Source organism: Taudactylus pleione, unplaced genomic scaffold, assembly GCF_031769625.1.
Source record: "Taudactylus pleione unplaced genomic scaffold, aTauple2 ptg000363l, whole genome shotgun sequence".
Taxonomy (NCBI): Eukaryota; Metazoa; Chordata; class Amphibia; order Anura; family Myobatrachidae; genus Taudactylus; species Taudactylus pleione.
Genome location: NW_028284764.1, coordinates 1,161,186 through 1,265,482, shown reverse-complemented (window position 1 = coordinate 1,265,482; position 104,297 = coordinate 1,161,186). Strand labels below are relative to the sequence as shown.

The following is a 104,297-nucleotide window of genomic DNA, read 5'->3' as shown; positions in this document are numbered from 1 at the left end:
GTACACTTGGGTAAAGCACCAGGCATGTTTTTTTTTTTCATTTATTCTGATTTATTTTTGTAACACAGCAAAGGGCTGTGTCACCATCATCATTGTGATGCATAGAATGGAAGTTGCTCAACCAATTTATTGGCGCAGTAACGGTGCGTGTAAGGGAGGGGATAAGCTAGAAAAAAATAAATAAATTCCACACTGCAATGCGCCATCAAAAGAGACTTGCATGCTACGCAACAACAAAATGCAGAGGACTGAGGGCCTGATTCAGCAAGGAACACGCGGATGCAGACGCATGCAATCGGTCAATGTTTTAGCTCTGCATATGCATCGCAATGCGTGTGCGCAATCCAGCTATTGCAATACGAACTGCGTACGCAGAGGCTACGCAGACCCAGAGTACAGTGATTGACAGGAAGTGGCGTTTTGGGGGGATGGTCGGGCAAACGCAGGCGTGACTGTGCGTTTGGACGGAGTTTTAGGGGTGTGCATCATTAAGCCATTGCGGCGACGGACGTGGCCTGAGGTCTAGTTGCACGCAGGAAGCGGCACAAATCCTGCGTAAAGTCAGGTCAACCACTATTATGCTAATGTGTTCAATGGTTCTCGATGTTACCGATGTTTCCGTTGTCTTGCGAGGTATAACAGGACACACGTTAAGGGAAGTAGGTGGTATTGTGTAGTACTAGGCGTCTGCTTATTCTGCGTGCGTATTTATTAGCTCGCAGTGCACGCCCATGAAACAGCTCTCGCTAACAGGTGGATCTTTGGCTGCTTCAACCGCTAATGGCCCCCACGGTATGATTTTTTTAAAGGATTTGGCCATTTTTCGACCGATTAGAACGACAAATCGTTTAAAAAGTGTCGTGTGTGGCCATGATAACGATGCCGACGCGCGCACCTGCTGTCGCTGATCAATTGAGTCTGCAGAAAGATACTGACCTATATTGTATGCACGATGAACGATGCGATGGGCGATTTGTCGTCACTGATCCTGGACACTCCCATCGACTATTTTTAAATGTTCCACCAGATGCATCGTGAGATTGTTTGCTGCCAAATGATATATCGTTATCGATTTGCAGTCGTTAACAATCCGTCTATATCGCTTGTACAATCGTTCCATGTGCAGGCACAATATTGTTTGTCCGGGAGTGTTTAGAAGTTCAAGGGAAATCGCAAACGAGATTGGAGCATTTGCAAATCGTACTGAGTGTGGGGCCCTTTACACTGTATGCCACTACATAAATACACCTTCAATGTACACTTGTAAGCCCCTTCACTCCCCCTCCCTGCCTCTCCAGGAGCATAGAGGTGCAGGTCTGGGATACACAAAAGACTTTGGGGGTCTATTTACTAAGCAGTGTTAGGAGACAGAGTGAAAAGTGATAAGAAAGTGATAAGGTGCCAGCCAATCGGCTCCCAACTGTTATCTCACAGGCTGTGGGGCCTATTCATCAACACTAAAATAACGTTTTTAAGGACATTTTCCTTAAATAACGTTATTTTGGTATTCATGTAGCCACTTAGCACAGGAGATATCACAGATATCTCCTTGCTAAGTTCCCCTGCGTTAATTTCCACACTCCCCATACATTAGTACATTAGTATGGGGATGTGGAAATTATGGTATTCATCAAATTCCGAAAATTATCAATTTTCGGAATTTGATGCAGTTACTTACTATTCGCCACTGTGAGGTGGCGAATAGCAGGTGAAACTTACCTGTATCAGCGTGTGCAGGTCCCCCGACGAGTCCCTCCGGCGCTCTGCTCCGTCCTCAGGCTCCGGAGGCTGGTCGTACATGTGTGCTCCCCAAGAAAGTTTAGACAAAAAAAAAAAAAAAAAAGTTTTTTTTTTTTTTTCTAATCTGTCATGTGGTCTGCTGGGAAACCACATGACAGACCAGCAGGACGGAGCCGGAGGCTGCTGCGCTGACAGGTAAGTCGGGGGAGGTGAGCGGAGGGGGGAGGGGGGGAGATCGGGGGGGTACACAAACTTAATGCATCTGTAGGCAGTGCTGCGCATGCGCTGGTTTTACAGATGTAACAGCGCATGCGCAGCACTGTTTCCAGACGCGATAAGGTAGTGTAGGCAGGAAAAGTATCTATTTCCCGAAAAGCTGTCATTGCAAAAATGACAGCTTTTCGGAATAGATACTTATGGAGAGGTGGAATGATGAATTCCACCTATAATTAGGTAGAACTCCATGCGAGTTCTAAAACTAATTATCTCCAGAGAATTTTTAAGTTTAATGAATAGGCCCCTGTGTTTGAAAAATGACAGTTAGGAGCTGATTGGCTGGTACCTTATCACTTTTCACTCTGTCTCCTAACACTGCTTAGTAACTAGACCCCTTTATATCAGGAATGGGAAAAGAGAATAGCCTTAACACTACAACATTGCAGACAGCACTTCGAACATATCCTATAAACTTTGTTAATACTCGAGAATGCATAAAGATATGTTAATATAAAGAATACCTATGTTTTTCTTTATTTTTATTCTGCATCTGTCTGATATATCACATGACTACTTTACCAATTAAAAAAATTAGAATTGCATCCAAAATGGCCGACTTCAAGATGGCTGCCACACTGATGACATACCCTAAAAAGTTTTCCCCCACTCCCATATCATATGTGTAGACACTGGCTTAATACTTCCTTACTTATTTCCTTTTTATAAGGGTGTTTCCACAACTTATTGACCACCCTGTAACTATGTATCTGCAAATGGGTGGAAATTAGTTACTTTTGTGTGGAAGCACATAAACCAATTTATCAAAAAATATCAAAGTTGAGACACGCGAAATAAAGTTAGCCCCAACGTCACCTTACGGCCAGCTAGGCCATCACAACTCATAGTTGCCCACCATTAATTAGTAATTTCATCATGGCTTACACTGAGCTTCAACATGTTTTCTTTTAACAATTGCTTAATATCAAAGTGTATAAACACTGTGACCTGATTTAAAACCCAATATTTGCACAGGGTGTGTTTACTGCTTATGGTTTAGATGATTAGAATTAACGACTCCTGAGGTTTTCAGACAATGCGCAACTAATATCATTTTGTGGACGTATTTCAGCATACATTTTTTGCTGCTTTTAGTTGTACACTGGAAGGAGGATTATACCTGCTGTGTTATAGCGAACACAGGGCCTGATTCAGAGACGGACGCTCTGAAAGAGCGCTCACTCTGAATCAGGGCGTTTTTTGGTTTTTTTGGAGCGGCCTCCTGGCCGCTCGCATAGCTGTGGGTGACCACCCACAGCTATTGCGAGCAGCCAGGTTGATGGTCGCGATGGTCAAGACCATCGCGACCATTGGGCTTGTGACGAGACCCTTGTGGTAGGGTCTCGTGGCCGCAAGCCCCAGAGAGCTTTTGGCTCTAACAGAGCCGGGAAGCTCTCCCACTGACATCACTGGTGATGTCAGTGGGGCCGCCCCCAAACGGCAAGCGTTCCTTTGGGAACGCCTCTGTTGGCCGGCCACCCCCCTGGCCCGCCCACCAAACGGGGCGAGCTGTCACTCACCATCGTCAGCTCGCTCCCTTTAGTGCGAGACCCAGAGCGACAGAGCACCAGTCGCTAGCCGGGTCTCGCGCATGCCCAGTAGGCAAACATTGACCCGTTTGCGAGCGCTCAGCGCTTGCGACCGGGTCTGAATCAGGCCCTGACTCTTAATGATCAAAATGAATGTTAAAAAAATTTTCATGTGCGCCTGGCCTGCATGGGTGTAAGTGAATCTGAATAACATATACATAATACACTTTTATGTCAATGTACAGCTTTTTAAAATTTTTATTTTTATGCTTTTTGGGTCAATACAGCATCAGCCCTGATTCCAAATTGCTGACACTCAATAAGGGAAAATGAATAACAGTAAACGTGTTTGTTCCTATATATAAATAAGCTCCAGTTTGCAGCCATTTGCTTCGGGCCTCGGAGCCTTTTCTTGGCTGAGTTTATCCGTTACCCTTAGGCACGCACAGCTGCAGCAGCGTACTTCGGGAAGCATTGGGTCCCTCTCACCTAATAGTAGCCTCTGCTTCCCAATCAATCTGTCACCAAAGAAAACATGAAGTTATTTTAAGTCTTTTCCTTTCCTTCCGTGGATTCGCAGCCCTTCCCCTGCCTGAGCGCAGCCCACAGAGCAAAGTGTCCTGGATAAGGGCAGAGGTTCAAGGCCGGTTCAGTCCCTAACACGCTGTGTGTTTTTGCCGCGGCTGAGTGAAATAAACGCCCACCAGCACCATCAGGGGACATTGCAGACACGGGCGCTTGTTCTATATTTATTGGAAACATCAGAATATAAATAAAACAGTCACCATGGCCGCTATAATATAATGTCATGGCATTTCCTGGACCAACACGCCCGGATTAGTCACATTCCTTTATGGGAAGATGCTCTGACCTCACAATGTCATTTCCCTTATCGGTGACATGAAGTATTTAATATTAACCCTTTCCACAAATCACATAGGGATTGATTAAAAGGTGGACGCAGTTGCAGTTATGGTAATGCAGCAAGGGGCATCACTCCTGTCGTATCACTTATTCGAGCTGCGTCGTACAACGTAGCATCGGACAATCTACGGGAACATCGGCCCATGGGGGTCACACAAGCCAGGCACCGTAGAAGAGAGGAATAGGACAGGAAATCTCCGCCAGCCCAGGAAGATCCTGGCCTCTGCCCTCCCCGCCAACAGCGGCGACACGCCCACATTTCAGGAAAAAGAGGTCATCCCCGCCCCCCAAACGGCAGCAGACTGTCAATCACTAACAGTCTGCTGCTAAACTGCGTGTGATCATGCAGGACCCGTACAGCGCAGATTCCCGACCATGCACTGTTCAGTGTGCAGTAATAACTGAATAAGGGCCACAGCTCAAAGACGCAGAATGAATTTGGACGCAGAGAGAGTGATTTTCAGTGGGCGTCCTGGGAGGTCCTCAGGGGGTGGTAGCCAGAGGCGGGGCGTGTCTAGTGTGTACCGACCTCATAAGCGTTGGGAAACGGCAGGGTGCCGGCATCGGCAAGTGAGTACACACTTGCCGATGGCAGGAGCGACGGCGCGACATCACTACAGGTACGACAAGCGATGTCACTGGCGACGCGCGGGAGCATGCATCATCAGCGACATAGAGGGTACACACTAGACGATGTGCCCGGTATGTCCTCCGTTCTGGCCGGATCTGACAACATAGCATCTAATGTGTACCGGCATTAGCCCCGAAATGCTTCACCTTCTCACACTGAAAACTCATCGGTACTTTTGAAAGCAGAATATTACTTACAAGCCTTTACCCTATACTGCTGCTGTACATACAGTATATATTGTATTCTCATACGAGGGATACAGGGGGTCTTACATTTCCCCCTAGCAGATGCTTGCGACACAAGCCATTTATTTGTGTTTCCATCATATTTAAACCTGCAGTGTTATTCTACCTCGCCTCCTGTTATTGGACATCCTGTCTCCCGCAGTGACTTTTCAATATAGATATCGAGTCCCATCCTCTGAGTTTTGTACTGTCGGATATCCCTGCGTCGGGAGCAATGACCTCAGGAAGCTCCGCACTCCTCACACGCTGCCCTACAAGCTGCTCTACATGTCACTTGGTGCTCTAGTGACGTCTGGCATCCATTATTACTATATACACTGAGAAGGACTGTGTCCTTGGTCACCTGCCAAAGATACACAGGCAGTAAGAATGGTCCCCGGACTATATAAATAACAGCAGGTACCCTGGCAGAGACTGCTCCCAGGTGACCATATAAAACAGAACCCCCTTTAATCACAATGGAGCTCTTAAAGCGACAGTATTGAGAGAATGTTACTGGCTGTCACCCAGGTGATCTGTGTGAACACAATAAATGCGCTGGTCATCAAGCTTCATCTGTAATCTTAGTCAAAGACCTGGTACGGCTTTTGATCCACTGAGGTCAAAGGGGCCTATTCATAATGAAGTATCCAACTCTCCGCAAGTTGCGGCGGTGGATACTTAACAACCGGAGCAATTCATTATTGCTCCGGTGCGGGGACAAGGCTCCGAAAAGCAGCTGCCCCTGTGATCCCTAACACCGCTACCCAAGTAGCAGCGCTATTTACCATTTCCCATCAGGGTGAGTGTGCATGCACGACCCGAGAGCCTGATTCAGAGATTTGCGCTAATGCAATCGCATCTGCGATCTCTGATGGGATGCCATTTACGAAAATATGCTAACGGTTCCCAAGCTAACCCGAGCATAGCGACGCCCGCTGCTGCCTTCTCATATGCGCCCGACGACGTGCAACAGTGTAAACATCGGTAAGGGTGATGCAGATCGGGCAGCCGCGCAGTTTCTGAGTCTGACACTGCATCTCTCCTGACACGCAGAGAGCGCTCATGCTGGGTAGGAGATCGGAATGACTATGCACGGCGTGTAAACAGTCCGACGCCTCTGCGTTTTTGTAACCCCTCTGTTACCTCCCCCAAATACTGACTACCTATTACTCCCTTTGCGAGTGATTCCTCGCCCCGTTTAGTAGTCAGGTAGGGGGGTGGCGGCTGAACAAACGGTCGTTTGTGGGCGGCCCTCGTGATGTCAGTAGTGGACTTCCGGCTCTATTAGAGCTGGAAGTCCACTTGGCATCTGCGAGTGCAGAGACCCTACCACAAGGGCTTACTCGCAATGCTGATGGTCACGATAATCATGACCATCGCCAGGCCGCTCGCACAAGCTGTGGGTGGTCACCCACAGCTGTGCGAGCGGCCTGGAGGCCGGGATTAAAAAAAATAGGGACGCCCTGATTCAGAGCGAGCGCACGCAAATAGCGTGCGCCTCTGAATTAGGCCCAGAGTTTGAGAACCTATGCACTAATGTAATGATCAGTGGTCCCTCTGTCCAATATATTTTGATATCCTGTCTACATTCTGCCTCTATTTATCTATACAATAAGCGAGAAAGTGTGTGGGTCTGTCTGTTTGTCCTTTATGCACGGCCAGAGCTCTGTACCTAGCTCCACCAAATTTGGCATGGTGGTGTAGTTTGACCAGAATTAGTTTTTTTTTACAATGTTTGAAGTTAGTCAGGGCCATGGAGGGCTACATAGTGCCCACCAAGTAGGCCGTGGAGTCTCTGATTTGAAATTATTGCGTCAGTAAGTTCTCTCAGGATGTCTTCCCATGCCTAAAACTACCCTGATCTGAAGACACAGGCTGATATGTACCAGTGGGGGGCAGGCAGAGGCCCCGATTCAGAGCCGGACGCTCTGAATCAGGGCCATCCCTCCTACCTTTTGGAGCGGCCTCCTGGCCGCTCGCATAGCTGTGGGTGACCACCCACAGCTATTGCGAGCAGCCAAAATGATGGTCGTGATGGTCAAGACCATCGCGACCATCGGGCTTGCGACGGGACCCTTGCGGTAGGGTCTCGCTGCCGCAAGCCCTGGCGTGCTTTTGGCTCTATCAGAGCCAAAAGCACTCCCACTGACATCACTAGTGATGTCAGTGGGGCCGGCCCCAGACGGTAGGCATTCCCATGGGAACGCCTCAGTCTGGGCAGCCACGCCCCCGGCACGCCCACCAAAGGGGGCGAGCTGTCAATCACCATCGACAGCACGCCCCCTTTGGTGCGAGACCCATAACGACGGCTTGGCTGTCGTTATTCGGGTCTTGCGCATGCGCACGACGGAGCCGCCTCCGTCGTGTGCATGCACACTTGGGCAACCCGCTTGCGAGCGGGTCTGAATTTAGGCCCAGAGCTCCAACGGAAGAGCAGTGAGTCAGAGGATCAACTGTCACACTGCACCTGCAATGCCAGTTACTAATTTCCTCCAACTGTCACACTGCACCTGCAATGCCAGTTACTAATTTCCTCCAACTGTCACACTGCACCTGCAATGCCAGTTACTAATTTCCTCCAATTGTCACACTGCACCTGCAATGACAGTTACTCATTTCATCCAAGCACATTCTCATAGGCTATGGTCCTCCAGTGTTGGTCTGCAATGTAAAAAATGAAGGCTGCAGATTTACTTCAAGGTCCATTCTTCAGCCTGGGAGACGCCGGGTATCCCAGCTACTGTAGTTATTAATGTTACATGTTATTTCTGTGACTGTGGGCCTGATTCAGAGGCACATGCTATTGCAGCCTCAACTGCGCCTGTTGCCGCAGCACAACTGAGTCTTTATTCTAATACCGAAGCTGATGGACTCTGTACAGAGACACCCACCGGCTACAGCGCTAATCCACCGATGTGCATACTAAGACTCGCCATTGGACATTGCACTAGCCCTATGGAGACGCAGAACTTCGGTCTGAACATGGCCGCCGGTGTCAGTTACCCCCCAAAAACGCCCACCGAAATTGCCGCTCTCTGCGTCCAAACGAGTTGCATCTTTCAGCTGTAACCATCAGGACACATGCACAGACTGAAAGCATCAGCCTTGAATTTATTACTTTACTTATTACAGAGTCAACATATGTACATACTCCATAGCTCTGGCTTCCATATAGTATTTAGAGTCTGTGGTTATGTTTTGAGGAGTGGGGCGCCTCTATAGTGAACAGCAGCTGGTTTAAATAATGTACAGTCTAGACAATCATACATATTTTTGGCTACAAAACTCTTCAGCGCGCACACAAATTATATATATATATATATACACACACACACAATTTTTTCCTCTGGAATGAGTGGTTTGGGGAAGAACAGAGGTACTGGATCTAATTCTACGTCTTACGCAAAGTGGCTGTGTGTGCGGGCTGCCATGGATGTACGACCTTATGCCAAAGCAAGAATCTGTAGAGCTAATGCAGGGGTTTGTACGTCTGCAAGCAGAAACCCGTTGCCACCAGGGGCACAGCCAGAACTTTGCGGGTCCCATGGCAACATTTTGACAGGAGCTCTACCCCCCTTTTAGAGACACCTCTCTTCATAGCAGTTGTTCATTTTATGGCCCATATTAGTGACCTAGTTAATTTCATGAATGATAGTGGTGCCCTAGTTTACGTTATGCCCCATAGTAGTGCCCTATTTCACATTATACCCTACAGTACTCCTAGTTCAAATTATGCCTTATAATAGTGCCCCAAGTTAACAATATGCCACATTGTTGTGCCCTATTTCACATTATACCATGCAGTGCACCCAGTTCATATTATGCCATCTTAGACAAGTTAACAATATGCCACATTGTAGTGCCCCGAGTTCACATTAAGCCAGTGTGTTTAGTGGGCAATTCCAGGATTCTGGTAGACAACTACATGACCCGAGTCAGGTCCCAAAAGTTGGGACCCATAGGAATGGTACTCCCTGCAATCGCTATAGCTACACCCACGCACGCCAACCCTTGTTTTTGTGGCCAGCCACCGCCATCATGAGTAACAGCACTTGCGTCAGCCCCATGTAGGTGTAAGAGATTCCTCAGAAGCAGACGTCCCTTTCACATAGGCGCGTCTCAGTCACACAGAGCTATTGACACACGCTCACGAGACAGGTCGATGCACGCGCTCCCATTGTTCCCGCAGAGTTTCACAGAACGACAGATCTTGGCGAGTTCCGAAATACTCTGCATAGGACGGACAAATTGTCAATTTCCACCTGCGCTATATGCAAACACTCACCGTTATCATCAGTCACGCCAATGTGAGGGAATAGGATGGCGAAGGTATTGGGTGGGACGAGTATGAGCCCTAGATACTGGTAGGTATTATGGACGGGTACGTGCACAGGCTCCTTATTAAGCAATGTATAAATGTACGTAGCATGCATTCATCTACTTCTTACCTTTTGGATGTAATAGAGACAAATAATTGGTAAATGACACTTGCCGAAACCGCGTTGCCCGGGGGACGTATTTCAGGCTCGTCCTCCTTGGGCCCTATGAGTGTAGTATAAATATGCGCTCCGCCAAGTTGTCAGACAGAGACATTAGCTGCTGTCTGACAACCAGGCAAAGGTTAAAGAACATTCAATATTGTCAAGGTTTTTTTATAGCCAGCAAGTTTGCACATGTAGGAGAACCTCATGGGAGCCATCTACTCATAGGGAGATTATCCACTAGGCAACCTAGGTTCTTGCTCAGTGCCATGATTACCCTGACCAATTTCTAGGGTGTACTCTTTTTTTTTTTTTTGACAAATAAAGGTGAGAAGGGGCCCAAACCCTGAATGTTGCCTAGGGATCCTAATCAGTCTATGGGAGAGATGTATCAAACCTGGGAGAGCTATAAAGATACACAAGCTCTGTGTCTAATTGCCCAGTACACGGCAGCTACTAAGCACCATCACTGGTGTAGCTCCAACCCTTCCAGATCGTGTTACTTTCATGAGGGCACAGCAACAAGCGAAGGAAAAATGGGCCTGATCCAGCAAGGAAGGCAACTGCTAATACGCACGCAATCGGCCGATTGTGGCGTACTGCGCATGCATCGGCCACTGCGATCCGGACTGTGAATCGCAGCAGCTACGCAGACCCATCGCAGAGTGATCGACAGGAAGTGCCGTACAATCTGAGTTGGTTGCTATTGGCAATGCCTCCACTTTAGAAAGTTTGCTAAATCTCTCCAAGTATATAACAATATATTTTTTTTTAATAGCCCCAGTAACCCGGCAGCAGACGGCGAGCCACAGCACACCTTATTCAGGATGTATCCAAAGAGGACGGGTGGAGAAGTTGTCCAAAGCAATTATATAATTAACTTTCTAAATGTTTGCTAGTAGCGGATTGGTTGCTATAGGCATACTCTTAGATGGGGTTACATTAACTTCCTCCCCAAATGTTGAGTAAATGCCGACATGTACATTTTTGTGTTATTCTTAGGTTTAGAGTTAGGGTAAAATATGCAAAAAACTGTGTCAACATTTTGGTGGCGACATGTTTAATGTCAACGTTATGAACATGCCGACATTTTAAACAGTTGTGAACGTCGACATATTGCATGTCGACCTAATTGGCATTCTGACTGTTGACATTCGATAATCTGGTGTCAGCTTTTTATACCACACCTATATAGGTAACACTGGTAGTTACTTATACATGTTCCTGTACATGGAGCCTGCAGCCATATATCCTGTTTTTTTTCCCCAGATGGACCAGATTTTACATTAGGAGGTTTATTTCCTAGAGTCCACGCTCCAACTGAACCTGTATGTACAGGAGGAGTGGGACTAGTTGCCACTAAGATCACCATGAATGGATGCATATCCAACAGCGGCAATACTTGGAAGCTGGAATATCAGGATTTGAAAAGAAAAAACGAAACAAAAAATCAGGTTCTTGGTTTCTGGCGATCTGTGTAAACATTAGAATGTTTGAGCCATTTCTAAAAAGAAAACACATTTACATCTGTACGGCTTATATTAATCATGAGGGTGGGGTGACGTTGAGACCTTCTGTATTATCGGTGAGCTGGTACAAAATTCCAGTGCGTTTTGCTGAGTGCAAATGGCCTCGCATCTGTACGCAAATGGCCGCGCATCTGTACGCGAATTAAAAAGAATCTCATTCCAATAGTCCCACTATGTAAAATTAGATCTTGTATTTGCCCCAAATCTCCCCCCCCCCAATCTGCCCCACACTAAACATCACAATCTAGCTCTGCAATCTGACGCACACTGGCCGAAATTTAGCCACTCGTGTAAATTGCAAACCGCAACGGCATATGTTGGCGTTATACAAGCGACAGTTCATAAATAAGTTGAAGCTTGCAGCTCTCCCATTGAGCAGGGCCGAAACTAGAATATCTGTCACCCGGTGCAAGGCAGCAATTTTGTGCCCCCTCCCTTCCTGTACCTGGATTTTGTCCTTGCTCCTCCATAAGGCAGTGCACTAGTCAGATGTCCTTGGTATAGTGACTTACATTATTTCACACACCATAATGCCCATTACACATTATGCCACACACTGTAATGCCTATTACCAAAGTGCCATTTACATATTTGCCCAACACCATTTTATGCTCCACAGTAAGGCTTCTAATTACTTTAAAATTACCTGCTCGTTGTCAGGGGTTTTATGCTCATTACCAGGGGTTCCATGCTTGTTGCCAGGGGGTTTCATGCTCATTGCCAGGGGGTTTCATGCTCGTTGCTATGAGGTCCAATAGGACCTCTAGCATCTGTCTCCTCCTTGGCGGTGCCCATTTTTGGATGGCCGTTTTCAGCAGAGTCCATGCGGACGGCTAGTCCGCATGAAATCTGCTGAAAGTGGCCATCCAAAAATGTCCGAAGCCAAGGAGGAGACAGACACTAGAGGTCCAATAAGGACCTCTAGCATCTGTTTCTTCCTTGGCAGCGACCATTTTTGGATGGCAGTTTTCTGAATCTGCAGCCTCCAAGCCACCGCGAATCAGCCCTTTTTCACCCCCTGAGTTCTGGCACCCGGTGCACGTGCACCTCTAGCCCCCCCCTAGTTGCGGCCCTGCATTGAGGATTTACGTTGCGCTAAGTCTGGCCGTTTCGCGCATCATACTAGAGGCCCACATTGTGCAGCAGGTAACCTATGGCAGCGCCTCCTGCTGACGGCAAATTATCATAAACAAATTCATTAGTTAGTAATGAGCATGAAGATGGTGACTGAAACGTGGACTTGCAATAAAACACACGGAGCGCATTGTTTGAAGCATATATTTATAAAATAAGTTATATATTTAGCAGATGAAAATACCATTTGCGCACAGTCACTGTGCCTGTCCATTCTCAGCAACTCTGGATTATAAACTCCTCTAATACCGGGATAAAACAGACAGCAAGTGGCGGCAGCCATCTTTTGGAACCAACTAATATTTATAAAGCCTATAATTAAAGGAGTATCAATTCACATTAATGAGGGATGAGGCATGAAGCGCCTCGTGCCTCAGTGATGTAATTTAGAACTTGTGAATCCATCGGCTGCATTGGCTCATTATCCAAATGCTGCAGAACATCCTTTTCTTGTCTAATAATGGGCCAAACACCCCAATAAATCCCACACTACACTTACGTAGGCATCGGATATAAATCTGCCAAATTCCCATCATGAAACGGATTTAACTTAAGACTTTTTCACACGAATCAAACGTCAGACAAATGTATCATCTTGTCCTCCAGTATCGTTATTAATGCTGCATATTACTACTTACCGTGGGAGACAAATGGACGTTATTCTAAAACATCATTAAAAAGATCTGACCTCCAGGAAACGCACCTCGCAGATTTCCCAATCACAGAACATAAAACAGGTATAGACGTTCCTAAAGGCGATAAAACCATTCAAAAAGCCAACAGACCTATCCGCATAACACATGGCAGGGTAACGGTACATTGAGGTATTGGTAAAGCAGTCAGTATATAGGATGCACAATACAGCGCTACACGGACTCGGGAATACGTTATACATCTTGTTTCTTTCCGATTGGCCTTCCTTCCCTTCCCTTTTTTTTTTTCTTTAGTAAATGTCAGCACAAATGAAAACTGAATTAGCGTCTGGTTATTTTGTTAATAAAAGCTCATTCGTGTTTAGCATCTGGAAGTAAGGAACATTACTATAAATCAAAAACTGCCCCAAATCCCCCGTTACTCGGCCATCTTCCGTTTGGAGGGTGGGAGGAGATGACAGGGGAGATCGTTGGGAAGCTCGTGACCTTCTAGTTTCACCTTAATTAGGTGATTGGCTAAGGCGAACTCGTCATCGTCCAGCAAACCGTCTTTGTCTATGTCCGCCAGTTTCCAGATCTTCCCAAGGACGGTGTTGGGCAGTTTGGACTTCACCATCTCTCTTTTGGCATTGGCGCCGGTAACTTTGCCGTTGACGGGAGACAGTGTGTAGAAGATCTCGTCATACATGGGTTTATCCCTGGCCACTACCCAGTCTGCATCATCGATGCCTTCTCCCGCCCCTTCCCCGTAACCGTGTCCAAATGGCCCGTTCTGGGTACCCTCGAACGCTCCTCCTTTCACCATCTGAACCGGCTTCTGAGTTTCTTCATGTCTAACCAGTACCATCAAATGGGCAATGTCATGGGCCAGCATGTCGTCCACCGTCTCCAGAAGCTTGCACTTCAAAGGCTGAAATTTGTTAAAATCTTGGGCTTGTAAAAGGTCCTAAATAGAAAAAACATGAGGTATTAATATAAAGATGGGATTCACACTTAGCGTTGTTTTATCTGTGTGACACTATCATGAATTCCCCCAATGGGACACATTTACAAACAGTGTAATGCCAAGCAAGATTAAGCTTGCGTATTGAGCCTTGCAGACAGCAAAGTGCGTAAATCAGAGCACACAAAAAGACTGACTCTTACCTACAAATTAATTTTTTCAAGAAGTAGAATATACTGTATAAGCATGCATAAGTATAATATACTGTATAAGTATGCATAAGTATAATATACTGTATAATTATGCATAAGTATAGTATATTTAAGAATCAAATAAATAATTGTATCATAAATAATTTGTCTAAATAATGTATGAATATAATCCCTACACCTTTAATGGAGTTATACCAGTAAGTTATTGGCGACATTATTAGCACAGAGACATGGGGGAAATATGTGGGGTTGGGTACGGCATGCCTGCGCTCAGGATCCCGATGGTCAGAGTCCCGACGCCGGCCTCCCGGCAGGATTAGGTTGCAGACACCTGTCAGTAAGTATCCTAACCTTACCCCTAACCTACCCTCCCCCCTAGTGCCCAAACCTAACCCCTCCCCTCCTAGTGCCTAACCCTAATCTCACTATTTACTGTTTGGATGCCGACGCCAGGATTCTGACAGGTATCGGGATTACGGCACCGGCATTCTGAGTGCCGGGATCCCGACAGCCGGGATTTCAGCTGCATCCCCATAGGTGTCCTCATTGCCACAGTCGCACTAAACAGCCCTTCTCGGCGTACCAGGTCCAGTAGGACTCGGCTTTGAGCCGAGCATCTTTTTTGCCATGGTTTTTGCTGGAATGTGCGTATTCCTCGCAATGCGACAAAACCGCTTCACGAGAGTAATGCAAGTTCAGTTGTGCAGATTAAGACGAACAATATAAGTGTCGCATATCAAATTAATCAGTGCTATCTCGAGAAACTGTTTTGTCACATTGCAACTAAGATGGACAACCGAGTGAAAAAGTCGTGTAAAAAGACCGCTACACCACAGCTCACTCGTGCTAGGTGTCTCGCACCTGCATGGCATATACCAGGCCTGGCCAACCTGTGGCTCTCCTGCTGTTGTGAAACTACAAGTCCCAGCATGCCCTGCAACAGTTTTAGCATTCCCTAATAGCAAAACTGTAGCAGGGCATGCTAGGACTTGTAGTTTCACAACAGCTGGAGAGCCACAGGTTGGCCAGGTGGGTGTGATATGTATTAATTCATCAATTCCCGACCGCGGCTGCCCGACAAAGGAGGAAATCCCGATCGTCCTAAAGGTAAGTATTAACTAACCCAACCCCCCTAACCCTCCCTTAGGGGTGCCTAACCCTAACCTCCCCCCCTGTGCCTAACCCTAACCCCTCTTCCCTGCTGCCTAAACCTAAGTCCCCCGGTGGGGTGCCTAACCCTAAGTCCCCCCCCGGGGAGCCCTAAACCTAACCCTCCCCCCTCCGTGGATGTCTGCTGCGGTGCCCGGCATTGGCTCGATCGGGATGCCGGGCGCCGGTCTCCAGACGTCGGGGAAATGACAGGCGTCTAGATTTAGACGCCTGTCTTTCCTCCCTAGTCGGGATAAAGCAGTCTGGAAGCCGGCGGTCGGCATTTAGACCGTCGGGTTCCAGACTACATCCCGGCCAGGCCTGGCATATACAGTAGCTGTATATGGGCACATCTGTTGCTGCAGTACCAGCTATGGCCATTAGATGGAGACAGAGAGCGCAGCCAATCAAGCCCACACTACAGTACAGTTGTTCCCAGCATATTACGGTCAGGATTTACAGCCGTTACTGTACAATATAAATGTGAGTTTTGAATTCCTAGGTTTATGTATATATTATACTGACTGCACAACACACACAAGGCTGGGAAGGGGGTTAGAGTTTTATAATAATTTTCAGACTGGCAAGGGGCCAGACTTAGCTTTCAATCCTTTTGCCGCAAGTAGTAAGTGACCTTAGATCCATCTGAGCATTTCTTAAGCTGGGTACACGCTAGACGATATTTTGAACGATTTGGCCGAATTCCGACGCATCGGAACGACAGATCGTTCAAATCGTCCATCGTGTACGCTCTATCACGATGCTAACGTGCATTCCCGCGGGTCGTTGGTCGCATCTTCAGATCTTTTGTACATGCAGGAAGATCTGTCAATCTCATTAACGATTCGCCGCAGATCATGCAGTGTGAACGCTCTACCGAACGACCAGGCAATATGGTTACATTATATGGTAAATGATCTAAACACCAAACAATGCAAGATATATCGTTTGTTAGATTGCACAGTGTGTATGCACTATATCCTTTGTCCGGGAGTTCAACGGAAATCATTGACGACATCGCTTGCGATGTGTCCCCAGCTTTAGACTGTAATACTGCTCTAATCAAATCATGTTAGAACATTCCTCCAGGTGACAGGTAATACAATGTTTGGGTACAAGGAACAACTGAACTAGGTCTCCATCACTTTGCCATTCCCTGCTGACCAGTGGACACTAGAGCCTTCCCCATGCCAAGGATGAGATGGGCATTGCCCCACACATGTGTGACTGCTGTACCTGCATCTTCTTCAGGTTGGGGAAATCCCCTGGAGAGATCTGGTGCTCCCGTTCAATCCGGGAATAAATCTCCCCCAAGCTGGCGATCAATTCCTTCTTCTTGTTGTCTTTGCCAAAGACGGCCGGCATATCCTTCTTCAGGGAGCTGATGATATAAGCGTGGACCTGCGGATGGCACAATAAAACCGTAAGCTCCAGACTGTAAAAAGGTACAAATTCACAGAGAAAACGGATCAAAGCAAACACTGCAATACATACGTCTAGTAATATTCCGCAGGTTATGCTGACGTAGAGCAGAAAAGGTGAATGAACGCAGAAACTAATGAAGGACATCACTCATGAAATAATGGGTAAATGAGGCGATCGGACAGACTTTGAACACGGAACGATTGTTGGCGCTCACAGCAGTTGTGCGAATGTTAGCAAAAATCAGCAGAATGAATATTTATTTTTACAAAAGGATATTAACAACTGACTACATAATGCAGTTTATTATACGTTGTACCAGGTGCATTTTGTCACATCCCCTCTGCCAGCGATAGTCAGGTCTCTAAGGCTGGGTACACACCAATATGATGGATTGGTCAGTAGACCGATCTGTCGTCCTGGCGGCCAATTGGTAAACTGCACACACTAAAGGGGCCTATCCATTACGCGACCTGAAAAACTGAACGACTAGTGTTCAGTCCATCAGGTCGCCAGGCGCGGTGCCCGCACTGAACGTCATTCAGTGCAGGATCCCGACCTCCTATCTGGGAACATGTGGAACCTGACGATAGTCTTCAGGTTGACCAGCATGCTCCATAGATAGTCGTGGTCGGCATAGACCCAGCGTGCACGCGCCTCGCCGGTCCTTGCCGGCTATCCATTTGACGACTTTCTCAACAATGCACCCAAAACCTCCTGGTTTTGGTCGGATCATTCAAAAAGTCGTATAATGGATAGAGGTCCCTTTACTGTACCGATCGGCGGCTCGAGATGTCTGGGCTGATATCACAAATAGACAGGCATTTAAATTTACCTGCCCAGTTATGATGCCAGTGTTGGCGGTACCTGCAGCAAATGTACAGGCAGACGGCGGGTTGTTCGTACACACAGCCAGATCGCATCGGCCGTGCTGCAGGGCCAATCCGATGTCTGAATGATGATGCTCACCGAGTGTACACACCGACCGAAGCACGAGCGATCTCCAACCAAGTGTGTACCCAGCATGACAGATTGGAGACAAATTATCAAAGTCACATAAAACTTAAATGGACTCATAAAACTCTTTTCATACACAGAGGGGGTGAAATTAAAGTGCCGAAGCAATATCATTATGTCAGCTCCCCTGAAATCCCAATTTATCATGTATTTTCCAACCTATTTCATTTTTAACACAAGAAAAGCATCGCACAATTTCCTGTCACTGTTCAACCCCAGAAATGTATTAGAAGGGTAGAAAGTCCCATTATACACAGGAAATACCAAACGTGAATCATCGCTCAATACAGACAGCTTCAAATCCCCAAACCCAGCTTCACAATAGACCAGTTCTACATTATTTATATTTATACCTCTCTAGAGTCACTGACAGTCACTTTCTACAAGGCGGGAGGATGAGGCACATTAACCCTATTTCTGCCTCTCTCGGCGCACTGACATTATCATGACTTTAATGTGATTTTGCCCTTAACAATTCACCTCCATAACACTCGGTACGACAGGAAAGTGTTTCCCCCCTTTAATGCAAGACCACATTATTATGGAGGGTGGGGGGGCAGTCATCCATCCTTCTCAAAAGCAGAACTAGAGGTGTTGCCCATATCAAAGAATCAGATTCTAGCTATCACTTATCTAGTACATGCCAGAAAATGAAAGCTAGAATCTCATTGGCTAAAATGTGTAACGGCTCCACTGTTCTCTTTTGATAGATCATCCGTATGTTGGCATCCAGTCGGAGTACATTATGAACGGCTACATCACCAATGAAGGGCAGAGTAATTGAAACATTTTGCATATGGCATGCATCCGGATTAAACTTTTGTTTTAAAAAAATTGAACAGTACAGTACACTAGAAGGGGGGGCAGCCTCCCAACTTAGAGGCAGGGCAGTCTCGATTCGACAGGACTGTACAGCCATCCCACGATTATGATTTATTTTTCTCAGATTCCAGGACAGATGTGAGGTGTACCCCGCTAACGGATGACCCTTCTGTGCCGTGTGATTGAGAACCAGGTGCGCTTGACATTGATGGGGGGTTTTTAGAGGGACTGCCCCACTCTTCAGAAGTACCCATCACTCTCTTGAGTAAGTGATTTGCCCCAAAATGATGTGGCCATGTCACCCCGTTTATGAACTGTGAGAGGTCATTGAGAACAGTGTTTGGCCACCACTGGGCTAGAGCTTCCAGGAGACTTCCATTCCAAAACAAGACATTATTATCTGAAGACGAGATGTTAAACATATAAACATAGAATTTGACGGCAGATAAGAACCACTTGGTACATCTAGTCTTCCCCATTTTTAAACATATTATTACCTCAACTCTTATTGATCCTTACTTCTTCTGAAGGATGTCTTTATGTCTATCCCATGCATGTTTAAATTGCTCTACTGTCTAAGCCTCTACCACCTCTGATGGGAGGCTATTCCACTTGTCCACTACCCTCTCTGTGAAGTAATTTTTCCTCAAATTTCCCCTGAACCTACCACCCTCCAGTTTCAGAACATGTCCTCTTGTTCTAATACTTCTCTTTCTTTGAAGAATGTCTCCTTCCTTTACCTTGTTAAAACCCTTTATATATTTGAACATTTCTATCATGTTCCCCCTTTCCCTTCTCTGCTCCAAACTATACAGATTAAGATCTTTTAGTCTTTCCTGGTATGTTTGTGGTGTAGACCTTGCACCATTTTAGTTGCCCTTCTTTATACAGTCTCTAATGTATTAATATTCTTCTGGAGATATGGCCTCCAGAATTGAACACAGTATTCGAGATGTTAACTCACCTTCGACAGTCGTGCTCTTTTGATCAAGTCATTGAGTTTTCTTAGGGCCGCATTGCGCGGAAGACTTTGGATATCCCTAAAAAGATCCTGCTCCTCCGCCTCAAACAGCTTGCGGTTGTCAGGAATGAGAAGAGGATGGGACCAGAAAGAGCCTATATAGACCCTGATCACCTCGGGGGTGTTGACGATCTTGCCCAAGGACCACATGAGGGCGCCGTAGACTCTCATCAGCTGCTGGGTCTCAATCTGATCTGCCTTGTTGAGGACCACCCGCATCTTATCCTCGTGATTCTTCAGAGCTTTGATAACTTCCGAGAACTCATCAGAGATGTCCAGCTTGTGAGCATCGAAGAGCAGAATGATGCGGTCGACTCTCTCAGCGAACCATTCCAACACCGCTGCAAAATCATAGCCTGAAACGACAATGGAGGAGTTTATTGAGTTATTACAGGATGGTCGACGAAAAAGACCATAGGGTTTTTATGGTGGATTTTACCGCCTTTGAGCAAATTTCATTTGAATGGTTTGTACAAGCTTTTGATGTTTTATTGTGTTATCCATCAATGCCCTTATATAATCCGGGCAGACTAGTTTATTTTTGTTGCACAGCTGATCTAGATCATATCCAAGGGCCACAAACACCACTAGAATTTAAATTTGTCTAAAAAGTTAGCAATTCTTTTAACTGATAACTATCATGAAACATTTACTTTTACACACATTGGACAGTGGTTTGTTGTTCATTTTTCAAATTGATCTTTACTCCAAACTTCACAATATAAACTTACTAGCATAGGGGTCTAGTTACTAAGCAGTGTTAGGAGACAGAGTGAAAAGTGATAAGATAGTGATAAGGTGCCAGCCAATCAGCTCCCAACTGTCATATTTCAAACACAGCCTGTGAGATGACAGTTGGGAGCTGATTGGCTGGCACCTTATCACTTTCTTATCACTTTTCACTCTGTCTCCTAACACTGCTTAGTAAATAGACCCCTTAGTGAGTTACAGCCACAAATTTTTACCACAAATGGGACAATGCTCATGAAAAAGAGGAACACAGAGTGGAGGTGGCTGGATTTGTAAGTAATACAGGGTGAGCAGGTGAGAGTTACGCAAATGTATTTAGAAAGTCCGATAAATAACATTTACAGACTAAATACTATAAAATGTAAAGTAAAGTAACCAGTGTGCTTATATAACAATTTATTACAGACCCCAGTGCATCTAATAATACTGTATACATGAATAAGTTCTATATATTGTTTAATATTTAAGTAATAAATATGTTTTTATTAAATCCATTTTATAATGGTATGTCTGTAAGTACAGAATACCCTCTTGAACCCCCACTCATCTATATAACCTTATGTCGGAAAAATACATTCCTATTTTAGCATGCCGATGCGTAATCATGCGCAAAATCCAATACAAATCCAATCTGTTTAGCTCCTTTTTTGGATGGAGCACATATTTGCAGGCACCACTGCAAAAAGACAAACACCAGGCACTTGCCGAAATCCTGCACCCCTGACACTAGTCACAGAAGAAAAACAAGAAACAAGAAAAACAGCACTGAAAAGGTCTGAATGGGAAAAACAATCAAACATTCAATAGCAAACGAACAGTATCTAGGAGAGCCAATAAAGCATGACAAGAAAACTATATATATATAACAAACAAACAAACAAACAAACAAACAAACACATGGACATATAATCATTGACCAATTTAAAGATGATTTATGCTAAACCAGTGGTTCCCTAACTTTCTTGAATCACGGCGCCCAAGAGTATGGGCATTTTTTCCATGGCACCTCTAGGTCAAAAGTTTCTTATTGAGAAATTTAGCAAAAATTCTTCAGTGAAATAAATTGTGTCTACCTGTTACTCTAAAGCTGGCTACACATCGAAAGATTATCTGTCCAACCAGCCAACTAGTAGATTGTATTCCTTACCAGATTTTCATTCCAACCAATCAGCAATTTGCTCCCAGACGCTGAAAAATGGACCGAAACTGTTGTATGAATAAATAGTTTAGATCAAACGTTTAACAAACTTGTCTGAACGACAATTTTCATCTGTTTTCTGGCATTTAGGAGTAAATTGCTGATCATTTACTCCCATTCCTTACCAGATTTTCATTCCAAGCAATCAACAAGTTGGCTGGTTGGATGTAAGTTGTTCTAGTGTGTGGCCAGCTTTAGGCTCAGATATGTTGTGGTGGACAAGGTTGTTCTGTTTGTCCACGCATTGTAAGATTGGTGGCCACCAGCACTTGTTTATCCAATCACATTGACTATAAATATTTTGATTTAGTTCTGGACCACCAACCTGAGGCACCCTTCGCAAGTATCCCAAGGCACCCCAGGGTGCCGCGGCTCCCAGTTTGGGAACCACTGTGCTAAACAATAAATACAAAACCTAAATGTATAAAAACACAAAACGATATAATAAATCTAAGTATAGCCAGCAGCATTATTCAAATAATCTGCCAAATAATAAGGCGGCCATAGATTTACCAGGATCACCCTGAACGAGCCCCCAAAAACATAGTGCTCCTCAAACACCGGGGACAAATCTGGTGCCCATAGAGGTCCCTATTTTTTCCCATTCCAGTAATATGATGGAGAGTCATATTGCTAATTACTATCCCTGCTTTTGGGGCTTTCACAATTCAATGTGTTCAGATGGATCTCATTCTATCAAACTGATATATATATATATATATATATATATATGTTATAAACCATGTCCTTGTCCTGCATTGTTTTGTACTGTTAATAACTGTTTTTCTTATGTGCTCGTCTATGTATGAGCTTTGTAAGGCGCTGCGGAACCTTTGTGCGCAATATAAATAAAAATAATATTAATAATAATAATAATAATAATAATGTGTTGTTAACTATTAAAAAGTTCTCATATCAGGCTTTATTGGCTTTCCTAGATACAGTTCATTTACGATTGATGGTGTCCCCGTGCCTCCTCCCAATTCAATCCCTTTATTAGTGCCGTTTCTCATTATTTCCTACTCAACGGATTCCCAAAATCCCAGCACAAAAATCCATAAACTTCCCTATACAACAAGGTGATTTGTGCAAAAGATGCCATTACAAAAAGTGCATTGCACTGTGTGTTGAAATAAAAAAAATCTCTCTAAAAAGGTAACAATGTTTTAGGGGCCCATTTATCAATGATCGCTTTTACAAAGCGATCAGGACATGCCAGTAACGCCACTGATCGCATTGCAAAAAGCGATTCTATCGGCCGGATGTATCATCCGGGACACGCAGGGACACGGGCTCCGAAAGGATCCTGTCCCTGCGATGTCTCCGGAGAGCTGCTGGCCAGTGCTGGGGGTGGTGCACATACACAGTCCCGTGACTGCACATGCACATCCGACATAGCTGGGGAGGGTTCCGGTGGATCTCTCTGTCGGCTAATAGTGCACGGTGTAGCCCATAGGTCTTCAAACTTGGCCCTCCAGCTGCTGTGGAACTACACATCCCAGCATGCACTACCACCTTCTTGATATAACAGCATGCTAAAACTATGGCAGTGCATGCTGGGATGTGTAGTTCCACAGCAGCTGGAGGGCCAAGTTTGAAGACCCCTGGTGTAGCCCATAAGCTACAGCGGCTAACGTCATCTTCAGGTGGCGTTAGCTGCGGGAGCCAATATCTGGAATGCATCGCATTCCAGATATTGGTAAAATTGGCAGCATCGCATCCCCCATAGAAACCTATGAGGGATTCAGCTGCCAGCGGTTATGGAGGGATCACAGCAGGTATCGGAGATACCTTCTGCGGTCCCTCCTTAATACATACGGGGGATACTTCGTATTTGAGGTAAAGCCCCGAAAACGTGTGTTTTCAGGGATTTTACCTCAAATACACTTTGATAAATGGGCCCCATAAACTGGTCTGAAGAGAGTCTTGCACAGCTTTATCTGGGAGAAAAAAATAAAATCGCCCTAATGCAGAATAGTAACCAGTAACGGCAAGGCCATTACGTTGGCCACATGTGGGCAGACCCTGTCGCTCCGCCCAGTGCGGAGATCTACTTTCCTTTGGCAACGGTGACAGCTGCAGTCCACAGAGCTATGTAATTGGTGCTGGAGAGCTTACACTTTTTATAATTCTTTAGCCCAAAGGGCATACATTACATTACCTTTAGATTGGAATAGATTTATATTTATTATTAGGACTGGGATAGTTGGGGGTAGATTGGAACTGCAGATTAATTAAAACACCCTCGGACCAAATGTCCATAAAGTAAATGATGTTCCCTATGATAATACATCAGACGCTCTACTTCTGTGACGTTAATGTAGTTAGGACAATAAAGTTTTGTTCTAAGTGTGTTTTTTTTTTACAGGAGTAACAAATCTATTTTAGTCAGTGGGACCTATTTATGAAAGCGGTTTTGCCGCAAATCCTCCGAAATCATCAGATTTCCACATTTGGGGCCTGATTCTATATCAGCCGCATCCATTGCTGCGTCTTTACGCGAATGCTGCTACAAAGCTCGTTCCCTGCTGTACATCTGTGTATCTGAATGTGCCAGGACCGAGGCGCCCACCTGCCAGTGCCCGCAGGCGCTGTAATACCACTTAGTGCATCTTTAGACTCTACCATCGGTCGCACCATAGAAACTTACACCAGGCCTATGTCAGGTGCAGATTATTTATCTGAATATGGCCCTCCTACGTGAGCGGTTCTAAGTCTATGCCTAAACGTAGGAGGCGTGGCCATGTCCCCTTAGGGAAAAGAAATAAAAAAAATAAATAATAATAACTTTTCAGTGTGATCGCTCCTCCCCAAAGTCATAGGAGACTGCTGCAGCCCAGCAAATAGCAACGTGTGCTTGGCCGCTGTGAGATAGGAGGGAGGGGCAGGGGGCGGCCCCGGGTCCCTCCAGCAAGCCCAGGTAATTCGCACCCGTTGCCCTCCCCCTCTCTGGCAAACAGATTGTCGTCATGTGCTGAGAGCACTGATTGGTCAGTTCTGTATCACAAGCCACCAATGTAACATAGCAGTGACATTTTCATTTACCGGCTACTGGCGGCTGGTAAATCCGTCGTTTCCCCTTTAATCCCTGGAATTCAATTTTTTAAATGAACTCGTATGTAAAAATATGATCGATTTTACTATGGTGTACAGTAAATAAATGTTCACAAGTTCAAATTTTTTTTATTTTACTTTAAAAAAAAAAAAATGGTAAAAGTTCTAAACTTCTAAGAAAAATAGGCAAAAACCCGGTAACATTGAACAGAAGCGCAGACAGACTTTTCTACCATTATACCTGACAAGTGTTACAGCGCAGGCTCCTCTGTGATTCCGGAGTCACACGGACCCGTTATGTAACTTCTTTCTATAACACGGAGTCTGTTTCCAGTTAGACTGACAGCTAGAAATGTTAAAACATCACCAAGGAGGAGCAGGAGAGGGGAGAAACCTGAGGGTATTCACTGCACTACCATAGGCGGGCTTCACGCGTTATCCAGATTTCCAAACCCCTCATCGATATTCAGCAGGCGCAAAATCAGCGGCGCAACGTCTGGAAAACTCCAGTAAAGAGAGGTCAGAAAGCGACGGTGTACAGCCGGACATTTACTTAGCCACAGATATTTGTCACAGTAGGGAAGACTGTAATGAAGAGAAACAGCTGTAGACAACATAAAGAGACAGAGGACATGATTGGTAGTCGTACACAGAAACGCACGCAGTAGCGTCCATTGGTGGTCTCCCGTCTGCGACTTTATGCAAATGCCACCACAAACACAATCCCTCATGTACATCCCTGCGGCAAAATGTGCAAGGACTGACACGCCCACTTTTAGCGCCCATGCACGCTGTAAATACGGACTGGTGCATCCCTTCGCATCATCGAGACTTGCACCAGCCCTGTGGCAGGTTACGGTGTCTACATCTGACCCCAGCCTCTTATCTCTGTGCACCTGGGAACGAAGCGGCTGGCATTCCTCCTCCCATAAATACACCCACAGAACAGACAATGGGCCTGATTCAGCAGGGAACGCAGTTGCTTATACGCACGCAATCGGTCATTTGTTGCGTACTGCGCATGCATCACAGTGCGAGTGGGCAAACTAGCAATTGCGTTCAGAACCTCGATTGCAGAGGCTACGCAGACCCAGAACAGAGTGATTGACAGGAAGTGCCATTTGTGGGTGGTGATGGGGGGGGGGGTGGTCGGGCGAACGCTGGCATGCCAGAGCGTTCCAACGCCGTTGCAGGGGCGTGCATAAATTAGCCATTGTGTGGCCATAAGCAGCCATAGCACTGATAGCGCGCGTGGCTGGTAGCAATTTCTGAGTAAGGTCAGGGCTTGTGCAAGTGTGCGTATGGGTCCGATGTTGCCGATGGTTTCGCTATGTTCCCCTAGTATACGGATGTGAGTAAGGGGAAGTGGGCGTCCTTTTTTCAGGCTGTGAATACAAACATTTAAATATCACCGCCCCTGGCCTTGCCATCCCGGAGCAGACACGCCTGGTTTACGGGAGCGCCAGCTGTCCCGCCCCTTAAATGCCTCTGCCCGTCAACAGAGCTGCCATCAGTAATGATGGGGCCCGGGCCTGACAAAATAGGCAGGGCCCCTTCCCTTAGGTGGGGGGTGGCAGTTTGTCAGAGGTGGGCGTCGCTGTGGATAATGTGGGTGAACAGCATGATGGTGGGGGTAAAGGTGTGAGAGCAGGGTGAGGGTGTGAGAGCAGGGTGAGCGTGAGTATGAGAGCAGGGTGAGGGTGAGTATGAGAGCAGGGTGAGGGTGAGTATGAGAGCAGGGTGTGGGTGTGAGAGCAGGGTGTGGGTGTGAGCGTGAGTGTGAGAGCAGGGTGAGGGTGTGAGTGTGAGAGCAGGGTGAGGGTGTGAGTGTGAGAGCAAGGTGAGAGTGTGAGAGCAGGGTGAGGGTGTGAGTGTGAGAGCAGGGTGAGAGTGTGAGAGCAGGGTGAGGGTGTGAGAGCAGGGTGAGGGTGTGAGTGTGAGAGCAGGGTGAGGGTGTGAGAGCAAGGTGAGGGTGTGAGTGTGAGAGCAGGGTGAGGGTGTGAGAGCAAGGTGAGGGTGTGAGTGTGAGAGCAGGGTGAGGGTGTGAGTGTGAGAGCAGGGTGTGAGAGCTGGAGTCTATGTACCTGATTAGTCTCCAGCCTCTCCTGCCGTCCTTCCTCTGCACCACATGCGGTGGCTGTAAATAGCTTCTCCGCCCCACAGCTGCTGCTCCCTCTCTCCCCAGCTGCTGCCTTCCTTGCACAGCCTCTCATGCTGCTCCTGCTCCAGCCATGCGGGACCCGGGGGGCAGGCAACGCATTTTTTAATATAGCATTGGTCGCAAGCCAATCAGAGCTTGCAGACCGACAGCCAATTAGGAGCTGCAACTGCGGCCGCTCCTGATTGGCTGCCGGTCCTCAAGCTCCGATCAACTTGCTGCAAGCTCCAAATTAAAAATACCGCCGGCACTTTGTCCACTACGCTGCTTCCGCTGCTACCCGGGCCCCCTTTCAGTCCGGGCCCGGGACTATAGTTCCGGCAGTCCCCCCTGATGGCGGCCCTGCCCGTCAATCAAGCAGAGGCATAGCAGTGATCACACAGGAACTGTTCTGCACATTCGCAGAACAGGTCGTGCGCACGCGCGGATTCCCGATAATCGGAAATCTGATTGGGATTTGAATCAGCCCCAATAATAAGATTGCAGCCTGTTCAGTGGGAGCCAATGACATTACCGAGCCCTCTTAAAGTCTGTCTCTTCTTTCCAGTTTAACATTGACCCCAATAAGGAAAACAAGTCAACACTAGGTACTAAAGAGCTCATTCAGAGTCGGTCGTGAGCGCTCACAACCGACTCGAGGTTGCCCCACAGCGCTCCATCGTTAGGGGCGCTCCATCGTTAGGGGTCTTGTAGCAGACGGGGCGAGCTGTCGATGTTGAGTGACAGCTCGCCCCGTTTGCTGGGTGGGCAGGAGGAGTGCCCGGCCAAAAGGAGGCGTTCCAGTCGGAACGCTTGCCGTTTGGGGGCGGACCCACTGACATCTTTGCTGATGTCAGTGGGGAACTTCCTGCTCGAACAGAGCAGGAAGCTCCCTGGGGCTTACGAGTGCCCAGACCCTAGCCTAGGGTCTGGTCGTAAGCCCCGATGGTCGCGATGGTGTTCACCATCGCGACCATTATTATTATTATTATTATTATTATTATTAACAGTTTCTTATATAGCGCAGCATATTCCGTTGCGCTTTACAATTGGAAACATTGATAGAACAAAACAGGGTAATAACAGACAGACATAGAGGTAAGAGGGCCCTGCTTGCAAGCTTACAATCTATAGGGAAACAGGCATTGATACACAAGGATAGGTGCTATATATATTGCAATTTGGTCTGGCCAGAATGCAGAGTTTCTTGGTGGGCTGCATGATCCAGTCACACAGGAATGTCGGCAAAATGTCAGGAGTATGTGAAAGAAAGACAATATGTGAGGTAATGTGTGGACTGTGAGAGGGGATGTGATAAGACATGGAAGCTATGAAGGTTATGTGGTCGGTTCTGGAATCTGATAAGCTTGTCTGAAGAGGTGAGTTTTCAGGGAACGCTTGAAGGATTGAAGAGTAGAGGTAAGTCTTATTGTGTGTGGTAAGGCATTCCATAGAGTGGGTGCAGCCCGAAGAAAGTCCTGTAACCGTAAATGGGAGCAAGTAATGCGTGGGGATGAGAGACGCAGTTCTTGTGCTGAGCGGAGAGGTCGGGTTGGGAGATATTTTGAGATGAGTGAAGAGATGTATGTTGGTGTAATTCGGTTAATGGCCTTATGTGTAAGTAACAGTATTTTGTATTGAATACGGTAGAAAACCGGCAACCAATGGAGGGACTGACAGAGCGGGGCAGCAGACGATGAACGTTTGGCAAGGAAGATGAGCCTCGCAGCTGCATTCATAATGGATTGTAATGGCGATAGCCTGTTTTTGGGAAGACCAGTAAGGAGACTATTGCAATAGTCAATGCGGGAAATAATGAGTGCATGGATTAGAGTTTTTGCAGTGTCTTGTGTGAGATATGGTCGAATTTTGTATATGTTTTTTAGATGTATGTAACATGATTTTGAGACAGATTGAATGTGGGGAACAAAGGACAATTCAGAATCAAGGATGACACCAAGGCAACGAGCTTGTGGGGTGGGGTGGATTGTTGAGTTATCAACAGTGATAAAGAGATCAGATTGGTAACTGTTATTGGCCGGTGGAAATATAATTAATTCTGTTTTAGAAATATTAAGTTTCAGGTAGCGAGATGACATCCAAGATGAAATGGCAGAAATACATTCAGTGACACGGACCAATACAGATGGTGATAAATCTGGAGAGGATAGGTAGATTTGAGTATCATCCGCATACAGATGGTACTGAAATCCAAAAGAGCGGATTAGTTTGCCAAGAGAGGTGGTATAGATTGAGAATAGTAAAGGACCTAAGACAGAGCCTTGCGGTACTCCAACTGATAGAGGTAGCGAAGAGGAGGCAGAATCAGAAAAACGAACAGAAAAAGAGCGATCAGATAGGTAGGAAGAGAACCAAGAAAGGGCTGTGTCCTTAAGACCTAGGGATTGTAATGTTTGTACGAGAAGAGAGTGGTCAACAGTGTCAAAAGCAGCAGAGAGATCTAGAAGAATTAGAAGTGAGTAATGGCCTTTAGCCTTGGCAGTGACCAAATCATTTACTACCTTAGTCAGTGCTGTCTCTGTGGAGTGCTGGGAAAGGAAGCCAGACTGAAGTGGGTCCAATAAGTTGTGGGTGATGACCATCAACCTGGTCGGTCGTTAAGCTGTGGGTGGTAACCCACAGCTTACCGATCGACAAGGAGGCAGCCGTTCAGGATGCAAGCGGCCGCCCTGATTCAGTGCGACCGCTTATAACTAACGACCGCCTCTGAATGAGGTCCTAGATGCTTAAGTAACAGAATAATTCTCCTTTATCCAGGAGCAAAGCGCAATTATGGAATGGTCCTTTTATGTCAAGTTTTATGGGCTGGTTTCCACAATACAACTGTAAAAAAGCATCAACACATTGGGGTCTAGTTACTAAGCAGTGTTAGGAGACAGAGTGAAAAGTGATAAGGTGCCAGCCAATCAGCTCCCATCACTTTTCACTCCTAACACTGCTTAGTAAATAGACCCCTTGATCTCTTTTAAACACAGTGATGAAGCCCCGCTGTTATTAAGCACAAAGGGCTCAGCAAAGTGCCAATATTTATTGCAGGACAGAATGGGATTATCAACCTTTATACATCCTGAGCTCAGAGTGTTTACGCAGCACTAACCCACTTCTACAGGCATTGTGCAGTGTCACTAGACAGGGTTCTCCCTCCCCTTCCCATGATTTGTAGCAGAGGCCTGGAATGTCCCCTATGCTGCCCTCTAATCCAATTAACCCCACAGTGAGGGACCAGGGAAAATCAGAATCGAGGAAGTGCGTCTCCCTCCATTAAAACAATATCTTGTATGGAACGTGACCTATTCAGGAGGGAAATGTATTAATGCTCTGTCAGCACGCCGCTCACGAGCGTGACCCGTTCAGAGATTCCAAAAATTCCTGGAAATTCTAAAAACAGCTCATTCAGATAATCTAATATATACATACATATATAATTATACATACATACATACATACAAACACACACACATTTATGTATTACTTTAAAAACAAAGCTATCCTTTTTCCTGCACGCTTTTGGTGCCTATTAAAGGACATTCCAGATAATGTCCAATATATTTCTTAGCACTCCTAGAAATCCCCCTTTTTCCAGGGGGTTAGAGCTCTCTGTAAATAAGATAATACAGGAGGTGCATAATGGTGCACGAAGTCTTTACTGAGAGCAGATTAAAACCACTCGCATACAGCATGTGCGATACATCGCTATATCACAGTAACCGCTCGCATACAGCATGTGCGATACATCGCTATATCACAGTAACCACTCGCATACAGCATGTGCGATACATCGCTATATCACAGTAACCACTCGCATACAGCATGTGCGATACATCACTATATCACAGTAACCACTCGCATACAGCATGTGCGATACATCGCTATATCACAGTAACCACTCGCATACAGCATGTGCGATACATCGCTATATCACAGTAACCACTCGCATACAGCATGTGCGATACATCGCTATATCACAGTAACCACTCGCATACAGCATGTGCGATACATCGCTATATCACAGTAACCACTCGCATACAGCATGTGCGATACATCGCTATATCACAGTAACCACTCGCATACAGCATGTGCGATACATCGCTATATCAAAGTAACCACTCGCATACAGCATGTGCGATACATCGCTATATCACAGTAACCACTCGCATACAGCATGTGCGATACATCGCTATATCACAACAAAGGCATTGGAGGCAGAATCATCCAAACCCTGAACTTTAGCCGATGTCACGATGTCCGTCCACACTCCTTCCTGGACTAGTGACGTCACCGCGTTCACGTTCTCATCATCCACGCCCAGACGCGTTTCGTCCAATCGGACTTCCTCAGTGGGTTGTCATTGGGAAATCGGCTAAAGTTTGGATGATTCCTCCTCCAATGCCTTTATTGTGATATAGCAATGTATCACCCTATTGTTAGGGTTAAGGGGGTGGGGGTTAGAAGGCAGGGTTAGGAGTCTTACTCACGTCTGTGTTACATCTGAATGATATTGTTCACAGACATGTCGCTGATACACACTGGCCGACGGGTACCAAATATATTGGCCGAATAATTGATTGGGCAATATATCAGTCAGTGTGTACCCAGCTTTATACACAAATTATGTGTGTATAATATATATATATATATATATATATATATTTTACAGACACACAGACCTATATAATTTTGCTTCCCTGCCCGAGCACCCTGCCAGTGGACTTGATTTTTTGAATATGCTGTTAAAAAGAGCATTTTACCAAATAATCAAACAGCCCCTGCCCACCCATGGTTATTGTACAGTTAATGGAAGTGTCCTGATGGAACTGTGTATACACCTGGCCGAAAACGCTTTCACGGAGCGGCGAAACGCAGGGTGCACAGTGTCAGTCATTGTATACAAACAAATGGGCGCATGTACAAATTGTTACACAAGTATTTGCCTTCTTAAGACTGGGTATGGCAATGGTCCGACAGGTAGACCTTAACCAAGTGCTACTCGCCAACCACTATCTGATTACCTTCCCTCCGCATTCTTAGTACCATCTATATTTTTTGACTTGCTGGTGAACATGACCACTGGGAAAAAGATGCCCAGGCATAGGGTGAATATCACAGCCAGAGTCTGTAGAACAGCCCAGCACCAATGATATTGGCTCTGATATTAGCACAGATGCAATAAGCTCTGGAGAGTGATAAAGTGAATGGAGATAAAACTACCAACCAATCAGATCCTAACTGTCATTTTTCAAACATAGCCTGCAACATGACAGTTAAAAGCTGATTGGCTAAGACTTTATCTCTTTCCACTTTATCAATTTTCAGAGCTTAGTACATCTCCCCCAATATTATGAGGTATAACAAAACTTTGCGCTAACAATCTGTATCGCCACTTACCACAGCAATACAGGTTTTAGCACCAATTAAATTTACCAATAGGAGGATAGTGTGACCTGCACTAATATGTATAAACTCCCCAGACCCGCTCTAATTTTCGAGTGAAATTTACCAATCCCCGGCAAAAACTGCGCACCTCTGCGAGGGCTCTCTCTATTTCACCGGTAGCTAAACATTGCCAGCGAAGGGTCATAGTACAATGCACGTGCGGCGGGAGAATATTTATAACTCCCATCAGTCCCTGCCCTATTGCAGCTTACAGTCTATACGCTCACGCAGGGGGTGGGATGCATCAATGCTAAAAATGCGGTCAAACCTTTGAAAATGCAGTTTTCAGAGGTTTGCCGCATTTTTCATATGTGAAACAGCATCCAATCAAATTCTGATGGCCATTTTATAAACTGTGCTGAATAAATGATAGCTAGTAGCTGATTGGTTGGAACATTATCTCTCTCCACCTCAATCTCTTTCCAAGGTTTGATACATCTCCCCCACACAAACTAGGGCACATTTTAATGTCAGCAGTCAATTAATCTATCTGTATATATCTGACCTAACTAAACCCAAAGCTACATTTGTGTTTTTTGGTCGAGTTATGCATTAGGTGAAGAACTAAAAGGGTAGCAGTTTTACAAATAGAGAGTCAGCACTCCATCCCTTGTTTTCCCTGACCACCCCTACCCATCCATCTTACCAACTCTGACATCCTTCTTCCCTATATCTGGAGAGAAGTCATGTCCCTCATCCAGTCCCTCCCCTCTCTCCACCTCCCCCCCTTGACCCTAGCCCTTCACATCTCCTCCGCTACCTCTCTCCTTTGGCCTGTTCCCATCTTGCCCACCTCCTTAATCTCTCCCTCTCATCTGGCACTGTCCCTTCTGCATTCCAACATGCCATTGTCTCTTCCTTTCTTAAAAAAAAAACCTACCCTTGATCCTAACCTATCCAATTACCGACCCATCTCTCTCCATCCTTTTGTCTCCAAACTCATTGAGAATATTGTTTACAAGAGCCTTACCACCCTTCTTCCCTCCCACTCCTTCCTTGACCCATTTCAGTCTGGCTTCCGTTCTCTCCACTCCACTGAAAGTACCCTCACGAAAGTCAGCAGTGACCTCCTTGCTGCCAAATTCAATGTCCACTACTCTCTGCTCATTCTCCTCGACCTCTGTTTTTTTATTTTGTCACTGTGGACCACCCTTTCCTCCTGAAAATCCTTCACTCCCTTGGAGTTTATGACACTGCCCTCTCCTGGCTGTCCTCCTACCTCTCCGGACGTTCCTTCTCGGTCTTTGCTCATGACTCCTCTTCAACCCCCACCTCCACTTACAGAAGGGGTTCCCCAAGGTTCTGTTCTTGGTCCTCTGCCATTTTCCCTTTATGCATCCTTCTGCAGGTGCTCATCAGCTCTTTTGACCTCCAATATCATCTCTATGCTGATGATACTCAGATCTACCTTTACTCCACTGATCTCTCCTTTTCTCTACCGACTCGTATCTCCAACTGTCTCGCTGCTAACCCTTCCTGGATGTCCCAGCATTTTCTTAAACTTAATATGTCTTAGACTGAGGTGAACATCTTTCCACCCTTCCGAATAACCTCACTTCCCACAATTTAATTATTAATTGATGGCACAACTATCTCCTCTAGCCCCAAAGTGCTTGGTCTTGGGGTTATCCTGGACTCCTCCCTTCCAACCACACATTCAGCACCTCTCGCAGTCCTGCCAGTACTTCCATTTCAAAAATATTTCCAAGATCAGACCCTTCACTGGACATCTCCAGATTGGACTTCTGTAACCTCCTCCTATCGGGCCTTCCCGACTCCCACCTCTCTCCACTCCAATCTGTCCTTATGCTGCTGTTGGCTCCAAACGTTCTACATCTGCCTCCCCTCTCCTACAAGGCCTTCCCCTTCAGAACCCAATTCAAGGTTCTTACACTTATTTACAAAGCCCTCACCTTTACATCCCTGACCTAATCTCCCTTCACACTCCCATCCATCCGCTTTGCTCAAAAAATGCATGCAGTCTCTCCTGCCAACTGATTATTTCATCCCACTCCCACCTCCAAGATTTTGCCTGTGCTGCTCCCTACCTCTGGAACTCTTTCCCTCCCCCCTCAGACTCTCCACAAATCTTCAACGGGCTCTCAAGACCCACTATTTTATCAAAGCCGTCCAGAACTCATCCAAACTCGCTGCTACATGCTCCTTTTAACCCGGTCTACCCCATCTGTGTCACGCCTGTTTGTCTGCCCCTTCCCATTAGAATGTAAGCTCTCATGAGCAGGGCCCTCTACCCTCTTGTACATCTCACTTTTACTTTCATCTACTCCTTACTCCCAACAAGTGCACCTAACAGTTACGCCCTGTTACTTGAGTGTTATGATCGCTAATGCAGCAATGTATTTAAATATAAACCTTGTCCTGACTTGTATTTTACTGTAAATCACTGGTTTCTTATTCACTTATGTTTATGTACTCTGTAAGGTGCTGAGGAACACTTGTGGCTCCATATAAATAAAGGATAATAATGAAACTAGAGAGACTGTAATATTTTAGACTTGATCAACAGTGTAATAATTTTACATTTTAGTTTATTGCTTTTTCAGTTGTAGTATAGATAATGATTGTCCACGTGAACCCAAAGCCTCCATTTTTTTTGATGATGAATATGAAGTACCTCCTCCTCCTGCTGGAAATCAAATTACATCAGTCTTCCACTTGATATTCTCTCATAAGGGTTTGTATTAAACACATTGTATTAGTTTGTTACGATGTTTAGGTGTATACCCAAAGTTGTTTACCTCTTAAACAGACCAAGGGGTAAATTTACTAAAGTGAGAGTTTTTAGAAGTGAGTTTTAAAAGTGATGTTGCCCATAGCAACCAATCAGATTCTACTTAACATTTAACTAGCACCTTCTAGAAGATAATAGCTCAAATCTGATAGGTTGCTATGGGCAACATCACTTTTAAAACTCACTTCTAAAAACTCTCACTTTAGTAAATTTATCCCCTATTGTCATAAAAGGACATGAAGAGGTCATGAAAAAAAAAAAAATACTAATCTAGCAATTCTTTTTATTCTAAATGATAAAACAAGTGACCTTATTGGAACGGTCTCTGCTCGCGATCGTAACAGAACGCTGCAAATTCCTGACGGGACAATGGGGTAATATACAACCCAATTTTAGTAATACAGGTATCACTTACTGTAGCCCTGACTGACTTCTCCAGTATACAGGGCCAGGCAGGGGCTTAAATAGGTATTTTAAGGGCCCCATAGCAAAAGTTTGAAAGGGTCCCTATGTACCACCCAATGGTGACAAATGTATAACACATGTAACTTTGACAGGGAAGATGGGCCCCCCCCCCCTAAGCTGTGAGCCCCATAGCAGCTGCTCCCCTCGCACCTATAGTATGGTAGTTACACCCATGGGACCAGGGCTAAGCGGGAGAGGAGACCGATGTATTTCGTGGATGGACACTTAAGATGCACTTTCAGTGTTAATTATGGGGGTCATTCAGACCCGCTCGTGAGCGTCAGAACGCTCGCAAGCGGGTCGATGTTCCCCATTGCGCATGCGCACGACGGAGGGAGCTACGTCGTGCGCATGCGCGAGACCCGGGGAGCGACGGGCTTTCCATCGCTCCGGGTCTCGCACCAAAGGGGGCGTGCTGTCGATATTGATTGACAGCACGCCCCCTTTGGTGGGCGTGCCTGCCAGAGGGAGGTGTTCCCATGGGAACGCTTACCGTCTGAAGCCGGCCCCAATGACATCACTAGTGATGTCAGTGGGAGTGATTTTGGCTCTGATAGAGCCAAAATCACTCAAGGGCTTGTGGCAGGGAGACCCTACCGCAGGGTCTCCGTGGCAAGTCCGATGGTCGCGATGGTCAAGACCATCGCAACCATCTTTTTGGCCGCTCGCATATGCTGTGGGTGGTCACCCACAGCTATACGAGCGGCCAGGAGGCCGCTCCATTTTCATGGAGGAGGGCCCTGATTCAGAGCGAGCGCTCTGGTCAGAGCGTCCGGCTCTGAATCAGGCCCAATGTTCTTTATTTTCTTGCTGTAGAGGAAAAAAGTAAAAACTGCAATTTTGTTTTTCAATCCCAATTCATATATACTTATGTGGGAATGATCATATAGGGGGGGGGGGGGGGCTACACCACTTATCCCTAACTAGCACCAGGAGATATATTAGCCCCCTGCTTTCTGGTGAGTTCTCGAACAGGAGCCGATTAGACACTGCTACTCTTCTGTTTGGGGACTAATCTATATTACACACCCCAGCGGTTGAGCACTATATTGGCCCCTATTATTCACTAGATGATTTATCATTATCGTTCATCATTTGTTTGCTAAAAAGGTCTAAAACAACCAGCGATGCGCGTACCCGGTGGTCGTTCAGACATCTATCATCGTGCAAACATGCTGGTCAACCGGACGATAACGTCAGGTTGAGCATGTTTGCAGATGATGGATGAGCCTGTACTGAACAGCTGCTCGCTCAGTGCAGGCTCATCACAGACTGACAAGCGACTGCACGATTACAATGTAGTAATCGTGCAGACGGTTTCATGTCTGCTAGTGGATGGACACCTTATCTCCTAGAACCACGCAAGCCAGGGACCTTATTCCAATAATTGGGGTAGGGAAAAAGGATTTTTTTTTTTTTTGTTTGTTAAAAACAGCTTTATTTCAAAAATTCCTTTTTACATGATTTGTAATCCAATTTTTTTTTTTTTTATAAACTTCCTGAACAAAACAACCAGCACCAAATGAAGGAGGCAATATGTACATTACAGACGTGAGTTACTGTATTAATGCAGAATGCACTTCTGCTTTGGCGCAAATGCCCAGCGGCGGTTAATGTGGATGTTACATTGTCAGAGTCGTTAACGAGATTAAAATAAATCCATGCAAACCAAGATGCCAAAAGCGCTTGTGCATTTCAATACCTCCGTAAACGCATCTGCGCAGACCACTATATCCATTCTCCTCTTGCGCTGGACGGGAAAATGAAAAAACACACAAGAAAAACACATGAAGCATGCAGAGCCATCTGACACACGTATGTTCTCGTCCGTTATGTAACTGGTACTGATTGCAAAAGGAGAAAAAGATACTGTCACACCGTTCCTGGATTTCCTGCGCCGCGTAAATCCAAGTCTTGGCTGCAGCTGTGTCAGACACAATGGAAGGGAGACAATCCAGGTAATATTATACGTTTAATTCTGGATTCAAGTGATCAGGGACATTTTGAAACAGTCACTGGCCAGGAACGTCAAATACATTTCCAATGCATTCGTGAGACAGCGGGTCCGAAACTGCACCCTGCACCCTGGATTACTGCTGCAGCACTCGCGGAGCATTCTGTGGACGCTCCAGTCGGGCACCCTACACTTACCGGAACAGCCGGTCACGCCCTCTTCGGCGCAACTTCCCGACGTCTCTAATTCAGTGGAGAGGGGCCGGCGCAGGGTGCCTTGTTAAGACTCTGTTCTGTAGGCACACACCATGGGGGGCATGTGTGGTGCAACTTTAACTCATGCGCAATTGAAAATCATTGACCATTTGTACAGATATCAGCACTGCGTACGACAGAATCAGGTCCTATGGGAGAACTTTAGGATTGCACACCGGCTGACTAGGGATGAGCGCAATTTTCAAACAATCCAGGATATATTTTCTCCATTCCACATATGGCCAATATATTTTATACATTTCGTCCCAAGGAATGTGGTCCTATGTGTTCCCAATCCTACCCCACCGCAGTACACAGCGGAATGAAATGACAGTCATCTTCCCACCTCCCACAAACACGGTGCAGAACGATATTCCGCAAACACATTGCAATGACAAAACTGCACTCTGCTAAATGGCCGCTTCGGTTGCGAAACTCGATTCGTTCTCAATTTCATTGCGATTTCGTCCATTTCTATAAGCAAGTGCGATTAGAGGCTCTTACTGTGGCCAAAAAATAACATTATAACTGAAAACGGTGACAGACCCCCAATCCACACAACCGAAGGGCGTTGCGCTCATGCCACACCCATTTCAATGAGGCTCCACCCATTTACCCTCCAGACCATATCCCATTTGACCGCTGAGAATTTTAAATGTCCCACAAATGTTGAGAGTGCTGGCAGGTACTTTAATCCTGCATTCACAAACCTGGGATTATAGGGGATCGAGCATTTTACACATTTCAGTCGACAGATTATTGAAAGTTGACATTTCTGTTAAATAAAAATATTATGCAATCTAGAAAAAAAACAGAGGTCGTTAGACGCAACAGTAAATAGAGATATTATACATAACGAGCAGGTAAAGGTTCTGTTTAATATTAATTTCCTATGTTACACATAAATTGTTACACATCATGTCCGTGCTGAGTAATTTTTTTTTTTTTTAAATACATATTTATGAAGCATGTTAGGAGCGAGGACTTACCATAGCAGGCAGTGAGTGAGTGACAGCTTTGCAGCCTTGCTTTGCAGAAATGTGCTGCAAGGATTGGTTGATCCGTAAACAGGGGCAGTGATGTCACAGTAACTCAAATGACTTCAGTCTGCTTTTTAACGGTGCCAGATCCAGGACACTGTCCTAAGGATGTGGTAAGTGCTACAACTGTCTGTAGTGAAAGGGGAGGTGGAGGGTGGTAATGTTTTACTTTTTACCAGAGATGTAGGAATGTCAGGTCAGGGTTTATAGCTGAAAATGCCACTTTACGTGTGTTGTAGACCATTAGCTGACTTTACAAGGATTTGCACTGTGACTTAACGATACGGACTTTGGTAATAACGAACTAGACAAGGAGTTGTAAAACTTGTGACAATTTACTAAATTCCACTATGTAACAGGCTAAACCGATCACCTTCCTTTATTCCTCAGTTGAGTGAACAATTATTCTCCGAGAGCATTCGGAAAGCAATCGAGGGAAGATTGGGTTAGTCAGCGACAACTTAAAATTTACCCATCACCAAGTTCCTCAATGAAACCTGGGGAACAGATACAGCGCTCTCATAAATATCGCTAGGAGCCTCAAAACACGTTCGCCCCAAATGGTGGCGACAGTCCTTCTCGGTCATTGCTGGAAAGGATGATGATGTTTTAAGAAACAATCATTGTTTTATTTTAACAATATGTTTTGTCCACAAATCTTCTGTTTGAGTTAAGGTGCCCACACACATACCGACTTGCTCCCAATCAGCCAATGTACACGATTTCCCCTGAACTCTCCCTGAACTCTCCCCGGTAGTCGTGGTCACGATTTGGAGTTAAAAATGTCCAATCTGACTTAAGATCTATCTTGCAGCCAGTGCATTGTATCCCAGATTGGCTAATCTGCCCTACAGCACGGCAGATCTTAAGATGCGATGTACGACGAGCGGGGACGCGCATCGGCATCGTGATCAAGTGTAGAAACTCACGATTTGGCCATTTTTTACATTATCTGTCGTCACGATTCATCGAAATCGGCCAAATTGGATGAAAAGTCGGTATGTGTGTGGGCACCTTTACACCTGGGTTAAATGATAATAATAATATGTATCGCACTAACACAGACGCTGTTTCCCCAAACATAGTTTTACTTGGACAACCAAATTTGTGGATGAAGGTAGAGCTTCCCAAGTGTCAATCATTGTCCACGAGAAGAAGTCGTGTCTTCTGAAGTCCAGGTTTGTTATTAAATACATGTCATAGTGAGCACATCTAGATCACAATCATTAGGTTATTGATTTATAAGGAGTCATAATGCTGCACAGCATGGGCCAGTGGGGAAATCAGGGGATACATAGGGCAGGACTCATTTAGCTGCAGAAGCCGCCGGAGTTATGTCACGGAAGTGAGATATTGCTCGCAGCCAGAGCCGTAACTAGACATTTTGGTGCCCTGTGCCAGAAAGAACATTGGCGCCCCCCTCATTTTTCAAAGGGACATACTGCACCCAAAAAAGGGCCATGGCTTCATGGGGAAGGGCCAGGGAAGAGATAGGAGAGGCCAGGAGATGCTGGGGATGAAATAAGAGGAAGCTACAAGCAAGAATGATAATAAACAGAAATATGACAGGCCCAAACAGCGCCCCCTGCCCTGTGGTGCCCTGTGCGATGGCACCAGCCGCACTACTCTAGCTACGGCCCTGCTCGCAGCCCATGGAGGTGCGTGCTGAATCAGCCCAATAAACATACACCGCGGGCTGCCGACGGCTCACTGAATCCGGCCTGTAATATAGGTAGCAGATGGGCAGCTCTAGTGAAGAGTGTTTTTCAGAAGGGGTATATAATGCACTCTCAGGTAGGGGTGGAACATCAGGGAGAATGTTTTACCCAGGGCGACTAGGAAGAGTTTTGAGGTGCCTTATAAAATAGACAGCAAAGTCAATGAAACCCCCTTTTAGTGCTCTGCGGCAGGCAGCCATGTTAGGGGGGAGGAGCTTCTCTTTCAGGAGCAGACACAGAATGACTTGCAACTTGATGGTCTTGCATTGTGCAAATTTCCTTTGCGGAACCATACAAGGCCAAGGGGAAGTGAGAACCATGAACTGTAGCCCAAATGAGTCCAATCTCAGTTTTCTTTACCTATATCTGCTCACATTAGGACAAGGTCCTAAAGGTGGAGGATATTCAGCGGTCTGTAATTGTGCAGAAGTTATATTTTTTTCTTTTTATATAACATTGTAAGTAAAATTTTGGGGTTTAGTGGTCAGAACTTCTCAGCTTGACGTTCAACCCAAATGCCAGAGAGGTTTGCAGCTACCGCTCAGCCACCTAAACTGCAGAGACCCCGCTGCTCCCGACCGTAACACACAAATCTTCTTAGATTATTTCCCTATATTATTCTTTGATACCAATACCGGTTCCAAAATTAGTCATCTGGATGGGGTAACCTTGGCTGCTGCTATTTCTTTAATCGCTTTAGGTTTGCAAATGTAACGGACATACGTGTCGGTGCAAACAGGGAATAAACTACCCGGTAAAAAGGTGCTATTACACATATTGGGGGTGAATGAGTTAAATTTCCTTTTCCGTATCATTAACAGGAAAACAACAGGACAGCTGGGGGCGGTTTGACCTTTTCTTTTTTTTTTCTTAAACCTTGATAACTACATGCGACTAAAACACATTGCAAATAATATGTACGGTCCCTTTAAACGGTTACGATCACTTTCTTGAATTGAATACATTATACAAGTATGCTTCCTACTGTTGTTAAGTGGGGAACCCCTTACTGCACCCTTCATTGACAGCTATGTAATGACTATTCCCAGCTATAAGCCTCAGAGAAGGGGCCGATAGGAATGTAAATATATCCTGAACCATGCAGGTAAATGCGTAGGACATAGAAAGGGGGGCAGCAGGTGGGTGACCAAGGCAGGCTTATTGGGGCAATAATAAGTTATAGCTGGAAAGTTTTCATTGTGGAGGATGAATATACAGAAAGAGCAAAATGTACAATAACCTATCCATGTTAACCTATTATTTAATTTAGGTGCAAGAGGAAAATTATCACTCAGAGTTAAGGCCCCCCATACATCAGATATCGCAAATTGCACGATTGCTGCAATCAATCGATTGTGGAAATTCTGCAATTGATTGAAAAAGGGAAAGATTTTTATACACAATCATCTGCAGAATTGCACGATTGCTGCAATCACTCTCTGATGTATGGGGGCCTTTAGAGATTTGCTGCTGGAAATAGCCATGTATGGGCTATGCTGGGAGAACCAGTACACACGGTTGACGTAATGAGCTGTGCTGGTCTATAATACTGGAGGAAGTAAAGAATTAGATGCAAAAAAAATAAAATAAACAAAAGCAGAAATGATGTAACTATTACAGTAGAATTGGTGACCAACCATGAGCAAAGCCTCTAAACTGGAACTGCTGTAAATTTAAAGACTAATAAGTTACTAATAAGCGAGATCAGGCATCTTCCGGCAAAGCCGTCGTAAGCTGGAATCCATAGAACGCAAGTCTCAGAAGAAGCCAGCTGCAAGTTATTACAGATATTATAGGGATTATAAACACTCTGCTAAATGCAATCACCTTAATTCTGCCTTCCAAACATCTTATGCATAAACAGAAATCCTGCAGTTACTATTGACTCACGTCCTAAATATTAACCAGAGACCTTTATAAAACAAAAGATAGATTCAACCTAGCGCTTTGTCAGAACTGAATGCAAGTCGGCCACAATAGCTCCTGTATTGGATACACGGAACGAAAAGTCAGATTTAGAGATTTACCCTAATGCAATCGCAGCTGCAATCTCTCACGGACCGCAATTGCAAAAATATGCCGATGACTTCCAAAGCAGAGCGCAGGGACGCCCACTGCTGCCTTCGCATTTATTCGCCAGACGACGCGCAAAAGCTTAAACATTAGGGTACAACAATGGATATCGAGCAGACACGCAGAGTTATTAGTAAACAGATTGCGTGCAAATTAGCAAATGCGTTCCTGAATGAGGCCCACAGTCTGTAGCGACCTGTGTGAGGAATGTGGGGCGGGATTGCCAGTCCCTTCATGTAACTGTACCAGGCTTCCGAGTCACTGCAGAAATGTGACACTTCCGCAAATATTTGTCGGTAATCCTAAAAGAAGAGAGAATGTAGCAACGTCCCTTCGCTAATTCCCCACAAGCAGCTGATGAGTCTGAGGAATGTATCACGGAAGTTATAATGGACGGAGAGAAGTTATTCCTGTGTTTATCACCGTGCCTCTAATTAATGCCTCTAAACTACAGTTACCATCCTCCACTCACCTTTTCTCGCTCGCAAGTTAAACTTTGCGGAGCCAATTTGGAGTTAGACTCAAGTGGAAATGCGCTTTCAGCATACTGCGCTTGCACCAAAAGGAAGAGCTGAGCATGTATGCGCACACAAACGGCGATCGCTAGCGAGTACAGATATTCTCTATAAAGTGCTGCGGAATAGAACTAATAAATAAAGAATAACACATGTACATAGGCATTATTTAGTGCGCTTTCAGCTTGTGTACTAAACAGGACTTTTTACAGCTTCAAAAATATAAATGCTGCCAACGCCTGCAGCTTTTCCCAACGCAAGTATCCGATAGTTAGTACCAGAGCCAAAATAAGGTGCCATGTGGTGCAAGGCAAAATACTGGTAGGGGATAACTTTTGCCTTTGATCAGGGGTGTATCTAGTGATCCAAGCACCCCTGGCAATGTAATGGACTGGCGCCTCCCCCCCTATGCAGCGCCCCCAACAGTAATCCCCCACTAGTAATCCCCCCTATGCTGCATTGCCCCCAGTAGTAGCCCCCCTTATACAGTGCCCCCCAGTAGTAGACCCCAGCAGTAGTCCCCCCCTATACAGTGCCCCCAGTAGTAGTCCCCCCTATACAGTGCCCCCAGTAGTGGCCACCCCCATAAATTGCCCCCAGTAGTGGCCACTCCTATACAGTGCCCCCCAGTAGCGGGCACCCCCCCATAAAGTGTCCCCAGTAGCGACCACCCCCTATTTCAGTGCCCCCCCCCCCCGTAGTGCCAGGCTTACACACACACCAAAAATTCAACTTACCTGATCCCTGCTCCTGACGCGACTGCCGCTGTCCGCTCTGAGTCCCGGCCGCTCTTCTCCTGGATGGGAGAGATGTCATGGCGTATGACGTCTCTCCCATCACATGCTGCGGGGGGAGCCGGCACACGGAGCTCATTAGTGACCTCCAGCCGGCTCCCTCCGCGGACGACGCAGCAGCAAATGAGACTCCGTCTGACTCTCATTAGCTGGCTGCTATTACAAACACACAGCCGCCACTTGTGGGGCCGGGGGACTTGTCCACCCCTTGGCTACTGGTGGCAATGCCGGGCGGCGCCCCCCCTTTGGTCGGCGCCCCTGGCAAGTGCCATCCTGGCCAATGGGTAGATACGCCCCTGCCTTTGATTTGTCAAACAGACTCACATAAAAATGGCGGCTAGGTCTACAATTTATACTGGGGAGGTCCACAGATTGGGGATCACTAATTGCCCTGTCAGGAATAGTTTTTGGGGGGGTACAGCTGGGGTTCATAGGGTCAGGTTTGCTCTGCTGGGTTTTCCCCTCCACTTGCTTGTGATAAAACTTCTTGAGGAGTGGGCTTAGGGAGAGGTGAAGGAGGAGTTAGTGAGTCGCCGTATGCCTCCATGGTAACGGGGAAATTCTCTGGCAGATTTAGTTTTAGGGACTTAATTGCCCAGATAGGTGTAGCATTATTAATTAGTCCTGTCAAGTAATGTGGGAAGGCGTAACAACCCCCTCGCTCAATGGGAAAATAGTGGGTGTGCCAATGGGAAGCAGTCGGGAAGCCGGCGGTCGGCATTGTGACTGTCTAATCCCGGCAAGTGTCAAATGACAGGCGTAGAGATCCCGACGCCTGTCATTAGACCTATGCCGGGAGCCTGACACCCGGCTTACTGACCGAAGGTAAGCCGGGCGCGGACAGCCATGGGTTTAACTTAGGGTTAGGCACCCCCCCGGAAGGTTAGGGTTAGGCTAGGGGAATCTGTATGATTTACCGCCGGACCCATGCCCGACGGTTGGAATCCTGACGGCGGCATCCCGGCAGAGGAGGAAATCCCGAAGGTCCAAGGTAAGTATTGTCTAACCTAATTCTACCCCCTAACCCTCCCTTAGGGGGTGCCTAACCCTAATGCCCCCTCTAAGTGGCTAAACCTAACCCCCCCTTCCCCGCCGCCTAACGCTAACTCCCCCTTCCCGTAGCCTAAATCTAACCTCAAGTCCCCCCCGGGAACCCTAAACCGATTCCCATGCTAATGCCTTGCCTTTGCTGAATTTGCATACGGTGGGTGCATGCGAACGCATCTAGTGAGCGGATCTGAATCGAGCCCCTGGTCCCTAGTAAAAATGGGTCATTACATATCTAAAAATAAGAACCTTACTACCAAGAGTCATTGCTCACATTGCTCTCTGAGGAAGCTGCCTGTCACAGTTCTGATGACCCCCTAGAGCGCTCACTGCAGCCTCGCGCACGAATCACAAGCCGATGGCGAGATCAGATCAGTGGCGGCCAGTCTGCAGGAAGGGAGGGAGCGGTAATTCTTCATTAGAAGATAACTCGCGGGAAGTTGTATTCTATAAAACATTTTCTTACTGACAAACAGCAGGCAGGAATTTATCTCCACATCCCTGCTAAATATGCAAGGTCATTTTCCTGAAGAGCAAATGGCAGTGTCAGACTTCTCACTGCTAAACCAGGCAGGCTGTAGTATAAATCCCAGTAATGTGACAGTAGGGAAGGCTGAGGCTCTGAGCATCACCCCTCTACAATGGTACACACCAAGTATAGCATCACCCCTCTGGCCTGCTACAATGGTATACGCCAAGTATAGCATCACCCCTCTGGCCTGCTACAATGGTATACGCCAAGTATAGCATCACCCCCGCTGCCTGCTACAATGGTATACGCTAAGTATAGAATCACCCCTGCTGCCTACTATGGTATACGCCAAGTATAGAATCACCCCCGCCGCCTGCTACACGCCAAGTATAGAATCACCCCTGCTGCCTACAATGGTATACACCAAGTATAGAATCACCCCTGCTGCCTACAATGGTATACACCAAGTATAGAATCACCCCTGCTGCCTACAATGGTATACGCCAAGTATAGCATCACCCCCTTGGTCTGCTACAATGGTATACACCAAGTATAGAATCACCCCCGCCGCCTGCTACACTGGTACACGCCAAGTATAGAATCACCCCTGCTGACTACAATGGTATATGCCAAGTATAGAATCACCCCTGCCGCCTACAATGGTATACGCCAAGTATAGCATCACCCCTTTGGTCTGCTACAATGGTATACACCAAGTATAGAATCACCCCCGCCGCCTGCTACACACCAAGTATAGAATCACCCCTGCCACAATGGTATACGCCAAGTATAGCATCACCCCTGCTGCCTACAATGGTATGCGCCAAGTATAGAATCACCCCTGCCGCCTACAATGGTATGCGCCAAGTATAGAATCATCCCTGCTGCCTATACTTGGTATGTGCCAAGTATAGAATCACCCCTGCCGCCTACAATGGTATGCGCCAAGTATAGAATCACCCCCGCCGCCTACAATGGTATACACCAAGTATAGCATCACCCCCGCCGCCTGCTACACTGGTACACGCCAAGTATAGAATCACCCCTGCCACCTACAATGGTATACACCACAGGTTCTCAAACTCGGTCCTCAGGACCCCAAACAGCACATGTTTTCCAGGTCTCCTCACAGAATCACAAGTAAGATAATTAGCTCCATCTGTGGATCTTTTAAAATGTGTCAGTGAGTAATGACTACACCTGTGCACCTGCTGGGTGACCTGGAAAAAGGTGACCTGTGTGGGGTCCTGACGACAGATGTTTCTGAAGTCCAGTCCTCAGGAATAACAACAGGTCGTGTTTTCCATGTCACCAGGCAGGTGTCCAGCAGGTGTGTCATCATCGGTCACATTTTAAAGAACCTCAGGGGAACCCGGAAACCGTGAACTGTTTGGGGATCCTGAGTGCTGCGTTTGTAAACCACCAAGTGATGTACCCCTAACGCCAGCAAGTATACAATAACCCTTGCTGCCTGCTATAATGGTTTAGACCAAGTATACCACAAGATCGGCTACATTTGTATACATTAAGTACACAATCACACCGGCTGCCATGCTATGAAGGTTTGGCCAAGGGGCCAACTCAATTAGTCGCAGAAAACTGGATTTTTTTTTTTTGTTGTTAAAAACTTATGGCGCATAACACGGGCTAATTTCGGCACAGCATTTCAGGACTGCTGGGGAGGTGCAGAGTTGCGACACCGGACACCAATCCATGTCCGGCTTTCCTGTGCCAAGGCCAAAAGGGGCCTGATTCTGAGTCAAAGTAAAGTGGCTGCAATTGCGGGAAGCCGTGGAAGCCAGACTTACTACCTCATGCTAATGTGAGTTTTAGTATGGTTAACGCGAGCATCCATGTGGCTACAAGCTGGTAGCAACGCTGCCAACACAGTTTCCATCCACAGCCAGAACCGCCATCGTTAGCATCGGCTCGAGCACCTGACCAATGCTGGGTGCAAGAGATCAGTCAAAAAATAAAAACTTCCCGTCACCATACGCGCCTCAGAATAGCGTGGAACGCCAGCTACATGCCCATGACCCTCCAAGACGGATTTCTTGTGTGCAACCCCAATGTTGCCGTACAGAGACACCCATTTCACGCAAGGAGAGAGATGGTCACAATCGCCCGGCGTTACGCAATAATGTGTCATTTGCTACTGTGCATGGGCGGTTTGCTAAACCAATAAACACACTATGGGGCCATATATACGGGGCTGCAGCCTGCTCAGAACCAGACCCAAAGGGGATCAGGTCAATATCCCGACAGTCGGTATACCGGTGCTTAGAAGGTATAAGTAATGGGGTTAGGGGGAGGGCTAGGGTTAGGCACTAGGGGGAAGGGTTAGGTTTACGCACTAGGGAGGGAGGGTTAGGGTTAGGTTACTGACCGACGAGTGCCGGTATCCTAACCCTGTCAGGGTGCTGACATCAGAATTCAGACCGACAGGATCCAGAGAGCTGGCATCCCGTACCCAACCCAAAGTGCGCATTTTAGTCTCTTACTCAGGGAAACACAGCAGGGAATAAAAATGCAAAGGGGTCACCTATATGCTCTGCAACTGTGGAAGTTTAAAACATGGGGTGGGAATGCGTGACGCATCGCATTCGGGATGAGATGCATCCCGCCACCCTTCGCATCTATGCCAACGTTCATTACGCAGGTATGCATGAAGAGAACCGCAAGAGGACCACTCTCTCGGTAAGAGCCATCCTTTGCGAATGAAGGACTTCCGGGTCTATTACTCAGAAGTACCTCTGGCGTCTTTCTGCACCTGCGCAGTAAGCTCGCGCCGTGGTGGTGGTGGGGGGGGTGGGTTGTGCTGGGAGGAATCCGATTGGATCCATCTCACAGCACCCTGTGGAGAGAAGCCCATAGGCTTCTATAGGGTACCGCCATCTGAAAATGGTATCACCCACCGCATCCAAGCCCTGAAATGCATCACATTCCAAGGCCTGGTGCATATGAGAAAGGTGGTCAAACCCGTATTTTCGGGGTTTGACCACATTTCTTGCGTTGCTGTATCCCGCCCCCCATGGCATCTGTCACCTATCCCGCCCCATGGTATCTGTCACCTATCCCGCCCCCCATGGCATCTGTCACCTATCCCGCCCCCCATGGCATCTGTCACCTATCCCGCCCCCCATGGCATCTGTCACCTATCCCGCCCCCCATGGTATCTGTCACCTATGGTAGATAGACCCCTAGAACTTTCTTGTAGTCTATGTACTAAGCAGTGTTAGGAGACAGAGTGAAAAGTGATAAGAAAGTGATAAGGTGCCAGCCAATCAGCTCCCAACTGTCATTTTTGAAACACAGCCTGTGAGATGACAGTTAGGAGCTGATTGGCTGGCACCTTATCACTTTTCACTCTGTCTCCTAACACTGCTTAGTACATAGACCCCTAAGTGTTATAGAGAAACATGTGTAAAAACGCATTTGTTCAACCTGAAAACAGCAGAGTGTCACAGTTTTCATTACTATGGCTTTTATGTATTTCTCACCGATAACATTTTTTATTATTTTCATTATCAGTTAAACCATCTTAGCATAATATACCGAATTAACATTTTATTATTCCTTGTATTGTTCATTTGTATCTCTCTCGTTTCTCAGTCACCATATTTTGTTTCTTCTTTTTCATCATTATACTCCTATATACACTCTGTACTTTTATTCATTACCTACATGAGAGGTTCCCACTAGGAACACTAGGCGAGATCCTTGCAAAATCTTCAGTACCATGCAGTGTCCATGCCACACAACAGACTAGTCCATGCCACACAACAGACTACCAGGCGAGGCAGCCATCTTAGGTTACAATGTGCAAAGTAAGCAATACATGGAAATAAGACATACATGGGTAAAATTAAATAACGCTCAGGTACAACAGTTTTCCACCCATGCTCCTTAACTGCAATATATTCAATCTGTCTGTACAAAATAAAAAAATATCTTACAATCATCTTCTTAATCATTCAGCTTGTACCAGACAGTGAAATATCACCATTCCTGCCGAACAGCTCTGGAAACCGCCAGACAAATTTACTTTCAGGCTCTCATCACTGCTCAGGCTTCTAGCTGCAGAAACGACATCTCTTCTAAGCCCTCCCGCACCAATGCCTCTAACCACCATCGCTGGAATCCTATATCACAGGCAATACTGACAAGACCCGGTACGCCATCTTCCCTGCAGTGCATCGGCCTGCCTGACCCTCCCATCACCGCCACTATATTTGATATGTCAAGACCATGACCAAAATGTAAATAGCCTAAAGGGGTAAATGTACTAGAGTGAGAGTTTTTAGAAGTGGAGATGTTGCCCATAGCAACCAATCAGATTCTACTTAACATTTAACTAGCACCTTCTAGAAGATAATTGCTAGAATCTGATTAGTTGCTATGGGCAACAACTCCACTTCTAAAGTCTCTCACTTTAGTAAATTTACCCCTAAAGCTGCATGCACACACACAACGATTTTGTTACCAACGATTTTATGAACGATTTTCTGTCAGATTATCTGTCAGATTTTTTTTAAAGTGTAATGAACGATTTTTTTGAACTACAAACGATTTTTGCATATTCCCTTAATGAAAATCGTTCAGTTGACAAGTCTGACTGAACTACAAAGGTGAACGCGCATGAACGATAATCATTCACTGTTTGACTCGGAAAGTGAAAGATTTTTTCAAAAAATTCAAAAAATCGTTGTGTTTGTATGCAGCTTTAGAGTTAAAGGGAAGCGGGCAAGATTTTGGTGATGTAGCCTTCAAAATTTAAAGTGGCAATTTGTTTTTCGTTAAAGGCAAAACCAAAGTTGGCTCTTTAAGTTTGGAGGCTAAAATTGCCAAATTCTCTCCACTCCTCGCAACTTGCAGGCTATTTCGTTTGGGCCGAGGTCTATACTTTCTCCGTCCCCCACCAATCCCCTTCAACTTTATATTGTCAGAAATCAGTTGAACACGGTCTTCTATGCTAATCTCAGCACTAGCCAATAGCTCTCTGCTGGTAGGTTTCCATCAGTATTCAAATATACAAGGGTCCATGATATGATCACTACTAAATAAAAAAGGCCACCGCTCGCTTCTAGTAGGCAAGGGCGGATTTCTACAATTAACCTGATATATTCCACAACGCCATTGCCAGCAACGTAGAGCACGACACACATCAAGCTAACAATCTGGACCATGCTAATGGTCAGGCAGGACAGATCCAAGGACGCTCAATCTCATTGTAGGAAGTTTATGCAGCGCTTACTAAGGAAGGAAGTCTATTACATGGGCTACAGAGGGGTAGGGCAACCATAACATTCAGTTACGCCCGCTCGGTAAAAAGACTACGATTCGCTGCTGCGCTTGTCCAGGAGGGATGGAGGTGGGGGGACGGGGGACATTCCTCCTTCTCCGTAGCTAGCCCAGGCCTTCATCAGGCCCCCCAGACATGTCTGGATAATCTGTTCCTACCCCCCATCTCCACCCATGCTGAGGTGGCTTTTGTTTTGAAATTTTTCAGATTCTGGTTTGGCATTTGAAGCCGCTGGCATCATACATGGATTGGCATCTGATGTCACTGGCATCGTAGATTTGCCAGACAATCACAATGTTGACAGTTGTCATGTCTACACGAGAAGGTCAATGAAGTCATATCGACTGCAACACACAGTTTTTATTTTTATACTGTCCCTAACGGTAACACTAACCGTAAAAGTCCTGGAACTGTTTGACATCATGACAATGTCAGCATTTTGAAGGTGTCGACATTATGTTGACATTTTAACCTTCTGCTGCCGACATTGCGATTGCATACATTACGTCAAAATAAGCAACTCAAACCATACATAGTTATACCAACCACAGCCGCAGCGCACAGAAGAAACCACTGCTGACTATACAGAGGTGAACCCAGACAGCGAAAGAGCGTTATAAACTCACCTCGGCTTATTCTCTGCTTCTCCCCAGACAGGATCCCCGGAGTGTCAATCACACTGATGCTCTCCAGGACAGGGTTCGGTAGCTGGGCACAAACAAACCTGTATAACACAGAACAAACAAGAAAGTCACACAGCAAATAGGTTTCCTTTATTTTCCCCTCTGCATTCAACACCTCCAATTTGTCAAGTCATTTACCACCGAAAAGATTGCGAAATGCGTCGCAGAACTAGAACTTGCATGCATTATTAGACCCTATTGGACAGGAGCAAGAATTGTAGAAGTTACAACGTGTCGGGTTTGAAAGTCCTTGGCAGACATGGTTGTGTTCATCAGCGTCGCTCTGTTTGCGGAACATACTCGCTGCAGTGTTTGTTCCTAGTGTAATTATAGGCCGACAGCAAACCTGGAACGTGACCAAGCCTGCCAGTAACAGTCCACATGCTGCAGCTTGTAGGTGAAGAAAACATTAAACTAAAAAAGGAAGCTGTGCATTTTTCGGAAATGAATAAAGGGGGAAATCTATACAGAAATGAGTGGCATGGAATGCTGACAATCTGAATGTCGACATGGTCAAAATGTCGACAATCTATTTTAGTAATATGCTTCGGTTAGGGCTCAAATCGGCTGAAACATTATTATAGATATTTACCTTTGTTCTTAACAGATTGGGAGTATTCTTCAAACTACAAAAACAGCAATTCTGACAGGTCACCACCAAATATGAAACAGCCGCATCCGTGGAACCCCATCTGCTGACCAGTACAATCCACTGGTGACGAGTATATAATGCACGGACCATTCCTATCACCAGCATAGATTGTCTAATAACCAGTATACAATGCAAAGTCCATCCTGATAATTTGTATGCAAGCCTACGCTGACCAAATTGCTCCCACCAGCAGATCCCAGGCGTCCGCTGGAGCTCTAATAACTGACAACCAGCAGCGTTATCGTTTTCGCTTGTGTTCTACTCCAGCAACCAATCAGAGCTCACTAAAGACAGATTAGTTGCTGGAGATTACTGAAGTGAAAGGGAACCAGCCCTGGGGACCTGTAACCAGCCTTTCGCCAGCGCTTGAGCGACAGGACATCCAGTAATCTGGCAGAATCTGTACAGCATTTGGGAGCCTGGGAAAAATGAGAGTTCAATTTAGGACGCGCCTACGTTTTAAAAAGGAGCGTTTACAGGCTCTAATAGCGCAATATTAGATGGAACAATAGACTTTCATTTGATTAGTCTGGATGACATCAGACAGAACAATGGCGCTTTTATTGTGCAGGAGGACAAGGACGGTGTTTTCAGTAAGAGAGGATCCAGCAAATGACGGAGTGTCCGCCCTTTAAGACAATCATCCAAATTTAATTAGAGCTTATAGCACAAACATTCCTGCTATGCGAGTGAGAGATCGGCACAATATTAGCAGCCTCTGAACCCAACCTCACACTTCGCTGTCTCCTAATCAGAACGTTGCTGTGAAAGATCACACGTGAGTCACAAATAGGAACCCCCTACAACTGCCCAAATTCCCTGTACTCCTCCCAAAAGGACAGAACCCAGAATGTATTTTGTACAGCACTAATTTATTCTGACTAAATAAATGCTCCAATTTCTAAATTTAAAAAAATTAAATAAAAAAGTACTTTGGTAACACCAAGCACACAGTATTTGGCCAGCAGGGGGCACCATCTCCATGAAGACACCGATTACCTCAAACTCTGGTAAATAGATTTATAATGGAGCGAAATTAGGTCTTGATGAGGATCTGCACAGTATAGAGATCATTATATTGGCGAAATGTGGGCCTGCACCTCTGCCCCCTTTGGCTCTGCATTTTACACTGGTCAACAGATGGTGCAATGCATTATATATAGAGTCATAACATGGTGCTCTGTATTGCATCATCAATTGGATGTCTGCACTACATACAGGTTATAGGACAGGGTTCTGCATTACAGTATATATTTTCAGGTCATATACACGCCACCGGAACGGGGCACTGCGTTCTGTACACACCACCGGAACGGGGCACTGCGTTCTGTACCCGCCACCGGAACCGAGCTCTGCATTGTGTACTGGTCATCAGATAGGATCCTGCAGTTACAGGAAACTGTTTAAATGGAACATATTTATAAAGTTACAGAGAGCTTAATAGCAGAGCCTGCTTTCCGGGCTCTTTAGCTCTCTCCGGTCTCAGGAGTGTCTGTTCTCTTACCCTGTAATCGCTGATAATCTCTGTATTGCTCCCTACATGTGCCGGAGCGTTTATCAGCAGTACACAAGGCCCTCGGGGAATGCGGCCTGTAAGCTTTCAGCTTCTTGTTCTGCATTGTCTGTTTTTGGCAGCACATTAGCGGAGACCCTTCTGGACGCAGAGCTCCAGCGCACACGGAATCAGAGACACGGAGCCCGGCAATCGTCAGCCTCCTCATACACAGATAACATGGGATGTACATATTACCAGTTACTGATCCTAGTAATACTGATGCCGGTGCCTGGACTGCAGGGGGATAAATGACAGTTTTATATAGGAAATAAGGGTTCGCATTTATCCTGATACATATGGTGAAAATGCGGAGTAACCTTCATCCACAGATTGATGTATGGAATATAATGGGGCTCCCATGAAGCAGGACATCTACTTGACATTACAAATTAGGGGGTGGCCAATCGGCGGTACCAAATCCAATACGGGATCGTCACGTCCGTATGTAATGCAGGTAATAATTGTGGAAATATATATTGGTCTCCAGAAAGATCAATATATATCTAGTACCGCCATTAAATTCTCACATGCACAGTAAAGAAAATAAAAGGGGCAGATATGCGCAGTGCCGCACGGTGGGGGGGGGTTTGGCGCCACGGAGCAGGTAAGTTATCGCTGCTTCAGCATCTCAATTTTTGGATCTAGTCTATCAATACATTTTTCTGCATTTTTTTTTTTATGTAGCTCCGCTATTCAGCAATGGGATAATGAAGATAACGCAATTATCTTCTCCACTAATTCCCATCTCGCTAAATACCGCACTGTAGGGATCAGGCCATTGATCTCTACAGTGCTTTAACGCTTTTTGCTATTCAGCAAAGCAAAAAGTGTTAACTCACTCGATAGATATTTCTGTTATCGAACGCCATTTCAGAATGGCGTTACATGAAGAAAATACTTACATTTCCCGAAAACTGCAGGGACACAGGGAAATTTTCCCATAAGTCCCTGCAGCATCTTGTAAACCCGCCCAGTCTCCGTCCCTGCTTCCTGGTGATCGGTGGCAGGTAAGGTCACTCTAGAGACTTTTAAACCCCCCTGAAATTGATTGATTGATATGTGTATACAGGTTTTATATAAATGTTAAATATAATCGCACATAAATATACATGTACACAGGCTAGTATAAAGCCTGTATACACATATCAATCAAATTCACGAGGCTGGAGCTGTACTTACCCCGTCGACTGTCACAGCAAGCAGGGACGGAGACCGTTCCCGAGGGAATGACTGAGCATGCGCAGAGGAACAAAACAGAAGGGATTGTTTTCGGAATCCCAAAAGCAATACCTTCTGTGACATCGCAGGGACAGCGTGTTACCGCAACCGCTGTCCCTGCTGAAAATATTGCTGCATAGCAACAATAAATTATCATAATTGATCATATCCTGGGCAACATCGTCACTGTTGCTGAATAGACCCCATTGTGCCAATCCAAAATCGCAATGTATTGGGTAATGATCATCAATCTTTCAAAAATAGCGGAGATAGATGCCCATCCCTAGGGAAGATTTCCTAGAGCATTTAAACATGAGAAGTGCTGGGTGTTGCCCATAGCAACCAGATTCTAGCTATCATTGTTTCTAGAAAATGATAGACCGGATCCGATTGGTTGATATGGGCTACAACTCCACTTGTCTGTTTGAAGCTTTAGCACATGTACTCCTAATGGGGAGATTTATCACATTTTCTACAGAGGGATGTGGTGCAAAATATCAACATTCAGAATGCTTTTTTATTTTACCCTGAATTAGTAAATGAAAAAAAAAAAAAATAATAATAATAATAATTATATATATACATATATATATATATATATATATATATATATATATATATTTTATTTTTTTAATTATTATTTAATAATAATATTATCAATCACCTTTAAATTTGCTGTTGTTTCGGGCAATTTGTACAAGGAGGAGAATAAGTTAAACTCCAGGCACTTTTTTTCTTAAAGCTCTAGATTGTTACTACTTAATTATTACATGCAAACATTCTGTAAACTCTCTCTTAATACTATTATTAATATTACTATTGTCTATTTATACAGCTCCACAAAACTTCTGCAGTGGAGAAACAGAGCATAGTACTCGTAAAAGGGGCCCAACATGCAAAATAAAGATCACACAGGGAGCATAAAACAAGGATAGCAAGAAAATCTGCATCACGCCAAAGATGTAATCTGCAAGGCATAGAAGTAAAACAATAAAAATATATATATAATTATCACACACACACACTGACCTGTTCAGGAAGGCGTTTCCAAAAGCATTTAGCTTTCTAAAAGGTTTTTTGGGGTCCACCACTAAAGCGTTGCCTGGAATAACGCCTTCAACGTCGCCCTGCATCACCGCAATGAAGGAATCTGTGGTGGGCTCGGGTCCGATCCGCATGCCGGGGAAATCCTGCTCCAGGAGGTATCTGATGAGACAGCGTAAGTCAAGGTGAGAGGCGCGTTCCAAATCTGCATCCAGCTTATCAGTAATTAAGAATAATCAGTCACCAGAGATTTACTATTACCAAACCATCACATTAGAGACAGAACCACCTCCTGCGATAAGCAGAAAGCACCGTATCAATGCGTTCGTCTCCGTTATGCCACTAATTGCTGGGTCTGACTGAAATATATAGCGCATCATTCCACAGTATTGTGATAGCTGTGCTCCTATAAGACATATGACCAAAGTACACCTGTATTTAGAAGTCTGAACATGGATTTGTGTGGTTAGATGCAGGTATCCCTATATAGGATTGTAAGCTTGCGAGCAGGGCCCTCTTACGTCTCTGTCCGCCTGCGGTTACCCAGACTTGTTTCATTACTGTTCTATTACCAGTTTGTATGCTGGCGCTATAGAAGTACATATTAATAATACATAAGTGGTTCCCCATTTTTGGAGGGGGGATTTTTGGGTGTTCGTTGTTCCAGTGTATCAGGAACATGAATCTATAAGAGAATAAATGAGAGGGCTGCAAGGAGCACTTTTGGCGGTGCTTTACCAGTTTTCTGGGATGGTGCAAAACATTTTAGACCAACAAAATGACATCTGCGAGGTGACGGAGATTGGGCCTCATTACCACACTTTTCATCAGTTTAAGCCATTTTGCACCTTGCAGGTGCAGGGTTACAGGAAAGCACATGTCTAGATGCACTCTGACCAATGTGATACAAACACTCCCAGGAAAGGGACACAGGTAATACAGTCACAATGATACTCTCCATTAAAAGAAAACAGAAGGCTAATCCATGCTGTATTTTGTGCTAAAACTGCAGAAATGTAACTGAATGACCGTCGCCTTCATTTTATTACATTTTTTGCACAAAACACAGAACGGAGGATACAAATGTTTTTTACTATTAGTACAGGATGTACCAAGGTAAAAAAAAATATGGTAAAACCCCGGAAAATGGTGTTTAACCGCATTTCTCATGTGCGCCAAACCCGGAATGCAAAACACTTCGGAGTTTGGACCAGGTGGGTAACGCCTTCTTTAGAGGACGTTACCCAATAAGAAGCCTATGGGCTTCTTTTTACGACGCCCCCTGAGAGGGATCCAAATCCGATCTCTCTCAGCTCCCCTGGCGGTGTTTGCGTCATTCTGCACGTGCGCTGAATAACGCCAGAAGGACTTCTGGGTCATAAACCCGGAAGACCCTCAATTGTAAAGGACAGCTCTTACTGGGATTTTATAGGTACATACCAGTGATATTATCGCCAGTATTTTCCTGATAATTGGCGGCATCGTAGACGCGACAATTAGTACATTCCACCCTTGGTCTCAAAGGTCCCCTCCCCCGTCTATTTTATGCAAGTGTAGAGTGAGGTGCCCAGGAGGCACTACTGGGCCTCTACCCACATTTTGCTAAGGAGCTGAATGTTGCATGGTTTTGTCCCTGATTTGGAGGAGATTATTGCATGGTAAAGGCGAGACCATTTAGACCGCCATCTTGCCTCAAGGGGGATCCTCCAAATGACTCTGATGCTTTCATTATTACCACGGTTGAGCAATGCAAACATTACTCTATAGATTATCTGTGATGCACCAAAGAGGATAGACTAAAAATGATTTATATACAGCATATATTGCCCTGTAACAATTTCTGGGTGGCGTTTCCTTGTAGGGTATGGGTACACATGGTAAATTCCGGGCTAGATATACAGCAGAACTACCCTCAACTCATTTATTACACTGTATACACTGCACGGTCAGTGGAGAGTCTGTCCATGATAATCACAAAAAGTGCCAACCAATCATCTGTGATGTTACAGGCTGTGCTTGAAAAATGACAGAAGCTGATTGGTTGGTACGTTCTCTCTACAAGGCTTAGTACATCTCCCGCTAAATGTAATTTTTACCGTTGCTCCTCGCCCACACACTGACACACCCAAACACAAACTGGGTGAAGCACTGCACCATTCTGATATTAGGTGGTTATTCTGCATCCCAGCGAGGGTTCTGCATCACATCTAGCAAGTTTTAGTTGTGCTTCGTAGAACAGCCCCAGTTAACATTCCAGTGGATCTACTTCATGGCCAGTTAATTATAAAACAAACATAATAAACTCTGTAAGAACTGTACATATGAGCAACTACTTTGTCAGACGGTGAGAATCCTACCCGCAGCCATCAACATACAATTAAAAATTATATACTTGTCTCGAGAGCAGACCTGAAAATAGTCTAAAACAAGCTTGGACAACCTATAGCTGTCATGCTGCTGTACAAACATATTCTCATTATGCTGGGGCTTGTAGTTCCCCACAGGCTGCCGGTCCACAAGCTGCCTCACTTTGGTCTAAAAGCGGGGGTAGTTTAAGATTTGGGCCCTATGCTCAATGACAGACTGGAGATCGCAGACCTCACATTGCGAGAGTATCCGTTATACATACAGGGCCTGGCTCACAGGTGCTTGTAAATTAATTTGCGCAATCGAAAGACGCAAAATTTACACATTGTGTATGCGCACAACTTGTGTCTGTATCTTGCACACGAGCATGGAGACACGGAGAAGGTATTAACGTGTAAAAATGGCGCACAGTGAAGGCGTACAGTCAAGCACCCCCCCTTCAGGGGTCGGTTATTGTAAGTTACACAGATCTCGAAACACGCTCGCTAGGAGACGCAATTGTTGCACGTGCAAAGACTTGGTGCATGTTTTGCTTCGAAAAGGCGTGGGCAACTCAAAATAAAGACCATGAAACGCACGAGAATATATGTATCTGAACGGTCGCCATGTTTTCATTCAAGTCTACATAAGGGCCGCAGGGACAACTTTTAAAAATTTTGCTGAAGATTTTCTGTTAAACAACTGCATGAAAACCCATGGCAAAAATTAAGTATTAATATCACTAAATAAACATCGGCAACAATACTGACACAACCCGTACGCACTTATGTACAGCGCCAAACTGGTGCAAATACACACGGATAATGATGGTCGCCAGCGCCATCTAGCTACATCCGAACATCGGACTGCAAATTCACCTTCGGTGCATCTTTCATTGCGTCTGCATATATTATAAAGGCATTTGTGGGCGTATGGCAATTTTTATTGGTACATGAAATCAATACGTATTATAGAGGGTTTTTGTATATTTACATCAAACAGTGAATGTGTTTCTCGCTAATAAAAATAAAAGTTTCTTATACTTATGACCCGTTTGGGTGTAAGCGTTAAGTATATGGATGTAGGAAACAGCTGACGCTATTCTGGCGCATATGCTACTGGTACAGAGCAATTTTTTTTGTGTGCAGTCTCCCAGGTGTCTTAGGCCCTCATTCAGAGCCGCTCGCTATTTGCGGTCGTTCGTTCTAAAACTAGGGGTGGCTATTCAAACGAACCGTTCGCTGTTTGCGGTCTGTTCACGCCTCTTTGTCTGAATGAGCGAACAAAACTTGCGTTCGTTTTTTGGAAAAATACGCCCCCTGGCCGCTATTTATTAGATTAATCGAGTACATCGACAAGGGTATGAACTGCTCGCTATTCTTGGGGTTGGGGTTTGCTACCACGTGGTCAATGACGCTGCTGTTTTAAATATGCACACCCATAAAACGCCCGTTTTGACCTTTAAGCACGCCTGCGTTCTGATTTCCACTCCCCGTTTTCAAGCACCTTCCCCTGTTACCACCCACAAACGCCTCTGTCACTCAAATTAGCAGGCATTCGCTATTTTGCGAGCACATGAATTTCGGCCGCACTGACTGGTTAGCGCATGCGTATAACGATCCGTACGCATGCGCAGTTGGGCTAACATCGCTCGGAACGAACGAGCGGCCGCTTACGAGCGGCTCTGAATCAGGCCCTTAGTTTTTGCCCGCATGTGCGGTAAATGCTGTATCAGCCGGGTTTAGATGTACAATCAATGGCTAAGCACATAGGACTAACAATCAGAGGGATCATTAGGGAATAGATCATTTATTTAACAGGGCAAATAAACAGAGTGAAGGTTACACAAACTGTTCCGTAGTGCTACACCCTAAGGCTTCATTGTGTTGGCAAATATTTATGTACATTTCTTGCAGCCAGAGCAACCCCCGCCTGCGCTTCCACGGAGAGCCGAAGATCACCGAGTAACAATCTCCTACACTATGGGTGTGTGGGGTCTCTGCGCCTTTACCAAGGGGCTCCACGTCACCACCCAAAGGGTGTGCACAATATAATGGATCCTTATGTTTTAAATCTCTGTGATAAACATCTGCAATATCATTATGGGTGTGATATAAAAAAGGTAGAGGCAGTAACAAGGTCGACAGTCAATTGGTTGACACCAGATGGTCGGCATGCAATAGGTCGACAAGGACAAAAGGTCGACAGTGCAATCGGTCAACAGGTTCAAATGATCAACATACAGTTTAGTTTTTTGTATTTTAACCCTAATCTTAACCCTCACCCCCATAGTACCTAACTGTAACCCTCTGGTGTCTAACCCTTACTATCCCCCTAGTGCCTAAACCTAAGCCTAGCCTAGCCCTCCAGCTAGTGCCTAACCCTAACCATACCCTCTGGCAGCCTAACCCCAACTTCCCCTATGTAAAAAAAAAATAAAAAAATAAAAAATGTAAAAATAAAAAATGTGCAGCCCATTTTTGTGTTGACCATTTGAACCTGCCGACATTTTAAGCCTTGGATATATATTATGGCATACCTCCCAACTGTCCCGCATTCAGCGGGACAGTCCCGTTTTTCTGGGACTGTCCTACCCGCGGACCGCAGTGTCCCGCGGTGGGGTGGGGGGAAGCATACACCGCTGCTCTGCATAGTAGAGCAGCGTGTATGCAGAGCGAGAATAGATGCTGTGCGCATAAGCATCTATTCACAGTATGGGGGAAAGCCCGGGTGCAGCTCAGCATCTTGGAGATGTTGGGCACGCCCCATTAGTGATGTAAACAGGGGGCGTGTCATTAGACCACGCCCTTTTACGATCAGGCCACGTCCCCTTTTCAGACGCGCGGGCCAAAAGCGCGCGGAGGTCCCGATTCTGGGACTCCGAATGTTGGGAGGTATGTTATGGGGGTGTGCCGGTGAGAACTTCATAGGTTGCTCTCGCCCCCACCCCTCCCACCTTGATCCACGCATCTCCCGGAGAGGGACTTGACTTGTAGAATTAAAGACAAGTTAAACAACAAAGTCTCACTGACCTGACCAAGCAGAGGAGAGAATTTGTAGTTTTAAACTATAAAATTTATTTCTCGCATAATTCTACCCAATACTAAAATGTTATTTTTGATTATATCATCCTTTTATTCACAAACCAGAGTGCACTCAGTCACTGATGATATAATATTATTGTAGTTACGGGAAGCCATCCGGAGCATTATCGCGATCAGGACCAGACGCTGTAAGTAAATCCATAATAGAGACAGTAAGATCACAGCGAGGAACTTGCTGTATATATTCTAATGTACTTGGAGAAAATGCTTTTTTTATTTACTACAAATAACAGCACTAACAGCTTTAATGTATTTTTTACAACACATGTGAGGAATTTTCATGTGTTAAAATGGAATCTAACTTGAGCGTTCCACATAAAATATGCAAAGCATCAGACTCATAACTGCTAGACTCCATGAGTTATCAGTTATTTAAAAATAAATGTAAGTTGAGGCCCATTACTTTAGTGATTCACTGGGGAGTAAATTGGCCAACATGTCCTGACCACTGTACATGGCCATAATACACATCTATTACACTGTATACAGACATAGGACACTACACCCCCAACATGTCCTGACCACTGTACATGGCCATAATACACATCTATTACACTGTATTGGCTATCAGCTGTCACGAGTATTGGATAGCCAATAAGATTCGGTTTTTAAAACCGAACGGAACCGAGTAGAACCGAACCCGCTCACCCCTAATACAGACATAGGACACTACACCCCCAACATGTCCTGACCACTGTACATGACCATAATACACATCTATTACACTGTATACAGACATAGGACACTACATCCCCAACATGACCTGACCACTGTACATGATCATACTACATCTATTACACTGTATACAGACATAGGACACTACACCCCCAACATGTCCTGACCACTGCACATGACCATAATACACATCTATTACACTGTATACAGACATAGGACACTACATCCCCAACATGACCATACCAAACTTCTATTACACCTGACAGTGTGCATACCTCCCAACATTCGGAGTCCTAGAGTCGGGACCTCTGCGGAATACGGGACAGTTGGGAGGTATGCGTATGAGCTCGCGCAGTGCTGTATACGGTATATACTATATACCTTTCCACTGTGTCTGCAGAAGGGGGATGTGGTGACCCTTAAAGGAAGAGTGTCCTTAAAACGAACCCCCTTTTTGTCACTGTAGGTGGTGTTCCCAGCACTCAGAGAGATGTTGGGCAGCCCCAAAGCTCTCCCTGCAGAGTGAAAAGATGCTGTGCGTATGCGCAGCAGCGTTATTCACCAGACGGTGACTGTTTCACCAGAACGTTCCCCATCTGCGGGTTTTATTTTATTAGTGCAAGGTAAGGCTGCAGGTGGCATCCTTTTGGCTTTTAGCCCGATACCAGGAAAACCACAGTATATTTCCTAGAAATGAATGGTCATTGGTAAATTAATACAATTAGATTTTATTCAACTCCCCCCCCCCTCCTCCCTTTACCGCGTCCTTTAAAGTACACCTAATGCTACCACATACTGGTGGCGGCCATTTTGGATGCGGAGCCGAATATTCATAAGAACTGAGCCAATCATTTCACTAGGGACTACAGACACCTCTGAGGCACGAGGTTAGAGCAGTAATCCCTGTAAACTAATCAGCGCAACATTGGTACCACCCATAAAATGACTGAAATGAGTGTGTGGGGGGGCAATAGGAAATTTTTGCTATATACACCATATCGGCATCGGTATATTTACTAAAGTGCGGGTTTATAGAAGTGGAGATGTTGCCCATAGCAACCCGTCACATTCTACTTATTTATCTAGCACCTTCTAGATCTAGAAGATAGTAGCTAGAATACCGATTGGTTGCTATGGTCAACATCTCCACTTCTAAAAGAACCCGCAATTTAGTAATTATATCCCACTTTTATCAGCGGTCACAGTATAAAGGATATTTGAGTCTACATATTAATTTCAATCATTTGCCCTTTGCTGCTGCTGATGACTAAACTTCTGACCCTTCGAGAGGTAGATCCAATCCCAATATGGACGCTCTCAGTGGACGCAATTCCACAAGAATTCAAATAAAAGTTCTCTGCATATAATAAAAGTTATCTATACACATTACTGGCCTACACAGTAAAAAAATATAATAAAACCTATGTGATATGTTGGAGACTTGTTATATGCCAGATCTCACCTACTAACCCTTGGGGCTCAGAATGGTTTTAGAATAAAATAAAAATGAAATTAAATTTCCCTTTAAATTACCGCCCGTGATGGGCAAACATGATCCAGTTACATTTCGCCCATTATAACGTGTAGTTTAGTATAATTTCCAGCTTCTGTGCCAATGTGAACGACTTTGATTAAATTTATTTTATTCTAAATAATCGGCACCACTGCAAAGTTCCTACCTGATGAAGGTGGTCTTCCCGGTGGAATACTGACCCACCAGCAGGATCATGGGCTTATTATCAAAATCCGCATCTTCCAGTGCCGGCGAATGGAACTCATGGAACTTGTAGTACTCTTCCAGGGGAAGCAGCTTGGTCTTGTACAGTTTCTTCAGCCCTTCGCTGACAGTCTGGAAAACCTCAGGGTCCTTCCTCCGCCTGTCATCGGTGCCCAGCCAGCTGAACATTGTGGATGCACTGGGCAAGAATCTTAATGCTGCTGCAGAAATCTATATATGGCAGGGGGGCTGCTCAGTCACACCTGGGAAACCAGCAATAATTCTCAATAATGCAGGAATGTCTCTGTGCAAGGTCCAATAATGCCAGCAGGAATTGATGCAATGTACACAGCTCTGATGGAAGAGATGCAGCTTCTCCTGTCCCCTCTCCTGCTGCAAGGTAAGTACAAGGTAAGAATTGCAATATCAGAAAATGACAGACCCAATATACACATGCAAAAGGGAGAATGGATTCCTTTAATGCACAATGCAAACCAATGCTCCTCTGTACAGCTGATGGGATGACAGGGCAGAGGATCCAAAGATGCACATTAGCCTTTTCCAGCTGGATTTAAATGCCAGCAGCCCAGGAAACTGGTCTATACCGGAAATTCCCATCTCCTGGCAAAGGCAGCCCAGCTGTGAGCATTGGGTGAAGCCGAACTGGGCGGGGCCATGCTGTAGGTGTTGTCACGTGGAGCTTACAAGCACTGCAGAGACCCAGTTCTGGGTTCAGCTGCCGTCTGCGGGTGCGGCGCTGCCATCTAGCGACTGCAAACGGTAATGCTGGTCACCTTTCCCCCAGTCTAAATATAGCATAAGGCTAAAAATAATTGGTGACTTCATATCTTATTTTCTTACCAATTTCCAACGCCCGTGCGGATTGAGGCCATGTCTGCAAGTATAATTATTCCTATTAACATCTTGCTAGCAGCAGGCAGTGCTGAATCACATGCATTATTGGTTTACAGCATCAGATGAAAATAACTTTTGGAATTAAAAACAGCTACAGAAGTATCTCTAAATCCTGGCAAGTATGAAACTGTTTTTTTCCTGCTGCACTATATGGGAGACTTTTATTATTATTATTATCTATTTATTATTATTATTTATTTATAAAGCGTTGACATTTTATGCATTGCAGGGGTCTTGGCACAAATTAAGTCAATGACATGAAAGAGAAGTTACCCACATAAGCTTTCAATCTAAAAGGTAAATACAGTATTTAGTAATATAAATGATTACATTTCAATGTAATGTGATATGTACAACAGCGCCATCTCTCTGAAATAATCTTTATTGCATGACATGAGGAGAAATCGCTATTTTGCATTTTTTTTTTTAATCAAAACAATATTCATTATTCAGAATAACATTTGGACAACATAAGACTATTATTTATTCCTGGATATTTTTGTCTGTAATGGATATACTGTTCTGATGTATTTATAAATGATTGTCCAGGTACACAGTGCTACAGTTTTCCCACATGGGGGCGCTGTGCTGCCGAAGCTGTGCGTCTGCCACTGTGGACCTTGGGCACCAGTCATGGTTTCTGAATGTGGTTACAAAGACATGCATAAATGTAGTGACTCTATGCATTTTTGCTTGTGCTTTATCCTATGATAGAAAAAGCCATTTGCAAACAAGACTAAGTACATAGATTTTCTTATGATAATGATGCTCTTAGTGACATAAGATTATCTCAAGATGACCTGGATGTGAAGACTGGTTCTAATACCTCAGAGCCAGGGGCGTATCTATAATGGGTGCAGTGTGTGCGGTACACAATGGGTCCAGGGGGGCCTACACCGCACACCCTGCCCCCATGCTGTATATTATACTTAGCTCTCTGGAGTCCAATGTTAGTGCTGCGCAGATCGCTGGTAAAATGGCGAAGCTGCCATTTTCCCCGACATTTGTGCATGTGTAGTATAGATTTCACTAGAAACATGGAGCGGCATCAAGTCTCCGGAGACCTGCGCATGTGCAATAGCGCGATGCCGGAGTCTTCTCGCCTGTGCCTCCCGTGAGAGAGGGAGGGGCCTGCAGGGAGACTGCACACGGGCCCCATCCTCTCAAAACGGGATGTAGTTATGAGACCGACGCCCGCGATGCCACCGGTCGCAATACCGACAGCTGAATCCCGACTAGGGACTTAAGATAGGCGTCGAAATACCGACTCATATCATAATCCCGACACCGGAACGCTGAAGGACGCCAGCCCAAATGAGGTAGTTCGGTGGCGTTAGCCGCTGGGGGGGGTGGTTTAGGGTGCGTAGCGAGGTTAGTTTTTTTTGGGGTAAGGTTAGGGTTAGGCAACCCTAGGGGAGTGGGTTAGGGTTAGGGACCCCCCAGGGGAGGTTAGGGTTAGGCGCCTCCCAGGAGGGTTAGGTTTAGGGTGCGGTAAGGGGGGGTCAGAGTTAGGCACCCCCGGGGGGAGGTTAAGGTTAGGCACTAGGGGGGGAGGTTAGGGTCAGGCACCACTAAGGGAGTGTTAGGGGGGGGAGGGGTAGGAATAGGGTACTTATCTGCCCTGTCTGGATCTTCGGGCTGCCGGCGTCGGGATATGAACGGCGGCTATTCAGCCGCCGGACTTCATACCCATTCCCTCAAAACAGTTATCTCTTCTAAGCTACCCCATTGAGTTAATTTGCTGAACTCAAAGATGAAGGCAGGATCCAGAGATTAATAATAATACATCAGATAAGGGGGCTAGGCGGCAGTACTAAACGGGAAAATCACATTTTAATCAGTCATGCAATCCTTTTGTGAAAATAGAAACAGAAAAAAGAACCACAGAGTAGGCCTGTACAAGATGGATGGGAGGGAGGGTTAGGAGCCTATGGGTAAAATCAAAGTATACCACCTAGAGTTTCATCAGCCTCCACTAGACATTTTTGCATACCCTCTCGGAATGGCTGGGAAGGCTCCCGAAAATCGGGTGGCGCTCCCTGTCAACCAGAATGGTGGGCAAGTCTCCTGAAGTCACCAGGCCGCCATCGCCCACTTTCCAAGTGAATCGTGAAGTACAGACAGCCGATGAGGCAATTTTCATTGAATCTCATCATCATGGCTTCGCCTCCCGTTTCACAATGCCAGTAATCGCGGCATTGTATAGCGGGTGGCGATCACATCATCACGCTCCCAGGCCCGCCGACCCCTGCCATGGCCAGCCCTCCCCACAGTGCCAAACTGGCTGCCCCTTCCAGGAGGGGGCAACCAAAAGCTTGGAAAGTATACCACAAGATGAGCTGTTTCGGAGATGCAGAATGTTTGCATTCCGAGAGGCACGAGCCGATTTGGAGAATATTCTGCAGGAACGACTATCAAAGAATGTTGTAAAACAGTTGTGAGGGGTTTGGAGCACGGGAGCTGGGTTTTCTTGCTTATTCCTGTTAAGAAAAACATCAGGGGAATCAACTGAACTATGTCAATACGTTTCTCAGAGTCAAATATTTCATGATGGCATCCATAAGACCCATTACTCAGACTCAGGATTTGTGGGAACTAGAGCACAAACTTACACTTAATGGTTGTTTTACCTGTAGATCACAATATTGCAAGGACACTCTCTCAAATTCTCAAAGTTTTGAGCAGGAATGTCCGGTACAAAGTTTTTCCGTTTATTTCGGTAGCGTTGCCCGAAACACTTGCAAAGGCCCCCACTAGTGGTGGATTTTAACTAGGAGGGGATGCAGCTACCCCAGTAAAAATTCAGAAATGTTAATACAGTGTTCTGTTAGTTATTAGTACTCTATGCTATAGATTTAATGTCGATTATCTGTAATTGGCCTCTTGTTGGGAGAAGACACATCTTCTACCAGATGTTGAGGTTTCTCATTGATAACAGAAGGTGTCAGATATCCTGGCCAGTTGATTGCTAGTAGAACACGTTATAGCAGATCATGAGGCTAAGACTATGACTTGCATTATCACCGCAGGAAGGTCCTGTGGGCTAAGGATTGGCAAATTAATGGCAACAACAGATGCTGTTTGTTGAGCCGGTGAGCAAGCAAACGTCTTACGCCAATGGCACAAGGAAGGAGAAGACGAATCTCACCCACAAGAAAGAGTTTGTGTTGGTGGTTGCGTCCAGCTAGCTCAAAACCTGGTGAGTAACTGAAAGTCCCTCATTGTAAAATTACCCCAATGGAGACCGGCTCAATGGGCCTTCACGTGTGGTATCACAGCGTCTACGGAGGATGGAAAATACAGTTTCAGACATCATGCTCTGACCCGAAGAAGCCCAGAATATTTCAATGATTCCTGTTAGCATTTTAGGATTATGTTATGGTCGAGCATTCAAGGGGACCGATAGTCGCGAGTTGGACGGAAACTGCTTAACATGGGTTCAAGAACCCACAGCCGCGACTTTTTGCTCTTCAATTAGAAATCTGCATTAAGGGCCTGATTCAGAGATGTACGCTAACCCGCCTGCGTTCCTGGAAATGGAGGGGGTGCTGCGGCCAGGGTTTGCGTCCATGGATGCAGACTTCCTGGCCTCTGAGCAGCCGCAGACTTGGCAGCTCTTCTGACACGCAGAGATGCGCATGTACTCGCAGTGGCTAATTTATGCACGCCCATGTAACGGCATTTAAACGGAGGGGCACGCCTGCGTTTTTCTGACCACTCCCCTTTGCCACCTCCAACCGCTGACAACCTGTCAGTCACTTTTGACGGGATCCCCTGTGCGTTTGTAATCGCAGTGTGATCGCCGTGCACACTCACTGCGCGATTGCAAAGAATCGCTCAGAAAATTGCATTAGCGTCCATTTCTGAATCAAGCCCTAAGTTAAGACAATGGGGGCCTATTCATGATGTTAATTATCGGACCCTGATAATTAACATTCTAACTTGCCACGGCTGCCGAAGCAATTCATCATTGTTCCGGCGCGGTGACAGCTGATGCGAAATCAGGTGTCCCAACAATTGGCTTCATTGCTCCTTATCTCCTGCTTTACCCCCTTGATGAATGGCCCGATAACTTAGGGCCTGATTCAGAGCCGGACGCAATTAGCGCTCGCTCGTCCTCAAAATAGGGGTGGCTATTCAAATGAACCGTTCGCTGTTTGCGGTCTGTTCACGCCTCTAGGTCTGAACGAGCGAACAAAACTTGCGGTCGTTTTTTGGAAAAATACGCCCCCTGGCCGCTCGCGTCCTACGTCATGTCCGCTATTTATTAGATTAATCGAGTACATCGACCAGCTTATGAACTGCTCGCTATTCTTGTGGTTGGTTTTTGCTACCACAATCTTGCGAGCAGTTCTGGCTCAAAAATAACCCAGTGACGTGGTCAATGACGCTGCTGTATTAATTATGCACACCCATAAAACGCCCGTTTTGACCTTTAAGCACGCCTGCGTTCGGATCTCCACTCCCCTTTTTCAAGCACCTTCCCCTGTTACCACCCACATACGCCTCATTCTGTCACTCAAAATAGCAGGCATTCGCTATTTTGCGAGCACATGAATTTCGGCCGCACTGACTGGTTCGCGCATGCGTATAACGATCCGTACGCATGCGCAGTTGGGCAAACAACGCTTGGAGCGAACGAGCTGCCGCTTACGAGTGGCTCTGAATCAGGCACTTAATCTTACAATTACAGGTGAAAATGTTAATTATCACCTTCATTTGTAAAAATTAAGTGATGATGAATAGGCCCCAATGGTAATTAATGGAGCTGTAGAGATTTATCCCTGCGCAGGTGGACATCATGAAAGATGCATCATGAAAGCGGTTTCTCACCTACTTAGGGCAAAATTTACTAAGCGGCGATTTCTATTCTAAACCCCGGCGGTTTGGTGGCGGTTTCTATTCTGTTCTAAACCCCGGGGGTTTGGTGGTGGTTTTGCAGTGGTCTCTAAACGACAGCCCTATTCTATTCTAAAATGTGTTTTGATGGCAGTTTTGCAGCGGTTTTGGTCTTAGTAAATCTGTAGATAGCAAAACCGCCGTCAAACCACAGTCAAAACACATTTTAGAATAGAATAGAATAGGGCTGTCATTTAGAGACTGCTGCAAAACCGCCACCAAACCCCCGGGGTTTAGAATAGAATAGAAACCGCCATCAAACCGCCGCTTAGTAAATTTTGCCATTAGAGTGCACTCAGCAGGGACATGAATGCAAGTCAGGGTGTCCTCTCCGCTGCTCCTGGGAGCAATAAGATTAAATACATACTGTACAACTTCAGTGATCATCTTCTACAGGCAAATTCCCCTTCCTTTTCTGTTTTTGTGTCTGTTGTATAAACGTATCTTTTTGGTTCTTTAGTAACTGTACTGGTATCTATGCACAGGTGACGGCTGAGGTGCATGCGCGATTCTTCCATTCTCTTACTGCAAGTTTCCCTGTGCAGCCATTTGTAAAGTCGCCAGGCCCGGAGTGATCCAGGTTTGTGGAAAGGCGTCGCCACCAAACAGTCCCATTTGTAGCCGCAGTGGGAGGACTGTTGGTCATGTGGATTAATGTGAGAAGTGACCATCTAGTCTCAGAGTGTATCTGGGTGCATTGGGGGGTGTTGATATTTTAATACTGATTCCTCAGGATAATCACAGCATGGCAGCTTCAGCGAGGGAATCTGTATGTTATACCGACGGACCTAAACCCGGCGGCTGAAATACCGACGCCGGAAGGCCGGAAGATGGAGATCCCAACAGGGTAAGTATTAACCCTATCCCTCTCCCCCCCTAACTCTCCCTCTTAGTGGTGCCTAACCCTAACCTCCCCCCCTAGTGCCTAAGCCTAACCTCCCCCCCAGGGGTGCCTAAACCTAACTCCCCTCTCCGCACCCTAAACCTAACCCTCCCGGGAGGGTGCCTATTCCTAACCTCCCTCCGGGGGTGCCTGATGCTAACTCCCCATTCCCCTAGCCTAACCCTCCCAAGGGGGTGCCTAACCCTAGGTCTCCCCGGGAGTCCCTAAAGCTAACTCCCCCGTGACTAACAGCTCCCGACACCCAGCTTACCTATGTTCAGCATGCCAAGCGTCAGGATTTCGGCGTGGGGCTAATGATAGGTGTCGGCATTTAGATGCCTAGCATTAGTCCCATGCCGGGATTTCACTGTCGGGAAGCTGGCAGTCGGCATTTCGACCGCCAGCTTCCTGACTACGTCCCTCAGCAAGTGTGGCATTAATGTGGCAGGCAGTCATCCTAATGGTGCCTTGTACACTTCTGCCCACATACATCTATACAGAAATCACGCCAAATAGACCCGTTTTGCGCGTCATGATAAATGCAGCTAAGCTATTCCATACGTCTGTCTCCATCATTCATTTACTGAATTTGCACCTTTTTTCCGCGCTGCTCATGTGATAAAAACACAACGTACGTGTTCCCTGTATACCACTAGTGGATTTATGTGCTAAAAAGAGAAACAATGTGAGACCGGGGACAGATCTGAGTGAACCGCACCAGGCAGCATAGCGCGAGTTTACACTGCCACGATTTTGAGAAAAGTGGAATTCCTCAGTCCCGAGTACACTGCCTGATGGTGTGTGCTGCAGTGAAAAAAAAATCACTTGTGGCATATGGTGCATACACACGGGACGACCGTCAGCGATAACGCTATCGCTGAACGATCTCCTGGGTGTGCTGGATAATTGATATCGATCATCCAGCATAACACCAACCCAGCAACGACCCGCGATCAACAATCGTGGGTCCCTATAGTAACCTGGTCGATATCGACCAGGTTGGTCTGCATGCACGGGCGATGGACGATATCGTTATGGTCCATGCCTGCCTGTGCATCGCAGGTTGTTGGTGGGGGACCAAAAAATGCACGATATGAACGATAACGGTATGATCGATAGCGTTATCGTTCATATGGAGCATTTTTAATCGTCCCGTGTGTTATCACCAAGACTGCATGTGATGCACAGTGTACTGGAGTGGAAATGTCTGCTTGGAGTACTGTACTTGTCATTCCTGTTGGTACAGTCAGCAATTAGTGCTGTATAATTACACAGGACAGTCATGTTCTACTGACTGTAACGGAGCCGCAGCCAGCGGAATGTTTACACGTGGAGAACGGTTGTATAACTTTCCCTAGACATGTTACCCGTGGCTACGTTATTCAGATCACTGCCTGCAGCCATTCACGCTAAATCATTAACAGGATAATGACTAACAAAATTAATTAAAACAGCAAGATATAGGTTTTGAAATTTAAATACATTCTTCTATTTGTCTTTGTTTATTTTTTTAGAAGGTTTACCTCCAGGTCCGAGGTGGACTTACCAGAGAGGACAATGGGCCTGATTCAGAGCCAGACGCAATTAGCGCTCGCTCGTCCAGAAAATAGGGGTGGTTATTCAAATCAACCGTTCGCTCTTTGCGGTCTGTTCACACCTCTAGGTCTGAACGAGCGAACAAAACTTGCGGTCGTTTTTTGAAAAAATACGCCCCCTAGCCGCTCGCATCCTACGTCATGTCTGCTATTTATTAGATTAATCGAGTACATCGACCAGGGTATGAGCTGCTCGCTATTCTTATGGTTGGTTTTTGCTACCACAATTTTGCGAGCAGTTCTGGCTATAAAATAACCCAGTGACGTGGTCAATGACGCTGCTGTTTTAATTATGCACACCCATAAAACGCCCGTTTTGACCTTTAAGCACGCCTGCGTTCGGATCTCCACCCCCCGTTTTCAAGCACCTTCCCCTGTTACCACCCACATACGCCTACTCCTGTCACTCAAATTATCAGGCATTCGCTATTTTGCGAGCACATGAATTTCGGCCGCACTGACTGGTTCGCGCATGCGTATAACGATCCGTACGCATGCGCAGTTGGGCAAACATCGCTCAGAGCGAACGAGCTGCCGCTTACGAGCGGCTCTGAATCAGGCCCTATGTCCTACTGTCAGACAATTCTCCATCCCAATCAGCTTCTGAGCTGGAGCGCTATAATGTCTTTTGGGATCGGCTGAATATGTGGTTGGGTGGTGACCTCTATACACTTTCCAGCAATCCTGCAAGTCCCTGTCCCATCCAAGCCGCATCCAGATCTGCCCAAACCATGCCTGCACCGTATTTGCTGGTGTCCAGTTCTGTCCATGGGTCTAATATACTAGGCCGACATTCACAGTGTCGACTGTCATAATGAGAGTGTCAACATGCTTATACTGCTTTTGTGGAGCAGAGCAGAAATCAGGATTCGGTTTATGGATAAAGACTACAAGAAGGAGATATAGGGGTGGGGAGGGGGAACCGCAGCTGCATATAGTGTAGACAGACGCACAGACATTTTCACTCTCTGAAATTTGAACCCTCTTATCTGGGGGGTTTATTATTAATATTGTATTACCAGTTATTTATATAGCGCACATAGGCCCTGATTCAGAGCCGGACGCTCTGACAGAGCGCTCGCTCTGAATCAGGACCGTCCTTCTTAATTTTTAGAACGGTCTCCTGGCCGCTTGCATAGCTGTGTGTGACCACCCACAGCTATAGCGAGCGGCCAGGAAGATGGTCGCGATGGTCAAGACCATCGCGACCATCGGGCTTGCGACGAGACCCTTGTGGTAGGATCTCGTTGCCGCAAGCCCTGGAGTGCTTTCGGCTCTATCAGAGCCGAAAGCACTCCCACTGACATCACTTGTGATGTCAGTGGGGCCGGCCCCAGACGGTAGGCGTTCCCATGGGAACGCCTCCGTCTGGGCAGCCACGCCCCCGGCACACCCACCAAGGGGGGCGTGCTGTCACTCACCATCGACAGCACGCTCCCTTTGGTACGAGACCCGGAGCGACGGCTTGCCCGTCGCTATCCGTCGTGCGCATGTGCACTGGACCAACATCGACCCGCTTGCGAGCGCTCAGCGCTCGCGAGCGGGTCTGAATTAGGCCCTATATTCCCTGTCACATGCTCACATACAACGTTAATGTTTGCTGGGAGCCAATTAGCCTACCAGTATAATTTTGGAATATAGGGGAAAACTGGAGCATCCGGAGGAATCCCATGCAAGCACAGGGAGAACATACAAACTCCACACAGGGCCGTAGTGGGTATTGAAGCTATGGCCTCAGTGCTGTGAGGCAGTAATGCTGACCATTACGCTGTCTGTGCTGCCCTAATGAATTTCAGTATCTGTTTTGCTCCTATATGTTTAACTTTACAATTTTTATGCGCCTTCCGAGCAAAGAGATAAAACACTTCGCACACACAAATTTGAGCCTGAACAGTCCCCATATCATGTCCCCTCATTTTCTATGTAGTGTACTGTATACCCTGAGGCCTGACCAAGCAGTAATGGAGGAGAAAAGTACTAGGAGGTTATACCTTGATGGGAAGTTTACATTTTTAGACAGTGGCCTCTAAATATTTTTCCACCTCACCATGATTTTATTTTGTGGCGGTGGCTTTAGAAAGTAGAGAGGAGACGTGGAACTGGCAGTGTGCTAGGCGGGTAATGGGGCGCTCCAGTGCAAAGTCTTTTGTGGTCAAGTCTTCTTCTTGAACGTCAACTAAATCAGTGCCCTCTAGTGGCCGTATTACTGTAAAACGTCAGCACTCTGGTTTGGGTTCAGCAAGAACTGTACATTACTCATTACTGGAATAAATCCGTTGTGGAAATGAACATGAAGAGCCATCCAAGATAAGGCCATTTAGTAAAGTGCAGTAACCATTAACTGCACCAATAGTATGTTCTCTTTATGGTGATTTCCCACTAATGGAGCTGAAAGCTACAACATAGCTGCATTATGTCCGTGAATGTGCTAATGGATTTGCTCCATCATAGTAAATTATTCTAATATAATTTTTTTGAACCATAATTTTACTCCGAGCTACATTTTTTTTTAGAGACTTAAATGACGTTTGCAGCGCCCTTCAGGAAACCCTGTTCTGTTTAGGGGAAAAAAAAATAACTTTACCCACAATAATAACCTTGTTATATCAATATCTTTAGTTCAGCCAATTCCCTGAAATGTTTTATTACCTAGTCATGAATACCCTTTTTTTTTGTTGATCAAACGTGCTATTGTTATTCTTTTGGGGCCTATTTATCAAGTTTTTTTTTTAAATAAAATTATGTACAAACTGCAGTTAATGCATAATTGTATGGTTTGGTGCTATGTACTAATAGCACAATGTATGAGATTTCACAGAAATCACCTAATTAGCATTGCAGATCACAGTCCCCATTATTATCAATGGGAAATACAATCTGACCCCTGTGTACCAAAGTCCAAGTCCTCTGCGGTATGGAAGGTAGATACTGACCACCAGTTTATGTCACGGCATCAGGTGCCGAAAAAACGAAAGTCCCGCGATTTATTATTTTATGACTTATAAAATAATACATTTTCTTCTTTAGAACTAAGAATTATGGAATGGGTCTGATCATGATTGTAATAAATGGTTTTTAGCTAGAATTTTACTCTATATACTGTGTATAAGTATATATATATATATATATATATATATGGCATTTTATGTTTATAATTGAAATCAGGTTCTAATGTGCAGCCATCTTCAGAGGGGTATAAAACTGCCACTTTGGACACATACTGGACACCTTTGAAAAAGCTGCACCTTGATGCAACGAAACGCGTCAGGGATTATTTACCCTCACCCACTTTTATTATATACTGGACTTTTCTAGGACAACAATGGAACGGTCTGAGCAAGCCTTGGGACCAAAAATTGACAAGCAAGTTGGAAGTAACCATGCATTCTTTTTTTTTGGACTAGACCACATATGGACACCGTGTGATTTGAGGATTCATTATTATCAACATGTATAAGAGACACTCCTCTATCGGTGACAAGGTCTATCATCCAGTGGACAGTCCTTACTATTTGCACCATCAGGCTCTCCCGGTGTCCATTACGAAGGTGCTGTGTATGAACAGGCAGATATTGGATTTTCACTAGTGATGTAGGTGAGATTACTTGCTCATTTAACTGTTACATAAGTATTGTGACATTTTATTATATGAAATTTAAATTTTATTTGAAATATATATATACAATGAAGAAAGCGGCACTCACAGGACTTCCAGTGGTTTAAAGAGTACAACACTTAGACCAAGCTGTTTGCCAAACAGCCTGGTCTAAGCGTCAGGGCCGTAGGGAGGGTGGTGCGGCCGGTGTCTCCGCACAGGGCGGAATCCTCCAGCGGCACCGGCCACACACTTCCCGGCGCCAAGGTCTGCAGGAAGAGAGACCTCCGGCAGTGGCGCGCGGCGCACAAGAACGACGGCACAGGATCCCGCCTGCCCTCCTCCCCTGGAAGGAAAGGCTTAGTGCTCAGGGGGAGGAGGGGGGCGGAGAGGGAGTGAGAAGGGTGGCAGTGCTGCACAGGGCGCACTGCCGTCCAGCTACGGCGCTGCTAAGTGGTTTACACTTTAAACCACTGGAAGTCCTGTGAGTGCCGCTTTCTTCATTCTATATTTGTCATGGAGGATATTTTCCCCCGGGGAGGGCACCAAGGCAAGGTCAGTGTCTTTAACAGGGAGTGCCGGTTTTCTGTATTTCTTATATGTATATATATAATATATATATATTCTTATATGTTTCTATATGTAATTAGTGTTTAGCGCTGCTACTTTGTTTGTGACCTTTTTACATGCTAGGGACTAACTATCCCTCTTCCTATAGTAGCTGCTTAGTTGTACAACTCACTCCAGCACCTGTTTAGTACCGATCTGGTATCTACTTCTTTGTACAGAGTCCAAAAAGCGAAACTTTTCAGAGTTTGGCCCCATTATTTTACCCCATCCTCAGACAGTGCAAACTGCTATAATTATGGTCGCTAACAAGCAGGAGAGCTCGTCCGGCCTTTCGTTCTCTCTCCCGCACCATACGGCAAAAGTGGGAAAATCTGTGCACAAGCGCAGTGTCAGCTTCTCCCGAAGGAGTCTTTAGGTGAGTGTACAACTACACACTAGACGATATTTTAAGCATTATAGCCGATAACGACACATCATTATGACAAAACTGTTTTATCGTGCAATAACTAGATTAAGAACAAATGGATCTCTGGTTTATTAGAAGATCAAGCCTACAACTAACAGATGGTGTATTACAATATAATTTAAAACTATACAATATTTTTTAAATACAATTTTTACAGGAAAATCACACAACAGTCCTCTTTTCTTGTATTATTTCAGGAACTCGGCTAAATCCAACTTGCACCTCGCTTTTGGGAAGAACCTGTGAACTTCTAAAGGTTAGTATACAAATATCTCTTATACATAAACTAACAACACAATACAATCCCTTAATTAACCTTTGAAATAATACATTCCTATATGTTTGCTCTAGAGCTAAATGTTAGTCTCCCTGGGGCAGATGTATGAAGCTCTGAAAAGTGATAAAGGCCCTCATTCAGAGCCGTACGCTCTGAGCAGAGCGCACGCTCTGAATGAGGGCCGCCCTCCATAAAAATGGAGCGTCCTCCTGGACGCTCGTATAGCTGTGGGTCACCACCCACAGCCTATACGAGCGTGCAGTTTGATGGCCGCGATGGTCGTGACCATCGCGACCATGGAAACTGCGAGCCGGAGCCTGCGGTTGAGGTTTTCAACCGCAAGCCCCGGAGTGATTTTGGCTCTATCAGAGCCAAAATCACTCCCACTGACATCACTAGTGATGTCAGTGGGCCGGCTTCTGACGGGAGGCGTTCCCGTGGGAACGCCCCCGTCAGGGAGGCACGCCCCCGGCACGCCCACCAAAGGGGGCGTGCTGTCAATCAACATCGACAGCACGCCCCCTTTGATCAGACACAACGAGCGAAGGAAAGTCCTTCGCTCGTCGCGTCTGGCGCATGCGCACGACGGAGCTCCCGCAGAGCACAACATCGACCCACTTACGAGCGGACAGCCGCTTGCGAGTGGGTCTGAATCAGGCCCAAAGTGCAGAGTGATAAACGACCAACCACTCAGCTCCTAATTGTCATGTCATGTGTTTGAAAAATGACAGTTGGGAGCAGATTGGTTGGTCATTTATCACTCTGCACTTTATCACTTTTCAGAGCTTCATACATCTGCCCCATTAAGTTCAAATGCAGTCACTTTTAAGTGAAGGAACAGGTACACTGATCATTGCCTGGGTTGATGCGCAGTCAGAGTTAGTAGTGCGCACTGCATATTGGGGATTCCTTGGTTGATTAATTTAAGATAGTCAGAAATCCCTAAATTCCTCCCTGCTTTCTGCTTATTGTCTGTCACTTTCCTGGAACAGTTTATGGCAGATAAATAATCTACTGCTCAAGGAATAACTTTCTCAACTCTCCTAGAAATACTTCAGGATACTTTGTGCTACCGTGCGGTGAGATCAACTGCATCTATTCAGCAGACCGTATCCTTCTGCAATTTCCACACTTTCTCAATATATTAGGTACTAGGGATCCCCGACTCGATGTTGGTCCACAGAGCATGCGCACGATGGAGACTGCTCCGTCGTGCGCATGCGCGAGCCCACGCTAACGACAGATCACCCGTCGTTAGCGGGCTCGAAGCAGACGGAGCGAGCTGTCGCTGTTGATTGACAGCTTGCTCCGTTTGCTGGGCGGGCAGGGGGCGTGCCCGGCCAAACGGAGACGTTCCTTTTCGGAACGCTTGCCGTTTTGTGGGCGTCCCCACTGACATCATCAGTGATGTCAGTGGGGAGCTTCCTGCTCAAACAGAGCAAGAAGCTCCCTGGGGCTTAAGGTTGACAAGACCCTACCCTAGGGTCTCGTTGTAAGCCCCGATGGTCGCGACCATCGCGACCATCTCCCTTAGCGGTCATTAGAGCTGTGGGTGTTAACCCACAGCCTAACGACCGACATGGAGGCAGCCGTTCAGGATGCAAGCGGCCGCCCTGTTTCTGAGCGACCACTTGCATCCTACGACCGCCTCTGAATGAGGCCCTAGGTCCCTTGTCCCTGAAACTTGGTTACTTCCAAATGTCAACTACTCAGTGGGCGAGACATCAATAACGGTTGGCAGCGTGACGCTATCTCATTTATGAGTCAGTCCTGTCTATCTCTTCTGCGGCTATTCTAGAAGGGCGCTGTATTCTACACTGATTATCCTGTTTGGCCCTTAGCAGATGTAAATGGTTGGGGATCACTGTGTAATGCGCAGGGGCGTTTCTAGAGAGGAGGGGGCCTGTGTGCAGTCTCCAACACGGGCCCCCTCCTCTCCATCCGGCAGCGCACTAAGCTGTGCACGGCCAGCGCCAGAGTTATAATGTATGCACAGGTCACCGGGAAAATGGCTGCGTCGGCCAATTTCCCTGTACTGCACATGCGCAAATGACGGGAAAATGTCCGCCGCCACCATTTTCCAGTCGTTTTACAGCGCCGGACCCCCGTGCCGACGTGGGACTCCGGAGAGGTAAGTAATATTATGGGTGCAGGGTGTGCGGTGCGGGGCCTGTGTTCCCCGCCCGCACTGCACCCATTATAGATATGTCCCTGGTAATGCGGTTTACTGTCTCTACCTCACTGCACAGAGGTGATAAACTATAGTTCTGTGAGAGGTCTAATCTCCGCTTGTGCTCACGATGCTATCGCTTCAGCCCCAGATGCCTCCTCCTAACTCCGACTGACTTGGGCCCCTGCGTCGCCACGAACCGCCTCTCAACAGCCAGGCTGGCTTAACGACCTCCGTCCGGATCTCCGCCTCTGCAGCGCCTCCCAGGACTCCCGTTAGACACTGACGGGAGTACCCGATTTCCTCCAGACAATCTCCGCTTCTTCCTACCACTCCTTAGTTTGCTGTCGAAAGGTCTACAGTCCTTGCTGTCCGCCGTGATGCGCTGAAGCCTCCATCTTCCCTCTCCAATTGCCGGTAACCCCCAGTTACTGCCCTGTCAGTGTGTGTCTCCTCACCTCATCAGTTCTAACATCCTAGGGCAACACCATACGTAGGTCCTTAGGGGGGTTCCTTCTTACATTTTCTCTGCATTAATGACCTTCTTACCCCATAAATATTAATTTACATACATCATGCTATACTGTATATATCAATAGGCTATATATATATCAATAGGCAGTTCCTCTATAATGAATATAATTCACTTCTGGGATATTACATGCCTGTCCAGGGCTTTATATTTAGTGAAATAGCCATACTGTACCTGAGACTAATTACCTGCTAGATCACCTGCTTTAAAAATTAGCCTCTTTGTGTCACTCACTATATGTAAGATTTTATACCGATATTGATTGCTGCGATAAGATATCTCTTATTGTAGTTTAAAAAACGATGCTTCACTGAAAACGTCTCAAAAACAGAATTGCTATATGGATACCATGTTTTTAAAGTTTCACTCAGCAACTGAGGTAGTCAGCATCCAGGGTTGTCAGGCAATGTATTGACGTCATTGCACCTCGCAGTTCCCGATGACGCCCCTTCATGTGACTCTTGTCGGCGGCTGTGGGGAATCCTGCATGAGTACACGTGCCATTTCTGAACGCTAACACTGTAATTAAAGGAGAACCAATCAGAACGCTTGAATAGCGATATATGGACCCGGAAACCAGAGGATGCGAACTTCTCCGGAAGTGGGCAGTGTGCGCTCCAGACTGCGTTTCAAGCAGCCGTATATTACCGCCAAGCCACCGGAGAGAGAAACCTTGAACCAAATACAGCCACTGGCTGTGGGAGACTGGACCACTTAAGGTGGGGACCGGGACACCGGTTCTTAGTGACTATAGACCCAAAGGAGGGGTAAGTGCCGTATGAACGGAATATTAAAACATTATATGCAACTAAAAGTAACCTATACCGTGTGGGACATCAGACATACGGATATTGTCGATTTACACTAGGTTATTCATAAGCCGTTTAGGCTGGGATTACAGTTCTCGGGGCAATACAAACTGCAGAACCGCGATTGGGGAATCGGTATGAAATACCGCCGACCAAAGCAGAGTTCCCGGCTGCGGAAGCCCGACAGTGCTGGAAATCCCGATCGTCGATAGGTAAGTACTGACTAACCTAACCTAACCCCCTAACCCTAACCCCCCCCAAGTGCCTAACCCTAATCCCCCCTCTTAAATGCCTAACCCTAACCCCCCCCCTTTCCCCACTGCCTAAACCTAAGTCCCCCGGGGAGGTGCCTAACCTAAGTCCCCCCCGGGGGTGCCTAACCCTAACCCTCCCTCCCCCTAGCCTAACCCTAAGTCCCCCCGGGTGCCCTAAACCTAACCCTCCCTGCCGCGGTTGTCTGCTCGCGGTGCCCGGCATCGGGGAAATGTCAGGCGTCTACATCTAGACGCCCGGCATTTCACCCTCGCCGGGATATGACAGTCGGGAAGCCGGCAGCCGGCTTCCCGATTGTATACCCGCGATTGGTGGCCATATATGCATTCAGATGATAAAACTCAGAGTGGATACATTGCCTACGCTTGAGCGTTATATTTTAAGAGGTATAAATTGTGTTTTTTATGTGGTTTTAAATATGTTTTTTTTTAAACACTGCGTAGTGTATTTATGAAGTATTATGATATGTTTAAATTGTAATAAATTACGTATATAGTGATTGTTCTATATGATCCCCTATTTCCTGCCCCCCTCCTCTTTTTTTCCATTCCCTTCCTTTTTCGCAATAGATATGCGCCATCAACCAATGCCTATCTTACATTTATCATACTAGTGGAGGAAAGTCGTATATGTGAGGCAGCTATCTCTTACCCGTGCTGTACCAGTTTTCTATTGAATTGCGCAGATAGTACTAACTACTTTTCATTGCAGTTACGAAACTGACGTGGTCCATGCAGCGGAAACAGTTAACTTACTTACTGCATTCCCCGGCCAGTCTCGGTAGCTGTGCGTATGCATATAGGAGATTTCAGCTCCACTTACATAGTTAAAAAAAAAAAAAAAAAATAGAGGATGAAAGAAAAAAAATCTATAATTTATTTTAAATATAGAGTATTTTTTTATACTATTGAAATTGAAAATAAAGCATTGTTTAATTACCTTGAGCCTGACAACAGGTATTGCAGCATTACAAGATTCTCGTCATGTCGGCTGCATGCAACCGCAAAGGCTCTGACATCTTACTACAGAAGTGTTATTGTCAAGTATGGAAGCTAATGGCTCCAATGAACCCATACCCATTAGAATTAGCATTTGCAATCAGGAATGTGTGAAGCGATTTATTACTATAGATTTGAATTAATAAAATAGTTGAATGGCCATTCACTACCCTGTGAGTAAAACAAGTATACATCCCTTAATATGATATATTTAGCCAACATTCATCATGCCGACATTTCGTAATGTTGATGCGCAGCATGTCGGCATGCTTTGCATGTTGACATTGACCACATCGACTTCCATTATGTTGACACTGATGAAATGTTGACATTCTAATCATGTCGACGTTTAATCAGTGTCAACATGATGAATGCCGACGTGGTCAATGTCACCTGGTGGTCTAGTGGTGACTTACCTGGTCCGACGGCTCCAGTGGTGTCTACCGGGTCTGACAGTGACGTCAGGATGACTTCTGGTGGATCCTGCATGGCTTCCGGCGGTTAGTATGAGTAATCCTAAGCCCCCCCCCCTAGAGCCTAACCCTAACATCCCCTTTAGTAGCCTAAGCCTCACCCTAGTGCCTAATCGTAACCTCCCTCCAGTGGCCTAAACCTACCCCTAGAGTATCCCCCTCTCTGTGCCCCCAGTGTCTCTCCAGCTTCAGCCCCCTTGTGTCTCGACAGCCCCCCAGTGTCTCTCATATCCCACAGTGTCTCTCCAGCCCCCTCGTGTATCTTCAGAGTTCAGAGGCAGCCCCGGCACCCTTCAGTCTCTCCAGATCCCTTCTGTCTCCCCATCCTCAGCCCCTGAATCCCACCAGCTCCAGCCCACAGTCAGTACAGTACCGCCTTCTATGTCTTGTGGTTGTCCCTCTTCGTGCCACGGCTCCTTTCTGTTTTTCAGTGGTGCAACGCTGGCTGCACTGCAATATACCAAAAAAATATTTTTATTACATCGGATATTGAGGCTCCCCGGAATCCGTACATGCCGGCACCCTGCTGATCACTGCAGAGGTGCAGGCAGTGGTTAGAGTATCAATACATCAGTATTGAATCGATACGGATTCTAGCATTTCACTTTGAAAACCGGATCAATGCTATATTATATAGGTTGGTGGTAACCCTACGGCTATAACATAACCCTAACCCTCTGCTGCCATCCGTGCAGAATGTCGACATTTCACGATTTCAACATTTCAGATTTTATGGTAACATGTCAACATTCTGCACTTGCCGACACGTTCACTGTTGACATTACAACAATGTTGACATCATAACTGTCGATAATGTGATGTTCACATTCTGACTGTCGACACTGTAACTGTCAACATTATGATTACATCCTCTAAATATTATAATAATATTTATACAACACAATATCTCCGGCTAAGGGCCTCGTTTATCAACGATTATTATCATAGGCAACAAGTTTTAAAACTTGTTGCAGATGATAATGGTGCTCCAGCCAATCGGCTCCCAACTGCCATCTGTTTGAAAAATGACAGTTGGGAGCTGATTGGCCGGAGCACCATTTATCATAAGCAATAAGTTTTAAAACGCGTTGCACATGATAAAACTCATTGGTAAATGTGCCCCTATGTACTTAGCTGCCCCTACGTGGCCCGAATACAATGACCCAACCAGATGAAAGGCAGATCAGTGACATATTGTATCAGTTCTTTGGATGCATTCCAGAGAAATGTAGGCAGAGATTGCTGCCAGTAAACTATTAATTAATGCTCGCCCTGACTCGTTGGTTGGATTTCACTTTCCTTTCTGCCACCTCACGAATTGCCGAGAAGTGACTTATACAGAGAACATGTCTTCCGTGTTCTCTTCATGGCCTGTCCCCAAGAGTTTAGCATGATCATATGAGAGCTGCATCTACGAGGAAATAAGTCACCAGACAGGAGATTACACCACATCATCATCCGTCCACAATAACATTGCTGTACTTGTACTACATGTCCTGGAGTAGCAGAGACAGTGCACCTGCCAATCCCCAGCACATTCATTCACAGCACAGATCATCATTAAACACCCAAACCCTGAGAGAATACCAACAATTATCTGGTAATATTCAAAAGCATTCAGCCATAGAAAAAAAACTGATTTATAGATTCGTATGGACGACCACCAATATGTATGTACTGTAGATGTTTCATTTATTTTAATTTTTTTAAATAAGTGATACATTAAATCGAGGTTCCATGTTATCCCCTCTAAGTAGAGAATAAAGCTGTGAACCCATATGAGTTATTGGGCTTCATTTAGGGGTCTATTCATTGTCACTTAATTTCTACAAAAGCATGAACAATTTCACCTGCTTACCTCTATCTCACGGAATGGCCAGCTGTCCCCATACACTAGTATCACAGATATCTCCTAATTACCTCTCTCTCCTGGAATGGCCCGCTGTCCCCATACACTAGTATCACACATATCTCCTGCTTACCTTTCTCTCCCGGAATGGCTGGCTGTCCCCATACACTAGTATCACACATATCTCCTGCTTACCTTTCTCTCCTGGAATGGCTGGCTGTCCCCATACACTAGTATCACAGATATCTCCTGCTTACCTTTCTCTCCCGGAATGGCCCGCTGTCCCCATACACTAGTATCACACATATCTCCTGCTTACCTTTCTCTCCCGGAATGGCCCGCTGTCTCCATACACTAGTATCACACATATCTCCTGCTTACCTTTCTCTCCCGGAATGGCCGGCTGTCCCCATACACTAGTATCACAGATATCTCCTAATTACCTCTCTCTCCCGGAATGGCCCGCTGTCCCCATACACTAGTATCACACATATCTCCTGCTTACCTTTCTCTCCCGGAATGGCTGGCTGTCCCCATACACTAGTATCACACATATCTCCTGCTTACCTTTCTCTCCCGGAATGGCTGGCTGTCCCCATACACTAGTATCACACATATCTCCTGCTTACCTTTCTCTCCTGGAATGGCCGGCTGTCCCCATACACTAGTATCACAGATATCTCCTGCTTACCTTTCTCTCCCGGAATGGCCCGCTGTCCCCATACACTAGTATCACACATATCTCCTGCTTACCTTTCTCTCCCGGAATGGCCGGCTGTCCCCATACACTAGTATCACAGATATCTCCTAATTACCTCTCTCTCCCGGAATGGCCCGCTGTCCCCATACACTAGTATCACACATATCTCCTGCTTACCTTTCTCTCCCGGAATGGCTGGCTGTCCCCATACACTAGTATCACACATATCTCCTGCTTACCTTTCTCTCCCGGAATGGCTGGCTGTCCCCATACACTAGTATCACACATATCTCCTGCTTACCTTTCTCTCCTGGAATGGCCGGCTGTCCCCATACACTAGTATCACAGATATCTCCTGCTTACCTTTCTCTCCCGGAATGGCCCGCTGTCCCCATACACTAGTATCACACATATCTCCTGCTTACCTTTCTCTCCCGGAATGGCCGGCTGTCCCCATACACTAGTATCACAGATATCTCCTAATTACCTCTCTCTCCCGGAATGGCCCGCTGTCCCCATACACTAGTATCACACATATCTCCTGCTTACCTTTCTCTCCCGGAATGGCCCGCTGTCCCCATACACTAGTATCACAGATATCTCCTACTTACCTTCCTCTCCCGTAATGGCCCGCTGTCCCCATACAATAGTATCACAGATATCTCCTGCTTACCTTCCTCTCCCGGAATGACCCGTTGTCCCCATACACTAGTATCACAGATATCTCCTACTTACCTTCCTCTCCCGTAATTGCCCGCTGTCCCCATACAATAGTATCACAGATATCTCCTACTTACCTTCCTCTCCCGGAATGGCCCGCTGTCCCCATACACTAGTATCACAGATATCTCCTGCTTACCTTTCTCTCCCAGAATAGCCCGCTGTCCCCATACACCAGTATCACAGATATCTCCTGCTTACCTTTCTCTCCCGGAATAGCCCGCTGTCCCCATACACCAGTATCACAGATATCTCCTGCTTACCTTTCTCTCCTGGAATGACCCACCGTCCCCATACACTAGTATCACAGGGCACACAGTGACATTGGTGAGATAGGTGTGGCACCATGCATGTGGCCGGTAAGGGGTGGTGGGAGAGGTGCTTTGGGCCCGCGGTCACATGAATAGGATAGGCTACATAGCAGTCTGTGCACAGGGCACACAGTGACATTGGTGAGATATGTGTGACACCATGAGCTAGGCAGGTAAGGGGTGGGGGGAGAGGAGCTTTGGGCCCGTGGTCACGTGAATAGGATAGGCTACAGGGCACATAGTGACATTGGTGTGAGCGGTGGGTGAATAGGAGAGGTTACATAGCAGTCTGTGCACAGGGCACACAGTGACATAGGTGTGAGTGGTGGGTGAATGCGCTGCTGCCACCAGTCTGTATAGCGCTGCTGGTCACATGGGCCACTCCTGCGACAGGGCCCCTATGCAAAGCAACACAACTACAACACGTGAAATAAAAACATTGTTGGCAGAAGCGATTTTATCGTAGGTGAAGCCGCCGGCAACAGCTAGTATATAAATATATACACACAGATAAGTGTGGACCGTTTTGCAGTCCCCACTGGCCTCTAGTTACACCATTGTCTGGCTACAACCACTGTCACTGTTAGCACTTCTGAAGCTCTGGGCTCAGCCCTCATTGTATGTAGAATAATTAATAGGTCATAGGTCAGAGGGTGTACAGGGTTACTTCATGTCTTCCGAAAGAAATGATAAACAATAATGTAGTTAGTACCAATACACCTTTCAGGAAACACAGTATATAAATGGTGCAATACTTTCTGTCAGCAGCATTAGGACTACCCCTCCCCAAATTTCTTCACTGCGTTACTGCATGTACTGTACAATGTACTTTATTCTTTTCTCCAGGAAGCAAAACATTAAAAGCCAATTGCTGGGATTCTACAGAACTACATTCTAGTAATATTCTTTTTCCAGGTTCCTATAAATCACAGAGCTTATAACAGTTCTCAGTTACTTCTCCTCTCGGGCATAAATGTAATAACAATCTATATTTTAAATTGTGATTTATGATGCTGACATCTTGGGGGCTTTACATATATAAAGAGCGATCCAGGTCCTTTTTTGGGGAACAGCCAGAAACACCAGGAGCCTAACACCTGGACCCCTCAGGAGTAGTTTATGGAGTAGGGGGGGGGGGGGGAATGGTTCTGGTGCTGCCTTTAGTCTATGGGTAATGGATTTCTCAGATCGAATCTTCCAATAGTGTTCTCAAATTCCCAGAAATATGTGGGTGACAAAAACTGCACTAATAGTGTGTAGTGTACTAGTACCCTGTTTCATGAGAGAGTACTGGGGGCATGTTCAATTAGGTGTGAGAATAGCAAGAATCCCGCCCCTGTGGGGTCTTTCCTGCAGGTGGGGGATTTTTGCTATTCAATTGTGTGCAGGTTTTTTAATGTTTTGAACGCCGGAGGTTTTTTTTTCCCCTACCTCCAGAGCATGATCCAATTCTTCCTTAATTCAATATATTTTGGAGAAGTGATCGGGAAATGGTCTGGAACCCCGGCGGCACCCCTTTTAATGACTAATAAGGCAATTAACAGTTTCCAATTAGCTTAGTTAGTCAGTAATTACTCACCTCCTGAAGCGCTGTCCTCTTCCTCCAGAGTCTTCTGTAGAAGCTTGTGTATAAAGTATGTTGTGAGTGTGTGTGTGTGTGTGTGTATGTATGTAAGTGTCTGTGTGACTCGTGTGTGTGTGTGTGAGTGATTGTGTGTGTATGTATGTAAGTGTCTGTGTGACTCCCGTGTGTGTGTGTGTGAGTGATTGTGTGTGTATGTATGTAAGTGTCTGTGTGACTCCCGTGTGTGTGTGTGTGAGTGATTGTGTGTGTATGTATGTAAGTGTCTGTGTGACTCCCGTGTGTGTGTGTGTGAGTGATTGTGTGTGTATGTATGTAAGTGTCTGTGTGACTCCCGTGTGTGTGTGTGTGAGTGATTGTGTGTGTATGTATGTAAGTGTCTGTGTGACTCCCGTGTGTGTGTGTGTGAGTGATTGTGTGTGTATGTATGTAAGTGTCTGTGTGACTCCCGTGTGTGTGTGTGAACCCCCCCCCCGGAAGCAGCAGCAGGTTGAACAACATCTTCTAGAAGCCCCCTCCCCTCCGAGCAGCCCCCTCCCTAGTGCAAAGATAAAGGAGAGATGACTGGGATCCATGGAGACCACCACACCACAGGGTTTTCAGTGGCCATTTTTTTAAAATGGGATACTGCGGGTATCGGGAGCGAGCATATTTGGGCGCAAGGGGCGTGTGACTTTTTTTTTTTAGGGGAAAACCTCGCTTCCAATTGAATATGCCCCCCAATGTCCATCTGTTTTATGAATAATTCTTCTTATTATTATTACCAGTTATTTATATAGCGCACACATATTCCGCAGCGCTTTACAGAGAATATTTTGGCCATTCACATCAGTCCCTGCCCCAGCGGAGCTTACACTCTATAGTCCCTTTCACATACACATACACACTATGGTCATTTTTTGGGGGAGTGAATTACCCTACCAGTATATTTTTGGAGTGTGGGAGGAAACCGGAGTACCCAGAGGAAACCCACGTATGCACAGGGAGAATATACAAACTCCACACAGGTAGGGCCATGGTGGGAATAATAGTATCCAATAGTTTAAAGACCCAACGCCAATGAGTTAAATTGCTTAAAACTAAGTTAATGATAAAATCTGCATAACAAATCACAGGAAATATAACTAAGTCACACAGCTAAGCAATTATCTACTCCTATACTAGAAAAAAAACATTCTGCATATAGGCCAGTGCAGAGAGCAGGGGGGAATTTTTTTGTCTGTTTTTGTTCTTCTCTAGATTAACCCCTCCCTTACACGCACCTGTAACGGGCTTATTAATATTCTCTATATTGTTTTCATAGAAAAAAAAACTTCCCTTAAAGTGATAAATCGATTACTGCAGGGCTGAAACTAGGATTTTTGTCACCCGGGGCAAATAGCTATTTAGCGTTACCCCCGCCCCCCCCCCCCCCCCCCCCGCCATGACTACATAACTATAGACCTTGTCTTTTCAACCCCCTGCTGTGTGCAACAGCATATATATTAACAGTGTATATATATATATATATATATGTATATTTATACCCCCTGTGCCCCCTCCTTAGTCTGGCCCTGCAGATGTATACATAGGGGGTGGGGGCTCAGCTGCATAGATAGGGGTGGGTCAGCATTAGCTCTATACATAGGGGGGGAGCGGCTGAGCTGTATACATAGAGGGTGCTCAGCTGTATAGGGGGTTTCAGCTCTAAACATAGGTTGTCCCAGCTGTATATTATACACAGAGCCCAGGCACTTTCCGACTCCTCAGCTGATGTGCGACTACATGGACCAGCAATACACATACTTGCCAACTCTCCCTGATTGTCAGGGAGACTCCCTGAAATGGTAGCAATCTCCCTGACTCCCTGAAGAGTCTAGCAATCTCCCTGATTGCATCTTACCCCCATTATGAAGTTGTTATATGTAAATAAAACCAGAGATGTATACATTCAAATGGGTTCATTGGTATAATTTCCCTGCATTGGTTAAAAGGCACAATGGGCCCGATTCAGACCCGCTCGCTAAATGCGGTCGCACGCAGCCAAAGTATGCAAATTCTGCAATTGCACGGCAAGTCATTAGCACGCCCACTATGTCTTGTACTTAGACGCCCACCAGCCTATCTTAAGACGCCCACTTTGCCTTAGTGATACACGTCATCTGTAGGAAGTGTATGCAACAATCGGTAACATCGAATACCATCGGAAGCGTACGCAGCACTTGTGGCTGACCATACCCTACCGCAAGCACTGCGAGTGCTTCAGTGTGTAGTTCAACCATGTGACGTGTACTATGACACTGCGTCTTAATTATGCACGCCTCTGAAACGGTGTTAAGACGCTCAGACACGCCTCCGTTCGCACCACCACTTCCCCGTTTCCATCGACCAACCCGTGACCACCCTCAAACGGCTCGTCCTGTCACTGAAGCTAGCAAGGCGTCTATGCACAAGGGGCAATCGCATGGACTGGTTCGCGCACTGCAATGTGTACGCATGCGCACATTGCAAACATCGACAGGCTACGTGCGAACGCAGCCTAGCGAACGGGTCTGAATCAGGCCCCATGATACTTATGACTACATGTATTTTCTGATAAGTATCAGTTTGTTTTCATGAGAGATGTGCGCCAACCCCCGTGTTTTGGTTTTGGATCTGTATCTCCTTGTGTTTTGGATCTGGATTTGGTTTTGCCAAAACCGCCCCTTGCCTGTTTTGGTTTTGGTTTGGATCTGTATTTTTTTTTCTGTATTTATTTTTCTGCTAAAATCACATAATTTGGGGCTTTCTTTGTTCCTATAGTATTATTAATCTCAATAACATTAATTTCCACTCGTTTCCAGTCATTTTGACCACCTCACAGCTCACAATATTGTTTTCATACGGTTTAGGCCCAAAATTTGCACCAAGCTAGCTGGCTGACCAAGCTAAGCGGCAGCCGTGGGTGGCACAAACACGTGGCAGTTCAACTTCCAACATGGCATATCAGGAAACAAATGTTTTTATTATTACAGCATCCTGAGGGAGTTGGAGTATGTATGTAGTTAAAGGCAGGGACAGGATGGGTTGATTGGTAGTAAATGTAATTTCATTTTTTGATTCCGAAGCAGGGGAGGCATTTACAAAAAATATTTTACTCATTCACATCCGTTCTTGCCCCAGAAGAATCCTTGAGTGCTATGCCTGCTGCTGCTGGGAGTGGATTTTCATCCCAGAAGGGGACCAGAAAGACTACTAATAGTATTTCAAAACCATTGACTGTTAAACAATCCTTTGCAAAGATTCCACTTCACTAGAAAAGCATTTCCCAACCTGTACAGGGACATTAAAAAAAAAAACTTAATTAGTGGCCTCCAAAATTCCGTTGTACCCACTGTCCACTTAACCACAGATATGTGGACAAGCCGAACAGAGAAAATGCAAGATTTAAGTCTTACGTTGTGTCTTTCTTGAGAATCCTTGAGCGCTCTTCCTGCTGCTGCTGCTTGGAGTGGATTATCATCCCAAAAGGGAACCAGGAAGACTACTAGTAGTGTTTTCAAAAACAATTGACTGTTATACAATCCTTTGCAAAGATTCCACTTCACTAGAAAAGCATTTCCCAACCTGTACAGGGACATTAAAAAAAAACCTTAATTTGTGGCCTCCAAAATTCCGTTGTACCCACTGTCCACTTAACCACAGATATGTGGACAAGCCGAACAGAGCAAATACAAGATTTAAGGTTTAAGTCTTAAGCTGCATACACACGTAAAGATTTTCTGTACAACCATCCAACTAGTTGATTGGTTGGAAAGAAAATCTGGTAATGTATGGGAGTAAATGGTGATCAGCAATTTGCTCCTAAATGCCAGACAAAAAATGAAAATGGTCGTTAGACAAGTTTGTTAAATGTTTGATCTAAACAATTTGTTCAAACAACAGTTTTTGCCCATTTTCCGGCGTTTGGGAGCAAATTGCTGATTGTCATTTGCTTTCATACCTTACCAGATTTTCATTCCAACCAATCAACTAGTTGGATGGTTGGACAGAATATCTTTAAGTGTTTGCAGCTTAACGTTGTGGGTTTAAGTCTTACATTGTGTCTTTCTTGAGAATCCTTGAGCGTTATGCCTGCTGCTGCTGGGAGTGGATTTTCATCCCAGAAGGGATGAAGATGTCTCTTTCTTCCCAACGGACACAGAGCTGAAGAGATGCAAAGAGCTGCTGGTAAGCAAATTGTCAGCTCAAGTGGCAAATGATGCAGTGATGGCTTCTCCTTCAGTTTCTCCAGCAAGTGCATCTGCTGTGAAAAAAACTAACTTTTCCCCCCCAAAAAACACTGGTAATGCAGATGAGTCAACACAACCAAGTTTTTTTGTCTTGTGCCCAGGCATGACAATGGGCTTTAACTTATCATGGGCAACAACTGTTTAATCCACTGGTGCCTAATTTACACAAACCACATCCTCATCATCAACATCCTCATCATCAATATCCTCATTAGCATCAGCTACACAAATGTCCTGCTCATCCTGGTGCACTTCCACAGAAGCATCCTCAGCATGTTACATCATCATAAGAGGCAGAACCACCAGTCATAAATAAAGGCCACAGCCTTAGCCTATGTGGTGAAACTGGCATATTGCCATATTGCTAATGTTATGTCATTCTGCAGTTAACTTTCCCTCTGATGTTTTCTTCTTTACCACTATAAAAGATTGGTTCTTGATATTAGATGCCCTGGACCCTACCGCAAGGGTCTCGTCGCAAGCCCTATGGTCGCGATGGTCTTGACCATCGCGACCATCTTTTTGGTCGCTCACATAAGCTGTGGGTGGTCACCCACAGCTATGCGAACGGCCAGGAGGCCACTCCAATTTTAGGTAGGACGGCCCTGATTCAGAGCGAGTGCTCTTGTCAGAGCGTCCGGCTCTGAATCAGGCCTTCTATTCCTGCGTGGACTAGAGACACAGGGCTTATATTTGCATGTGAACATAGCACACCAACCAGTACAAATAATACAATTATTTATTTTTTTATGTCGCAGTTCTATTCCTGCGTGAACTGGAGTCACAGGGCTTATATATGCACGTGAACAAAGCACACCAAACAGTACAAACAATACAATTATTTTTATTTTTTTTGTATTGCAGCTCTATTCCTGTGTGGACTGGAGCCACCGGGCTTATATATGAATTATGCATGTGAACAAAAGTGCACCAAACAGTGCAAACAATACATTTTTTTTTTTTTTTAATGTTACAGCTCTATTCCTGCATGGACTGGAGGCACAGGGCTTATATATGCACGTGAACAAAGCGCACTAGGTTAAAGCACACCACACAGTGCAAACAATAGAATTTAATTATGTTTTTGATGTCACAGCTCTATTCAAACTGCGTGGAACCACAGGATTTATATATGCATGTGAATGTCTTTACCTATGGACATAGCACAGCCTATATACAGCAAAGTACAGCACAGCATACAGCAGCGTGCACTTCCCCATACACATTGACTAAGCAGCACAGCCACTAGTGAGTCTGGACAAAGCACAGCCTATGCAGCAGAGTACAGCACAGCATACAGCAGCGTGCATCCCCTATACACATTGACTAAGCAGCACAGCCACTTGTGACTTGTGAGCCTGGACACAGCACAGCCTATACAGCAGAGTACAGCGCAGCATACAGGAGCGTACACCCCCCTATACACATTCACTAAGCAACACAGCCACTTGTGAGTCTGGACACAGCACAACCTATACAGCAGAGTAAAGTGCAGCATACAGCAGCGTGCCTGACAAGGAAATGGTGCCTTTTCTAGAATCCAAAAGCCAAGAGAATCTGACGCCTCAAGGATAATGTTTTGCATCGAAGTGCAATCTGAGTTAGGCTGGAAGAACTGAGCCATCGCTCGGATAGACTCTGATTCCTGATGTTTGGGTGGGTTCGGATTCCAAAGGATCCAAACTGCTCATCTCTAAAAATAACCTCATTTAACTGCAGGCATAGGCAGGGTCTTGGTGAGGGGTATGCATTAACACCCACCTCCACCCTCCATGGACACAGGGCCTGATTCAGAGCCACTCGTAAGCGGCCGCTCGTTCGTTCCGAGCGATGTTCGCACATCTGCGCATGCATATGGGTTGTAATAGGCATGCGCGAACCAGTCAGTGCGGTCGAAATTCGTGTGCTCGCAAAATAGCGAATGCCTGCTAATTTGAGTGACAGGATGACGCGTTTGTGGGTGGTAACAGGGGAGGGTGCTTGAAAACAGGGAGTGGAGATCCGAACGCAGGCGTGCCAAAAGGTCAAAACGGGCATTTTAAGGGTGTGCATAATTAACAAAGCAGCGTCATCGACCATGTCAGTTGGGTGTCTTTTAGCCAGAACTGCTCGCATGATTGCGGTAGGAAAATGCTACCAAGAATAGCGAGCAGTTCATACGCTGTTCGATGTACTCGATTAATCTAATAAATAGCGGAGATGACGCATGATGCGAGCGGCCAGGGGGCGTTTTTAACAAAATAACGTCCGCATGTTTTGTTCGCTCGTTCAGACATAGAGGCGTCAACAGACCGCAAAGAGTGAATGGTCAATTTAAATAGCCAGCCCCTTTTTCTGAACGAGTGAGCGCAAATAGCGTCCGGCTCTGAATCAGACCCACAGACCTCTCACCTGCTCCTGGATCGCTGCTCTGCTCCCATGTGCCATCTGCTCTTCCTAGGGGTCAGATGTTTCATAATTATTTTATTTTGATGTTGTGGTGGTCCAGATAAAAGAACATGTGGATGATTTATTAATGTTGGGTGCGTAGATGGAGCTAAGACCTGGGCGGTGGTGCAGCGTTCTTGCTTATGTAGAAGCACAGGGCATAAATACACATTTGCAAATAACATACATATTCCATGGAGAAAATTCTCAAGTCTGTTAAGAGATTTACTGCAACCAAATGATAGATGGAGCCATTGCAGACAAGTGTGCAAACGTAGGAACCCGCAAATGAACTTGATTAATGATAGTTAGAAGCTGATTGTTGCTATGGGTAATTTTTCCACTTGCCCTCTTTAGAAAGTTTGCTATATTTATTATCTACCCCCCTAGTAATCATTTACAATATTGTCTAATATTTGATATACTGATTATTTATTTATTGCTTTATTTATCATGCATTTGTTTATTGTATTTGAGTGGTTCGACTACCCCGGTCATTTATAGCTCCCAGCATACTATGCCTGGAAATCGGGTCATGACCACACCCCTTTGGGAAAGGGATGTAATTATCAGACCGGTGGTGGACAGCATGCCGCCGGTCTGCATCCCGACACGGGATTTAAGATAGGTGTCGAAATACCAGCGCCTATCTTAATCCCGACGCTGGAATCCAGGAGGATCTCAGCCTGAACTAAGGTATGTCAGAAGTGTCGTAGCTGTTAGGTGCGGGGGTGTGGGGGAGGGTTAGGTTTAGGCAGGGTAGCGGGGTTAGGGTTAGGTTTTAGGGGGGGATGGGAGGTTAGAGTTCGGTCCCAACCAACGGGATGCTGCTGTCGGTATTTTGACAGGAGGCATCCCAACAGAGCCGGCAGTACATACCGACTCCTTGGGAAAGGGGGTGGCCTGCTACCTCATTCTCTCTCCTAAAATAATGGCATTTGGAGCCTATAATGAATTGCAATAACATTTTAAGAGACCGTCTTGTGTTTCACATTTTTACTCCGTGTTATTGTACAAACTGTACACGGTCGCACGGCAGTTACCTCCGTGGTTGTTCATGGTAGCACGGCAAAAATCTTGATAACACTCTTCAATATAGGTCAAGTTTTTTTTTTTTGCTTATCTGTAAATTAAATATATTTAAAAACAGCTTTTTCTCCATGTATTTATTCATATAGGAAACTATAGGGAGATATTCAATTAGGTGTGTAACATGCGGGCAAAGCTCCGCGTTTAACGCCAGAAGCTACAGTATTGATATTATGCAAATTCCCCACGCGGTAAGCCCACGACAAATGCGCATTAACCCATGGATTCCGGGTTAAGTCCCAGAGGATGCTTTTAAAGCGAATTTCCCCTGGCAGCTCCTGAGGTTGCGAGAAGCAATCTGCGTTGAGCGCACCCTCTGGGTCTTACCGCGCGGGCTGGTGACACCTAATTGAATCGCTCAGGCTGAACATTAGCCGCGCTAATTGAATCTGCCCCTTAGAATTGTGGGTAAAATATTTGCAGCCCAATTGGAACTTATTAAAGGTTGTATGTGATGGACCTTGTGTCTCTTTTCAGCATTACTAGCTGCACAACTATGTAACTGAGTGGGTTCAGGATCATGTTTTGACTCATCCGAGGCTCCTGTATATCAGTTATAAAAATCTAGACAGAAATAATTGGCCGATCTCCCAGGTTCCACAGAGCCTCCCTCGCCCAGACACCTGACGTCTTCCCTAGAGCAATAAGAACTGACCCTGAATTTATGTGTTACTTTTGGCTGACAGTATGTAAGTGTTTCAGCTTTTCACCTGCTCTCCAGCCTGTCGCTGGGTGCCAGGTGATGGCACTGGCGCTGACGTTTGCATAGACCAGCATTGTGCCCGAGCCTGTCTTTCTGAAAATATAACGAGAAAATGGCTGCCAGCAAAAGGTATAGGGGAGGGGGGGAGGGGGGAACTGCTCTGAGGGCCTGATTCAGAGCCGGACGCTCTGACCAGAGCGCTCGCTCTGAATCAGGGCCCTCCTACCTAAACTAAAAAAAGCATATGCGAGCGGCCAAAAAGATGGTCGCGATGCTCAAGAGTCCATGACGACCATCGGGCTTGTGACGAGACCCTGCGGTAGGGTCTCGGTGACCGCAAGCCCTGGAGTGATTTTGGCTCTATCAGAACCAAAATCACTCCCACTGACATCACTAGTGATGTCAGTGGGGCCGGACCCACGCCCACCAAAGGGGGCGTGCTGTCAATCAACATCGACAGCACGCCCCCTTTGGTGCGTGACCCACAACGACGGCTACCCCGTCGTTATTCGGGTCTCGCGCATGTGCACGACGGAGCTCCCTCCGTCGTGCGCATGCGCACTAGGGCACCATCGACCCGCTTGGGAGCGCTCGCGAGCGGGTCTGAATCAGGCCCTGAGCTTGCATGGAGGGGAGGGAGGTGCGACACACACAATCCCCAGCCAGTAACACACCTGTCAGTAAATTCACTATTGTATTGGTAAGATAACATAAGAGTTGAGCGTATTAAAACAAAGTCAGTATATTCGCTTGTTATACATGTTGTATTTTTGCAAAGAGTGCATCATAGGAATCCAGCCTAATGGGCCCCGGTCTTCAAGCCACCCCATAGATTAATAACTGCAATGTTAGGTAGGGCGATAATAATCCCTTTACCCAGCAGAGAGCAGCTGGGGGCTGTGTGATGTAACGGAGGCACAGTATTACCCTGTGGCACAATAAGAGCTGCAAGCTCCCAGAGATTGAAGGTTTTTATGGTTCCTCCCAATCACACCCCCAACCGCAGCTATTTTATATTAGTTAAGCAAATATATATGCCTTTCAAATAAATTCACTTTTTTTCCCAAGCAATTTATTTATGTCTATTATATAATCTACTACAGTGTCAGTCTAGCATTCTCCTCCATTCACAGCTCTCACTGGCTGCCTGACTCCCACGCATACTCTCTTCTTTACCCCTGTGTTGTTTGGATGCACAGGACTATTCTCTGAGTCATGTAAGCACAAGAAGCCAGCACTCCCCCTCCCCCCCCCTGGGACCCCACCACCCTCACACACCTTAATGGGGAGGAGGGTGACATATATCAGAGAGGGAGGGGTGACAGACATCAGATACATAGAGACGAGTAAGAGGTTGGGGCAGAGAGCCTAGATGACCTCCCCAGTGACACGCCCTCCCCATGTGGCCCTCTCACCACCAATGAGACAGCTCTACCCCTGAGCCCCCCTCCCCATCTGACAGGGTGAGTAGGAAGGACTGAGGAGAGTGAAAGGGAGATCATGGGGCGGAGAGAGAGAGACAAGGAGGGGACAGATGAGAGAGATATATGGGGGTAGGGGGACAGTGATTAAAGAGAAGGACAAAATTCAGATTGTTGACAGCAGAATGTCGGCATCGTCGTTAGGTCGACAGCTAATATGTCGACATACAACTAGGTGAGATTGTTAAAATGTCAACACCTTCAGAGGGTCGACACATTCTGAACGTCAACAATTTTTTTGCCTTTTTTTTTTTTACCATAAACCGTAAAAATCATCATAAACCATATATTGCCATTCTGGTATCGACATTCTGAACGTGTCAACATTTTCACCATGTTGACCTAATTGAATGTGGTTATTAACCTAGTCCGCATGTACAACCTGCTGACATTCTAAATGTCGACTAGCTGACTGGATAACCCTAAATGCAATATATCACACTGCAAAAATAATTGCGAATGTTTCCTGTATCTCCTGGAACAACATTGTGTTTAAGGGCTCTATTCATCATCACTTAATTGCTACAAAAGTAGGTGAAAATGTGTCAGGGTAATTCATCATTCCTGTAACGCAGGAGATATCACTGATATTTCCTGGTTACAATTGTCCCCCGATTATTCCCACAGTGTCCATTCTATAGCACTACTGTATATAGGGCCTGATTTATTACCGATCGCAACTGCGATTATGCACGCAATTGGCTAATTGTTGCGTACTGTATGCAGCGCAGTGCGTGTGTCCGAGCTGGCCACTGAGATCGGGACTGCAGTCGCAGTGACTACACAGACCCATCGCAGAGTGATTGGCAGGATGTGCCGTGGAAGGTAACGGGGGGGTGGTCGGCGAAACGCGGGCGTCCCAGCGCGTTTCAGTCGTGCATAAATTATACACTGTGATGCCGTACGCAGCCTTAGGACACAGAGCGTGCAATGAAGTTAGCAATTTCTGAGTAACACTTGTGCAAGTGTGCGTGAGGCAACGATGGTACTCGATAGTACCGATGGTTTCACAGTCTTGCTAAACATTACGGATGTGTGTAAGGTAAAGTGGGCGTCCTTATGTTAGACTGCGACAACATAGCGATCATAATGGATTAGCATACTATCGCAGTTGAACTGCGTGCATAATCGCTATTGCATTTGGAGTTGCAATCGGTAGTGAATTAGGCCCATAGTCTCCATACTATAGAATACTATAGTATGGGGTTGTGGATATTATGTAATTCATCAAGGTACCGAAATTTTTTTTTTTTCGGAACTTGACAGTGATACTGTATGCCATCCTGAGATGGCGTACAGCATCCGATACAGCAGAGGGATCTGAAAAGATCCCTCTGCGCTTAGTCCTCTTACCTTCCAGCAGCTCCCTCTCAGCTCCCCGAGCTCTACTCCTGTGAGCCGAGAGCAAGGTAGAGGGCACAACAGCGTCGGCGGGGGACCTACACGGCGGGGCTGCATGATCTAAGTGGGGGGGTCACAGACTCCCGCAGCAGCTGCCGCCCTGCAGGGGGTCAGGTGACAGGCAGCGGGGTGAGCGGGGGGAGAGCGAGGAGGGGGGCTGGACTCCTACAGCTTCTCTCCTGCCTCTGCGCAGCTTCAAAACAGGTTGCGAAGAGTTGCAGGCAGCATGAGAAAAATCCTTTTATTCCGAAAAGCTGTCTCCGCAAATTGAGCAGCTTTTCGGAAGTGATAATTAAGTATAGGAGGCATGATGAATACATCCAATATTTGGATTGAACTCGCAGCGAGTTCAGTGCTTCATTATCACAAGGGAATTTTTTTCTCCTGATGAATAGGGCCCTTAATCATACAGTAACTGTGATTGGCGCACTTTGGATGTCTACTGTGTGAACCCGAATCTCGAGTTTTGGATGGCAAGTAAACAGGTCCAAATGACATGATTTTACCTGTTTTATGATCCATTCCAAACAGAGTTGATTTAATCCAAAATCAAAACGCTTGAAGGTGAGTTTGCCAAAACCAAACTAAAGGGGGTCAGCACACACATCTCACACGGTCCTGGTAGATATCAGAGTGATTATATATTCAACTTTAGTTTGATTTGACACAGTCACTCTCCCTTTTTTCCTTGCACTAGTCTCGCCTGGTCAGTCTCCGCAACTATGAGGCTAGAATAGAATGATAATAACTGTCCACGCTCGTGACCATCCTGGCCGCCCCCCAGTTCAGCACAGTCAGAACCGATGACAGGGGGCAGAGGACCTGCGTCTCTTATCAGCTACCGATGTTACTGCGTGTGGTCAGAATCATGTTTTGACTCATCCCAGGCTCCATTCTAAAACTTCTAAATATATAACTAGATGGTTGTGTTTTGGCGATCTTCCATTCTCTATAGAACTGATGCACCCTCTTGCCTCAGGCGACACAAAGCTGAGCCGTAGCTAGAATTTTTGGTGCCCTGTGCCAGAATGAGCATTGGCGCCCCCCTAATTTTTCAAAGGGACATGATGCACCCAAAAAAGGGGAATGGCCTCATGGGGAAGGGCCAGGGAAGAGATAGAAGAGGCCAGGAGATGCTGGGGATGAAATAAGAGGAAGCTACAAGTGAGAATGATAATAAACTGAAATTTGACAGGCCCAAACAGCGCCCCCTGACCTGTGGTGCCCTGGCCGCACTACCCTAGCTACGGCCCTGACACAAGCACCTGACGTCTCCTGTACAGTATGGTGATAATAATCACCTTTCTCCCTACCATCCTCACCGGTCCGGTGCTACAGGGGATGGTAGGGAGTAAGGTCCAGGTTTGTACAGGTCATCTCGTACTCACAGCCCTGGCAGAAATCTGGGGGCATTGCTGTTATACTGTAAGTATTACTGCCCTCTAGTGGTGATATCTTATAATAAACTATCAGAAAAGTTTGTGTTTATTTTCCCTGTGAATTTGTTGTGTTTCCTTCCATGCAAACTATAAAAATTAAATAAATATTTTTTTTTTCTGGACAACTTTCCGTAAAGCTTATGATGAAAAAAAATATATATTTGTGGTGCACTTTAGAATAAAAGTCTGTATACATGAAAATCTTAAAAAAAAATTATAGATTTACACAGATGTCTAGCTCAGGATTATAGACGATGGACTGCGCAGAAGGAAAGAATGTAGTTTGTTTTAGAATATGCAAATTAATACCTTGAAAAAACGTGGGTAACATTGACTTTTTTTTTTTTAATTATATTATTTTCATTTTTTTGCTTCTGTTTTTCACCTGTCAGCACATTATTTTTATGGTCATCAACCTTCACTTCTGAGTGAGTGAAAGAAACAAACAAAAACAGCTGCAGCTGAAAGTTAGATATATATATATATATATATTTTTTTATTATTATTATTATTTTTTTTTTTTATTATTATTATTATTATTTTAGTTTTCTACTTTTCTGTCATTCCCTGTGTTTTTATTTTCAGTCAAAGGTCTATGTCAGAGACAGATAACCTGTGGCTGTTGTAGAACCAAAAGTGCCAGAGTGCCCTGTTGTCCTCCGGTTGCTTTTCCCCATACCTAGGACATACCTTGTTTAAATGGCATTGCAGCTGAAAAGAAACAATATTTGCTTAGCTTTTAAATGTGTGCATTAAAAAATGAATATTAAAGTAGTCATCCAGTTTTTAATTTAAACCCACATTACTGTTCATATGGAGACGCAGAATGACTGGTATTTACTGTTAGTGTAATTCACTTACTAGAATCAGTTTGCTGCATAGTGGATGTAATATCCTGTGAGAGACTATGTAGGTAACGTCCTCCTAGACCTCCTACAACTTGCATCCCTGCTCCTTGTGTGTGGTCCCAGTGATTGCACAATCTATTATTATTATTGTATACTTATAACTTGTGCCACAAGGGTTCTGCAGTGCTGTACAAGGGGAAAACCTGACAAGATACATAAGACTAATGAAGAGTCACATAGATGCATAAACACTGTGAGCATTTAGCATAAATATGTAGAGAAGACATTGGGGAGAGGGCCCTGTACATATGAGTTTACAATCTATAGATGCTTCTCGGCACTAGATATGGCAGAATAACACACAGAATCCATGGCGTGTCGATGTTGTCAAAAGACAGGCTGGGATCGCCATTGTCCGTATGCAATGGTAACAAGCAGCTTCCACTGAAATCAACCATCAATGAAGTGGGACAGACATAATTTATTTATTTATTAACGTTTATTTCATATCATTAGTATAATCTGCCGAGCTTTGTGATTAGGAAGAATCACAGTAATAACGTGATACTGGATATTATTAACAGAGACAATAAGGTCTGCTCGCAATCTTACAGTCCCTTAGGACAATACGAGTGTGGTACATGAGAGTAAGTGCCACATATTGCACGTTGGTCCAGCCGGATAGCAGTGTGAGATTGCAGTGTTTAGACAGATTATATGACCCAGTCACACAGCGATGTCACACTGGGGGTTAGATGGTTCTTTGAGTATAGAAAGGGAATGCATGCATAAGTTTTGCGCGCGATGGTTTGTAATCAGATAGAATATTGTAGAGATGATAAGATAATGGATAAGGAATATGATTGGCAGTCTAAAGTGGTGAGTTCTGGGAAGGCTGGAGGGCAGGGTAAAGTTTTTGGCATGAGTGTGTGGGGGGGGGGAGTGGCTGATAACAATCATACAAGCAGGAATGGGAGCAGGCAGTGAGAGGCTGATAGGCTCTGACCTTGGACGTAGAGGAGGAGATTGGGGATATTTGGGCACAAAGGAAGAGACGTGTATTCATGTGTTTTTGTAATGACATTGGATGTAAGTAGAAGTATTATATATTGGATTGAGGAAGGGACAGACATGTAATGTAGGGACTGAGAGCAGAGCAGCAGAAAAATACCAGGGATGGGAAGTGCGCAAACAGCGTGGGTGACCTGAGACCACTGGTGGAATCTGGAGGCGTGGGTGACCTGAGACTACTGGTTTAGTCTGGAGGCATGGGTGATCTGAGACCACCGGTGCAGTCTAGAGGCGTGGGTGACCTGAGACCACCGGTGCAGTCTGGAGGCATGGGTGACCTGAGACCACCAATGGAGTCTTGAGGCATGGTTGACCTGAGACCACTGGTGCAGTCTGGAGGTGTATGTGCCCTGAGACCACCAGTGGAGTATGGAAGTGTGTGTGACCTGAGACCACCAATGGAATCTTGAGGCATGGGTGACCTGAGACCAACAGTGCAGTCTGGAGGCGTGGGTGACCTGAGACCACTGGTGCAGTCTGGAGGCGTGGGTGGCCTGAGACCACCGGTGGAGTATGGAAGCGTGGGTGACCTGAGACCACTGGTGCAGTCTGGAGGTATGGGTGACCTGAGACCTCCAATGGAGTCTGGAGGCGTGGGTGACCTGAGACCACCAATGAAGTCTGGAGGCGTGGGTGACCTGAGACCACTGGTGCAGTCTGGAGGCGTGGGTGACCTGAGACCACTGGTGCAGTCTGGAGGCATGGGTGACCTGAGACCACCAATGGAGTCTGGAGGCGTGGGTGACCTGAGATCACCAATGGAGTCTGGAGGCATGGGTGACCTGAGACCACTGGTGCAGTCTGGAGGCATGGGTGACCTGAGAACACCGGTGCAGTATGGAGGCATGGGTGACCTGAGACCACTGGCGGAGTTTGGAGGCATGGGTGCCTGAGACCACTGGTGGAGTTTGGAGGTGTGGTGACCTGAGACCACTGGTGGAGTCTAGAGGCATGGGTGACCTGAAACCACTGATGGAGTCTGGTGGCATGGGTGACCTGAGACTACCAGTGGAGTCTGGAGGCGTGGGTGACCTGAGAACACCGGTGCAGTCTGGAGGCATGGGTGGCCTGAGACCACCAGTGGAGTATGGAAGCATGGGTGACCTGAGACCACTGGTGGAGTTTGGAGGTGTGGTGACCTGAGACCACTGGTGGAGTCTAGAGGCATGGGTGACCAGAGACCACCGGTGCAGTCTGGAGGCGTGGGTGACCTGAGACCACCAGTGCAGTCAGGAGGCATGGGTGACGTAAGACCACCAATGGAGTCTTGAGGCATGGGTGACCTGAGACCACCGGTGCAGTCTGGAGGCATGGGTGGCCTGAGACCACCAGTGGAGTATGGAAGCGTGCATGACCTGAGACCACTGGTGCAGTCTGGAGGCGTGGGTGGCCTGAGACCAGCAGTGGAGTATGGAAGCATGGGTGACCTAAGACCACCAATAGAGTCTTGAGGCATGGGTGACCTGAGACCACAAGTGCAGTCTGGAGGCGTGGGGGACCTGAGACCACCGGTGCAGTCTGGAGGCGTGGGTGGCCTGAGACCACCGGTGGAGTATGGAAGCGTGGGTGACCTGAGACCACTGGTGCAGTCTAGAGGCATGGGTGACCTGAGACCACCAATGGAGTCTGGAGGCGTGGGTGACCTGAGATCACCAATGGAGTCTGGAGGCGTGGGTGACCTGAGACCACTGGTGCAGTCTGGAGGCGTGGGTGACCTGAGACCACCGGTGCAGTCTGGAGGCGTGGGTGACCTGAGACCACTGGTGGAGTCTGGAGGCATGGGTGCCTGAGACCACTGGTGGAGTTTGGAGGTGTGGTGACCTGAGACCACTGGTGGAGTCTAGAGGCATGAGTGACCTGAGACCACTGATGGAGTCTGGTGGCATGGGTGACCTGAGACTACCAGTGGAGTCTGGAGGTGAGGGTGACCTGAGAACACTGATGCAGTCTGGAGGCATGGGTGGCCTGAGACCACCAGTGGAGTATGGAAGCATGGGTGGCCTGAGACCACCAGTGGAGTCTGGAGGCATGGGTGACCTGAGACCACCAGTGGAGTATGGAAGCATGGGTGGCCTGAGACCACCAGTGGAGTCTGGAGGCATGGGTGACCTGAGAACACTGGTGGAGTCTGGAGGCATGGTGGGTGACCTGAGACCACTGGTGGAGTATGGAGATGTGGGTGACCTGAGACTACCAGTGGAGTCTGGAGGTGAAGGTGACCTGAGACCACCAGTGCAGTCTGGAGGCATGGGTGACCCGAGACCACCAGTGCAGTCTGGAGGCATGGGTGG

General features: G+C 46.0%; 1 protein-coding gene across 2 annotated transcripts; it reads right to left on the bottom strand.

The window, feature by feature from the left end:
* Window positions 1–12,598: 12,598 nt before the first annotated feature.
* On the bottom strand, window positions 12,599–64,289 carry EHD3 (EH domain containing 3). Of its 2 annotated transcripts, XM_088444428.1 has the most exons (7): window positions 63,643–64,289; window positions 55,824–56,000; window positions 51,313–51,410; window positions 37,220–37,267; window positions 19,651–20,063; window positions 16,662–16,826; window positions 12,599–14,067 (listed from the first exon to the last, which is right to left on the bottom strand). In XM_088444428.1, exons 1-7 carry the CDS (start codon window positions 63,867–63,869, stop codon window positions 13,540–13,542), a joined length of 1,656 nt encoding a protein of 551 aa, XP_088300554.1. In that variant the 5' UTR covers window positions 63,870–64,289; the 3' UTR covers window positions 12,599–13,539. The 2 variants fall into 2 exon arrangements, with proteins under 2 accessions (XP_088300554.1, XP_088300555.1); XM_088444429.1 differs by lacking the exon at window positions 37,220–37,267 and having other exon boundaries at window positions 63,643–64,288.
* Window positions 64,290–104,297: the final 40,008 nt, after the last annotated feature.

Coding starts and splice junctions, on each gene's coding strand:
- EHD3 (XM_088444428.1), bottom strand. CDS start 63,869: ATGTTCAGCTGGCTGGGCACCGATGACAGGCGGAGGAAGGACCCTGAG. Junction 56,001..63,642: donor GGGAAGACCACCTTCATCAG/GTAGGAACTTTG, acceptor CTGTCTCATCAG/ATACCTCCTGGAGCAGGATT. Junction 51,411..55,823: donor GGAAACGCCTTCCTGAACAG/GTCAGTGTGTGT, acceptor TGTGTTATACAG/GTTTGTTTGTGCCCAGCTAC.